Source organism: Eupeodes corollae, chromosome 1, assembly GCF_945859685.1.
Source record: "Eupeodes corollae chromosome 1, idEupCoro1.1, whole genome shotgun sequence".
Classification (NCBI taxonomy): domain Eukaryota; kingdom Metazoa; phylum Arthropoda; class Insecta; order Diptera; family Syrphidae; genus Eupeodes; species Eupeodes corollae.
The window spans coordinates 119,888,450-120,032,628 of record NC_079147.1 but is presented as its reverse complement, the minus strand read 5'-3'; the positions used below and the strand labels follow the sequence as shown (position 1 = coordinate 120,032,628).

The 144,179-nt window shown below is 34.6% G+C and overlaps 7 protein-coding genes, 3 long non-coding RNA genes and 1 pseudogene across 25 annotated transcripts in view; 6 read left to right on the top strand and 5 right to left on the bottom strand.

The window, feature by feature from the left end:
* LOC129942490 (interleukin enhancer-binding factor 2 homolog) overlaps positions 1–415 on the top strand; it is a 6,171-nt gene extending 5,756 nt beyond the window's left edge. The window contains exon 3 of the mRNA XM_056051466.1: positions 1–415. This exon is cut by the window's left edge and continues 584 nt beyond it. Coding sequence (XP_055907441.1) covers positions 1–307 — 307 coding nt within the window. The 3' untranslated portion in view covers positions 308–415.
* Positions 416–12,024: 11,609 nt separating this feature from the next.
* Positions 12,025–13,392, bottom strand: LOC129942493 (uncharacterized). The gene is made up of 3 exons (XR_008781042.1): positions 12,648–13,392; positions 12,217–12,577; positions 12,025–12,156 (listed from the first exon to the last, which is right to left on the bottom strand). It is a non-coding gene; the product is annotated as an uncharacterized LOC129942493 (long non-coding RNA).
* A 44,151-nt stretch (positions 13,393–57,543) lies between these two features.
* LOC129942494 (uncharacterized) lies at positions 57,544–58,412 on the top strand. The gene is made up of 4 exons (XR_008781043.1): positions 57,544–57,574; positions 57,637–57,731; positions 57,809–58,287; positions 58,356–58,412. It is a non-coding gene; the product is annotated as an uncharacterized LOC129942494 (long non-coding RNA).
* Positions 58,413–59,222: 810 nt separating this feature from the next.
* On the bottom strand, positions 59,223–61,298 carry LOC129940529 (uncharacterized). Of its 9 annotated transcripts, none has more exons than XR_008780702.1 (8): positions 61,090–61,298; positions 60,983–61,038; positions 60,839–60,912; positions 60,605–60,778; positions 60,238–60,550; positions 59,929–60,181; positions 59,615–59,866; positions 59,223–59,556 (listed from the first exon to the last, which is right to left on the bottom strand). XR_008780702.1 is itself a non-coding variant. In XM_056048898.1 (6 exons), exons 3-5 carry the CDS (start codon positions 60,359–60,361, stop codon positions 59,641–59,643), a joined length of 540 nt encoding a protein of 179 aa, XP_055904873.1. In that variant the 5' UTR covers positions 60,362–60,778; positions 60,839–60,930; positions 60,983–61,298; the 3' UTR covers positions 59,223–59,556; positions 59,615–59,640. The 9 variants fall into 9 exon arrangements, 5 of the variants coding, with proteins under 5 accessions (XP_055904873.1, XP_055904872.1, XP_055904871.1 ...); XR_008780701.1 differs by having other exon boundaries at positions 60,609–60,778; XR_008780703.1 differs by having other exon boundaries at positions 60,238–60,778; positions 60,839–60,930.
* A 2,002-nt stretch (positions 61,299–63,300) lies between these two features.
* LOC129953740 (cullin-5) lies at positions 63,301–107,843 on the top strand. Its single transcript, XM_056067152.1, has 8 exons — positions 63,301–63,439; positions 63,503–64,642; positions 64,698–64,930; positions 73,527–73,647; positions 94,612–94,969; positions 107,187–107,362; positions 107,425–107,574; positions 107,628–107,843. The coding sequence occupies exons 1-8, from the start codon at positions 63,431–63,433 to the stop codon at positions 107,763–107,765; spliced, it is 2,325 nt and encodes a 774-aa protein (XP_055923127.1). The 5' UTR covers positions 63,301–63,430; the 3' UTR covers positions 107,766–107,843.
* Positions 102,388–104,595, bottom strand: LOC129953742 (uncharacterized). Its single transcript, XM_056067153.1, has 2 exons — positions 102,940–104,595; positions 102,388–102,867 (listed from the first exon to the last, which is right to left on the bottom strand). The coding sequence occupies exons 1-2, from the start codon at positions 103,024–103,026 to the stop codon at positions 102,430–102,432; spliced, it is 525 nt and encodes a 174-aa protein (XP_055923128.1). The 5' UTR covers positions 103,027–104,595; the 3' UTR covers positions 102,388–102,429.
* A 148-nt stretch (positions 107,844–107,991) lies between the features above and the next one.
* LOC129953741 (polyprenol reductase-like) lies at positions 107,992–111,713 on the top strand (annotated as a pseudogene).
* A 6,151-nt stretch (positions 111,714–117,864) lies between these two features.
* On the bottom strand, positions 117,865–118,758 carry LOC129938537 (uncharacterized). Its single transcript, XR_008780474.1, has 3 exons — positions 118,390–118,758; positions 118,103–118,322; positions 117,865–118,040 (listed from the first exon to the last, which is right to left on the bottom strand). It is a non-coding gene; the product is annotated as an uncharacterized LOC129938537 (long non-coding RNA).
* Positions 118,759–133,168: 14,410 nt separating this feature from the next.
* On the top strand, positions 133,169–134,936 carry LOC129943039 (uncharacterized). 7 transcript variants are annotated; one of them, XM_056052247.1, is made up of 6 exons: positions 133,169–133,302; positions 133,356–133,511; positions 133,634–133,715; positions 133,899–134,012; positions 134,072–134,231; positions 134,295–134,482. In XM_056052247.1, exons 1-6 carry the CDS (start codon positions 133,300–133,302, stop codon positions 134,359–134,361), a joined length of 582 nt encoding a protein of 193 aa, XP_055908222.1. In that variant the 5' UTR covers positions 133,169–133,299; the 3' UTR covers positions 134,362–134,482. The 7 variants fall into 7 exon arrangements, with proteins under 7 accessions (XP_055908222.1, XP_055908221.1, XP_055908220.1 ...); XM_056052246.1 differs by lacking the exons at positions 134,072–134,231; positions 134,295–134,482 and adding an exon at positions 134,504–134,936 and having other exon boundaries at positions 133,637–133,715; XM_056052245.1 differs by lacking the exons at positions 134,072–134,231; positions 134,295–134,482 and adding an exon at positions 134,504–134,936.
* Positions 134,937–134,945: 9 nt separating this feature from the next.
* On the bottom strand, positions 134,946–136,088 carry LOC129943037 (uncharacterized). 2 transcript variants are annotated; one of them, XM_056052244.1, is made up of 3 exons: positions 135,957–136,088; positions 135,479–135,898; positions 134,946–135,423 (listed from the first exon to the last, which is right to left on the bottom strand). In XM_056052244.1, the coding sequence occupies exons 1-3, from the start codon at positions 135,977–135,979 to the stop codon at positions 134,946–134,948; spliced, it is 921 nt and encodes a 306-aa protein (XP_055908219.1). In that variant the 5' UTR covers positions 135,980–136,088. The 2 variants fall into 2 exon arrangements, with proteins under 2 accessions (XP_055908219.1, XP_055908218.1); XM_056052243.1 differs by lacking the exon at positions 135,957–136,088 and having other exon boundaries at positions 135,479–135,946.
* Positions 136,089–139,695: 3,607 nt separating this feature from the next.
* Positions 139,696–140,137, top strand: LOC129941813 (40S ribosomal protein S26). Its single transcript, XM_056050545.1, has one exon. It carries the CDS (start codon positions 139,747–139,749, stop codon positions 140,092–140,094), a length of 348 nt encoding a protein of 115 aa, XP_055906520.1. The 5' UTR covers positions 139,696–139,746; the 3' UTR covers positions 140,095–140,137.
* Positions 140,138–144,179: the final 4,042 nt, after the last annotated feature.

Below are 144,179 nucleotides of genomic sequence, written 5' to 3'. Positions count from 1 at the left end.
AATAACGGATCCTTGTGAACCAGGTCATATACGCGTACACACATCCATGACTTTGGAGCAGCAAGATATGTGTTGTTTAACTGCACAAACATTGCTTCGCGTCCTCGCGCATGGAGGTTACAAGCATATTTTGGGTTTGGAAGGCAACACTAGCATAGCAAGAGAGATGTCAGTATGGGATGGAGTTGTTGTTTCTCCACTCGAACATGTATATGAAAAACCTTTTGATAAAAAAGATGATGAAGATGAAGATATGGAAGAAGTTGAAAATGCCGGAGTTGTAGAAGATGATACCATGGTAGAATAATAATATAGTAGGAATTAAATCTGAAATAATTTTGAAAGGCAAAACTTATACATTCATTTTAAATTATATAATAAAGTTCAAAAAGAAAAAAAAATGTATAACAATTGAGCTTGAAGTTTTCTTTAATCCAGTCAGTTTTAAATCGTTTGCAACAACATAACAAACTAATATTTTAGAATTCCTTACAAGCGGTAATTTTTTCTTTGGAAAACCAACTAGACAAAAGTGGTAGGTATGTTAGGATGTCGAGATATTGACATTTATTTTTTTTTCATCAAAAAAAAATAAAACTATTAAACTTAGTTTTGCGCTGGACGGTATAAAGATTACAATTTTTTAAAGAAACAATTAGTCCGCGATTCGGAAAACATTGCTTAAAATGTGTGTGCATATAAAAAAAATAAAAATTAATTGAACAGACACATGGAAAAATTATTTAATTGAATATTATTCTCTTCAAATCAAATCAAATGGGGTGGCGCAACAGTCCGTTGTGAACCAGGGCCTAGTGACTTACAACTCTCAACCATTCCTGTGTGCGAGTACTGTTGTCAGGAATGGAAGGGACCTACAATTTAAGGCCGAATCCGAACGGCTAGTTTGAGAAAGCACTTTTTCATGACAAGAATTACTCTTGAAGGATTTGTCAATTCCTCGCAAGAGGCAGTACCCGCGAAAATTATTCTTTTTTTAAATTAAGGTGGCACAGGCAGGGGTTGAACCCAAGACCCCTTGCATGACAGTCCAACGCACTAACCATCATGCCACGGGTACTACTACTATTATTCTCTTACATATTTTTTTTCTGTATCAATATCAAAAAGAATAAAAAATATGGGATATTTACGTTGACATTAAAGTAAAATATTTTACAGGGGATTTTTTTAGAGGTAGATGTAACAACAGAAATAACCTAACAAAGATGACACCACCTACAAACAGCACTGCGTTGACAATATGACATCACGCGTCGTTGTCGCGACGCAACGGCATGCACTTTTAACAACAACATATACATATTTCATTGAATTGTATCATATTAATTTTTATATCAAAATATTTTAGCATTTATTTCAAAATAGTTCAGTAAGCATTTATTTATTTATTTTTATTTTGTATAAAAGTAGGAAATTCATAACAATAAATTTAACTTGCTATTAAAACGGCAACCTACCTATTCGTTATTTTTTACTTCCCTCCACCAGCGGTAAGGAGTTTTTAATTTGCGAATTGTCAAATTTACATTGGTCATTCGAAAAGAAGAAACAGTGAAGCGTTACCAAGGCTTCTGGCATTGGTATATATTTTAAATAACAAATCTACAAAAAGTTATATAAATCGATACAAATTACGAACAAATACAAGTGAAGCTATTATACGAAAATAAAAGTACGACACGAATAAATTAAATAAATAAAAACAATACATAAAAAAAATCCTATAGGTAATCACGTTGAACGAAATTGAAGTTTAAATTATTGTAGTCAAGCAAAAAACCTTAGCTGAAGATATCGAAGCATTGAACAGAAATGTTGGTAAAAACTAATTCTTAAATCCACCGTAACCATTGAAAACTTGGAATAATTTGAGCAAACTTTCGATGATTACTCCAAGAAACTATATGAGTACCAACAAAAAATGTTAGTTCAGCTGCTTCGAAACATCACCGATCTGCATGAAGACTAAATTGCAAATGCAATATGCTATATGATGCATCGGAAGAGGACCTGAAGGTACCATTTGTGGCAAACAACGAGTATAAGGGCGTAAAGCAAGACATTAATAGGTTTCATCACCAAATGGCATCCAATTTATTCAATGGCAACAATTATAACAAGCTTAAAGAAATGAAAATGAAACCCAAACCCATAGACAAACCATATAAAGACCGGAATCTTTCGTACGTTTTACCCTCCAACACCCATTTGTTTACATTGTTGTATTTGTAATTTGTCATGACGTCCATTTTGAAATTTGAAATGCAACAACAATTCGATGCGGTGTATTTACTTGTTTTGACAGATGTTTTTTTTTTATTAAAATAGCTGTGGTGAGAATTTGACTTCTACGACGAATTGTTTTGTTTACTAAAATGCCGCAAAATACGAACATTGGAACTCACTTGGTCATGTTCTTAAAAGTTTTTTAGATTTTTACAAAAAAGTGTGAATGCATTGTTCTTACTCACACTTCAAGGATTCCAGGAAGGTATAAACCATTCCTGTAGGTACATTATTGTACCAAGGACACGACCGAATGAGTTCCAATGTTTGCATTTTTAAACATGTTCGATAGGAAAATACGAACATTGGTCGTGTCCTTGGTACAATAATGTACCTACCTCGAAGAAATAAACATTTAAGTTATGTGTGATGTTGAGGTGATGTCACACTTTTATTATTTATTTTAATTTGAAAAACTAAACTTATATTGAAATTGTTAAAACTTGGTCAATGTTTTGTAATTATCAAAATTCTTTTATGAAATAGTCATCGTTTTTAAATTCGATAAAAAAAGAATTATTATAACATTCAAAAATATAATTTTTGGAACGTTTAATTTTACCTCAATCAGAACTCTATATTAGATTCAAAATTAAAAAAAAATAATGTTTTACATTTTCGCTAATATATTTCAGATTTTCTTTACATAATACAACAAATGAATTGAAAAGTGTATTATACGTAGTACACACTTTTAAATATAGTATTTAAATATATAAAAAATTAACAATTTCTTGCCATTTCTTCTTACAAAAGTTTCTTTAGCATTTAAATAAGCTCTATTTAAAAAAAATTATTTATCTTGGGTATACTTTAATAAATATTCGATTATTCCTATCAAAATAAGACTACGTATGTAAATACTCAAGGAAGGAAACAATAATTCAATTGAAATATATTTTTTTGGTAATTTTCTCAAGAACAAGAAGACATAAAATCATCTGGTTTTCAGTTTTTGATCAAAAACAAATATGAACAATGAATTCTAAAAACAATAATAGATAATTTAAGTATTAAAAATTACACTTCAAAACTTTTTTTTACCTTTTTTGGCCAAATTTTGAGCTTAAAACAATTTTTTTCAAAAACTATGCAAATTAACACATCTATTCCATTATTAATTAGAAAATATGAACCAAAATATAATAATAAGCATTAAGCACGATCCTCTCGATCATAAAATATGATATTAAATATTATGTTACATTTCAATAGAATCGTGTAGGAACATGTTGTTTTCTTAATAAGTGATTCATGTATAAGAAATCATAAGGTCTTTCTTAAACAATATTTAACGACAGTTAACAGCAAAAATGTTTTTCGATTTTAGTCTTAAGTTGGCATCTGAGATGTTTCGATTAATAAATATTTATTTAAAAATGTAATATCTCAAGGAACTATTCTAATTTGCATAGTTTTATGGTTTGTCTATGCCCAAACCAATGCTTTCGACGCTGAAAATTCCGACCAGAGAGAAAAAAACTAAACGAGAGAACCAACTTCGCCGGTTGCTCTCTTTGTGCCAACAAACTGCGATTTGAAAATAAACTTTCATATGGATTAACTCCATATAAAAAAAATGTGGGGAACAAATACTTATACAAGAAGATGTGCATACTCCCCACATTTGAAATATGGCGTCCGTCTTTGAAAAATGGCGGATGTAGTTCAGAGGTGTTCAAAGAAAATTCAAAAGTATAGATGAACAATTTTTAGGTACTCTCATTGTGTTCGTTTGGGACTGCAGAGATGGCAGAAATGCGATTTTTTTGATTTACTACATTTGCTACGTCTGCTACATAAATGAGGTAGTTAATGTAGTTAAATGTAGTCAACGTAGTTAAATGTAGCAAACGTAGCGGTAGACGTCAAAACGTAGTTTGAAATGTCCATTCAACAACCAAATTGACAAATTGCATCTAAAAGAACACTGTATACGTGTGAAAAACTAACTTTCGTCGTCGGATACACTATACTCTTAAAATAATCGACAAAAATAAAACAGATGATTATTAAATTTGCATTTTTCTTTCATAAAACTTCGAATTACTGGATTTAGTTCATTTACGCAAGAAATTTGGTTCTTATGTATAGTTCAGTGTTTTTCACTCGTTAGTCGTTACTTATTCACTCGTTTTTTTAAATTCTTTTTGAAATTTAACGTTTTTTGTGAAGGTAGCACACGTAACAAATGTAGGGTAGTTAATGAAACAAATCAAAAGTGCAGTTTATTCAATTAACTACACGTAGTTTACCGAGTAGATTACCTGACGTAATCTACTCTGCCATCTCTATTTGGGTGTAATATCATTCGAATATGAAGTGAAATTAATTACTCTTGTTAGGTGCCAAAACAATGAAGATTTAGAAACAATTCTAAATTACGCATTTAGAGAAATATAAGCTAGTCATTTGAATCCAGTTTTAATCATTAAGTAAGTAAAATTAATTAGGTGGTGCAACAGTCCAATGGGAATTAGGACCTAGAAACATTAAGCTCTGAAAGCACTACAACTATTATTTTTTTCATAATATTAGCTGCGTTTATGCGTTTAATTTTCGCTCAGACTATTGAAAATGCAAAAAAAAACTCAGATTTGTTTCAATTCTTAGAGTTCATCGACTTAATTTTGTCAATGCGAGAGTTGCAGGAACATTGAAAACAAGAGTTACAGAATGTTAACTTAGAAATAAAACAACGGAGGAACATTGAAAACATTTTTATATACTCATCTCTTTTTTACATTCCTTTTTTTTGTATGTACTCGTTGTTAGTTTTCTTTACGTTACTCACGACATTTCAAAAATACTAAAAATAAGTGATTTAAGCAGAGACTAAATAAAAAAACCATCAACTTGTTACTTCTGTTGCCAATTTTCATCGCATAAGATTTGTGAATAGGTGATAAGCTATTCTTACTGCTTTCCACTAAGCTAGGTATTATCGCTAGGTCAGTGATTTGTGAAATGAATGTACAAATATGTTCTTCAACCAAAATTTAAGTCTTATGCATCATTTTTTTAAGTTTTCCAGTTCTAACTATTTATGTCTTATCATTCAGTTATATAGCGAAAAGGAAAAATCTGTGAGGGAAAGTTCTAACTACAGTTCTTCTGAAAGTGCATTGTGGATTATTCATAGATGTTTGCTAAACTTTTTAGGCTATTCATTAATAAATGCAAATCAAAGTTAAGGACTAACCCTGAATAACTATAAACATTGAAAATGCTGTGTTCAAGTAATTATTATCGCAGTTAAATTTCATAATTAATATTTTTGCTGTATAAAAAAGTATAAGAAGTAATTCATGACAATTCATGTTACGCTTACACTTATTTAAAGAAAATATCGATTGATACCGCAATTGCAGAAGATACTATTAAAATAAACATAACATACGTTTATAAAAAACATGTACTCGTTTATATGTTTATGTATGTATATACATATAAAGCCTAGTCTAAAAAACCTTAACCTTGTTGCACTCTTTCTAAACACATCTTTTCTTGTTTTGCTTGTTAATGCCATCTATCACTAACTCCGTGAAAGAGAAGTTAAAACAAATGCACCACGATCTACCGTTATAACGTTTACCGTAATTTATTGATCAACGATAATCGTTTGCTAGAATGAATTTGTGAAAACCAGAAAGAGAAAGGAATGCTAAATGTCTCAATCTCTTAACTGAAGTATTTTAACTCTCTTTGTTCTTCGATGTGAAAACATGTATACACCGATACGAATTCAACACGCTATAAAAAATGAGTGTTAATCGTTTCAAAGGGTGGGAGACGAGGAAATTTGACTCTCACGATTAGTTTTTTCTCTCTGATTCCGACATTCAAATTAAATTTCTTAGAATGGCAACCATTTTATGACCTTTACTCTACAATTATACACAATAGAAGTAGCCTCAACACATCGGAAAAAATAGAACATCTGAACACACATTTAGATAGAGAGCCGCTTCATCTTTTTTTTTTATAATAAGCGCACACTCAAAGGGATAACTACCCTTATTATGTAGACACAGTGTGAGCACTAGGAAAGGAGAGAGGGGTTGACAGGGATGTCGGTGCACATTGGTTTTGAATTCGTGAATATTGCAATAGCTGGGAAAGACAGAGTGTGGCAAGGCATTCCACATTCGCATAGTACGGCTAAAGAACGAATCTCTGTACTTCACAGTATGACCGAAGTTGGGCTAGAGGGTATTACGGTTGAACTGTTTAAGGGGAGGAATGCAGCTGGCTATTTCTCTAGAGCATAAACCATTAAAATTACCGTAAAAGAGAGTGAGACAAGAAACATTTCGACGATGTTCAAATGACGTAAATGATCTTATGATGAAAATATCACCAATTAATCTAAATGCTCCACGACCAATACTATCCAAGAGCCAGATCAGAGGGGGAGAAAATTTCTTGCATCTCCTTAGAAAACCCAAACATCTTGTGATCGTTCCACAAAAGGTGGTTGGTGATACACACACCGAGAATTTCGAGATGTTCAGTTTCCTCGATGCAAGTGCCATTTATGCATAAGAGTAAGGGGGTATATTTCGTTTAAACGATACAAGACAGCATTGCGTTCATAGAGGAAATGTATTATCTATAGAGTCCCGACAGGTACCCGTCCTACCTGAAACACCCTCAAATTTTATTCGAGGTGAACTCTCTCAAATTCGAGGTAAACTCTCTCAAATTCGCTATCGGTGAATACATGTAAGAGGACAAAAAAAAGCAAAAAGAAACTTATGGAATTTTTGTGACCTGTCAAAAATGACAATCAATTTTGCAAAGCAAAACAATAGGTTTCTGATTTTAAGAGTAAGTTTTTGTTAATTGTTTTGATTTTTAATATTATTTGATATTTTTCAGACCAAAATTCTTTATAATGAAGAGGGTATATACAAGTTTACTTCATTGAATAAAAAGTAAGTCAAATTGCAGTGAAGGAGGTGCAACAATAATTGATTTATTTTATATTCTGTCTTTTCATTTTGAAGAGATGAAGAAGCGTTTCTTCCTCTTCCTCGTCCATACAGCTTCTGCAAAAGTCATTTGAGAATACGACTAGTCTCATGGCGTGCTTTCCTATTAGACAGTGTCCGGTTATGACACCTATTATCGAGCTTATATGCGATCTGCTAAGAGAGAGCAAGCACCTTGAACGTTTTAAATCCAGTGTTGGCCAGATGTTTTTTGTGGCTTGACACGTGGTGATGTTGGTCCACCTGGTGCCTGCCCTCCTCACAGCGTCTTGCATTAGTAGCAGTTTACAAGTAGCGATTGGTATGCCAGTACTTGCCAAACGTGGTAGAATGGGTTGTACTGTACCGTTCCTGGCGAGTTCATCTGCCTTACAGTTACCTGGAATGTCTCTATGGCCCGGCACCCAGCAAAGGTGAATATTAAACTGTTGCGCCATCTCCATTAGAGATGATCGACAGTTATGGACTGTTATAGAGTTTGTAGAGACTGAGTCCAGAGATTTGATAGCGGCCTGGCTGTCGGAGAAAATACGGATATCAGATGTTGATATCACGTTTTCTTTGAGCCAAGACAAGACTTCCTTAATCGCCAAAAGTTCCGCCTGGAACACGCTACAATGATTGGGAAGGCGGAATGAGAGACTTAATTTCAGTCGTTCAGAGTACACACCACCACCAACCCCTTCTTTGGTCTTTGAGCCATCTGTGTAAAAGTGGATTGACTCATCCTCTAAGAATGTCCTATCCTCCCAAAAAGATCTGGTAGGTATAGAAATCTGGAAATTCCTATCGAATTGTAGTTGGGGGATGGTGTAGTCTGTGTGCTTTGGAATTGATTCTAAGTACCTTAGAATTACGGAGTGGCCAATGTTGTTGTTAGTCCACTGCGACGAAGCATTGAGGCGGATAGAAGAGCTTGCAGCTATTTGTTTACTAAATATGTCAAGAGGTGTAAGGTAGAGCAAGGTGTCCAGTGCCACAGACGGGGTCGTGCGAAGCGATCCGCTTATACATAGGCAGGCTGAACGTTGAACTTTATTTAACTTATCCCTGTTTATATCTTTCTCTAAAGCAGTCCACCATACTGCTACACCGTACGTTAAAATCGGTCTGATTACCAATGTGTATAGCCAATGCGTGATTCTGGGTTGTAAACCCCATTTATTACCAATAGCTTTTTTGCAAGAAAAGAGAGCTACAGTAGCTTTTTTGACTCTTTCCTGTACGTTGCGTTTCCAATTTAGTTTTTTGTCTAAGACAAGACCTAGGTATTTGGCCTCGTCTGAGAATTTTAATTGGATTCCTTTAATGTAAGGAGGATTGACAAATGGAATTTTGTATCTCCTAGAAAATAAGACCAGATCGGTTTTGTGTGGGTTAACACCCAGTCCACACCGATCAGCCCAGAGTATTAGTCTGTCCAAGGCATTTTGTAAGAGTTCTTTTAGGATATTAAGATGCTTTCCTGAAACTGCTATAGCAACGTCGTCCGCATAGGCTATCACTCTGAAACCCTCCGCATCCAGACTAGTTAGGATTTCATTCACCACTAGGTTCCAGAGGAGAGGGGATAGAACACCACCTTGCGGTGTCCCTCTACTAACAAATCGTCTGCTAGAAGAGTTGCCCATTTTTGAATTAATTATTCTGCTAGTAAGCATTAAATGAATTAACTCCCGAAGCGAATTCTCTACATTTAGAGATGTCAGTGCAGATGTGATTGCAGATGTGTCCACGTTGTTAAAGGCACCTTCGATGTCAAGGAAAGCAACCATAGTGAACTCTTTATGATGGAGGGAATATTCGATGGTGCGTACTAAAGTGTGTAACGCTGTTTCCACCGATTTACCCTTACAGTAGGCATGTTGAGACGAAGACAGAAGTCTTGTATCGATACGTGCCCTTAAATGGATATCAATCAGTCTTTCCAGGGTCTTAAGAAGGAATGATGATAGACTTATAGGTCGTAAATCTTTAGGATTAACTTGGGAGCATTTACCTGCTTTAGGTATAAAGACAACTTTAACTTCTCTCCATGCCGAGGGAACATGGACCAGGTAAAGACAGCTGGTAAAAATTGCCTCAAGGATTGGTGCAATTATATCAGAGGCTTTTTGTAATTCTGCTGGTATTATTCCATCTGGTCCTGCAGCTTTAAATGGTTTGAAGCTGTTGAGAGCCCATTGTAACTTATCCTTTGTGATCAGACCTTGTGGATATGTTGTATTTGAACTTGAACGTGCAGAGCTGTTGCAAGTTTCGGTAAGAGAACTACCAGAAAAGTGAGTGTCCAATAGTAGGTTCAGTGATTCATTACTTGAATTAGTCCAGGAGCCGTCTGCATTTTTCAAGCAGCTTGGCATAGCTGGATTAGTTGAAAGAATTTTCCGTAACCTAGAGGCTTCAGAAGTTTCTTCTATCATGCCACAGAAGGATCGCCAAGAAGATCGCTTGGATTTCCTTAGTGCCTTCTTGAGAGGCTAGTCTTGCAGCTTTGGCCCGGTTGAAAAGTTTCCTGCATTCCTTCCTGAGCGAGTCTAGCTCTGAGGCCCACCATTGTGGTTTCCTCTTTCCTCTTATGTGTATAAGTGGACAAGCAATTTCTAGCGATCTGTTCATAGCTGAGGTAAGGTCATTGACTTTGTTGTCAAGTTCGTTAGCGTTAGAAGAAGGACTAGATAGTCCAGGTTCTAGTAAACTCTGTAATGAGTTCCTGTATAAAGCCCAGTCAGTTTTCCGATAGTTTCGAAAAGTCAATGGACTCGGGTTATCATCCACATTTATATTGAACTGGATATATCTATGATCAGAGATCGAGTGTTTTTTGGATACTTTCCAGTCCAAGATCATATGGTGTATACTATCTGAGACAAGAGTAATGTCTAAGACTTCTTGTCGAGTTTTAGTTATGAAGGTTGGTTCATTACCAACATTACTTACTAAGAGGTTAGTACCAAGAATATAATCAAAAAGAGACTTACCTCTGTCGTTGATATTCGTACTGCCCCATACAGTATGATGAGCGTTAGCATCGCTCCCAATAATTAGGCGGATCCTTTGCCTTTCCGCTTCAGCGACGACTTTCTCCAGGGTTTTTCCATTGAGAGGGCCAAGGTGGTCATGCCCAAGATACGCCGATACCAGCCAGAAACTTCCTTTGGTTGTTTCTAGCCTAGCTACGTTGGTATCTTTGTCACTGAAACGATGGAGTAAAAATACATTAATGCTACGTTTCACTAGTATGCAAGATCTAGGTTCACCTTTATCTGTCACACAAAGTGTGTAGTATCCAGGAGTCCTGAGTCCTCGAACAACGGATCCTGCAATCCATGGCTCTTGGATCAGGACAATATCTTCCCCGTTAGTCGCCAGACGGAGAAGAAGTGAGGCCGAGGCCTTTATGGAGTGTTGGAGATTAATCTGTACTAACTGCAGCATTTCGGCTACAATTAGGCAGATCAACCTCCACCACGGTTTTGTTTTGATCCTCTGTGTCTGAGGATGAACCCAAGAGTTCGTCCTCGCTCAGAAGGATCATGTTAAGGTCGTCCTCAGTCTCCATTAAGGATGGACTGTCCACGACTTTTGTAGAGGGTGCATTCGCGATTGGAGAGGACAAGGGTGCATCGTCACCCTCTGTTAGGAGAGAAGACGACGTCCCAGGTTCACCAACCGCTAGTTCACCTTCGGTAGTTTTTGGAGGCCCGCTTTCCACGTTAAACTCATCTTTTTTATATATTCGAATTTTAATATTTTCGAAACCATAGTTTATGGAGCCCTCGTTTAGGGCTAGAGGAGCCAAGGATTCTTTATTGAGTACCACAATGGCGCTCCTATAAAGACCCTACGAAAGGAACCAAAGTAAATAACAAAAAAATGTTGGTGCTTTTTGCTTCAGGGGTTGAATTCGATTGAATCAAGTGAATTTTGAAGAATATACAAATGGTAATGTACAAATTTTAAATAGTTCGTTTGAGATAATTTTTGATGCTGATTACGAATCTAAACTTCGATTTTAGCTACATGTGCTCAAACTAAAGAACACCATTTTTCAGCATTATTTTTGTATTTATTCAATGTACTACAAGATGAAAAGTACGAAACAAATTTAAGCGAAATATTAAAAAAATATTGTAGATTTGGAAATCATCACATTTTTTTTTGAAAAAAAAACTACTTCATGAATTTAGTGAGCCTAAAAAAACCTTACATGTATGTATATTATGTCACTAATTATAACGTTGAGTGCCGAATGGAATTTAAAAACATTTGAATTAATTTCATTGTATTTAAAATATAATATAAACATGATTAATAAACCAGGAAGTCTACATGTTTAATGATTCAAATTATTTTTTTTAATCACAAAAAAGAATACAATATTATTATTAATGACTTTAAATTAATGTAAAATTTAATATGGATATAAGCTAAACAATTTGATTTTATTCATATGCTCATCCTTGCCAACAAAAATAAGACATTTAACATTTTGAACTAATAAATAGAAATGGTATGTGATGTTAGTGCTGATGAGTTAGTGTGATGTTAGTGCCAAGTTTTGAGTTCGCTATTGCTTAATATAGAACCCTCCAGCTGTGATGATTCTCATCGTATCAGCTGAAAGAAGATTTTTAATTATAAAATAAATTACCTCAAACAAAAACATAACATTTTTCACTTACTCTCTGTTGTAAAAAATTAAGCTTTTAGTGCCAGATCAAGAATGGATAGTCCAGGCTCTGGAAAAATCTTAAAGATGGGATTTAGTTGTAATTCAGTTCACCTATTCCTTCAACATTTGCCTTGTAGAGCGCTTCTGTGACTTTTTCGGCTTGTTTTAGACCCGCCTCTGAAATGAGAAAAACTCTAAAAGCTAAAAGAAGTGATTTATTTGTTTATTAAAAATCACCTCAATGGACTAGAAACGTCACATCTTCAGCTAGAATCGTTTGTGCTTTTCTCTTCTCTGGTGATTTTTTTGTGTTGTTCCATGAGAAATGCAATTTTTTCCAGTGGGATAAAACAACTTGAACAACGTGAACAACTTGAGAAGATTCTCCACTATAGAATCTGGCATTTTCAAAAAGAACTGATAAAGAGCAAAAAGCGACGTTTTCTCTTCGTCCAGCCAAATATCATCGCCAGCAGATTTTCCTAACTTGTCTCCTTCTTCGTTGGTAACAAGAGGCAGAATTGAATTGAAGATATTGACGGCATTGAAAGCAATACATCATGAATGAAGGAAGGTATTTCAATTGAATTCCAGAGACCTACAATTTAAATTAGAAAAAGCGAAAATTAAGATAGTTCTTATTCTATTATTTATAAACACATCCTCACCAACTACATCACAGAGTTCGCCAAAAAATGTAAATGGAAGATATTCAAATGTGAATTTCTGCAAAAAAGATCATAGTGAAACAGATCAATTGGCCAATCCTCGGTGGTAGGTACTGTCTTGAAAAACTGACTGTAGATTAAATTAACTATTGTTCACATGATGAGGAAGGACTTGCATACATTGCGATCTTTCGCCTATCCGTAGCTGGCTAAGAGAAGTGCTTTGCATTGCAAAGATGGTGGCACATTACGTGAATGTGGTGCTGCTATCACACGCTAAAATTAATTCAACTTGTATTTGTATTTGGCTTGGCTATGAATGACCACCAAGTTGACAGATTCCTCAACTTTATAACAACTCTCGACTTGTATATCCATCTCGTCAAATGAAGCATGTCAGATAGGTTGCAAAGCGAAGCTTTTCAGACTTCTGCATCATCGTTGTGATTGGCCCTTTTTATTCCTACAGGGTTTAAAATGAGGATATAAGCCATCAGAATAGAGCGATTTGATTGCCAGAAACAAAGTCTTGTTGAGAAATGTAATTTTTTACAAAAAAAAACAAAACAAAACAAAATTCATATAATTTGAGTTAAAAATTAATATGAACACATTTACCTTCAATTTGTACCTATTTACTCCACAAAAAAAAATGTCGGCGTTGCTGGCTTCCTACTCGGTGCTTCCACTTCCACTTTTATTGTTGCAACGTTATCCTTGGTTTCTTCTTTATCTGAGGATTAAATTAAATTCATTAAATTCATTATATATTTTAATTTCAATAAATTAATATTTAGTCTTACCTTCATTTGCATTATTGATACTGAATTTTGGTTTGTTTACATTTTTGTAGAATTGTCAAAATACTCACCTCGCTGTTGATCTGTCAAAACTTAACATAACTCAAATTGGACCACATGCTTATGCTAACGGGCAAAATTGTTTCAATTTAGTTTGTAGGCTGAAAGAGAGCAAAACCCATTTAGTCGGGACTCTAGATAATATATTTCCTCTATGATTGCGTTACTGAAGCATTAAATTCCACGCGGTTTCTTATTCCCCATTGTACAATGCTGTTTAGGTCGTTGCAGTTCCACATCTGAGTAGAGGAGTGTGAACATGAAAACGAACATGAACAGCTAAGAGTACTATCGTCAGCGAAACAATGTATTGGATTAGAAATTGCAGACAAGATATCATTTATAAAAATGAAAAAGAGTGTTGGAGATAAAACAGAGCCCTGGGGCATACTAGCATTTATTTTATGGTTTTCAGACTTCAATCCATCCAATACTACTTGTATCGAACGATCCGAATTGTAATTACTAATTCAATGAAGCAGGGATTCATGAAAACCGAAAGCACGCATTTTCGACAAGAGAGCCTGATGCCAAACCCTATCAAATGCTTTTGAAATATCAAGTGCAATAATCTTACTTTCTCCAAAACGATGTAAAGATTTGCTCCACTGTTCGGTGAGATGAACCATGATATTATCAGTGGACCTATTGCTACGAAAGCCAATTAATCAGCGTTTCTATGACCTTGGAAAGAAGGGACGTAAGTGCAATCGGACGGTAGTTAGAGGGTGAGGAAGATTCGCCTTTTTTGGGAATAGGCTGGACAAATGCAGTTTTCCATTATGAGGAGTAGGAAAGATGAAAAAGCTTACGCAGTGGTTTTGCCAGCGATGAAGAATACTCTTCAGAACAACAGCGGGGATACCATCCGGACCAGCAGGTTTATGTATGTTAAGATCTTTTAGGATTTTCACTACAGTACGATTGCGGAAAAAGATTTTCCCCTTAGAATCATTAACTCACGGAGTCATAACACTCACTGGCGTTGAATTGGCGGCGAACTGCTTAGCAAAGAGATTAGCTTTCTCTTAAGAGCTTACAAATGGAGTTTCATTCACAATGAGCGTAGGAACCGAGGAAGAGGAAGAATGCCTCATATTTTTTACAAATGACCAAACATTTGTACTGCCTTTGGGACATTGCAGTATTTTTTGCCGTAATTTTTGGTCATGTAAAAATTTGGTCCGTCGAATATAAGCGTTGCAGGCCTTCCTGGCCTGCTTGAACTTATTCCGGTTTTCCTCAGTTTGATAAGCTTTAAACAACGGAAACTTACCTTCTTGACCCTAATAACCTCTTTACACCTCGCATCGAACCATGCGTTTTCCTTAGGTCTGATGCTTTTAACCTTATTCGGGATAAAAGTTCTCATTCCCAGGAGAATTAAACTTGTGATCATACCAGCGCTGACGTCAACATCACTATCGAGTAAGCATAGTGATCAGTTAAAAAACCTAAAATAATTGTTGAGACCGTGCCAGTTGGCTTTCTCGCATTGCCAAACGGTTCTCTTAGGAGCTCTTTCTTTAACTAGAGAGTTTTAAACGAGAAATTTGCTGATTTGACACAATGGTCAGATGTGCCTAGAGGAGATAGAACACTAATAGTGTACTTACCAGGGTCAGAAGTAAGAAACAAGTCAAGAGTGTTTTTTGCTGGACCTACCACGTCCGATATTCGAGTGGGTTCGTTGACCAGCTGAGTTAGGTGGTTTAACTCAGCGAAGATCTCAGCACACACTCCTTCTGGTGTTGACTGGCCCGAATTTTAAAGCCATGAAGAATTGTGTACATTGAAATCGCCCGTGACAACGATTTCAGTGCGAGGATAGGTCGAAACAATTCTTTGGATGGAATCAGACAAAACATACAGTCTAGATTGGGGCTTTGATAAAGGAAACAATAGCGAACGATTTGCTTATTCACGGAAAATTTAAACCACATAAAATTGAAAAAAGAATTGGTGCAGAGACCATATTGTGGCAAAAACTGATAAGAAACATCATTTCTAATGTATATGGCAAGACCATTTTGGGAAATGAGTAATGGCACCAAGTTATACCCTTGAATAAAGAATTCAGTGGGATCGGAATCCTCACCCACGTTCCACTTAGTGCCAATACAGCTGGCCTGTTTAACTGGCTGAACTTAATGGTGTAGCTGTAGCTGCAGCTGTTGCCTGTAGCACTGTCAAAGTTAAAAGATTCGAAAATACTATACATCGACACACTGAGAAGCTTTAGCTGTAGCTGTAGCTGTAGCTGTAGCTGTAGCTGTAGCTGTAGCTGTAGCTGTAGCTGTAGCTGTAGCTGTAGCTGTAGCTGTAGCTGTAGCTGTAGCTGTAGCTGTAGCTGTAGCTGTAGCTGTAGCTGTAGCTGTAGCTGTAGCTGTAGCTGTAGCTGTAGCTGTAGCTGTAGCTGTAGCTGTAGCTGTAGCTGTAGCTGTAGCTGTAGCTGTAGCTGTAGCTGTAGCTGTAGCTGTAGCTGTAGCTGTAGCTGTAGCTGTAGCTGTAGCTGTAGCTGTAGCTGTAGCTGTAGCTGTAGCTGTAGCTGTAGCTGTAGCTGTAGCTGTAGCTGTAGCTGTAGCTGTAGCTGCAGCGCAAGTTGACTCAACTTTAACTTTTGGCGGCGCTACAAGCTACATTTGAGATGACAGAAGGGGAAAACCCATTTCATTCTTTGACTTTTCACTTTTTTTGGGAACGTTCAATGCATTAGAGTTACACCATTGTGGGCGACCTTTGCTACATTAGTGAGCGTATTTATTGACAGCTTATACTACAGCTATTTTTTTAGCTACAGCTGCATCTCATTCTGTCCAAGGAGTAAAGTAGTATGGGGTACACAGAAAGAAAATTCGCTGTAAGCCCACGATATTACAATAACCCACCCTGAAATTTCCAACCATTGCAAATAAAAGAATAACAAAACCAAAACCCAAAAGACTATAAGAAAAGTATTACTGATATGGACCACAGAATGCAATTCGATACACGCCACTACTAGTGTTATTCCTTAGTAGTGACAAGAATCGAATCCGGCCCTGTTAATGCAAAACAGTAAAATTTTTGTTGTCAACAATCTGCTATCGACGATGATGTAGGCTGTGTGTCAATTGCATTAGTTATTATACACAATGCAATTTGATACACATGCTAAACCATGCGACTGTATGAGAAGAGGGGAAAGTGAAGGATGGTACTGACTGTGCTATGTTGAGTTCATGATATTTTTTTTATTGGTTGTTTGTTGTTATTGTTTTATTGTAGTTTATTCAGTGTGGGGTGGTTTATTGTTTTTTTTTTTATTTTTGTTGATTTTTTTCATCACTCTTAATATTTTGTTTGCTATTTTTTTTGTTTCGTTTTGTTATTGATAATTTGTTTTTTTTATGATAATATTTAAAATTTACGGGAAACAATTATCACATGACGACAAAAATGCTTGATACTGAGGCAGAAACCTGTTTGAACATGGGCTAGCAGAACCGAGAAAAATGCCAATTCTGAAGGCATTTTTGAAATTTTCTAGAAAGACGTTACCAAGCTCTTGATGTCCTTCGCAACTTTCACATCGGTACCAAGAACCTCCAATACCCCATTTGCGAAGGCGAACATGAGATATACACATGTCAAAAATTCTTGAGTGTGACACCAAAAAAAAGATGGCAACTTTCCAAACAAGCTAAGCTCTGCTTGAACTGCTTACGACATGAAAAGCAATGAAAAAAGAAATTGCCATTACTGCAACAAAAAGAATCATTCCCTTCTACACATGGATTGGGCTGAGCGATTCCTCCAAAACAAACAAACAGAATCAACTCAAAAAAAAATGCTTAAAACAATCAGACAAGTTAACCACAGTGAGCAGGACCAAAATGTAATAATTGCAACAGCCATATTAAAAATAAACAACGAAGACGGACTTGGCCGCAGTATAACAATGCGTGCACTGACTAACCCCGGATCACAAGCATGATTGATAATTGAACCAATAGCATAAACACTTTTTTTTTTTTTTAATTCACAAGCACTCAAGGGGTTATTAGTACCCTTTATATGTTCATATTTTAACACAGTGCGCGCGTTAGGAAAATATGGAAGGATTTAAAAGCAGATACCGGTGCACATGGGTCTTAAAGTTCTGAACATCAAAATGGGAGGGAAAAACAGTGTTGGCCACAGCATTCCACATTCTCGATGTGCGATTTAAGAAAGAATCTCTATACTTGACAGTACGCCCGAAATTGAGTTCAAGGGTTAACTGATGAGCATTCCTAGAAGTGCGAGTATTACGGGCGAAATGTTTAAGGGGTGGAATGCAACTGGCTAATTCGACAGAACGTTGTTTGTAAAAATATCTATAAAACAACGAAAGGCATGAAACTAGCGATGTAAATGTTTTGATTATAGTTCTGTCGCCTATAATTTTTAAAGCCCTTTTTTGAATTCTATCCAAGAGATTTAAACTTGTTTTGGGGCACCTGCCCAGATATGCAAATTATATTCAAGCTTTGGACGCATAAAAGCTTTGTAGATTATAGCCAGATCAGAAGGGGTGACAAATTTCTTGCATCGTCGGGGAAATCCTAAGCACCTGGCAGCATTTTTGGCGATATCGAATATGTGATCATTCTATAAGATTTGATCTGTGATATTCATACCGAGTACTGAAAGTTGATTAGTTTCCTAGATGCAAGTGCCGCTCATGGATAGCGGCATCGGGAGTGATTTACGCTTTAATGACAGGGGACACATTGAGTTTTCAAAGCATTAAATTCTACACGGTTTTTGATTTAACATTAACAATGCTGTTAAGATCAGAATTTAATTAGCTTATCATACGCTGCCGTTGAAATTCCACATCCGAAAGACAAGGATGTGAAAAGTTGAGGGTACTGTCGTCGGCGAAACAATTATTGGATTAGAAGTGACAGACAAAAGATAGTTTATGAATTATAAGGACATTGGGGGACACCAGCACTTATTTTATGAATTTCAGACGTGAAACCATCCAATACAACTTGTATTGAACGGTTAGAAAACACATCAACTCAATCGATGTAAACAATGTATAGCTATAAGAGAACTGTACGCAATGTCTACATCGATTGAGATAATATGGCTGTGAGGGATGGAGGGAAGGGAGAGAAGGGATTATCCATTGCACTGTGTTATCATTATAACTTTTGCCATTTCGTTAATTAATTATGAATTTTTGTTATACAACAGGTTTTAGGTTTTGATGTTTTTGTTTTTTGACTTTGGACACTGCACTTGAAAGAATTTGTTGACACGGCGCGGGATTTATTTATTATTTGACATACAAAAATTGTACCACAATGTGGGTTTAAAGAGTATATGACATCAAGTTACAAAAGAGACTGCTGGAGTATGAGCATTTAACAGGTGACGATAGTGACAGTAATTTTTGTATAGATTCGATTATAAGAAATGTAAAAAAATTGCATGCAAATAATATTAATAACACGTGCTTTGGATGGTTTGAAAGTATACAAGTTCAGTTAAAACACATAAAATTTAAGCTTGATACGGGTGTGGATGTGAATGTTTTGCCAGTAAAATTTATGGAAGAGTTTGAAAATGTGAAAATTGCGCAAAATAGCTAGAAACTTGAGGCTTATTGAGGGCCTGAAATAAAAACTATTGGGTGCGTCAAGATGAATTGTTGTGTGAAAAAAGGAATGCCCATTTCATATTTTATATTGTTAATGTAGGAACTATACCGATACTGGTTTTGAAAAGTTGTGTTGAGTTAGGACTTGTAAATAGAATTAATAATATAGCAAACATGCAAAACAGAGGATATTTTAGACAAACATGCAGAATTATTTGATGGATTAAGGTGTTTTTGTTAAAATTTGATTATTGAACTTAAAAAAATGCGGGTTTAGTAGCTCGACCTGCCAGAAGAATTCCTCTGTCGTTGCGAGCACCTTTAAAAGAAAGGATAAAAACATTGGGTCTTATGCAAAAAGATGAGATCAAACTCTTTACTCACTTTTTTGAGAACTTTCTTAAGGTTGTATGCAAAAAAATAATTACTGACCGAGTAAGATCTCACTTGGTAAGTTCAATCTCAGAGGGATGAGATCGTTTTCATATGCAAAAAGCTGAGTAAACACTTGGTTACATGAGATCGATCTCACAAATTGTTAAGGATGGTATTTCTCGGACTCAGTTTACATAAAACCGTAAGGATGGCTGAATTTATAATTAAATATGTCGGACAAAGAAATTATAAGGAAAGAAGGTATCCAATAGGTGATGATTTTCGTCGTTTGTACCGGTTTAGTGAAGAAGGTGTGCGATTGTTAACGGAGGAGTTTTTGGGCCCGAGCTCAGAAACGCGTGGTGGTGCTCTCACAAATGAAGAAAAAATAAGAACATTTCTGCGATACATAGGAGACCTGGGGTTCCAAATAGGAGTTGGTGAAGACGTTGGAGTTCATCAATCTACGGTCTCTAGAGTGGTGCAGTAAGTTTCTGCAGAAATTGCAAGCCAGGCCAAGAATTGGATTATATTCCCACATACTGTGGAAGAAATACTAGAAGCGCAAAGGTTATGGAGCTTGAAGTACGAGTTTCCTTATGCAATTGGTGCTTTAGATTGCACTCATGTCCGAATAAGGAAACCTTTGACCTATCATGAGGAGTACATTAACCGTAAGGGATACTACTCCATTAATGTTCAAGCTTCATGCAATGCGGAAGAAAAGTTTACAAGTGTTGAAGTTTGCTGTCCAGGATCCGTACACGACTCCCGTATTTTGAAAAACTCTTTCCTATATAGTCACATGAATAATAATAACTCATCAGGAATACTTCTCGGTGATGAAGGTTATGGCATTACTCCGTGGTTAATGACCCCTTTTAAAGAAACGAATAATGATATCAAACGTAATTTTAATGCTGTTTTGACAAAAGAAAGAGTTATTATAGAGAGATGCTTTGGACAAATCAAACAGAGATTTAGAGAACTAAGCAACGAAAAGAGCTTTGAGATCGATCTCAATTTCAACGAGTAATAGCTGTTGAGCTTGAACTCGTTTTTTTGCATACAAAACTGAGTCTGAGTTCCGCCCTGCTCGATCGATCTCACCGGTGAGTTCAAGCTCGTCAGCTCAGACTCTGAGCTCTTGCTCATCTTTTAGAATATGACCCATTGTCTGAAAAGCATATAATAGAAGAAGTGATGGAACCGTCAGAGTGGGTCTCAAATATTGTTTTGGTCGAGAAACCCAACAAACAGCTAAGAATTTGCTTAGATCTGAAAGCATTTAATGATTCAATCCAAGATAATTTGTACGAAATCCCATCGTTTGAAGATATTTAATCAAAATTTGTTAACAAAAAAGGTTTATTCTGTTTTTGACCTTAAAGATGGATATTGGCAAATTAAGCTAAATGCAAAATCAAAGAAACTTTGCGCTTTTAGTACTTCTTTTGGGTTTTACCGTTTTAAGAGATTTCCGTTTGGAATAAGAATAGCGCCAGAAGCTTATCCAATGCTAAGGGAAAAGGCTTTTAGTGGAATTGATGGGTTGATTATTAATATAAATGACTTATTTGTAGTAGCTGGAAATGAAAGAGAACATGATGAAATTGTAGAGCAGGTAATGAAAAGGGCTTTAAAAAAGGAATTAAATTCAATAAAGATAAAGTAAAATATAAGCAAAAAAATGTTTCGTTTTAGGCAATGTTATAAATGAGGAAAAAATACAATGCGACAAGTCAAAAATGGAAACTATTGATAAATTAGGAATTCCAAGAACTAAAAATGAATTATAAAAACTACTTAGGCTTGTAAATTATGTGAGAGAATACATACCAAATCTAGCGGAGATATCAAATCCGTTCAGAGAGTTACTCTCAAAAGATTTTATTTTTCAATGGTAAGATACTTATTCCAAATGTCTAGAACAAAAAAACGCATAGTGAATGCGACCGTTTGATTGAAAATAGAAAATTTCAATACAAACTGATGCATCTCAGTATGGGCTAGGATGTTTACTTATGCAAAAAGGAAGACCAGTCTGTTTCGCGTCCCGAAGCTTATCAAGCACGGAAGTGCAATACGCACAGATCGAAAAGGAATTTTTAGCCATGGTATTTGCTTGCCAAACATTTCTTGCGTATGTATATGGAAGATAATGTGAAATTATTACTGATTATAAACGGCTAATGGGTTTTATGCGTAAGGATTACCATTCATTCATCCTCTGCTAAGCTACAGAGGATGAAGTTAAGATTGCAGAAATATCTTTTAAAATTTACGTATTTACCTGGTTAATTCTTATATATTGCAGACTTACTATCAAGAAATTTTGGGAATGAATAAAACAAGGGTAAAATACAAGGTTTAAATGAAATGGTCCACTCAATTAATATTAGTGCTGAGAAAAAAGAAAAGAAATAAGTTTGTTTGAGTACAATTTGCGTATATATATATTATATTTTATTTAAAATTTTGTTTGTATGAACTGAAAATTTCGCGACTGAATTAACAAAGTGAATACCTACAGGTATCAGTAGTAAAGGAATACAATTTCGTTACGTATAGTGTTGAGTTAAATTTTCGTTTTTTTTATAGCAAGATCGCCAACTCGTTGAAACTAATAATTAAATAATTTTCATGCATATCTTGTCATACATTCTTTTTTATTTTAAATATCAATAAATTTTAACTAAAGCCATACATTTAAATATCAAAATAGAATACTTTAAACTAATGAATTTCCTATGAATTACTTATTGTATTAATATTAATATTATTAATATTATTGAATTAAAAATCATATTTATATCTATTACTTAAAATCATGCAAATCAACCAGTCGTGGAGAATTTATTGAGCTTATGAGATAGCACAATGTGCCAGGACTAAATTTTTAATATTTAGGATGATGGTGAGGAACAAGGGAGAGGACTCGAGATGATAGAAAGGTAAGAAGAAGCCTGATAAAGGGGTTGCTCTGGCGAGAGTAGCAAGCAAGGTAGGGAGGGTAGAGGAAATTTACTCGCGCGTCTATCAACATCCTGACGCTGGCTGGATAATTTTTTTTGTAACTCCTTAAGGTTCAAGATCCCACGACCGATCTAGTCTAAGGGATTACTTCCAGCCAACCGAAGCAAGGTAAAATAGGAGGTTTCAAAATGTATATTAAAGGAAGATAGCCAGTAGTCAAATCAAAAGTAGTTTGAGCATATTAGATATTTTTGGAAATATAGAAATGTTTGATTTGTAAACGATGATTTAATCTTTTTGGAAGACAGAATTTTTGTTCCTACAACTTTGAGGGCTGGAGTTTTAAATACACTGCATAGTGCCCATCTAGGAGTTGAGAAGATTAAGGAACGCGCTCGCACCTTATTTTACTGGTCATCTCTCAATGATGACATAGAGAGCATGATTGAAAAATGTAAAATTTGTCAAAAAATACAGGCCAATAAATAAAAAAGAGCCAATGATTTCATATGAAATTGCGGACATACCATTTTTCAAAATAGGAATGGATTTTATGGAATTGGAAGGAAAAAACTATTTCATTGTTACTGATTATTGCACGAACTATTTAGAAATATTGCCAATTCAAAAGAAAACCAAACAATTTGTTATACAGAATTTACTTTCTTTATTTGCAACTAGAGATGGCAGAGTAGATTACGTCAGGTAATCTACTCGGTAAACTACGTGTAGTTAATTAGATAAACTACACGTTTGATTTGTTTCATTAACTACCCTACAATTGTTACGTGTGCTACCTTCACAAAAAAACGTTAAATTTCAAAAAGAATTTAAAAAAACGAGTGAATAAGTAACGACTAATGAGTGAAAAACACTGAACTATACATAAGAACCAAATATCTTGCGTAAATGAACTAAATCCAGTAATTCGAAGTTTTATGAAAGAAAAAAGCAAATTAAACGAGAGTTAGTTTTTCACACTTACACAGTTATATTTTAGATGCAATTTGTCAATTTGTTGGTTGAATGGACATTTCAAACTACGTTTTGACGTCTACCGCTACGTCTGCTACATTTAACTACGTTAACTACATTTAGTTACATTACCTACCTCATTTATGTAGCAAATGTAGTAAATCACAAAAAATCGCATTTCTGCCATCTCTGTTTGCAACACATGGTATACCTAGATTTATAATTGCAGGCGATGTAGTTTTCGGATCGTTTGAATTTCAAAATCTTTGTAAAAATTAAGATATTTCAGTAGCAACAACAAGCCCAAGATAGCCAAGGTCTAATGGGTGTGCTAAGCGCATGGTGTAGGTAGCTAAGAACTTAATTTTGAAAAGCAATTAAGAAAAGAGTAGTTTATGGTCAGCATTACTTCAATATAGGAATAATCCTATAAAAAACTCAATACTGTCTCCTACTGAATTGATAATGGGTAGGAAAACAAGAAGTCAAATCCCAGCAAAAATAGATATTTATAAAAACGATATGCTTAGCCAACAAATAAACTTATTTTAATTGAAAATAATAAAAGAAATAAATTTAATTATGATAAGATCGCAGAAATTAAAAGTGAGTTCGGAAATGCAAATGCTATTTCGGTTAGAGATTAAATCTAAACATTTGAAGTCCCCGCGATCGTATTGGAATTAACTTGTAGACGGACGAACTCTTCGAAGAAATTCTTTTTTTCTTAGACCGCGAAAATAATTGCATTTTTTGGAGGTTTTTTGTATGAAATTTTATACTCACAGTTTAAAGCAGCTGCTTGCCGAATTTATAATTGAATATAAGAATGAAACAACAACAACTTGTGTGTGCTACCACCAAGTTCATAGGCTGGAGTTATAGCTATTTCACGGGGGCCAACCCGATCATCAGACTCCTTTAGTGGTGCTTAATCGCTTTTTGTTCAATTTAATTTTTGAAGAACTTTTGCCCGAGCTGGGCTTGAACAAGCGATCTAGCGTGTGAGGAGCTAATGCACTACGCACTACGCCACCGCACCCACATGAAAGTTGTAAGCCAATTACAGGTTTTTTCGTTCTATCGAACTATACTGAACCGATTAGCATTTTTCTAAGTACACACAAGTAATTGTTGTTGTTTTATTCAGTTTCTTTCTATTATCTCCTCTCTTTTTTTCATAAGCCAACGATTTCGATTGGATTCGTATGAGGAGGGAGATGGGGCGAAAGAGTTGACACGGGTCAAGATTTTTTAATTTTTACAATTTTTGGAGGTTTTTTGTATGAAATTTTATACTCACAGTTTAAAGCAGCTGCTTGCCGAATTTATAATTGAATATAAGAATGAAACAACAACAACTTGTGTGTGCTACCACCAAGTTCATAGGCTGGAGTTATAGCTATTTCACGGGGGCCAACCCGATCATCAGACTCCTTTAGTGGTGCTTAATCGCTTTTTGTTCAATTTAATTTTTGAAGAACTTTTGCCCGAGCTGGGCTTGAACAAGCGATCTAGCGTGTGAGGAGCTAATGCACTACGCACTACGCCACCGCACCCACATGAAAGTTGTAAGCCAATTACAGGTTTTTTCGTTCTATCGAACTATACTGAACTACTATACTCATTCTTATATTCAATTATAAATTCGGCAAGCAGCTGCTTTAAACTGTGAGTATAAAATTTCATACAAAAAACCTCCAAAAATTGTAAAAATTAAAAAATCTTGACCCGTGTCAACTCTTTCGCCCCATCTCCCTCCTCATACGAATCCAATCGAAATCGTTGGCTTATGAAAAAAAGAGAGGAGATAATAGAAAGAAACTGAATAAAACAACAACAATTACTTGTGTGTACTTAGAAAAATGCTAATCGGTTCAGTATAGTTCGATAGAACGAAAAAACCTGTAATTGGCTTACAACTTTCATGTGGGTGCGGTGGCGTAGTGCGTAGTGCATTAGCTCCTCACACGCTAGATCGCTTGTTCAAGCCCAGCTCGGGCAAAAGTTCTTCAAAAATTAAATTGAACAAAAAGCGATTAAGCACCACTAAAGGAGTCTGATGATCGGGTTGGCCCCCGTGAAATAGCTATAACTCCAGCCTATGAACTTGGTGGTAGCACACACAAGTTGTTGTTGTTTCATTCTTATATTCTATTGCATTTTTTTATAGATAAACAATGTAATTACTATAATGTCATGTAGCTGGTTAATGTAAAGAAAAAAATGGACATTTATAAGCTGAACTCAATATGGAAATACATTTTATATGTAATGCATACAAGATAAATGAATTATTCAATACCAATGCCAGAACAATAAGTGCAAGCAGATTCAAAATAGAAATTTACATTATACATACTGATGTTTATGATTATTTTTTATATACCTATGCATATTAGTGTATATATATGTGTACAAGTACTGTATATTTATGTTTATGTTTTTGTATCTATTATTATTTTTACTTTGAAACTAAAAAAAAATAAGTGGTGCAGGCTTGCATCTCCGCAAATGGGCTACTAACAGTGAAAAACTGCTTCAACATATATACATTTATACATATATCGAATTACAAAATCAACAGAAAAAAGACGTAATGAAGAAAGAGACGATAAAAACCTTGGGAATCCACTGGAATCCTTTAAGTGACACTTTCCAGTTCAAGGTCAGCTTGGACACAAGCGTCGAAACCATGCTCACTAAACGGAAAACCTTATCCGAAATAGCGAACCTGTTTGACACCCTTGGCTGGTTGGCCCCTATAGTGTTGTGGTTTATTGTTGTTTGCTATTTGTTAAACTGTAATAAGACGGATCGAAAATAAAGGACGTGTTGTGCTTAATAATTTATTTCAGCTGTAACGATTTGAATCGTTGCTCTAATTTATTAATAAAAGGTATCTCTAATAATATTTTATTGGCTTAAGGTAAGGTGATACCAAATTGCTTGAACATTACATTCCTCCAATGCTTATTATTATAAATAAAATATAAAACAGAATTATGTACATTAATAACTCAATAAAATTACTCCAATACATAATCTTTAAGATGTTGTGGCATCTGATTTCGAGTGGTCCGCTTGTGTCCTTGGTATAGGAGTGGTTGTTGTACTGGCTTTGGTGAATTTGTTGGTGTCCTGAAAACTTCAACCTCAACAGCATCTCTGGTACTTATTGAGATGTGGTTGTCAATGTCAGCTGATGTTTCGGATTTAGAATTAAAATGTTCATTTCGAATTTGTTGTGGCTCATTATTAATATGGAATTCTGAATTGATTTATGGTGACGAATAAATTATGATGTATTTTTATTTTCAGGTTTTCTTGGATGTTTGAATTATGGTTTTGATTTCTGGAGAAGTGTTTAAAATGGGTTTTCCCCTCTTCTGCTGGCCCAGGCTTGTGATCCAATAATTTTAATGATTTTCAGCGTCACGAGATTGAACGGTGGAGTTAATTTATTAATTTTCTTCTGCTTGCAGAGAACTTCATCTCCAATGGTAAAGTGTGAAAGTTTTGTATGTCTTTTTTATCCGCATAGTGTTTGTATTTGAGTTTGTTTTTTGTTCATTTTTGTTAAAGTTTTTCTTTTGTTTATTTAATGTAGGAAGGAAATTGTTCATCTTCCCATTGAACATCATCTCGAACGGTGATACTTCTGTTGTTGCTTGCAGAGTTAATCTGTAATCCATCAGGAACATGTCCAACTGAGAAAGACAATTCGAATTCTCTTACTCAGAACAGAGAAGCGATTTTTTAATGGTTTTGACCATCCACTCGGCTGCTCCGTTTGCCGCAGGCCACTAAAGAGTTGTTTAATGATGATAAATGTTGTGTTGATCCATGAATTTGTATAAAACATGAACAATTCTTCCTCTTCTTCGGTTATTAAGCTCGTTGTCACTGACACTCCTTTTGTTAGCTCTTTAGAGAAAGCTAATCTCTTTGCTAGGCAGTTCACCGCCAATTCTACAATGCCAGTGAGTGTTATGACTCCACCAGTACTTGAGCGAGTGATTCTATGGGACCAATCTTTTTTCCTAAGTCCTAAGAGATCTAAACATGCATAAATCCGCTGGTGCGGATGGAATCCCCACTATTGTTCTGAAGAGGTGTTCTTCAACACTGGCAAAACCACTGCATAAGCTTTTTCATCTGTCCTACTCCTCAGGTGTCGTTCTGAGCGGATGGAAAATGGCATTTGTCCAGCCTATTCCCAAAAAAGGCGAATCTTCCTTACCCTCTAACTACCGACCGATTGCACTTACGTCCCTTCTTTCCAACGTCATGAAAACGCTGATTACTTATCAGCTTGAGAAATATATTGAAGATCAAAAGCTTCTTAATGACCGGCAATACGCCTTTCGTAGCAATAGGTCCACTGGTGATCTTATGATTCATCTCACCGAACAGTGGAACAAATCTTTACATCGTTTTGGAGAAAGTAAGATTATTGCACTTGATATTTCAAAAGCATTTGATAGGGTTTGGCACCAAGCTCTCTTATCGATTATTAATTACCTTTCGGATCGTTCAATACAAGTAGTATTGGATGGATTCAAGTCTGAAAACCATAAAATAAATGCTGGCATGCCCCAGGGCTCTGTTTTATCTCCAACACTCTTTCTCATTTTTACTAATGATCTCCTGTCTGCAACATCTAATCCAATACATTGTTTTGCTGACGATAGTACTCTTAGCTTTTCATGTTCGTTTTCAGATTCACATCCCTCTTCTTCGGATGTGGAACTGCAACGACAAAATATGATAAGCTCATTAAATTCCGACCTAAACAGCATTGTTCAATGGGGATTAAAAAACCACGTGGAATTTAATGATTCGAAAACCCAATGCTGCCTTGTATCGTTAAAGCGTGATATACCCCCTTTGCTATTATCCATGGATGGCACATGCTTCAATGAGACTGAACACCTCCATATTCTCGGTATGTGTGTCACCTACCACCTCTTATGGAATGATCACATACGCGATGTGGCCAAAAATGCCACAAAGTGTTTGGGTTTCCTTAGGCGATGCAAGAAATATTGCACCCCTTCTGATCTGGCTATTATCTACAAGATTAACATACGTCCAAAGCTTGAGTACAACTCCCATCTCTGGGCTGGTGCTCCTGCAACTAACTTAAGCCTCTTAGATAATTTTGAACGTAGAGCATTTAATTTAATAGATGTTAATATCATCATTAGTTCATTTACTTCGCTTGAACTACGCCGTAAGGTCTCTTTTCACCGTTATTTTAACGGCTTATGATCTAGTGAAATAGCCAGTTGCATTCCTCCCCTTAAACAGTTCAACTGTAATACTCGCGGTACTAGGAATGCTCATCAGTATATCCTCGAACCCAACTTCGGCCGTATTGTCAAATACGTACTACGCGAATATGGAATGCCCTACCACACTCTGTCTTTCCTAGTCATTGCAATATTGAGGAATTCAAAACCAATGTGCACCAACATCTCCTTTTAAACCCTCTCTCCTCTTCCTAGTGCTCACACTGTGCCTCTGCATAATAAGGGTAGTAATATCCCCTTGAGTGTGTGTTTATTATATAAAAAAAAATTAATGCCTTGAAATCATAGCTGCTGAACGGTGATCCATTGTCTTATATAATATCTTCTTCACATTGATAAACTTTGTTGAGTTTATTTGCTCCACAAATGGGTATTTTGAATATTCATTTACCAAAATTAGTATATATTTTTGATTTGGAAGTGGTCCAGCGAAATTCATTGAAACTTTTTCGAATGGTGTTGATGTTGGTTCGACAATTTCAAGTGGCTCGCGATTGTATTGAGTTGTAACCATTTGGCATATGTGACATTGGGATACTGCTTCCTCCACCTTTTTTGTCCAAATCGGGAAACCAAATTTTCGTTCTTAATAGCTGTTTTGTTTTTACTGTACCCATGTGCGACTTGTGTGCTAGAGCGATAGATGGTGGTACATGATTCTCGGGTAGTAGCAATTGTGATCCTTTTAGTATGCAACCGCTGGTTACGCACAGCTCTTGACGCACTCCTCTGCAACGTGAAATCTCTTTGCAGATCCACATGCTATGTTGATTTGTTGTAATTGCTTTGATAAGCTTTTGTAAAATTGGATCTTGTTGTGTTTCTTTTTGAACTGTTGTTATTAAAATTGCTTTTGGTAGGGCATTTTCAAGTATAAAATTTACATAAGGTTCGATTTCGTTGTTTTTGTTTATGGTGTTACTATTGTTGTATGGATGTCAGGAAAAATAATCTGCAGGATTTAAACTACCTTCTTGTTGTTGGATGTTGAAATTAAAAAATTGTGTTTTAAGTAGGAGACGTTTAATTCTGCTTGTTGGTTTTGATAACGGGTTTTTGAGAATGCTGTCTAATGGCATGTGATCTATGGGGAGCGTAAACTTTGTTCCATACAGATAGATTTTAAAATGTTAAATTGCCCAAGTTGCAGCTAGCATTTCCTTCTCTATTTGGCTATATCGCTTTTCAACTGGACTGAATGCATGACTTGCATATGCAACAAACTCGTAAGTGTTTTTGTGAAATTGTGATAATATGCTAGATCAATACTCGGGACCTGCATCGACGTGTATGTTTGTTTGTTTGTGGACATCGTAATAAGCTAATTTGGAAGGAACTTCAATGTCTCCTGGTGCTTTTTCTCCCAGCTGAACTCTTTGTTTTTTTAATAAGTTTTCTTAATGGTTGAGTATGTATTGCTAGTTCTGAAAGAAAATGTAACGCAAAATTTAACATACCAAGAATGCTGTGAACTTTTGACAATTTGGTGGGTGTCTTAAGTTTCTCGAACAATGCTACCTTCTCTGGATCTGGTCTTTGGAAAAAACAAAACCAAAGAACTTAAGCTGCGTTTGACTAAATACACACTTGTTCTCGTTGACGTTGAGGTTGTTCGCACGAAGGCTTTGGAATACCTCCTTTAATGCCGTATCATTTTCTGCTTTCGTTTTCCCAAAAATGAAAATGTCGTCACTCACGTTTAATACGTTTTTGATGTTGATAAGTGTTTGTCTTATGATGTCCTGGAACTCCTCTGCTGCTGTGTTGACAAAATTACCACTGGCGATACCCAAGGTGTTGGACCTGTTGCTTTTTCGATGATGTCTGCCTTCAGAAGTCGGTTGATTTCATCTTCAATAGCTGGTTAAACTGTAATAAGACGGATCTAAAATAAAAGACGTGTTGTGCACTTTAGTAATTTATTTCAACTGTAACGATTTGAAACGTTGATCTCATTTATTAGTAAAGGTATCTCACTCTAGTACCCGTGGCATGATTGTTAGTGCGTTGGACTGTCATGCCAGAGGTCTTGGGTTCGATCCCTGCCTATGCCATCTAATTGATAAATTCTCCAAGACTAACTCTTGTCATGAAAAAGTGCTTTCTCAAATTAGCCGTTCGGATTTGGCGTATAAGCTGTAGGTCCCCTCCATTTCTGACAATATTACTCGCACACAGGAATGGTTAAGAGTTGTAAGTCACTAGACCCTAGTTCTTTTATTTTTATTTATTTTTTTTATCCCACTCTAATAATATTTTATTGGCATAAAGTTAGGTGATGCCAAATAGTTAGAACATTACAGCCCCTGTGACGGTTAGCGCAAAAATCCTAATGCAGTGTATTTGGAAATCTGAAATCAACTGTTATGACCCACTTCCATGAAAACTTCAAAAACAATGGAACAAATTAAAAGGGAATGTAATAACAGTTGTATACATCAGAATCCAAGGTGGATAGAAACTACAAAAAATCAACATTTTAAGCTTCATGGATTCTGCGATGCATCCGAAGCAGCATATGCAGTAGAAGTCTACGCAAGAGTGGCCCTACCATCAGAACTAGTTTCAGAAATACAAGAGGCAACAGACACAACTTGCTAGAGGCATGTACGATCATCCGACAATCAAGCTGATTACGGTTCTAGAGGTTGTTTTCCATCACAAATGCCCAGCAATCATATATGGTGGTGTTGACCTGGTTGGTTGCAATTCGATTCAGATCATTACCCTCAAAAGAACAACTAACGAAAACATTGATTGATATTCCTGAAACAAGAAAAGTCCTAACGATTGCAGCAGAGGAAACTAGTGGCATCACAAAAAGATTTTCTAACTACAATAAGTTAATAAGAGTAGCAGGCGATATAAAAACAACTGGTGAAGCAAGAAGCTAAATAATCCAATTAAAACTGGTATTTTAACAGATCAGGAGTTGAACGTCGCTTCAAAATGAATTGTACGATGTATTCAAGAAAAGGTATATTCCGAAGAACTTAAATGCCTACGAAGTGGAAAGAACATCAGCAATTACAGTAAAGTATTCTCTTTAAACCCAGTTTTAAACGGAGTCAATATCCTTGTTGTTGGCGGCCGACTACAAAATGCGTTGCTTAATTATACAGAAAACATTTAATCATCCTGCATCACGAAGAGTGGTTTACAAAAATGTTATTTTAAGATGTCCATGAACGAACGTTCAATCTATGAATTTCTTAATATATTTAAGTAATAGACCATACACTAGTTTGAATCCTTTTTTTTCTCAGTCACCGTCTGACCTTCGAGCCGACAGCCTGTCTCTCAGTTTTGCTCGCTCTGTTTAGTTTAATACTTTACCGTTACTTACTTAATATCTTCCCTATCTTGTGTTGCTTCGATTTACCTCGTGAAAGAATTATATATAAAATTTGATCTAATGGTTTATCAATTAAATAATGGCCCCTTGGCCAACTGCACTTTCAGGCAACAATTTTGTGGTGCTTGAAAAAGCTCCTCAGTCTTTGCCCGAATCCAATGTTAGAAAAAGAAAAACTAACAATAACTCTACATACAAAGAACTCGACAAAACAGTGCAAATAAATTCAACCATTCCATTTCTCTAGTGATGAAAAACCCTCTATGTTCTATAAGTGTATTTGTACTTAAAAAAGTCATTGATGGTATTAGTACCGCGTTCGAAAGTATAACGGAACTACGGTAGCGTTCTTCTCCTTGCAAAATCCGCCAAAATAGCAAATTTTTTCCTGTCCAAAAAACACTTGGCTAACCTTTGTCCAATGTGGCTCGCACAAAGCACAAATAGAGCGATATTTCCCTTATCCCATGCGCTGTCGCAAATGTGAACTCCTCGGCCACACCACCAAAAGATTTTCTTCTTCAGAAATTTTCCAAAACTGTAACCTTACCCCCCATCAACCAGAAAATTGCACACGCACTTCATGCGCTAAATATGCCAAAGAAATTCTCAAAATTTAAACAATCAACAAAAGTTGGGGCGACTTTCCATTACCGCAGCACGAATTTCCTTCAGATTTTTTTTTTTTTTTACAGTTAGGTAGGGGTGTCAATAGAACATGTCTTAAATTTTAGGGCGAGGAACTTAACCCTACTTTTTTCGTATTGCATTTTTTAAACCCAAAACAATTTTTTTTTAATTAATAGCACCGCGGTGTACTAACAGCTAAGGTATGTAAGGTAACAGCTGCAACCCCCCTGCTTGGAGTCACTATAGGATTTGGGGTGGGTGCGAGTTTGGGTATATGCAAAGTACTTTTCAATTTGAGCACTAAAGTAAAAGAAATTACCAAGAAAAAAAACTGCCCGCACCGAAAAAAAAATATTTCTACTTTTTCTGCTTCAAATACGATAACTGACTTAACTCCACAACCACACCAACTTTTAACGAAAACATCAAAAACAGTCATACTAACTCTCGCAACTCTCGGGAGACTGTCCATTTGAGAGCCAAATTTTAGAAGTTTTGCTATCGCGAGCTCTCTGCTAGAAAGTTGAGAGTTTTCTTGCTGAGAGTACTCTCATAATCGTGTCCACTTGATAGATTTCTTTTGCTGGCATATTATTGGTTGGCCATGTATTCTATCAACACTGATAACTTCCCGTCCCGTCTGTCGATTTGCCTTGCTTAACAGGTCTGTAGGTTTTCGTGTTTTGTTAAATAAGTTGCCAGTCGAATTATTCTAAAGATTTAAAAATTACTAACAACATTTTGCACTTGATGACATAGTTTGATATCAAAATCTATTTTTGTAAAGGAGATTTTTAGTCGAAAAACAATTTTTACCAATTTAAGTAGCATTGCATGTTTCTTAAATAAATAAATACAAATTGGATGAATGAATCTAATTTAAAGTCAATGTCTTATATTGTTCACGAGATATAGAGAACCGAACATCAATTTTTACCTAATTTGCGTAATATTTTTTGTAGATTTATTTTTTTAATGAAAATATGGATTTTTATAAAAAAAAACTGCAGAATATCGAAACAATATTTTCTGTGCAATAAAAAAGTTTGAAGACAAATATTATTAATTTTTAAAAAGCTTTGAGTCGAAAGTAAATTTCTAACAAGTTTTAGTATTTTTTTTAAGGTTTTTATTTTTTGCAAAAAAAACTGTCAAATAGATTTTTCTAAAAATTTTACCGAATGTTGAAAACAATATTTCTTATAAGATAAAATAAATTGGAAGCCATAATCTCAAATTTTTTAATAGTTATTTGAGTCAAAATTCCATTTGTATTTATTTTTTATAAAAAAACTGTCAATTCGATTTTTCTCAAAATTCGTTTAAAAAAATATGTTAAAAACGTTATTTTTCGTTGCACAAAATTGTTTTAGAGATAAAATCATTTTTAAGAGCCCTTTCTCCATTATTATCTTGTAACCAAATTTATTTGAAGTCGATATCTTTAATAGTTCTTAAGCTCTGGACGACGAAAAAACGTTGCGAACGTACGGACGCACAGACGTACGAACGTGCGTACACACGCACGCGCAGGCATCTTTCTAAAAATCTTTTATATTGACTCTAGGGATCTTGAAACGTCGAGAAATTCAAAATTTTCAATTTGACAAATCGGACCCATTACAATAACTTCCTATGGGAAGTTAAAAATTTCCACTGCTTTGCCATGTTTACTCTCGACAGCTACTCGCAAAATTTGAACTGTGTTCGTATTCCGCGAGCTTATCTCGGATAGTGGTAAACACATGTGTCCTCTTGCGAGTGACTTTCAAAAAGATGGAATGCCAAAAGTAGTAGCTACTCTGAAGACTATGTCAAATAGCGAGATCGCTCTCGAGAGCAGCTTGAGAGCGACTCTCAGCATGTTTACTTTCAAATGGACACCCACCTTTAGAGCCCGTTCACAAGATTCGATATTTTCACCGTATCGGATATTTTATCGATTCGGTGTCTTTCTGTTGGAGTGTTCAGACGGTACGGTAATTTAACCGTACACAACCCCTTTATGTCCAATGTCTTATCGTACAATGCAGGTCTTGCTTCGACCAATGATATAAGCATATCTGTATTTATATCATCCATTGTATTTATATTATCCGTTCATTTATAATTAAAGTTTCAATAACTTATTGTAATTAAACTAAATTAGCTGTAATTAAAATAGTACTTGTAATCTTATTAAATTGTAAAACACAAAAACGACTTTATACTAGCAATTAATTATTCGACAGGCGCCCAGACGAAAAATGACGCACTATCGGTCAAAAAATCGAATCGTCTGAACGCACTATCTATAAACACATTGCCACGATAAGCCGAATTGGGTTTTTTACCGTACGACCGAAAACGATTTGCAGAGACAAACCCGAATGACAAAATCGACCTAACCGGTAATTTTACCGTATACAGTTAAATGCCGTACAGTCTGAATATACTAATTTAAATTATATTGACATTGGCTTATACGGTAAATCGACAATACGGCAAAACCGTCGATTCGGTATCGTGTGAACAGGCGCGAACACCTTTTAGCTTCCCTTCTCCTCAAAAAATCTTACCAACACACTTCTCTCACAAAATCCTTACTACGAACTTGATAATCATATGAAACAAGATGATGATTAAACCTTAAATTAAACTTTTTTACCAAAACATTGACTCCGCGCTGGCGATACCGAATCGAATTATGCCACGGAGTCATAATGAACACCACAACAATATTCAATTCTTCACAACAAATTCTTCTTACACCGGCAAAAACAACACTTTACCTTCACTTCACCAACAATTCACCATCTTACAATAGAATCTTAATGGGAACCTGAATAACTAACACGAATTGCAACTACTAATAAAAGACATACATATAGAGGACATTTTCTTGCAAACAATATACCACATACTTCCATACTGTCGGCTCTATAACGACTTCCAAACAAGGCGTTGGCATCCTCGTCTATTACTCAATCCCCCATTGAGTACCCGTGTTTTCTTAGGATATCTATCCATAGTAAAGTAGGATTTTACACGAGTAACAAAAACAATATCCATAGTGAAAATAACACCGATAAAAGTTAGAGTAGAATCTCACTATGGATAGGTTTTTGACATTTATACGAGCCTCGAATGGATCTTATGTGATTCCGTTCTCAAATGTTGCTAGGATTGATATTGCATTTGTGTCTCGATGGCTGTGTTCGTTGAGTATTTCTGCATTTGGAAGCATGTGTGTTTTCCATTGCGGAAAAAACCAATTTATTACTGTTGATGTTATTTAGTTTTGTTAGTGAAAATGGACCAACTGCGTTTATTTTGCAAAGAAAAAACAATAGAAAAGATATTTATGATTTTGCTATGTTTCCAAAAAAGGTTTATCTCACTTTAGAATAGATAAATCTCAACTCGATTCAGGTATATAAATAATTGAGGCTAGCTTCAAGCTCGCTTCAACACCACATGTTAATGTAGTACGAACAAACCCCCGTTTTGAAGTTTTATTTTATGTCAAATTTGTTTGGTTAAACTTAAAACACAAAGAAAACAGGAAAGAGGTGAAAAAAACTAATTTTAGCTTATAAACTACATGATCAAACATTTAAATATACTTTAGAAACAAAAGTGCTGATGAGTTTCAGCATAGCCGCAAAAAAAGAATATAAATTTCCAGATGTTTTCTTACCATTCCTTCTTGAAAATTATCAATTTTATTAGTTTTTCTTGTTAGGTTTATTTGTTGACTTTTGATTTTCACAAAACTTTCTTCTTATTTCTGTGTTTTTTTATTATTATTTTGACAGATCTTCTTTCAGTTGTACCAATTTTTAAATACAAAAATCTGGCCACTGCGTATCGTTTTGTTGGGAATTTTTCGCTTTACTATATAAGAAATGCGAACAAGACGCACGTAATTATTCCAATTAACTCAAAAATATTAGCAATAGTAGTTGAAATATTGTTAAATATTTAATTTACAATTATTTCTCTCTATACCCACTGTCATCGAGTTCTGTTGATGGTGTCTTCAGGAAGCTGAACACATTTTTTCAAGTTTTCATTTATTTTATATTGTCGTCTCTTTCCTTTAGAAAGAGCACGTTCAGTCAACTTATATTGCATTCCAAAACCACATTTACAGAATATTCATGTTGTTGCACGCATTACAGACAGAAGTCTTACCAAATTGTGAGTATTTTTTGAGGTTAGCCAAAGTCAAAATTAATTTGTATTTTTTTTAGAAATAAAATTGTATTTTGAAAACCTACCAGTTTACAATCTTTATTATTTGGGACTGCGCAACAACATTATTTTATTTAATTTGAGTTGCCTGTTACACAAGTCGAGTTCCCTGCTTTGATATGGCCGACAAGGAATTGCACAGTTGCGCTTTGGCGAGTTGTCGACGTCCAGATGATGATGAAATGGTGTCCTGCGAGAAGTGCAAACGCTGGTGGCATTATATTTGTCACAACTTTGATCCCATTAATTTCGACACAATAACTCCTTGGTATTGTGAAGAGGAAGATTGTGTTTTGAGGGAGGATGATGACAATGCACATGTCCAGACAGGTCATCGAGGTTCATTGTCAGCGTCCGCCGCCGCATCCGCACATAAGGAAGCGCAAGATAATGTGGATTTTATCATTGAGGCTGCTGCAGTAGCGCAAGCTGCAGTGGCGGAACGCGATAAGGAGTTATTGGAGTTACGTGGTGAACTTGCTGAAGCAAAAATGAAGTTGGTAGAGCTTGCCAAGGTGAAGGAACAACATCCTGCGATCGTTGCATCGAAATCTGTTGTGTCTGATGCCAACCAATTGGCCAAGCTCGAGATTATTAAACAAATCCAAGCCAACCATCAAGCACTGTTGAATAGTTCAATAGTAAATTCCAAGACAACGCCGATTAGGGAGATTCCCAACCAGAAGCATGTTCAATCTACTCCGAACGAAAAAGTGTCTAATCAACACCAAAGCACCTTTGATTATTCGTTTCGGGACCAAGATATGGCATCTCTTCTCACAATTTTAAATCGGAGCAATGTTCAAGAGCTGCCGAGTTTTTCAGGTGAGAACAAACGGGAATGGCCGTATTTTGAGGAAGTGTTTAAATCGACGACCATCGAAGGAAGATATACGTCCAAAGAGAACGTGGCTCGTTTGCGCAAGGCATTGAAGGGAGAGGCGTACCAACTCGTTAGTGATCGACTGAAGTATTCTCCAGATGCTGGCGCAATAATGGAGTCTCTTCGCACAATATTTGGTCGTTATGATGTTTTGGTACACGACTTAACATCAGACCTTTTAAATCTTCCGAAGCTTACGTCAAAATCCGATCCCAAGCTTAGAACCTGGGCAGTGAAAATCAACGGTTTCGTTGCCGACATTAAATCGATGAACCGAGAAGAAGATCTAATGAACGGGTATGTACTCACTAATCTGGCTTCGAAGTTAGCTCCGGGACTTTATCAGGAGTGGCAAAAAACTAAATCAGTCTTGAAGTGGGTCAGTTTTGAAAATTTTGCTGAGTTCTTGACACAAAGGGTAATTGCTCTACCTCCTGATCTGGCAAAGATGCATGGATCTTCTGATCAGAAAAAGGCACAATCAGTTGCTGTGGCAAAATCTTCTCGAGTTTTGTTACATTCGTCGCCGTCATCCGGCTCTTGCTGCAAGTGCAACAAACTACATCCTCTGTTCCAATGTGAGGAGTTTTTAGCTTTGCTCCCGGTTCAAAGGCAGACGTTTGTGAGAGAGAAATCCATATGTTTTTCATGCTTAGACCCATCAACGTGTTCGAAGAAAAGTTTGTGCGGTATCAATGGTTGTAATCGACGGCATCACCCTTTATTACATTCGCAGACGTCAAATAGCGACTTAAGTTCTTCAGCAGTTCCATTCGTGCCTCAGCCTCATATCCATTCATCTCATGTTGGGGCCGATGTCAAAATAATGTTTAAAGTTGCTCCGATACGAATTCATGGAAATGGTGATTTGTTTGTGGACACCTATGCCTTCTTGGACGATGGGTCCTCGTTATCGATGGTTGAGGAAGACCTTTTTAACGAGCTTGGACTAGATGGCCAACCAGAGCAACTCACGTTACAATGGACTAAAGGTGTATGTCGGACTGAGGATTCAAGACGGACTTCTTTATCCGTGTCTGCTGTTGGAAGTCGTAAAAGGTATATTTTAAAAAATGTATATACAATAAAGGATTTAGGGCTTGCAAGTCAATCCATTGATGTCGAAAGTCTAAAGAGTTCTTTTCCTCATCTCCGTGGTCTGCCACTCTGTAGTCTTGTGAATGCCAAACCAAAAATATTACTCGGTTTGGATCAGGCTAAATTCCTCATTGGTCACGGCCAGCGTTATGGGAAGGATGAAGAGCCCCACGCTTTAAAAACTCTTCTTGGCTGGATAGTTTATGGAAGAACAGCTCCATCGATGCAAGTGTCATGTGTTCATCAGGCGGCGAAACCCACTATGCATTTGATGTTTCATGATGCCATCAGGGATGAGATTGATTTGCACGAGCTTGTCCATCGTCACTTTACCACCGAGGAGTTCGGTGTAATGCCTCCTAAGGGTGAAATTCTAAGCCGAGAAGTAAGTCGATCCCTAGACATTATGGAACGTTCACTTAAACTAGTTGACAGACAATATGAGATTGGCCTTTTATGGGATTCGGACAATGTGAAATTACCTGAGAGCTACAACATGGCCTTTAAACGTCTTCAGGTGCTAGAGAAGTCTTTGACAAGGAAGCCGGAGCTGCTATAATGGCAAAACAATTATTTTGCAAGTCTGCTTTCCAAAGGGTATGCTAGGATTGCATCAAAGGAAGAGTTGGAGAGAGAATGGGACCGCGTCTGGTACGCTCCAACTTTTATAGTAGTAAACCCTAACAAGTCCCCACCGAAGCCAAGATGCGTCGCGGACGTAGCAGCTAAGGTCAATGGTATTTCTCTAAATAGTCATTTGATGAAGGGACCAGACAACTTAGTTCCATTACATGCTGGAATCTTTAAGTTCCGAGAACGCCAAGTGGCTGTGAACGCAGATGTACGTGAGATGTTCCACAGAATACGTATCAAGGCCGAGGACCAGCAATGTCAACGGATTTTATGGAGAGACGGAGATACATCGAGGGAGCCAACAGTCTACATCATGCAGGTCATGATGTTTGGTCCCCGATGTTCACCATCATGCGCCCAGTATGTGAAAAATCACCATGCTAATCTCTTTAAAGAAGAGTGTCCCGAAGCAGTGGATGGGTTAACCAAACGGACATACGTAGATGACTATTTCAGTAGTCACAACTCAATTGAAGAAGCTGTTGCCGTTACGAAAGATACGATTCGTATATGTCATTCGATGAATTTTGATTTGGTTGGAATACAATCAAATAGCCGTGAGTTTTTGGATCAGATGCCGGAGGGTATGTTTTGGTATACGTCCCATGACCACTTTTCATACTTACTTTCGGAATACGAGACTTTAGAAGAAATGCTAACCGAAGATGCTGTGATCACAAAACGAAAGACGCTGAAGACCATTATGAAGATATTTGATCCTCTGGGAATTGCTTCTGTATTTATAATCCGCGGCCGAATTTTACTTCAAGAAGTATGGAGAGAAGGCTTCGAGTGGGATGAACCAGTGACTTCAGATTTAAGACGTCTATGGCGGGATTTCATCAAGGATCTCAAGCAGATTGAGAGCATCAAAGTTCCCAGGCGTTACGTTTCGTGGGATCCCGATGAATCTAAGGTTAGTCTGGTGGTTTTTGTCGACGCTTCGGAGAAGGCGTTTGCTTCAGTGGCCTACTTACGTTTTGACCGCGACGGTGATGTTGAGGCTTCGTTAGCCATGGCAAAGGCGAAAGTGGCACCCCTTAAACAATTATCCATCCCTCGCTTGGAGTTGCAAGCTGCGGTACTTGGCGTTCGTTTGGCAACTACAATCAAAGAGTCACATACGTTGCATATTTACGAAGTACTGTTCCTTAGTGATTCGAAGACGGTGCTTTCATGGATAAACTGCTCAAATAGACTACCTGCCTTTGTCGCAACGCGGGTGGGTGAAATCTTGGACACTACTTCTCCCCGCCAATGGTTCCACATTCGGTCTAACGACAACGTGGCCGATGATGGCACAAAACGATTCGAAAAATCAATGGGAGACCAAGATACCAGATGGTTTAAAGGTCCAGATTTTTTAAAACTTCCCTTTGAGGACTGGCCCATTTCGTCATTCAAAGCTGACTCTGAGCTAGTGATGGTTAAGGAAAAGTCAGCGAAAACGTTACTTCAACGTTACTTAAACCACGAAGCAATTACGGAGCGTATGACATGCTTTCTTCCAGATTTCAAGCCAGATGGTCTTTTTCCATCAGAGCCATCGCCTTTTTGTTACGATTCAAACACCTACTCCAGAAGAAGCCCATCGCTTATGAAGTTTTTGTCACACCCATTGAGTTCCGGCATGCTGAAGATTGGATGTTCAGAAGGATTCAGGAAGAAGCCTTCCCCAATGACATCGCTTCGTTAAGGATGAGCGGTAATGTCAGTGCTTCAAGTTCTATACTAAGTTTATCGCCGTTTTTGGATGATGATGGAACGTTGCGAATGCGGTCAAGAGCGCAAAAGGCAAACTGCTCATATTCTTCTCGCAATCCGGCAATTCTTCCTAAAACCCATCCATTGGTCGACCTTTTCATTGAACATCATCACCAAAGGAATTTCCATATGGGGACTGCCACTGTAATATCCGACATTCGAGAAAGTGCGTGGATCATTAGCATTCGAGGAGCGGTTGATCGAGTGAGAAAAGGGTGCTTTATGTGCAAGCGTCTCAAGGCCAGAGCAGTCATGCCGGCAATGGGACAGCTTCCACCGGCTCGCCTAGCCTTTGATTCCAGGCCCTTTACCCATGTCGGCGTGGATTGTTTCGGACCCATGTCAGTAAAAATCAATCGAAGCACTGTAAAACGTTACGGTATGATCTTCACATGCCTAACTTTTAGAGCAGTGCAGATCGAATTGCTAAATGATCTGAGCTTGGATCAATGTTATATGGCTGTCAGACGTTTCCTTATAAACCGAGTCGTAACCAAGTATTTCTATAGCGACAACGGTCTCAATTTCGTTGGAACAAAAAATTTGCTGGAAAAAGATGTCAAAGAGATGGAGACTTCACTTTGCGAATATTCTTCAAAGTACGAGGGCGTATTATGGCGGTTCATTCCAGCTTATTCGCCTTGGATGGGTGGAGCATGGGAGCGTCTCATTCAATCCATTAAGAGGAGTGTGAATTTCGTGCTACAGGATCTCGTTCCTAGGGAGGACGTTTTGCGGAACGCACTCATGGAGGCTCAATGCCAAATAAACCGCCGTCCGCTCACTCACATCCCGGTCGATCCTGAAGATCCCAAACCACTAACGCCAAACTCAATGCTATTTGGTGAGGATGATCGTGACGTTACGGCCCCCGGAATTTTTCATGAAAACGATTTCTGCAGCAAACTTTATGGTCGCAGATCCCAACACTTAATGTCTGAGCTAACCAAAAGATGGTACGCTGAATATTTGCCCGTAATCACTAGGAGATCAAAGTGGTTTAAGGACACAAAACCTATACAGCTGGATGATATCGTCATCGTTATTGAACCAAACGAAATCCGTTCGAGTTGGCATTTGGGTCGTGTCACCAAGTTATACCCGGGACCTGATAGGATTATACGAATGGCGGATGTTAAACTAGCAAGCGGAAGAGTAAAATCTAAGCGATCGGTTGGTAGACTCGCTGTTCTTGATGTAAAGTCTTCAAACTAAGATCTAGTTCTCAGACGGCCCCCGGAATGTCATCGAGTCACAGTTCTGTTGATGGTGTCTTCAGGAAGCTGAACACATTTTTTCAAGTTTTCATTTATTTTATATTGTCGTCTCTTTCCTTTAGAAAGAGCACGTTCAGTCAACTTATATTGCATTCCAAAACCACATTTATAAAATATTCATGTTGTTGCACGCATTACAGACAGAAGTCTTACCAAATTGTGAGTATTTTTTGAGGTTAGCCAAAGTCAAAATTAATTTGTATTTTTTTTAGAAATAAAATTGTGTTTTGAAAACCTACCAGTTTACAATCTTTATTATTTGGGACTGCGCAACAACACCCACCCTGACCAACAATTTTAAACACGAAACCTTGAAGATATTATCAAAGGAATTAACAACTCTGTCTTAATAACAGGGGACTTTAATTTTTGTAGTCCACCCTGGGGTTCTGAAAAACTTAATAAAAGCGGCAAAGCAGTAGAACATTTGAAAATGTAAACAGGCACATATACTCCATAAACAATAAAAAACAAAAACAGATACGTTGACTTGCCCTTTAAAAATCATTGAAAACTTTACCCAAACATGGGAACAATGTTCAGACGATTCTTATTTCGACTATCATCAGCGAAAAAGAAAAATGCAAATAAATCTTTAAACCCCTGCACTTCAGTATTCTTTATTGAATCGCAAATATACATGTCTGAACTTATTTCTTCTTCTTGATACAGCAAAAGGAAAAACCGCGGGTTTCGACCGCATTTCATATGTCATGTTAAAAAAGTCACCTCTGACTTTAAAAATTGTCTACTGGCACTATACAATAACATCTTCGACACAAGAATAATCCCAAACGCTTGGAAAACTGCCAATATCATACCACTGCCAAAACCCACCGGGGACCGCACATAAATTTCAGGGTATCGCCCTATATCCCTCCTTCCATGTACAGCAAAAAAATTTAGAAAAAATAATAGCCAAACGTTTATATTGGTTCCTTGAGAAAGACAAACTGGTTCACAACCGACAAGTCGCATTTAAAAAAGAAAAGACGCCCTTCTCCATATCGACCATTTTGTCTCCACATCATTGTCTAAACGAAATCATTCCACCATTCTCAGTCTAGATTTCTAAAAAGCCTTTGATACGATCGGAGCACATGTTGTTCTTAATCAACTATTAAAATGGAAAATCGGAGCAAAAACATGGTTAGGTTACGTTATAGTGGCTGTCCAAGATGGAACGGACACACTTAGGCCAGTTTAATGGCCCATTGTGATACCACATGAATCTTGAGGCTTCCTCCTAAGCTCAATGGAACCAGTTAGAGTCTCTTACGAAACGTGAGAGGCTGATTATCCCGGTATGATTTAGATCGTTTAGATCGTTAAAGAAGAATTCTCCTAGGTAATTCTTGCGTTTTCGAGCTAGAGCAGGGCATGTGCAGAGAAGATGAAGAACCGTTTCTTCCTCTTCCTCGTCCATACAGCTTCTGCAAAAGTCATTTGAGAATACGCCTAGTCTCATGGCGTGCTTTCCTATTAGACAGTGTCCGGTTATGACACCTATTATCGAGCTTATATGCGATCTGCTTAGAGAGAGCAAGCACCTTGAACGTTTTAAATCCAGTGTTGGCCAGATGTTTTTTGTGGCTTGACACGTGGTGATGTTGGTCCACCTGGTGCCTGCCCTCCTCACAGCGTCTTGCATTAGTAGCAGTTTACAAGTAGCGATTGGTATGCCAGTACTTGCCAAACGTGGTAGGATGGGTTGTACTGTACCGTTCCTGGCGAGTTTATCTGCCTTACAGTTACCTGGAATGTCTCTATGGCCCGGCACCCAGCAAAGGTGAATATTAAACTGTTGTGCCATCTCCATTAGAGATGATCGACAGTTATGGACTGTTATAGAGTTTGTAGAGACTGAGTCCAGAGATTTGATAGCGGCCTGGCTGTCGGAGAAAATACGGATATCAGATGTTGATATCACGTTTTCTTTGAGCCAAGACAAGACTTCCTTAATCGCCAAAAGTTCCGCCTGGAACACGCTACAATGATTGGGAAGGCGGAATGAGAGACTTAATTTCAGTCGTTCAGAGTACACACCACCACCAACCCCTTCTTTGGTCTTTGAGCCATCTGTGTAAAAGTGGATTGACTCATCCTCTAAGAATGTCCTATCCTCCCAAAAAGATCTGGTAGGTATAGAAATCTGGAAATTCCTATCGAATTGTAGTTGGGGGATGGTGTAGTCTGTGTGCTTTGGAATTGATTCTAAGTACCTTAGAATTACGGAGTGGCCAATGTTGTTGTTAGTCCACTGCGACGAAGCATTGAGGCGGATAGCAGAGCTTGCAGCTATTTGTTTACTAAATATGTCAAGAGGTGTAAGGTAGAGCAAGGTGTCCAGTGCCGCAGACGGGGTCGTGCGAAGCGATCCGCTTATACATAGGCAGGCTGAACGTTGAACTTTATTCAACTTATCCCTGTTTATACCTTTCTCTAAAGCAGTCCACCATACTGCCACACCGTACGTTAAAATCGGTCTGATTACCGATGTGTATAGCCAATGCGTGATTCTGGGTTGTAAACCCCATTTATTACCAATAGCTTTTTTGCAAGAAAAGAGAGCTACAGTAGCTTTTTTGACTCTTTCCTGTATGTTGCGTTTCCAATTTAGTTTTTTGTCTAAGACAAGACCTAGGTATTTGGCCTCGTCTGAGAATTTTAATTGGATTCCTTTAATGTAAGGAGGGTTGACAAATGGAATTTTGTATCTCCTCGAAAATAAGACCAGATCGGTTTTGTGTGGGTTAACACCCAGTCCACACCGATCAGCCCAGAGTATTAGTCTGTCCAAGGCATTTTGTAAGAGTTCTTTTAGGATATTAAGATGCTTTCCTGAAACTGCTATAGCAACGTCGTCCGCATAGGCTATCACTCTGAAACCCTCCGCATCCAGACTAGTTAGGATTTCATTCACCACTAGGTTCCAGAGGAGAGGGGATAGAACACCACCTTGCGGTGTCCCTCTACTAACGAATCGTCTACTAGAAGAGTTGCCCAGTTTTGAATTAATTATTCTGCTAGTAAGCATTAAATGAATTAACTCCCGAAGCGAACTCTCTACATTTAGAGATGTCAGTGCAGAAGTGATTGCAGATGTGTCCACGTTGTTAAAGGCACCTTCGATGTCAAGGAAAGCAACCATAGTGAACTCTTTATGATGGAGGGAATATTCGATGGTGCGTACTAAAGTGTGTAACGCTGTTTCCACCGATTTACCCTTACAGTAGGCATGTTGAGACGAAGACAGAAGTCTTGTATCGATACGTGCCCTTAAATGGATATCGATCAATCTTTCCAGGGTCTTAAGAAGGAATGATGATAGACTTATAGGTCGTAAATCTTTAGGATTAACTTGGGAGCATTTACCTGCTTTAGGTATAAAGACAACTTTAACTTCTCTCCATGCCGAGGGAACATGGACCAGGTAAAGACAGCTGGTAAAAATTGCCTCAAGGATTGGTGCAATTATATCAGAGGCTTTTTGTAATTCTGCTGGTATTATTCCATCTGGTCCTGCAGCTTTAAATGGTTTGAAGCTGTTGAGAGCCCATTGTAACTTATCCTTTGCAAAAACATACAATCATATCTTTCTAACAGGAATTTCTGAACAAAATATTGCAACATCTACTCAAACCTACAACAACTTAAGAACGGCATCCCCCAATGATCTCCACTATCAGTGGTTCTATTCATCATATCTTTTAATGAAATAAGCAATATAAAAGACAGCTTTTATGAAGTCAAACACTCACTCTTTGCCGACGATTTAATCATTTTTTCTTAAATTAAAGACCTCCACAGATTGGGAAATATGTTTACTTCTGTAACACTGAAAAAACAGCTTGTTTTTGCATGGGATTTCTAAATGAATCTGTATAGTTTTCCCATGCTGATTTCAAAAATATATGCTGCATAGTTTAAGTTTAAAAAATTTATTAAACATATTTATGCTGAATAAAATTTTCTGGAGATGTATTAGGAGAACTATTTTGAATGCTCCAACAATAATCAGCCATGATATGTTTATTCCAGTTTCCATGATAACTTTCCTCCAAAGTGCGAACATCTTACTGAAAGCGCTCTCCCTGTTCCTAGCTTAGGTCGCGAAATTTTCAGGAAAATAGTCTAGACGGCTATGAAGGTAGTAAAGCTTAATACTCATGTTGCATCCAAGCTGCTGGAAGTGTATCAGCTACTGCTCAACGTGCTGAATGTAGCAGTCAGACTTCCTATTATAAGTACGTAAGGTTTCTCTCTAAAAACAATTTACAATATTTATTATAAACAACGGAAACTCCACAGAGTAATCTTCATTGTTTATATAATATTAATCGCTTGATATTTAAGATATTTAAAGACAGAGGATGTTTATAGATTAATATTTAACGACAGAACACAATTAAAGTTGTATATTTAACTATTTATTTATATTTATAAACAATAAGAACTCAAACAGAGGATGCTTAGTTGTTTATTGGTACTGATTGTGGTTGTGGGGAATCTTCGGTTATGTTAAATATAACTGGCAGTAGTAATTGATTGAGAACGCCAAAACCTGACCTGGATCTTATTGACATTTTAAAAAACAACGTACTTAGACAAATGGGTATGCTTTTAATCACGTTCCGTACCGAGAACCTTGCGGAAACGCTACACGTCTGTAGGAAAATTGAAGCGAACATCCAGGTTGGAATTCCAACCCGCTACCCCGGAAATATCCTGTAGCTGAGCTGGTCGTAGAGGAAAAAGGGGAAGTTGATAACTTGGTGCCCACCCTTGAAGCGTTCCATCCTAGACGAGAGAAGGATACCTCCAAAATTTTATGTTGGAACTATAAAGAAAAGGGTAACTCTTTCTACCAATGTCCAGAAGCCCAACAAAACCTGTTTTGTTACAGATGTGGGTATGAGGGCACAACATGTCCCCAATGTTCCCGTTGTACGGGAAACGATCCTAAGAGCAATTCGAAGACCCGGAGGAACTGCTCTCTGGAGAAGAATCCGGGGCTTTAAACTCACGCGATCCACGAACTTTCCAGCCCAGACATACAACATCCGTTAAAGATCCAAAGGAATCCCCATCTTAACCTGCCATATTCTCTCCAACGATAATTAAACGACCTCCCCAAATTACTTCAACAGAAAACATCAGTCCGATGTTACTTCATGAACAAAAAAAAAAAACAAACTTAAACTTTCCACGAAAGACTCCAAAATAATTTTGAAGTGCGTAAAAAAATCTTTGGCGTACAAAACACCGTAGTCTTGGATAAGTTACTTCAACTTAGGTATAAGTTTCGAGAGAAGAAGAAGGCTTTTGAAGCCATAGAAGCCATAACGTTATGCAGCTCAGAAGTTCCACGACCTTACGCGCATGTCCACATTTTTGGAGAACCTGACCTTGAAATTCTCGACATATAAGTTGCCTAGTAGCGGACGAAGTAGACTTTCTTCGTAAGCTCTTCAAACTTTCAACCGAAGTAAGAACGGCGGATTGAAAACGCTTAGCCATAGTAGGAAAAATAGCCAAATAAATCACCTACAAAAGGATGAAGAAAACAATACCTCTTTATTCGGTTCCATCTCTGCAACAGAAGCTTTATTTGGCAATCGATTTCTGAAAGGAGTTTAACATCGCACCCAATTTGATCTCAGTACTTTCACCACTAAATATAACTAAAAATGATCCGATTGCTCACGTACTTACTCAACAACAATCCAGACGGTTACAAGATGCCATTAGTAGGTATCCATCATTTGCAAAACATGGCTTAGGAAAAACTACACTGGAGGTACATACAATAGATACAGGGGATGCCGAGCCCATTAAGCAGCGTCATTACCCGGTTTATCCAGCGGTACAGAAACTCCTATATGAGGAACTGGCCTCTGCAATGATCCACAACGCATGGTCAGACTTATGGACAAGGTGGTACCCCACCAATTGCGAGAAAAAGTCTTTAACTATCTGCACGATTTATTAGTAGTACATTCGAAGAGCATATCCAGCTCTTAAACATCTTGGCTACTAGGTTGTAGTAGGCCGGCCTCACGATGAATGTAAAAAAATCGAAGTTCTGCTTCAAAGAACTTAAGTTTTTTGCATACATCGTAGGAGATGGTTGTCTAAAAATTGATAGAGAAAAGGTTGATTTTAAGGTTTAGCGGGATGGTGAGAGGTTCGTGAGGGTTTTCTCTACCGTTGCCGCTTCTATACCGGATACCTTAAAAGAAGGAAAAAAGTTTTCATTCACCAATGAAGCAGTTGAAGCCTGCAAGAAATCAAGGATGCCTTAATTTCGGAACCCCTCCTGGTTCATCCAGATTTTAACAAGGAATTTGTTATACTTTGCAACACTTCGGATACTGGCATAGAATGTGTGTTGACCCATTTGGACGAGAATGGTAACAAGGGCCTAATATACTATCACTCTCAAAAGCTGAATACGGCTCAACGCAATTATAGCATGATAGAACGCGAGTGCCTGGCTGCGGTTGTGGGTGTACAGAAGTTTAGGGCGTATGTGAAAAGACATGCTTTTAAAATTGTCACGGATCATGCGAGCTTAAAGTGGTTGATGGGTCAGAAAGATCTAAGTGGCAGGGTAAATCGTTTTTGGTGGATGAGCATTTTCAAATGATATTTTCAGATTTTCTTGGTCCGTATCTGAGATCAAAGAACAGGAGCACCCACATCGTGATAGCTTTAGACCAATTGACAAAATTTGTGGTGGTGAAGGCACTGCGAAGAGCTACTACAGAAGCAGCCCTGAAATTTCTTCAGGAAGATGTTCTGCGTCTTTGAAGTTTAGGAACTTATGGAATCACAAATGTTAGAACGGCTGCCTATTCACCACAAATTGACGCAAGGGACAATCAACATGTCTCCCTACGAAGCACTTTTTGGACAGCCTTGTATGGAGAATGGAGCAGATAAAAAGATTTTCTGCAAAAACCAGTCCGAAATTCCTTAAAATGAAGGTAACGAAAGTAATAGGCAACAGCTTGTATGAGTTGGAAAATTTGAAACGAAAGAGTGTAGGAATATTTCATTGCAAAGATTTAAGAAAATAGTGAAAACATTGACCCGGCTGCTAGTCTGCGCATGAGACAATAAGATAATTTATAATATTAAAACAAAAAAATCGCCTTTGTAAAGAGTAAGCGTTCCTTCTCTTCTCCCTTTTAGTCAAGTACATTCGGGAAAAGTAGAAGTTTTGTGGGAAACCTACATAGATTTATAATTACCTTTATGTAATTATCAACGTGCTTCGAATATTACCGCTGCCCACGAACTAAAGTAAACAAAAAAAAAGAATACCTTAACAAAACTTCATAGCATATGAGTGGTGTGATGCGAACAACGGTTCACATCTACGCACCATCCAATGCACAAAGCCTATGAGTGGTGTGATGAGTAAGTGGATAATGATAACTGATGTTGAGCAGCTGTACTAGTCAATTTCAAGGCCAAGTTGCAGCGGTAAAAGAATTACATAATAAAGACAGATAAGCACCGGAAGTTGGTTGGTTTTTGGATTTTGGTTATCAGCTCGAGACGATATTTCTCGGATATTCTCAGAAAAAAAAATAACCAGAAAATTGAATTTAAACAAAAAAAACTTACTGAGTGCTCCCTAATAAAATAATATCTACTTACCAGAGTGTACCTAAAATTAAATTTAAACAAAAAAAATACTTATCTGAGTGTACCCGAGTTAAAATTAAACAACAATAAAATATTTACCTGACTGATCCCTAATCAAATAATAAGATAAGCACCGGAAGTTGGTTGGTTTTTGGATTTTGGTTATCAGCTCGAGACGATATTTCTCGGATATTCTCAGAAAAAAAAATAACCAGAAAATTGAATTTAAACAAAAAAAACTTACTGAGTGCTCCCTAATAAAATAATATCTACTTACAAGAGTGTCCCTAAAATTAAACTTAAAGATAAATACTTACCGGAGTGATCCCTAATAAATTAATACCTACTTAGCAGAGTATACCCAAAATTAAATTAAACGATCCCGAATAAAAATTAAAATAAATTACCTACTTACCTGTGTTTCTACACATCGACAGCAAAAAAATTACAAAAAAAAAACAAAATTATTACTTAATAGACTGCTCCGGAAATAAAAAAACATGATAATTACCTGACCATATGTTAAGAAGAAAGGATGACGCTATAAGAAGGATGCAGAGATCTGAAGAATTGACAAACCTTTCTACAGGGTAGTGCGACGAAATTAGTTGTATTCATTTTTAAACATGTTTGTGTTAAAATTCTCAATAATCAATTAAATTAAAGAAAATAAAACGAGCTTCACCGACAACAAAGTACGTAGTACAAATTTTTCTAAAATTTTTTAAAAATTTAAAGATACATTTTTAAAAAAAATAAATAAATGATAAAAAAAATAGAGCATTAATATTTGTATCCCTTGTCTGCCATTAAATTATTCTAGCAGGTAACAGCGCGGATCCCATAGGTGTACCTCGGAGGATACGAGCTTCACCCACAGCAAAGTGCGTAGTAAAAATATTTCTAAATTTTTTTCAAAATTTCAAGATGCATTAAAAAAAAATTTAATAAATGATACCAATTTTAATATCAATAACTATATCATTAACCGCGTTTTATTATCACCATGATCTGATCCGGATCTTGGATTTACATGCATTACAGCAACAACACAAGATCCTGCTCAATACACGAGGGCCTATCTATTTAATTCATTCAATTCACAATTTTAAATTTCTTGAAAGTACTTTCCTTGAATTTTGTTTGGTTATTTTTAATCATGGACCATGTAAAATATAAACTTTTTTTAGTCATTTTATTTTAAATAAAACAATAATGTTATAATCTTACACACCTTTTGAAAATTGATTTTTTTTATTATCTTGCGGATTCAAATTTCGAAAGAAGGCTTACGTGCTCCAAAAACGGAAGATTATTATTTGGTAAATTTTCAGCGAACAATAAAAATACTTATCGGATGGAAGTGATCTAAGAAGGATATGGAAGGTAAAATTATTTGAAGACATGTAGATGAGGGCCTGTTGCGATATTAAGGAGGAAGAAGTAGCCACGGAGGTTTCAAGGTTTTACAAGGGTGGGAAAACCTCCTAAGGGCATAACACCTTAGTCCCTGTTCCCCTGTCTGGAATCGCAACCCTATAGAAAAGGACTCATACACATATACTTGACCTCAGTCGCACACGTACACTTCCACCCACACATACACTTACACACTCATATATTCATACATATCCACATACACTTATATCTTACACCCACACACACATACGTATCACACTCACTTTCCCCAACTTATACACGTACTCTAGAACGATTTCGCCCTCAACATTATACAATTTTGAATGGCATGATAAAAGTACCAGATTCTAACCCAGAAGCAAGAATCCCTCCCCATCCGACGAGCTACGACCCGTGCAATGCCAGCATGCCTAGCAACCGTGGTTAGACACTGCACCTAGCTCGACACGATCGCCTGGCCGAGCCTAAGGTGGCTGTACACCTTAGGTTGCAGAGTTGATTTAGAGCTGAGGCAGGGGGTTTCGTTACAAATTGTTTGCTGAACAAAGAATACAAAATAAAAAGCTATAATCAACTAGTTTAATAATTCAATTTCAGAAAACTAAAAGAAAAGTGAAAAAATGCATTTATTTTCAATTACTCCAAAACTAAGATGCAAAGAAATAATAGTTTTAAAAATTATACTACATTCAGCACAATTAAGAAAAAAATTACAACTTTATTTAAGAACTAGCTGTCGAATCAACTAAACGCCAGAGTCAAATCTACTTCGAATCATCTTCACTGCAGGATTTTGCTCCAACACGCTTCGTTTTGTCAATGAAAGCTTCTAAAATTTGTAGCTTATGTGAAACTTTCTTTGACGTAGTCTTACTATTATGAGGCTTCTGCGTTTGGAAGTCGATCCATTGGTTGAAAAATGTTGGCTTCTTAAGTAATTTTTTGACTTTCTTTTGCGATTCAAAATATGAATGTTTTGCCCTTACACAATTGATTTCCGCGTTCTGATAAATTCTCTGGAGCCAGAAGATATTACTTTATTTGCTGCTGCATGAGCCGTTTTTTGGGCTGCTCGCATCATAGTTGGAGGATATCAGAAACTCTAGAGAATTGCTACTGTTGAGTCGTTTCAACACTGGGCGGTCAAATGCACCACCTTTTTTTTAAATGCAAATAAGTTTCTTTATTTTATCTTATTGAATTCTTTATTAATTATAAAGGAATACCTTTACATAAAAAGTTTTTATAAAAAAGATTCGTTTGTAAATTTATATAGAAATAAGGAAATATCCAAGAGATGATTCCAGATAGGTAGATATTTATCAGAAAGAGAAAGATGGATGATTCATTGAAGGCTGTCTGTGCAGAGCTCTTTTTTAAATTCATTTTTAGTCAACTTTCTTAAAGCTAGACGAAAATTCATAAAACAAGCCTAGTTAACAATAACTTACACCTTACTTACTGATCCCATACGGACACTCTTTGTTAAGCAATAATACTTAATGCCAATGCCTCTCGTCCCTAAGATCTTTTTAACTTCAATTCCATTTTATTTATTTTTAAAAAATTTAGGAAAAACTAATATCAATATCATTTTTTATTTTTACTTAAAAACTAATTAAAATAAGGTCCTTAATATAAAACTTAAAGCTAACTTAAACTACCTATTCTACCTATAAACTACTTAAAATTAGAACAACCACAGCAGCAAATCTAGCTATCTAAGGTTTTTGTTGTTCATATTTTGTTGTCTTGTTATTTTTAATCCATGTTATTTTTTATTATTGTTTTTTGTGTACAATTTTTCTTTGTATTTTTTTTTTGTGCCACCAAACTTAAAACTTAACCCTAAAACTATAAAACAAGTGTGTAAGATGACCAAGGCTTAATACTCGTCTTTCGGATAGAACAAACCGAAAATTTTTGGTCGAAGACATAGCTCTTGCCATATGACCTCGAGTGAGATTTATCACGAAATTGTCAGTTCTGCTGATTCGAGCCCCGTTGTATACGACCTCGTTGGAATAGTAATGCACGTAAAAACATTCGGCTGTTCGATATAAGCCGGTACAGCGTCAGCGTCTTAAACACAGCCGCTCGAACACCCGAAACTTCTCCATCTGGGAAGAAGCAACGTTGAACCACACAGGACAACCATAAACGATTATCGGCCATATGAGGGCCATGTAGCAAATTACCTTCACTCTGGGGTCAAGCCCGTGAAGATCAACGATGATCATCTTGCCCCAATTCTTGCACGTATTACTCGTGGCCCTAGCCAACGGAGTCTTGAACAGAATTGTCTCCAACTTCTGGACATTTATTTGCAGTTTCCAGTCGTCGCGTCGCAATATCGCTGAATCTTGTCGAAATCACGCTGCAAGAAAATTCATATAACCTCAACCTTTCGGGCTGTTCTGTACGAATTTGATGATCGTCGGCGTACGCAATTACCTTTCCAAGACTACCTATCAGATAGCTAGTGTAAATGCTGAAGAGAATCGGTGAATTCACCGCTCCCTTTTGAAGACCATTTTTAATTGAGAATGTTGTGGTAGAAGTTACAATAACACTTTTGACAACAAACTTTCTACCGTTAAGCATATCATAAAGTTTATGCAACAATTTCTTGCTTATGCCAAGCCTGCTCAGTTTTAGGTAAAGACTCACAAACCATAAGGTGTCAAAGGCCTTTTAAAATCAATCAGAACAGGACCTGTGCTTTGTTGTTTTGATTTATTCCATTGGATATCAAAAACGAGTTTAGAAGCAGCATGAATTGTGTCATGACTCGCCTTGAACCAGAACTGTTTATTCGGAATTATTTTGTTGTCCGCAGCCCACTTAGTCATAGCCCTATTAATGATTTTTTCGAAAACTTTGCTGATGCTAGGAAGAAGACTTATCGACCGAAGATTTGACGGGTTGGAGTTGTCCTTTCCCTTTTTCGGGAGAGAATGAACCATAGCGGTCTAAAAATGCACTGGATAATATGTATTATTCAGTGCATCATTGAAGAGTGAGGTGTAAATGTCAAATGGTCCCGTCTGCTCGGCAGGTATGACATTTGCCATCGAACCGCATGAAACCGCGGTTCTCAGATCGCTATCGTGTGATATCATTTCGGAGGTTAAAGAAATTAAGTAATGATATGTTTTCCAGGTCGTGGTTGAAGCGAATGCTAACATTCACCTTGTACACTTTCTGTAAAGCAGCTCCCATTGAATCTACTTTTTTCTTCGGATCTTGTCTTGCTAATTTATCTGACTTTGCAGTACTGTTAATTGACCCTGAATGCTCAACAACAAATCTAAAATGTCAGGCTGCACCTATGGGCGTAGGAAAACTTGGGATCCACGAATTTTTGTGTTTGCCTGTCGAACTGTTCGACTTCTTCAAGCTTTTTGACTCGCCTGTTTCTGTTTGATTTCTTGGACCTTAGGGCAACCTCTATAGTAAGCCGGGTGCCTTTGGTTTCCACAAAGGGCACACTTGAGCTGGGTTAAATCCTCAACCATCTCATTCCCCAGCTTGCATTCTCCTTCGATGTGGGTTTCTGAGCACCTGACAGCGCAACTACATATTGCAGTGTGCTTTGGCATGTCCAAACCTCAAGCGCTTCTTACATTGCAAAATGTAATTGTGCGTTTTTAATGTGTCCCAGTGTACAGCTTGATAGTCGAAAGATTTGATTTTATTCAAGCTCTCAAAGCTCTCAAAACTGCTTTGGGGCGATAATGTTACGAGGGACATTGGCATCCTGTAACCCCCTCGCCTGGACATCACCGTAGTGAAAGGCTTGACCCCGATAAAATCGAGATCGTCAGTGGATTTTCACGGAACTCAGCCAAGAGCCACTCCGGTTCCGTGCAGGAACTTATGCATTTCAGAAGAACCGTCTTAAATTTTTCGTGTAAAGCTGTAGAACTCAGCTGTTGCCTCTTTTAATAACCCTTTTACTAAGTTGTATTCGGCCAGTGAGAAACACAGGACCGAATAGTTCTTTTCTATTTCGTAAAAAAATGAATGAACAAATTGCCCTTAGTGGCCAACTTGGCTTACATACCTGCATACCTGTTTTATTTTGTCCATTTCAACTCTATGGGTCCTTACTGGTGGTATTTTTTTTTTTTGTGTGGTCTGTGGTTGTGTCTGGTATTGCTGCTGCTGTTTCTGTGATGCTGCTTCTGTTGCTGTTGTTGATGTTGCTGCTGCTGTTTCTGTTCTCATTCTTGGACATTGGGCCTGTCAGTCGAGTGCACTAACCATCACGCTACGGGTATAACCTACTTGAACTTGCAAAGGTTTTTAATCTTAAAAAAAAATTGGTTTAAACTTTCCATTACCGCAGCACGAATTTCGACTCGCAGTTTTTTTATTTAATAGATATGTATGTGCAAATGAATAATCACTATAGCAATTTTAGAGCGAGGAAACATTAATTTAAATAATGTATATATTATATATATATATATATATTATATATAATAATTTGATTTTAGTGCTCAAATGCAAAAATTACTTTGCATGTACCCAAACTCACACCCACCCCAAATCCTTTAGTGATCCCAAGCAGGAGGGTTGTAGGGGGGCCAGCATTCCCCAATTGTTTCAAAAAAAGTTGTTTTAGGCTCAAAAAATGAAATTTAAAAAAAAATGATTTAAGTCCGAAAAAAAAATATTTTTTTCTCTGACTTAAAGGTGTTTCCTTGTCTTAATATTGAAAACATGATTTGTGGAGACCCATACCTAACTGTACAAAAAAATTAGAAGGGAATTCGTGCTGCGGTAATGGAAAGTCGTCCCAAAAATTGATTCTGTTAAATATTAGGATAAAACAAAATAATTTACAGAAAATTACTTTAAAATTTCAAATTTTATATTTTATTTTGAAAATCGGAGTCGATTGACAAGTCACAAGAATTTTATAATTTGATCTTGCAGTCCAACCTGACTACTTCCTTTTTTCCCGCCACTTACAAGCATAGAAACACCATATAAAGACCGGAATCTTTCGTATGTTTTACCCTCCAACATCCATTAAATTATATTATTGTATTTTTAATTTCACATTACGTCCATTTTGAAATGTGAAATCCAACAACAATTCGATGCGGTGTATTTACTTGAACTGACAGATGTTTTTTTTATTAAAATAGCTGTGGTGAGAATTTGACGTCTACAACGAATTGTTTTGTTTACTAAAAGAACAATGCATTCACACTTTTTTGTAAAAATCAAAAGAAACTTATAAGAACACGTCCAAGTTAGTAAAATGCAAACCATAGAGGAAATATATTATCTAGAGTCCCGACTTAATGGGTTTGCTCTCTTTCGGCCTACAAACTAAATTGAAAGAATTTTGCCCGTTAGCATAAGCATGTGTTAGTTCTCCCGTGCATTTCTTATGGGAAAATCCAGATTCTATGTAGTTGTTATGGGCTTTTGGTGAAGTTTGCACAATTAGGGGAAAAACAATATGAGGTGAACTCAGCCGTTCAAAAAAGAAATCCGTTGAATTCAAAAATTGAAAAATAAATGCAATATTTTTAGAAAAATGAATTTTACAACTTCTTTTCAGTGAAAACTATGCTAAAAATAATATTTGTATGCTTTTGGCACACAAATTCTATGGTTTTTATGAAAAATTTAGCTAAAAACAGAAAAAATCGTGTTGAAAGTATAAGCGCACCCTAGAACTGTAATGCGAACGTTGCCCAATTTGAGTTATGTCAAGTTTTGACAGATTAACAGCGAGGTGAGTATTTTGACAATTCTACGAAAATGTAAACAAAACAAAATTCAGTAATTCAGTTTCAGTATCAATAATGCAAATGAAGGTAAAACAAAAATATTAATTTATTGAAATAAAAATATATAATGAATTTAATTTAATCCTCAGATAAAGAAGAAACCAAGGATAACATTGCAACAAGAAAAGTGGAAGCCCCGAGTAGGAAGCCAGCAACGCCGACATATTTATTCTGCAGTGAATAGGTACAAATTGAAGTTAAATGTGTTCATATTAATTTTAGACTCAAATTATATGAATATTATTTTGTTTTGTTTTTTAGTTAAAATTACACTTCTCGACAAGACTTCCTGGCAATCAAATCGCTCTATTCTAATGGTTTATATCCTGTTTTTCAACACTGTAGGAATGAGAAAGGCCGATTACAGCGAAGGGATCAATGTCGCAGAAGACTGAAAGCTTCGCTTAGCTATACAAGTCGAGAACTCAAGAGTTGCTATAAAGTTGAGGAATCTCTTTACTTGGTGGGCATTCATAGCCAAGCCAAATACAAGTTGAATCAAATGCAGCGTGTGATAGCAGTAGCACATTTACGTAATGTTACAATGCAAAGCACTTCTTTCAGCCAGCTACGGATAGGCGAAAGATCGCAGTGTATGCATTTAATCTACAGTCAGTTTTTCAAAACAGTACCTACCACCGAGGATTCGCCAATTGATCAGTTTCTATGTTATTTTTTGCAGAAATTCATATTTGAATATCTTCTTTTTACATTTTTTTTGGAACTCTGTGATGTATTTGGTGAGGATTTTTATTAATAATAAAATAAGAACTATCTTAATTTTCGCTTTTTCTAATTTAAATTTTAGGTCTCTGGAATTCAATTGAAATACCTTCCTTCACTCATGATTTATTGCTTTCGATTCAAATATTTTCAAAAATATGTTTGATGATTATCAAAATCTATAATATCTGCCTTCAATATTTTCTTCCTTTACAATATTTTACTATTTCCTATAACGAATTTGTAGTCTTAAGATTATTACATCAAGTTCTTGTAATATATTAAAAAAATACAAAAATAAATAATATAATATAAAATAAAATAAAATCGGAGTTGGGTTTCGTAATCAGCATCAAAAATTAAACGAAGTATTTATTATTTATAACCACAAAAAAATTACAATCTAGTTTTTTTCAAAACTTCAGGTAAAGTCAAATAATATTTCCTTAAATATCAAAACTAATTTTATTATAGCTTTATGACATATTCGTAACACATATACGGCTTTTAGAGGCTATCCAATTTCATGAAACTCTTTTAAACTTTAAAGACATATGGCAAAACTTTCAATACATAGCAACATCAGTCTTTCGCAGCCGATCTTTGAAAAGTACCTTCCAAAACGAATCGCAAATCTCTCAAGATACGCGCAACCCTTTCGTATAACATTCGAAATCGTTTTATTAATCCGGTAATACGATAAAAATCTTAAAACATAGCAAAAAAATTGTATTTTAAGTTTCGTTACTTACGCGCTATCGCCAATATCTATTGAATTAGATGCATTTGTCAGCATACAACTTTTTTACATCATACTTTTGCTTTTAAACTTCGAAATTGCAAAACTGTAGAAATGAATACAATACTCATAATTTGTTTGTTTATTTTATTAAAAGAACTAAATAAAATTAAAACAATTAAAAGAAGGAAACAAAATAAATTATACAATTTATAACAGTCAATCAAAATGTTTTTTTAATATACAATTTCATATAATGATAGAACCCTGAAAACAATTTCACTTTATTTTCAATTTATACTTAGATTTAATTTCACTCAATTTGGGAGCTGTAATATACATTTTAAAACCTATAATCTATAATGGAATTGAATTTTAAAAACAAAAATTATACCCAATTACATACAATTTTGAAAAAATTAAAACCTCACTTAAAAACTAGGTACGCCACGACGAATCTTTACTAATCACGGAAAGATTCTTAGCATATCGTCAAATCAACTGAACGGCAGAAGTCAAATCGACTAAGCTTCATTTTGATTTGTAACTGAAAAAGAAAAACATCAATTAGTGCCTTTGAGTTTTGTTGTTAATGTGGAACTTACTTTGAAGTAGTCTTGCCATCATTCTTTTACGAAGAAAATTCCAATCTGATATTCTCACTACGTGAAGGTTGCCGGCTCGCTACTATTTGCGCAGCAACTCTTGGAACATCATTAGGGCAATTGGTAGGGGCATTCTTGTATCGATGCCAGTTACTTCTAAACAGAAGCTTTTGTGATTCAATAGGCATTAGGAATTCCTTTAATTCAGCTTCTATTTTGTCAGCCTTTAAGTTTCTTAAAATTGCAGGAATTCTAAAATAGTACATACAAAACTGCTCAGATTATTTTGTATTTCATTTTTTAAGAAGGCTTACCAATGATTTTCGACTCCCGTCATTTAGGTGGTACTATAATTGTCGCAACAAGTTCCTTCTAAAGCGGCATTCGTATCACCTACCTCTTCTATGTAGGCGGTGTCAGCTTCGGCGGCAGCAGTAGCCGCTGCCTCGCATTTACACTGATGTTCGCACACTGTTACAATGCAAGAGCCCCGGTTGGTACTCCGGCTTGATGACATTCGGTTCGCATTGTCGACAACGCAGAGATCGCTTCCGCTACGAGTAGTGACTATAAAGAAATTAATTTTCATTATATAAGGAAATCTGAAATGGAAGTTGACTTACTTTTTTTGATGTTGATTTTCTGTGTGAAAATCGATGGATTCAACTCGCCGACATCGTCAGTAGCTGCCGAGAGACTGATCTGAATCTGTTTGGCTTCTTGGGGATTCTTGTCGGGCCAGCTCATTTGCCCCCGAATGATTGCCACCGTTAAGCCAGTGTGATTCTTAGGACCAAACTAAATGGATTTGTTGTAGATTTAAAATTTAAACTCAATTACAGTCACGGTTGGAAATTTTTTTGAGTATTCCTGCGATTGCATTCTTGTTTTTATTGCGTCTCTTGCAGAACTGCAGACCGGTAGTACTCTTTACACCTAGAAGATGAAGATTAAGCTAGTTGACTACGATATGAATGTTTCAAAACGTACTTACATAATTGATGGAGAAGGGCGTCAGCGGTCGACTATTACATGGCAAAACTTCCACTTGCATCATTGACTTGGTGGTGTTGTTTGTAATGGTTTTGATGGTGACACCTCCGCCGTCACAGCCTGCGGCAGCTATTGCCGTTGAGAAGTACATACAAAAACAATGGGAAGTATCTGTAGTTAAAAACATTGATATTATTTTGTTAAGAGCAATATAATATACAAAAAACTTACCTGCAAATCAGCGCCTTGTTTGGTTTGCCTTCCAAATTACTTAAAGGAAATTGCTTGCTGTATTTTGGCACTATCTAAAATGAAAAGACAGACTATAAAATAAATCCATTATTGTTGCACCTCCTTCACTGCAATTTGACTTACTTTTTATTCAATGAAGTGAACTTGTATATACCCTCTTCATTATAAAGAATTTTGGTCTGAAAAATATCAAATTATATTAAAAATCAAAACAATTAACAAAAACTTACTCTTAAAATCAGAAACCCATTGTTTTGTTTTGCAAAATTGATTGTCATTTTTGACAGGAATGACTTTTTTGCTTTTTTTTTCTCCACTCACATGTATTCACCGACAGCGAATTTGAGAGAGTTCACCTCGAATTTGGGAGAGTTCACCTCGAATAAAATTTGAGGGTGTTTCAGGTAGGACGGGTACCGGTCGGGACTCTAGATAATATATTTCCTCTATGATGCAAACATTGGAACTCATTTGGTCGTGTACTTGGTACAATAATGTACCTATAGGAATGGTTTATACCTTCCTGGAATCGTTAAAGTGTGAGTAAGAACAATGCATTCACTTTTTTTGTAAAAATAAAAAAAAACTTATAAGAACACGTCCAAGTGAGTTCCAATGTGGTGCAGAAATTATTTAACAGGATACCATATTGTGTCTACTTACTTTTCAATTGGAGCGCGGAACGTGTGGCTGAATGTAAAACAGTCAATTACACGGCACGCAGAGCTTTTTTGATCCATACTTTTAAAATAAACTTTATCTTAAAAATAAATCACAACACAAAAGGCGCGAACACTCTTTTAGCCGATTTTGATTACAATATAATATTATTATTGCTTTGGGCAATAATCAACAGAGAAAGGAAATTAAAATGTTAGTAAATTACATAAATTATGTTCTCAAAAAAAAAAAACAATTTTAAGCTAAATGATATAACTTTTTAAATAAAGAAATGCAAAAACGAATCTTGCTATTCGAGATATTTAAAAAACCAGAATTTTTGTTGATGTTTTCAAACTCACTTCGACGAAATAAATAGTAATTTTATGTGTGATGTTAAGGTGTTATCACACTTTTATCATTTGTTTTAAATTGAAAAACTTAACTTATAGTGAAATTGTTAAAACTAAGTCACTGTTTTGTAGTTATCGAAATACGTTTTTAAATTCGAGAAAAAAAAATTATTATAACATTCAAAAAAAGAACATTTTTGAAATGTATAATTTTACATGAATTTTTGTATTAAATTTTAATCTAAAAAAAACAACAATTTTTTACATTTTTGGTAATATATTTTAAGCTTTCTTAACATAATACAACAAATGCCTTGTTCAGACAATTATAGCGTTTTATTAAATTAAAAAGTTTAGTATACGTACTACACACTTTTGAATATAGAAAAGTTAAAAATTAACAATTTCTGGCCACTCTCAATCACAAAGTCTTCTAGCCAAAGTTTCTTTTGTATTCAAATAAGCTAGATTCAAGAAAAATAATTTATGCTAGGTATATCTTAATCCATAGGAAGGCAAGGAAAAAATAATTTATTTAAAATATTTTGTTGGTAATTTTCTCAAGAACTAAAAGATATAAAATCATCTACTTTTCAGTTTTTGATCAAAAAAATACTAGCCATGCATTCTAAAAACAATTATAGTTAATAATCTTAAAGTTTTAAAAATCACAATATAAACCTTTTTGGTCCCCTTTTTTGCCAAAATTATGAGTTTAAAGCAATTTTTTTTTCAAAAACTATGCAATCAACACCAGTCATTAGTAATAAGACAATTTGAACCAAAATATAATAATAAGCAATAAGCACGATGCTCTATTAAATATTATGTTACATTTCAATACAATCAGATAGGAACATGTTGTTTTCCTTATAAGTGATTAATGTCTAAGAAACTATAAGTTCTTTGTGTAACCATATTTGATGACAGTTTACAGCAATAATGTTTTTAAATGTTTGTTAGTTGGCATCTGAGATGAACTGATAAATAAATCTTTTTTAAAAATATAATATCTTTACAGACTATTTTAATTTGCATAGTTTCGACTTGATTTAAAAACAAGATAATAGACAAAAGTGTTGGCTTTAACGAAATTTATAAAACTTAGTTGAAAGTATTACAATTATTTTTTTTCCATTTATTGTACATATTTTTTAAAATAAAATAGACCCCCTCCTTTAGTAAAAAATGCTTGTTTTTAACTGTTCTATACAAATCCGTCATCAAACTTTGTCGCCTGAGTTATCGTACACTTCCCAAAAAATGAAATAGCTATGTCGCCGTAACCACTAGGTGTAAAATGTTTCAATTAACCATCGTACATCTATTTTTGATTGGACGTACATATCCCTTCTCACTTGTAATTCTCAACAGCTGATAGACACTTTGTTGTCAAAATGAAATGACAGCTGAGGTTTATCATATTTATATTGAGTATTTGGTTTCTACTATTTACAAAATACAATATACAATACCACCTGCATTAAAACTTAAAACATTTTTGCTTTTTCGCTTGAAGAGTTATTGCCAATTGCCACAGTATACTTATTTATATACCATGCTAAAAGTATAGTGTTTATATTTCTATAAAACAATTAATTTTTAAACTTGCTTTTTTTTAAATGGTCAGGGCAAAGGGCCGAGGACATTTGAGGATGTATGGCCCCTTATGCGATGCACGGTACTTAAACTTTTAAAACAGGAAGCTGTTTCTCAAGTTGAATGGCAGGATTTATTCTATGGCGTTCATTTGGTCTGCCTTTGGGATGATAGAGGAGCAAGTAAAATATACGATAGTCTGAAAAATGATATAGTGGAATTTATTGAGCAGGCTCAAAAAAAGGTGCAAAACCAGAGCGGCGAACAGGCCTTACTTAAAACTTACATTGTTGAATGGAGAAAATTTTTTACCCAAAGTAGTTATTTGCCCCTTCCTTTTCGACAGCTGGAAATAACTCTCCAAGGACGATCATTATCATCAGCAAATAATGCATCAATCAATCAAAAGAAATTAAATAACGATGAGAGTATTGTTCGAAAACTAATGTTAGATTCTTGGAATAAAAATATATTTATTGATATCAAAGATCATCTCCAAGAATCTGCAATGAAAATAGTTCATTCTGAACGTAATGGTGAGGCTTACGATTGCCAGCTTGTGATTGGAGTTCGAGAAAGCTATGTTAACCTTTGTTCAAATCCCGAGGATAAACTAGAAATATATAGAGAATATTTTGAAGCAGCTTACTTGAAAGCTACCAACAATTTTTATAATATAAAAGCAAGCGATCAGCAACAGAGCAATGGTGTCCAGGCATTTATGAAATATGCAGATGCCAAGATACGAGAAGAAGAAATACGAGCAAAGCGATACTTGGAGTCTAGCAGTTTTCACGCTCTGTCTCAATGCTGTATAAAAGTTCTTATTGAAAATCACTTGAATACTATTTTAGCAGAATGTTCTACACTTATCAAAAACTATGAGGTAGAAAAGTTAAATTTAATGTTCAGACTACTTGACAGAGTACAAAATGGAATAGAACCGATGCTGCGTGATTTAGAAAATCATATAGTTACTGCCGGCCTAGCAGATATGCTATCAGTTTCTGATATAATTGTTCAAGATTCAGAAAAATATGTTGAACGTCTATTAGAGCTTTTTAAAAAGTTTAGTGCCTTGGCTAAAAACGCATTTAATAACGATCCTAGATTTCTCACATCACGCGATAAAGCATTTAAAACTGTTGTAAATGATATAAGCGTATTCAAAGTAAGTGAATAATAAAAAAAAAATTAAGTTTCTACCTAACTTATCTTTTTTCAAGCTCGAGTTGCCAACTAATGTTAGTAATAGGGGTATTAAACATACATCTCCTGAGAGCAAGTGTCCAGAACTCCTAGCTAACTATTGCGATATGCTTTTACGTCGAACACCGTTAAGTAAAAGACTAACAACGGAACAGATTGATAAGAGCTTAAGAGATGTGTTACTGCTTCTTAAGTACGTCAATAACAAAGATGTATTCATGAGATACCACAAAGTACATTTGACTAGAAGGTAAGAATAAGTAAGCTAGCCAGCATGTTTTCTATTTATCTGCTGTATTTAGCACAATTCTCTTATCATATGTGTAATTTGTATATTCCTCTTTAAGTGGGCATTTTAATGTACTTTTAACTAAGCCTAGTAGTTCGTTTTGTTTTTTGACGATTCCGAAGATGCTACTATCAAAAACTGTAAGCAATCTACCTTGAAGGTGATATTGTGACAAAACTTAAGCTCGGTAGGCTCCGGTGGGCTGGACAACTAGGGCGTATGAATGAAGAGGATCGGTCGGGATAAATGGAGACACTTGTTGTATTTTGAGGCCGTAACCAGAATCCGGTTGTCGAGCCGATGATAGTGATAATGATAAAAACATGATTTAGATAGCCGTTTGCCGGATAAAATTAAACAAAAAAAAAACAAACATTTTGGAGAAAAAATGTATCTGAATAATACAATGACAATTATAATGACTACGACTTTAAACTTTATACTGGAGCCCAAGGACATGTACAGTTTTTAACCAATTTGCCAATTTAGTACGTCCAGTGAAACTGCGTGCTCAGTGATATACTATTGTTTTCTGTCAGGAAAGTGAAATGGAATTATGAAGGATTTTTAGATATCTACACAAATTTTCTCTGACCACATGCCCTTAGTAATAACTTGTTTAGTCTCAAGTGCAGATGATAATGTACACACAAAGCAACTTGGATTACTACCAAAATTAAAATGGAGAGATACGTTTAAAACTATTTACCAAAATAACCTGAACATGGAACTGAAGAAAAGAAGAGTAGAGAGCATCCCAACGTAAATGGAGGACCTTACTCAAATTATAACTATAGCTGTGCCAGAAAGTACCAAAGCAAAACGAAAGGATACTGGTAAACAATTATGATTCGATGCTGAGTACCGGAAAGCCAGACAAAAATCCTTTTTATACTTGCGGCTCCTAAGGAAGAACAATACAGATCTCTTTAAAAGTATGTACGCAGCAGCTAATAAAAGCTTTAAGAAACTCTGTCTAACCAAGAGGAAACAACTGGAGGAAAAAAATGTCGCTATCTTGAATTCATCAAAATCTTCTGTAGATTTTTGAAAAGCGTCTAAATCATCACTATCACTGGAAGAACCAACACAATTTCAGCAACATTGCATGCGTTTGAGCTCTGATATTCTCTCCGTTTATGCACTATGCAGCCCCTTTTTTAAGTGATGATTTCTTAGATGCGCCGTTTATAACTGATGAAGAACAGAACGTAATAGATAGATCTAAGGCGGGGAAAGCTCCAGGTGCCGACCGAGTACCAGCAGAATTTTATAAAAATTGTTTTTTTTTTATATATATTCAAATGAATATAATATAATATTTGAGACAGCAACTATTCCTGCAAGCTTTAAAAGGGCAATTATATATCCACTGTACAAAAAAGGATCATACGAAATTACAGAGGCATCTCTTTTTTGAATACATCGGCGAAGATATTTAGTGGTCTGATTTTTAATAGGCTTACCCGGTGGGTAAATGACAAGGAAATACTGTGCAAATTTCAAACTGCGTTTATTTATTTTTTAATTATTATTCACCCTCTTTAATTCTGCGGAAAGCTTCAAAGGAAGAAAAAACTACATATATGCTTTTTTCGTCGGTTTTCGTTCAGCTTTTGATACAATCGCACTTGAAACACTCTTTTATAAGCTTTATAAATTAGGAATATCTTCCAAAATTGTATAATTGTATGTATGGGATGGCGAGTTTGTTTCGAGGAGTTCACAACACAAATGGCAGTTTCTTCAGTGTGGAACCGATGCATTGATAATAAATACATTGATCATAGTTCGACATTGAACATTTTTCGAGCGACCTCCATACTGCTTTATGGGGCACATGTTTAGGGTTTTGGTTAATTCGAAGAAGTCGAAAGATTTCTGAGGTACCTTTTAAAAAGGATTTTTCGATTACCAGTTTGCACACCAAACTATATCCTGCATTTAGAAACAACCGTCCCACCATCATTTTTCACACTCTTAAGATGCACTTTGAATAATTATATTATTAAAACATTGGAGATGGATGAGGGAAGGTTACCAAAACAAATACTGCAGCACTTGTCAAATTTTCTTGGTAAAAACTCCCGAATTTCATCGAGAATGTTGAATGCTTTGGCCAACTCTGTTTTTCCCTCATATCTTGATGTTAAGAACTTTAAGACCAATGTGCATCGGTATCTCCTCTTAAATCCTTCCTTATTTTTCTAATGCTCACACTTTGTTTAAATATAAACATATAAAGGGTACTTATAACCCCTTGAGTGCCTGTAAATTATTTAAAAAAAAAAAAACGGATGATGCAACGATTGAAGTCCAAGGAAAATTGTACATTTGATTTATATATAGTGCTGGGTAATAGCAGCTACATTGCGGTGTGTGAGATGTTATGAACCTAACCACCCCATATCAGTATCTTTCATATTTTATAATATTACATTTGATTGACTTACAAAAAAAAGGTGTTGAGGTTCTGTTATTGACTTTTAAATTTTTATTTTGATAATTGATTTGGACTCCATGTTCAATTAAAAAGTCATTTCCTATTATTCCATTAAATGGAACATTGGATTTTGAGTTAATGATATAGAATTTATGATAAATGCAATGATTTTCACTAAATTTAAGTGTAATATTAATAGAACTTATTGTTTTGTTTAGGTTATCGCTTGATTTGAGTTAAATTATGTCACCATCGTTGATTTTGACTTTATCAACTAAAAATTCCTTTTTTATTAGATAAATATTCGCACCACTGTCTACTAGATGTTTGAATTGAGAAGAAATAGAAAATTCAGATGCTATATTTATACAGATAGTATTTTCATTTAATTTCCCTATTAAAACAATTTGGTAAACTTTGCCATATGAAACAAATTAATACAACAGCCTACTACCACAGAGTAATGGAGCACTTGAGTGCTCACAATCCACCTTAAAAGATTTCCTTAAGCATTATATAAATGCAAACCAGGATGATTGGGATGAATGGGTACCATCAGATATGTTTGCTTATAATACCTCAGTTCATGCTTCTACTAAATTCACACCTTATGAACTGTTGTTTGGACATAAACCTATATTGCCTTCATCCTTAACGCAAGCTCCAGAATTTAAATATATATATGAAAATTATATAGATCAAATTAAGATTGAATAAATCTCACAAAATAGCAAAAGAGAATATAATAGCATCTAAGGAACTATCTAAAAAGTATTACGATAAATCTGTTAATAATCAAAACTATAAGCCGAGTTAAAAGCTTTCACCTACTTATAAAGGTCCATTTGAAATAATTCAAACCCATAACAATTAAATTCAAGAAGAAACCTCTACGGGTTCATATAAATCGGTTAAAACCAGCTTTTAATTCATTAAAACAAATTCTTTGAGTTTCCAAAAATCAAATAAAATCTGTATTTTATTGCAGATTGTCAATTCCTCTATGCAACGTGCAAGGATCTGAGATAAATAATTATAATATCAAGGAAATATGGGATCCAACTTTTTGAAAGATGATAATTATATCTCTTAAAACTATGAATCAATAATTCCATTAGTAAATATAATTGAAGATGATTGCTGCGAAAATAAGTTAACAAATTTATATCATGAATATGTTAAAATTACACCGATAAATCTATCAAACGTAAACTTTGATCACCTTAAATTAATCAAACATTCTTTAAATTACATAAAGGACAAAATTAATGAGGCAAAAATTCGTCCAACACTGATAAAACATCCTTCCTTTTTGCAATATGCGATTGCGGTTATTTTTATATTAATACTGGTATATTTGATACTTAAATGTTTCAAATGGGTATTGTAAGAAAATAAGAACAATTTCGATCATTAATGATTACATTCGTACATCAGGTAATTGCCTTGCACGGATCATAAATTATTGTTGTCCTAATACTGAGCAACAAAGAAATAGAATTAGGCGATGGGAGCTCTTCAATAATGACAGCACCTGAAACAGCAGAAAATGTAAACATTAAATCTAGAAAATCAATTAGAAATCCAAGGAACAATTTTGGTTCAAATTATAACCTTACAAATCAAAATTAATTTTACATTAAAAATTTAAATTTATTTTATTTTAAGGGGGGACGTGTTATGAACCTAACCACCCCATATCAGTATCTTTCAGATTTTATAATATTACTTATATATATGTACATACATATCTCTAGATTTTTGTTTGGTAATGCAGGCTATTAAATTAACATTAAAAACAAGAGACTAATAAATTAAAAAGACAAACATAAATTATCAAAGTGCTGTTCAGGTACTTATTTTATTGCTAATGCATAGCTTACAATGGTGTTGTGTCGATCTTCTTGAGTGTTCATCGTTCTTCTTATTTTTTGTTGTATGCGCAAGCTTTTAAGAATATACCTCGTCGTCATTCTCTTCTCTTTGTCGAGTACTCTTACATCATCGAAATTTGGTATGTGGCCGCTATCAATTAAATGTTGTGATAGCCTTTTGATGGTTTCTTCCTTTTTATGTCCGCTTTGTGCTCCATCATTCTTATACCCAGTTGTCTTTTTGCTGTTCCGATGTAAGTCAAATTGCATTTCTCCCCTTCAGTCCCCCGCACCAAACCTCATTGACAAAATCGGAGCTTTGGTGTTCGTGAAAATGTTCCTGAGTGTGGCATTTGACTTATATGCGTATGATGCGCTTTTTTGTTTAATTATTGAATGTAAGCTTCTACCGTCTGTAAACTTTGGATAAACGATGTAGGTTTGAATACCAATTAAATATGATTCTATTGTTATCTCAGTGCATTTTAACGTCTAAGTAGGGTAGGCTATTGTTTTGTTCCAATTCTATTGTTAATTGTATTTTTGTGTGATAATTGTTGAGTGTATTTAGTGTTGTTTCTTTATCTCTTTCTTTTATTTTCGCAAATATATCGTCTAGGTACATATTTTGAAATGTGTCTAACATTTGTATTTTTTTTCTTTTAATTTTTGTTTTGAATTGTCAAGATAAAGGATTCCCCATAGGCATACCAAATGTTTGATTAAAAAGTTTATTTTCATATTAGAAATAGTTATTCTTTAGACAGAACTCTAACATTCTTAGGAACTGTTTTGGGATGTTTGTAAATTTTTCTATTGTTGTCCAGTTTTTCATTATTATTTTTATGGCAAGGTAGGTGGGTGCTGGTGAATAATGAGATGACATCAAATGAAACGAGTTTATCGTCTTCTTCTAAAATTATGTCCTATAATTTTTGTAATTTCTAAAATTATGTCCTGTAAATTTTGTTTAAGTTCGTACCAATTTTTGGCGTTGTATTTGTCGGAAATAATGTTTCTCAAAATATCACCCATATATTTTGACATTTGGTAACACGGTACATTTGAAGAGGAAGAAATTGGTCTAAGTGGCAAATTGGTTTTATGAATTTTTGGTAGTCCATATAATCATGGTGCTATGCTGCAGATGAATATAATTTGTTTTGTTTGCCATTGGTCTATGTGATTACTTTTAAAAAGATAATCTACGATTTCATTATAGTTTTTGAGTTGGATCTGTTCTTATAGTTTTGTAAGTGTTTCTGTCTTCTAAGAGTTCATTTATTTTATTATTATAATCTTCCTTGTACATTATTACTGTTTTACTTCCTTTGTCAGCTTTTGTTATTATTATTTTATTTTTATGTGCGTGCAGAAATGTTTTGTGTTTTTTGGTATACCTTTAGAATGAATTTTTCTACTGTAGTGTTTTTTATGTTTCTCTTATGATCAATGACTTTGTGTGCTATTGTTGGCCTGGCTATTACTTTTTCTCTTTCATTTTCTATTGTTCTAATACTTTGTTCTACGTCTGTAATTATGTGTATGGATGAAAAGTTTTCATTGTTAATGGGTATTGGACATTTTTCTCCTAAAGAGAGAAGCCATTTAATCTCTGTTTTAAATTGAATATCAGTTTTGTTAACAAACCACTCTTCATTGAATATTATTCCCATATTGTAAATGAGAGTTTCTTTGAGCTTCGAAATTTTAATAGTATGAGTTTGTTTTATATAAGTGTTTCTATTTCGTGGTGCGCATAAAGTTTTGTTTCTTAGTGAATGTGTTGTATTCTGTTTCATTTATAAGAGATCGCATTTTGTTATTTGTGTAAAGTTGTACTTTATGCAACGTATAGATTATTCTTTGTTTTCATCAAAACTTTAAGATAAATAAAATATCTTGTTGCATTGAATGCAAAGCATAATATTCTTTGTCATCAAAATATTCTTCCAAAAAAATACAATATAGTTTTGCATTCGAATTTGATCTTTGATTTAAATTTCTGTATCCATCATAAGTTAGTCCGAAAATAGAGTCATAAGCAACAAGACACAAACTACTTTCATGTTTCGCTCAGAGAATCAATACAAATTATAAATTAAGAGCAATAGAGTACTTAAAATAAAAAGTTGGTTTTCACTGGCTACTGCTACTGAATTGAATTTGAAGTTTAACTTAAGTATTGCCAATGAAAGTAACATAATAGCCATTAGGAACATTTGGGAACATAATAGCCATTTGGACAATTTACATTTAGGAACATAATAGGAGCGATGAATCAAAAAAAAGTAACAACAGATCTCGTTGCCGGACATGATGATGATTTAGACGTGACGTAACTTATTTCTCTCGTTTGTTGACACAATTTATTCTTTATCTATCGTATTTATAAATGGGGTGTGCTAACTTGCAAAATTTAGTAATAATAATTATTTATGGCCTAGGAAGTAAGGTTGACAATGTCTTATTTGATTTTTTACTGAATATTACTGTATATTGGATGTCTAAAATTAACCATTTAAGCGCTGATGTTAAACATCAGAGTCATAACCAAAATAACAAGAGCAGCAGTGACAATCAGAGGAACTTAAAACTATAAATGGAACCACCTTTGCAAATAAAGAGTTTGATTTTTTCATAAATACGTAATCGTCGAAGCCAACAAGTGGTCGTCGCAACAAAAAGCTCAAGCACTTGCTTCACTACTCCGCTCCGTGGTGAAACCGTAGCAGGGCTTGCTAATTTGGATTCCGCTGACCGTTCTGATTACGATTAGCAAGTGCTTGCTTTGAAGCTCAGGTTTGTAAGCCAAGAAAAACACATTGTTCATTCAACACTTCGTTCAAACATTAACCAAAACTGTTCCGAGAGACACCCACCAAACACGAAAAATTAAAGAAAAAAATAATTTTGAAATGATGTGTCGAGAAGCGACCAGCAATCAGCAGTGAAGGGCCACGCTTATTACATCTAGGTACTCGACCTCAAATTTATAGCTTCACACAACGAAACGTCAGACAGATTTCATTGTTCCCATGCAAGTCGGCAAATTATGTTTACAAATGTTATTTAATACGTTGTCAACTGTTTTCTTGGTGAGTCGATCGGCTATTCCTCCCAAAGCACGTCATCTTTCTACAAACGTAAGTCTGCAAATCTTATGTGGTAATTCGCTTCAAAGCTCTTATTATTGGAATATAGAAATTACACTTGCTCGATTAAAACGACGCATTAAATTGATATTTGTTGGTGTTCCCCTTTCCGCAGGCTGCGATGATATACTCGGTATGAAGTTTTTAAGGGAATGTTGAACTTTTCATCTAAAACATTTTGTTTGCAGACGGACAATTTGAATGATATGTGAAAGAGATACTGAAGTGAAGTCTCCAGCTAATAAATCAGCTTCCAGCGATTCTCTGGTGACGTGGTGATTCCTCTTCGAACAGAAACAATAATTTGTAATGCTGTTTTTGTTAATCAGGCAATCAGGTGCATCCTGATGACCGTCAAAAAAGTGTTTTTTTTACATGAAATGGTCTCCGCCAGTTTGTTGTTATTAGTTTCGGCTTAACAAACGCTCCAACCACATTAGAAGTTTGCCTTCCTTATTTAGACGACATTCTCTTGCACGGTAATTCTTTCCAACATAATGCTCCCTATCCTGATGCTTTCTGTTTACAACTGCTTAAGAAATTCGAGCCTGACATTTATTTTCTACTAAATGCAATTGTTTTCAGAAGGAAGTCAAGTTCTTGGGTCACGTACTGAGCCGTAATGCCCTATCACCAGATCCCACGCAGATTAAAGCAGTTCAACGCTGGCCGACTCTTTGTTCTTATTATCGCCAGTTTGTACCTACCTCAATTTTCTGCCACGTACCCTTAATAAACTTACAGAGAAAAAACGTACAATTTCATTTAATTAAAAAAGGCTTTAGGTGAGGTAAAAACGATTAATCTTTTTCCCGTTACTAGGCTATCTGCAACCAGAGGGTTGACTTATACTCGATGCCGATGCCTGTGATTACGGCATAGGGGCGATAGGTTCTTAGACCCCTTGCACTATGACAAGAGAATTTTATATATTAAAAAAGTTGTAGTTTTTTCTTAAATGTGCATACCTATAAAATCCACATCCACTTGCCAGAGCTAGTGTTTCTTTTAAAAGTGCTTACTAAGAAATTACTTTTTATTTCAGAAAATAACATTTTAACATTCTTTTATATTTCTACTTTAAGGCTAATACTGGGCACAAGTGCAGATAGCGAAAAGGAAGAGGATATCGTAGAATGGCTTCGTGAAGTCGGAATGCCTGCAGATTACGTTAATAGATTAGCAAGAATGTTTCAAGATATAAAGGTATTATTTGTTCAGTTAAAGATTACTTGAATTATTATTTAAACCGTATAAGTACATTATGAATTTTGTGAATGGTCAATATTAATTTAACTTTAATTATGCAAGTATTATGCCCCACAGTCACTATTAAAGGTGAAAATATTGATTTCCTTTTTAATTTTGATGATTTCTATATGTATTACATTAATAACGGTGCAAGACCTATGAACTTTGGATAAAAATGCCAATATTTTCTTATAACACCGATAAGTTATCAGTATATGGTTTAATGTTTGTAGATGACAGCGAGTGTACACTAGGGTTGAGTTCTTTTCGTTTAAATTTTCTACTGCATAGAGACTAATACTAAAAACCACTATTTTAACAAAGGTTTGTACGAAGTAAAACATCTAATGAATAAACTTATTGAATGAAAATTTAAAACAAAAAATCAAAAAATTAGTCAACACGGCTGAGTCCGTATGCCGTATTTTGAAAATTTTGTCTAAGGCCTTTTTGAAAAATTAAAAATCGTTAAAACGTGAATCAACAGATATATTATTCAAGAAAAAGAAATAACTCACGAAACATAGTGTAAATAATTTCACCAAAAATATACACTTCACGTAATTAGCTTAGCACTTTTACGTTATGTTTTTCAGCCAAACTAAATGACCTTTAAATTTAACTTTATTGCAGAACGGCCACTAATATTGTTAGCAGAATAAAACATAAATTTTTTTTTCTTACCATTTTTGTTTTTATATAATATAAACGTATATAATTGTTATATACTTAAAATAACAATATTAAGTACAATTTTTTGTGTACTCTTAGGCCTTTTAGCAATTAACTTGTTTCTTATCTTATACATTTACGTTGAGAATGACTTGAGAATCGATTAGGATTTAATGTCTTCGGCATTAAAGTCTCCAAAGCAAGAAATTTTGGCATTCAAATATGCTAAGAAATTCATCTCTTGCCTTTTTAATTTATGAAAACTCTACCAGCGGATTCCAGCGTTTTAATAGATTTTTTCTCCTTCAAACAGAAATATGACCCCTCCATCTGCTCTCAACAATTTGTTGCTATTAATTATTGCCTTTTGCTGTTCGTTTTCATTATCTTTAATGTGAAGTAACTAGACCAGAAATGTATGTAAATTAGTATCTTAATAAAATGTAAATGCATAAATATACACATACTCCAAAAAGTCCCCGTGCAGCAACTTTCTTTTGTTGATTCCGAGATAAATTATTTACTATAACAATATATTAAAAAAACAGGTTTTAAAAAATTACAATTTTTTGAAGGTGGAGACTAACTTTTTTTTCGATATTACTACTTTGTTTTTTTTTTTAACATTTATTCCTAGTTAGGCTGATGTACAGAAAATTATTTGGTTATGCGTATGCGAAAGGAATGAAGCAACAAACTTATCTTTTTTGGGTACTTACCTTTTACTTACTATTCAAGAAGAGAATATTAAAAAACTAAAGGGACGAATCTATCGAAGCGAATAGAGCATTGATCGTACATAATACTAAAAATCTAATCCGGTTTAATCAATTACATTGTAACGAAATACCTTATTTGCTAAAAATATATCTATGCATGTATCTTCTTACGAGTATGTAAAATATTACAAAGTACAAATACATGTATTTTTTCTAAATAATCTTATGTTAATCTTAGGTATCTACATATGTACATATATCTACCCAAGAATTAAATTGTATAATGTTTAAAGTTGCGTCAAATTTAACAAGGATTATTGTATTTCATCAATGGCTTGGGAAATAAATTTATAAATTACATTTCAATTTTATAATTTTATTAACTTGTCATAAGAAGATATTGTCATTGACATTTTTCGATGTTTTAAGAATCCTAGATTCTTAATCAAAGACAGTTGTATGTGCTAACGAGTGTGCGTACTTTGGGGATACTATTTTTCGTCGTCCATATCTCTAGTTTTGAAGATTTTGTTTTTAACATCGGAAGATGTAGAAAGGATTTTCAAAACAATTGGGTGGATGCTACAAAATCATTTTATGCAATGAAGAAAACCGTTTTTGATACCTAAAAAAATTGGGAACAATCTAAGTAACTTTTTTTTCAAAAAATAAAAACGTGAAAAACGCTACTAAAAGTTGTTAAAAATTAATTTTCGACTCTGCAACACTGAAGTTATGGCCTTCAAACAAATCTTAATATGTAATAAATTATGTGTCACGATGTTTGTCCGCGATGGACTCCTAAACTACTAAACCGATTTTAATCAAATGTATACACCGTGTGCAGTTTGATTCAATTTAAAAGATGGGAAAGCTTAAATGTCAATTTATGATCGCGATGTTATTTATATTGTGCGAATGTAAAATTCGCGTAAATGCAAGCACAACTTTAAAATGCTTGAACAGGTGCCAGGTGCCTTTGTCTCCTTTGGAGCAAGCAGCAGACATGCTTCTTAGTCTGAGCCAGGCAGTCAATGCACAAGGCAATTGCTTTGGCATAAATTCAAAGGCTTTAATTTCAACCGAATTTCAAAAAGAGATTAGTATTGTCTTTGAGGACTATAAACAGGTTGAACAAAACTCATTGATGCAAAGTGCAACGGAGCTCGACCAAGAATCATCTGCACAACAAAGTTCCTTGCCAAGTTTTAACAGATCAACAGGAATCAACAATTCCAATGCAAGGACTCTGAGTTATTGTTACAAACTCAGGCTGGGACCCAGGCAGATCTTGAAAAGGTATCGAAATCAATTGAAAAGAATCTTTCGGAAATAGCTAGGTATACCAGACAAAATTATGAACTCAGAAAAGAAAAGGGAAATATTGAAAAGAATTGACGTCACAAAGAAAACATTGAAATAAAGCTAAACAAAACTGAATTACAAATGAAAAAGGATATTTGAGTTAAGTTTATAATTAATCTGTTTTGTATGAAATTAATACTACGTTTGTTTTGTGTTTTTGCTTTATTTAATTATTTATTTATGTTCTTTTTTTTAAAGTGATTTTTTATTTACCTAATATATATTTATATTTATTATCTTACAAGTTAAAAAGTGATGTTGATATACAGGGTGTTACATTAGTAATGATCCAAACTGTATATGATGAATGGTCAGGTCATGAACTACCAGAATTTGGTAACTTGTCTATACCGCATCTCAACGGTTTTCGATTAACGGTTGTTTTAATGAAATTTTCAAAAACACCTACTTTTAGTCGGTTTTTCAATCACCCTGTCCACAAATGATTTTTGTTTTTACTATATGTTAATATTTTTCAATTTTGAAAAAACCTTCAATGTTGTTGCATTTAAAAAATTTTCGGCCCTATTCTGCAAAATATTAGTAGTTAAAATGATAATCTTATCAAACTTAATTTTTATATCGAACTTTAAAATAGTTTTATTAAAAAAATCATATTACATAATACTAGTTATTGTTTTTAACTTGCTTGCTTGTTTTTTAAATGGTGACTTATTAAATTAAAATGTTTATAACTTTTGAACCAAAGCCAGCTTTGTAATGTTTTATACCTTTTTGAAAAGCTAAAAAATCAATTAAGTTCTTAAAAACAGTAACCAGTATTGTGTAATATGATTTTTTTTAAATAAAACTATTTTAAAGTTCAATGTAAAAACTTAAGTTTAATATTTTGCAAAATAGGGACGAAAATTTGAATTTTTTAAATGCAACAATATTGAAGGTTTATTGAAAATTGTAAAATATTAACATATAGTAAAAACAAAAATCATTTGTGGACAGGGTGATTGAAAAGCCAACTAAAAGTAGGTGTTTTTGAAAATTTCATTAAAACAACCGTTACTCGAAAACCGTTTAGATGCGGTATAGTCAAGTTACCAAATTCTGGTAGCTCATGGCCTGACCATTCATCATACACAGTTTGGACCATTACTTATGGGACACCCTGTATATGTACGTATTTTTTTTTTTTTTTTTTATTATTATTTATGTTTGAAAAGCCCCTACCTATTTATACCTAATGTGACGTTGTGATAAATTATCATTTAAGTGTACCCAAATGTACCTCTATATGAAAACATGAATAAAATAAAGTCAAAAGGCTTTGTTTATTAATACTTTTTCTATAATTTAATCTCTTATCTGGACTCTAGAAATTTCTTATTCGCTGAGCTTCTTGCTGTTGTTGAAAACTTTATTTTTAAATGGTTCAACTGGTATGTCCTGCGAGTTTATATTTTCTATTTCTATTGTCTCCGGATCAGCTATGTTTTATCTACGGGTGATATTGTAGGAAGCACAAGCAACGTTGACTATTATTATTGCTTTTCTGGAGAATAGAGTAACTTTCTTTTATTTAGTATAGAACTGAACCGGCTTTTAAGAAGCCCAATGGTTCTTTCTATAATGTTTCGTGCTTTTGCATGCAATAAATTGAATAATGTTTTTCTAGGATTGGCATCTAAATTTATGAATGGTCTTAGCAAGTAGGGCTGCAGAGGATAGGCAGAATCTCTTAAACAATTACATTATTAGTATTTTAAGAATAATAATTCCAAAGCAAAAATTAGTGTATACATCCAGATACATAGATCGCTTTCTATTTCGCCAATATTTTTCTAAAATATCTTTTAGTTTACTTGCATTCCACTAAATGAATCATGAGTCGAACCAGAAAATCTGGGATCAACATAACGAATATTCATATTATGGTCACAAATCTGTACACAAATATATAAATATGTTTGTTATTCAAAATGGTTTACCAATAAAAAATCTTACTATTATTGCCTTGAAGCTGTAAAAACCCTTACGATTTAAGCCCTTGTGTTGTAACTGATCAGGAGCAATAATACCAATAGTAGGGGAGCCCAAGAAGGGATTTTGGGATTTAATACAGAGCGGCAGATTAATATACAGGGAGGTACCTAGTACCCCATTGAATACCTCCACAAAGTATTAGCCCCGTATATGTGGCCGCGCTTCAAGGATAAAGGATCAGATTAGTAAAAAAAATTGATCATCTGAAATTCTCGAGCGCGTAAGATTAAGGTAGGGTAAGCTAGTTATATGCTAAAAAGTGTATATTCCACTAATCTGACAATTTTCGATTGACGATAACGAGTAGGCGGGTTACAAACTTGTAAAAAAAAACGTCATCTTGACTTTCTCGAGCGTGGCTAAATTTTTTTTTATTTTGATGGTAATAATTTAACGTTCACAAATAATATATAATCTGATGATTTCCGTTAGCCGAAGTGAGGGGAGGGGCAATTTAAAAAAATTATTATTTAAAATGGAAAAAATAATTAACATATAACGGTGATACTTACAATTAAGATTTATAAATTTTTTTAAAGCCAACATTCTGTTTTATTAGCCAGTTTTTAATTTAAGTCAGAACTATGCGTAGTTTTTGAAAAATTTAATTTTAAACTCAAAATTTGAGTAAAAAAAGTTAAAAAAAAGGTTTAAAGTGTAATTTTTCAATACTTCAAGATTATCTACCATTGTTTTTATTTATTGCTCTTAATTGTTTTTGATCAAAATCGAAAACTAGATGATTTTATGTCTTTTAGTTTTTGAAAAAATTGAAAATAACTACAACTACTATTTTAATTTAATTCTTTTTTTTTTGCTTGAGTGGTTTTATTTTGATAGTAACAATAGTAGGTATGAGTGTGGGTGTATGCAACAGTGGGGTATGTGCGAGTTTGGGTGTACGCCACACCGAGGTGTGTATGGGAGCAATCGCTCCCTGCAACCCCCCCTGCTTCGGCACACTATAGGATTTGGAGTGGGTCCAAGGTACAGTATGTGCAAGGTGGGGAGGGTGAAAGGCGCGATGGATGCAAGATGGGGTGCATGCAAAGTTTCTTTTTTAAATAAGCTGGATTTAAGAAAAATTAATTTAAGTCAAATACTTAAGCAAGAAAAAAATAATAATATAATAATAAAAAACAAAAAATCTTTCCATTGTCAGATTTGGCGAATCCCTCCAGATAATCGTCAGATTAAGAGGCAACACGTTTAGGGTACATACATGAATCATATATATCAAAATCTGACGCGCTCGAGTATTTCAAAATGGCGATTTTCTTTTCCATTTCTTTTAAATAGTTTACAAAGCGTGTCAGGGTCAGCTAACATATTATAAAAAAAAATTGTTTAACATTTATTAAAATTAGAAAACTGTCGGTTTCATTATAACAAATAAGAATCTTAGAAAAATACTTCACAAAATTGGTAAGGCATTGACTTTAAAATAATTCAATGCTAATGCTATGCAAAATTTTGTTGTTAACATAAGATTTTCGACTCAAGTATTATGACAAAAAAAAAATGAACTTACATTTTTTTCTTACACAAAATATTGTTTTAATGAACATACCCTAAGAAGTTATTGTATTCGGCCCGATTTGTCGAATTGAAATTTTAAAAATTCCCGACGTTTGAAGGTTCCTATAATCAAAATAAAAGATTTTTGGAGGAATGACTGTATGCACGTGCGTTTGTACATTCGTACGTTCGCGATGCATTTTTATTTGTACATAACATATCTTAATAACCAGTAATAAACAAATAAATTTTGTTATATAGATATTAACAAAAGGACTCTTAAAAAAATTGAGCGGGTGGTTTTTTGTCATAGCATGATGGTTAGTGTGGTGGATTTTTATGCCAGAGGTCTTGAATTCGATCCCTGCCTAGCCATCTAAAGTTTTTTTTTGCGAGGAATTGACAAATTCTCCAAGAGTAATTCTAGTCATGTAAACTGCTTTCTCAAATTAACCGGTCGGATTCGTTTTAAAACTATAGGTCCCCTCCATCAGTGTGAGAACATTACTCGCACACAAGAATGGTTGAGATTTGTAAGGCACTAGGCCCTAGTTCTCAACGGACTGTTGCGCCACCCAATTTATTATTGTAATTTAAAAAAACGCGAACATTTTGGTTAACTCAATATATCTCACGTAACAATAACGCTTACGACTTGAATTAAATTTTGTATTATACGATATAACGTGATACAAAACTAGTATATTGTTGTAAAAAATCAATTAACGTGTTTTTATAAATCGAACAAAATAATTCTCACGTCGAATATTTTACGAACAAAAAATTACTTATCTCCAAAGTAATTGTATGCAACGAAGAATATCTTTATTGACATCTGGTTAAATTTTGAGAAAAATCGAATTGACATTTTTTTTTTTCAAAAAATAAAAACCTACAAAAAAACATTACTAAAATTTAGTAAAATTTGATTTGCGACTTGAATACCTTTTAAAAATTGTATATATTGGCTTCAAAATAATTTCATCTTATGGTTTTGATAAGTAGTTTTGAACATACAGTAAAATTTGTGAAATATCGACTTGACGGTTTTTTTTACGAAAAATTAAAAACACAGAAAACAATACAAAAACTTGGTAAACATTTATTTTCCACTCAAATATCTTTTCAGAAGTTAAAGATATTGGCTTCAAACTAATTTTATCTTATAAAAAATATTGTTTTCAATATTCAATGAAAACCAGCAGTAAGTTTTTTTCATGCAAATTAATATAATAATTATTAATATTATACATATAATATATAATAAACCTTTCAAGAAATGCTACTAAAATTGGTGAAAATCGATTTTTGATTAAAAATCTCGTTAAAAAAAAGTTTGGTAATTTTTAGTTATTTTTTTTAATTTAAGTGGCAACTTTCTTAACCGGAAAACCTACAAAAAAACAAGAAACTGATGAAAATGTTTTTTGACTTAAGTGCTAGGAGAACAAGAAAAAGTATCTTTTACCTTAAAGTTATAAAAGAAATAGGCTCAAACCATTTACCAGTTTTAATCCGTACTCTGGTTTCACCTTAACAACAAAGAAATTATTATTTAGATCTGAAAAATGCAAATTGGTCTATATATAAAAGAGAAATGCGATCAAGGTTAAGAATAATGAATAACATTCATTTAGATGAACTTAATGTTCAACAGATAGATATGGATGTTTCAAATTTTACAACTGCTATCCTCGAAAGCGCTAATAAAGCAATTCCAAAAAAACAAGTACAGGTAATAACCTACCTTCAAACATTGTCCAAATTATCAAGATTCGTAACATCAATCGTAGAAGGTGGATAAGAACTAGAGATCCGTATTATATCTCGCAGATTAAGTTTCTTAACTCGTTGATTAAAGATCAAATTCTCGCTTTCAGAAACAGAACTTGGAATCAAAAACTTCAAAGTTTAAAAACTGGAACTAAGCCATTTTGGAACATTATAAAAATAATAAAAAAGAAAAATTCATTTGTTCCTGCTTTAAAAATAGGAAATACAATTGTTCTGTCTAATTTTGAAAAAGGAAACGCACTTGCACAAAGTTTTTCTAACAATCATTCAGACAATAGAACCACAAATAACATTAATGAGACTTTAGTAAATCATTCCATTAGTTCTTTAGATCTTTCAGATGTTGAATCTCCAGATGATGTGGTCTCTTTAGATGATATTAAAACTATTGTCTCTTAGAAACAGAAAAACAGCAGCTTTTGACAATCTTAAGAATTTGTATCTTAAGAATCTTCCAACAGCAGGAATTAAATACATTCAGTACTTATTTAACTCCTGTTTTAAGTTAAATTATTTTCCGGTTAGTTGGAAATTAGCTAAAATTATTCCACTCTTAAAACCAGGCAAATCTGCAGATATGCCTTGCAATTACAGACCGATCAGTATACTTAGCTCATTAAGTAAATGTTTTGAACAAGTAATTAAAAAAAAAATAACAACACATGTTGAGAGATACGATATACTTCCACTAGAACAGTTTGGATTTCGCGCCTTCCACAATTCAGTTCACCAAGTACATAGAATAACCAATCATATTAAGAAAAATTTCAATGAAGGAAAAAGCACAGGTACGATGTTGCTTGACATTGACACCGTTTGGCACGACGCTTTGCTACATAAGCTTTTGATTCTAAACTTTCCAAAGTATCTCATAAAGATTGTACAATCATTTTTGAGAAACAGGACATTTAGAGTTACTGTAAACAATAACCTTTCTGATGCTTTTGATGTAAGTGCAGGTGTACCTCAAGGCTCTGTACTTGGTCCAATCTTATACAATATTTACACTTATGATTTCCCTTCCCAAACTGTGAAAAAGCAATTTTTGCCGATGATACCTGTATCTTTTCTTCTGATTCAGTTGGCTTCTTCATAGAAGCTAACTTGCAATCTGCATTATATGAAATACAAAGCTACTGCAATGCTTGGAAAATAAAAATAAATGCTTCAAAAACTCAGGCTGTCTTTTTCACTCGAAAAAGAAAAGCCTGTTTTTTGCCAAGTAATAACCTAGTTATTTGCGGAATGAGTACAGGTTGGCAAACAAGTGCAAAATATCTTGGGGTATACCTCGATAAAACCCTTACTTTTGGCTTACATGTACAAGAAATAGTGAAAAAAGTTAATATCACAATAAAAGTTTTATACCCTTTCATCAACCGTAAATCTAAATTGAGCATGAAAAACAAGTTGTTGATATACAAAGTTGTATTTCAAGCAATAATATTTTACGGTTCTCCAGCATGGGGCAGATGTGCTATAAGTCACGTTCGTAGGTTACAAATCATTCAAAATAAAGTCTTGAAATTGATGTTGAATCTTCCAAGACATTTTTCGACAGAAGAACTGCACCAAATTTGTAATATTGAACTTATATCGTTAAGACTTTCAAGGCTTTATGAGAGATATAACATAGCATGCAATTCTTCCGACAACGAATTGATAGCAAACCTGGCTAGTTAATAAATATATATAAAAAAAAATAATGTACGTATACATATATATGTATTACATAATAATATTTATTTGTAATTTGATAATTATTTGTATATTTATTTATTTATATATTTTATAAAAAAAATGTGAAGTATCCAAACTCTTCCAGTATTTGTTAATTTGTAAAATTATTATTTATTCTTGTTTATTTATTTATTACTTATTTATTTAATTAATTTGTTTTAATTTGTTTTTAAAGTTATTTATTTATTTCGCTATTCGTTTTGTTAATGTTCAATGTTTAAAAACTTATTATTTATTTATTTATTTATGACTTATATTTATTTATTTGTTTATTTGTTTTGTATTTATTTATTTATTTTATCATCTATTTATTTAACATTTATTTATGTATGTATCTATTTACTTATTCATTATTTATTTCCTGAGTATATTGCAAAGCTTGGTTCTATCTAAAGCTTCACCGCCTCCCATTAGTTTCAACTCTTTTAATGAAGGTTTTTAGAAGCATTTCCTTCACTATATTTTTTGGTCTACATTTTCATTTGCTTAAAATACTGTTTATTCTTATTGTCAGTAGCAAGGTAGTTATATACCGTAAATCTGTAAATTGTACAATAAAGGTTAAGATATCAATGTAATATATTTTCTGCTTAAATAAATATATCCAATCCAAATTAATAAAAATTACCAACAATATTTTTTATATGATGAAATAGTTTGCATTCAAAATCTAGTTTTGTAAACGATCTTTAGTTGAAAACCAATTATTACCAATTTTAGCAGCAGAACTATAAACGAATGAAAATGGTTTTTGACTCAAGTGTTAGGAGAACAAGGAAAGGTACCTTTTACCCTCAAACTATTTATTTCACAAAAAATATTGTTGTGAATGTTGTTTTAAAGTTTTAATCAAGACAATTCGACAGATTACATGTTAAGTTACCTCCTAATACTTTAGTCAAAAACCATTTTTTGTCAGTTATTTTTTGGTTTTCCTTTCTTTTTTTTAATAAAAATTGCCAACAATATTTTTTATATGATGAAAAAGTTTGCTTTCAAAAACTATTTTTCTAAACGTGATCTTTAATTGAAAACCAATTATTACCAATTTGAGCAGCAGTTTTTATTTCTTACTACTAAAGCTACTATTTTATCGATTTTTCTTAAAATTTAGAAGAAAATGAAATCAATTTGTAGTCATCGAACACTTGTTTTTACCAATTTTGCTATTTTAATATTTATGAAAAAAATACAGTTGTAATTTTATTAAAATTTTAATGAATGTCGAAAAGATATTTGAGTCAAAAATCAATTCCTACCAAATTTTAGTAATGTTTTTATTTTATGTTAACAAAATTGTCAAATCGGTTTTTCTTAAAATTTTATCAGATGTCATATAATTATCTTGAACAAATAATATAATTTTTTGTTCGTAAAATATTTTTCAGTTTTTCTGATTTATAAAACAAACCGATAGTTAATTTTTTTTCAAAATTATTTCAACTTGGTATCAAAACACAATACACAATATCAAATTTAAAGTCGGTAACAATATTGCTTCGTGAGATGTTTTGGGCTAACCAAAATGTTCACTTTTTTTAAATTGGTATGGTAAGAAAAACATTCAATACATTTTTTTTAAAGTCCTTCATTCATCTTTGATGTTATTATCTGTAAAACATAATATATAATATAATAGTATAACTTAATTAAAGTCGATATCTCCACTGTTACTTGAAATATTGACGACGTAATGAGCGTCGTACGAACGTACATACACACGGACATCTCGTCATATAGAAATTTTGAAAAATAATCCAAGGTAACTTACTTTGCTTTTTTGGTACTACAAGAAGCTACAAATTTCTAATTATCACTGTTAATAAACATATTTCTTAAGAGATAAGAAATTATTAAAACAGCCTTTATTTTTTTCTTCCTTTCTTCTTTCCTTTCCACATGACCCCCATTGTGGTAGAATACTAGATGCGTTTTTTCGACGTATACCCAATAGACCTATTATTATTAAAAAAAATTGTTTGTGAACAGTTTATTGAGAACTTGGGCTAGTGACTTATAACTCTCAACCATTCCTGTGTGCGAGTACTGTTTTCAGGGATGGAGGGGACCTACAGTTTAAGCCGAATCCAATCGCCCAATTTGAGAAATCAATTTTTATGATAAGAAGTACTCTTGGAGAATTTATCAATTCCTCGCAAGAGACAGTGTGAACAAAAATTTAAATGACATAGACAGGGATTGAAGACTAGACCTCTGGAATCACAGTCCAACACATTTTTTTAAAATTTAATTTGTATTCATTAATTCTAAAACTTAAAACCAGACAAAAATTCATAAAACTAGCCTTATTAACCATAACCTACAACTAACTTACTGATCCCATACGGACACTCTAATTAAACAATAATACTTAATTCTAATGCCTTTCGGCTCTAAGATCAATTTAACTTTATATATTTTTTTATTCATTATAAAGTTCCTTTTTAATTTTTAATAACTTAATAACTACTTAAAATTAGGTCGTTTTTTATTGTATTTTTTTTTTGTTTTTTTCTTATTCAACTGCCAATTGATATTGTATCAGACCGCACCTATCTAAAAATAGCAATGCCTCTGGTGGGATGTAGCTGCTCAAGCACTCTCAAAATACTCATCGTTCGAATAGAACGCCCCGAAAATGCTGTTGGTCGAAGACATAGCTCTTGCAATGTGACCTCGAACGAGTTTTATCATGAAATTGTCAGTTCTGTTGTTTCGAGCTCCTGTGTATAGGACCTCGTTGGCATATTAATGCACGAAAGAAGATTCGTAAACACTGCCGTTTGAACACCCGAAACTTCTGCAACCGGGAAAGGGGCACCATTGAACCACACAGGACAACCATAAACGATCATCAGCCGTATGAGGGCCATGTAGCAAATTATCTTCACTCTGGGGTCACTCCGACTGCTGTAAAACAGCCGTTACGTCAGAGCGAAGGCTCCTATGGCCTTAGTCAAAGCAGCATTTATATGTCTTTCGAAATATAAATACTGATCTAACCAGATATCCAGGCACTTTACTACGCTCTCTGTTGAAGATAATTTTTAATTAAGAATGTTGTGGTAGAAGTTACATTGCCACTTTTGACAACAAACTTTCTACCGTTAAGCAAATTATATAGTATATACAACAATGGCTTGTTTAATGTAAAGACCCTCTTACCATACGGTGTCAAAGGACTTTTCCAAATCAACCAGAACAGCACCTGTGCATTGTTGCTTTGATTTATTGTATTGAATATCAGAAACGAGTTTAGACGCAGCATTAGTTGTGTCGTGACCCGCCTTAAACCAGAACTGTGTATCCGGAATTATTTTTCTGTTCGCAGCCCACTAAATCAGAGCCCTATTGTTTATCTTTTCGAAAACTTTGCTGATGCTCGGAAGAAGACTTATCGACCGAAGATTTGACGGGTTGGAGTTGTCCTTTCCCTTTTTCGGGAGAGGATGAACCAGAGCGGTCTTCCAATTCACTGGATAATATGCATTATTCAGTGCATTATTAAAGAGTGTATTGTAAATGGCCTCCATCGGTAAATGTCTTACTACAACGTTATATATAGCATCGACACCTGCTGACTTGTTGTTTTTATTGAGTTGAAGATAAGACTGGTATCAGAAGGATACGGCATCTGGAAGACTTGTCAATTTCTGATCTAATCAAGCCAAACACATACGTATGAACACAGCTTCCAATCTTATTAATAAAGTCTTTGCGACGAGTGACTCAAAATACCACTCTGACAATGAGAAAAAAGTAACACAAATACTCATTGACAATAGCTTTCGCGATAAAAATCATAAGAAACTTGATACTTCGTCAAAAACATCAAGTTTCTTCCGGAAAAAAGTTGGAAGAGGAGAATGGTGTTTATAAAAGTGTTGTGTATGTTCCCAAACTCTCGGAAAATTTCAAAGAAGTTGTTGCCAAAAACAACCCTGACGTGAACTTAGCATATAAGTCAAACATTATTAACATGCCTAAAGACGAAAACGGACAAGGATCGCCGCTCAGACGTAGTTTAAAAAATAAACTGCAAAGGAAAACCGGACGAACCATGCAATCTCTGTTACATTGGCACAACTAAACAACTCCTTCCAAAAAGAATGGCTAACCATAAATCAGATAATCATCAGAATCATGCCACACCATCGAAACAGGACATCAACCAGATTTTGAAGGAGTCCAAATTCTTGCAACGGAGAAAAATACATCCAAACGTTATACATTAGAAACACATCACATAATAAACAACAAAAATAATATGAACCGCAAACAAGACACTCAAAACATATCCGCCGTTTACTGTTCCTTAGTGTCAGACACAAACAATTCAACAGTTTACATTTAACAGTGACAAGTCGTCAAAGTCGGAAGCGCTTTAAATTGTATTTGTTTTTATTGTTTAAATTGTTTTTTTAATATTTAAATCAATGTAAGTGATACTTGTCTTTACATAATATTCGTATGTATTAAATAAACACTTTTATCATTTTTGTGAATAAAGACATCCTCTGAAGAAGACGGCAATCACCGTCAAAAAGTTGGAAAAAGTCAGATGAAAACTGTTTTCATTTAATCATCAAAAAGATCAACAAAGCCGATGAGAATCACCACTTTAATTGTTCTCAAATCAAACATAAATATCGATATCAGCAATATCAATGTCAAATGCAACAAGCTGTACAGCAGGCTGAAGTGTGTGAAAACTGTCTTGCTTGCAGCCACAAAATACGTTTTTTCTTAAGTAACCGATCCTGTTAATTTTAAGCTCATGTTCACTGCAGAATTGAGTGAATTAGAGAATAAAAATACAATCCCCAAATCCTTATTATCTCTCAATGCCTTCATCGATGGTAATGGGTTACTGCGTATGGGTGGCCGACTCCAGAACATACTACTTTCCTATAACCAGCAGCATCTGATCATTCTGAAATCTAATTACCACTTCTCTGAACTTGTGATGCGAGATGCACATAATAAGACCCTACACGTTGGAAACCAGCAAACTACGGCCTTCATTCGTATGACTTACTGGATAGCAAGACTTAAACAACACGTAAAAAAACATATACATAATTGCCCGATATGTTTCAGATATAAAAAAAGGAGTCTACAACAACTCAAGTGAAGCCTGCCAGCACCACGAGTACGAATATCCACACCATTCACCCATACTGGAGTTACTGAATCAGGGCTTAATAATAATATTAGGCTTATAGATTTCTTAATTTTATTAAAACCTTTGAAATATTCTTCATTTTTGAAACACATGTTGTATTTGAGAATTTAAGTAAATTTACCAAATCTTTTAACGGATATAAAATTTTTTCGATTCCGGCAACCAAAACATCACCAAAAGATGGCGTGCAAGCTTTGGATGCGAGTATGGAATACAAACATCAAAACTGGAGTTCTATAATTTGGGAAAATCCAAGACAATATTTTAGTTAAGCTTTTGAAAAAAAACCTAATATATTTATTATTCCTTTTTATATAAATTACAACAGATGGACCGAAGACTTTGACAGGCTGGACAATTTAATGTTTGATCTATCGAGCAAAAACGTAATGTTGGTTGGTGATTTCAATGCTAGAATAAGTGAAAACCAAGTTACAACCCAATTGCTATATCTAACTCAGCACTATTAAATTATTATAATAAAACATCTAAGGATTATATCTACAATCAAAACGGAGTGATATTATTAGAAATGCTGCAACTGTATGATAGCATTATTTTGAATGGATGCACGGAATGTGGCATCGAAGGGCATTTCACTTTTGTTGGTGGCCAGAGCAAATCGGCGATTGATTTGCTATACAAATTTGAAGCTTTGAGTAAACAATTTTCAGATCATATGCCAGTAGTAGTTAATTAGAAATCTTACTTTGAACCACAACAGAGATCCCTTAGTTTGATGCCCCGATTAAAATAGAAAACTCCAAATTTAGAAACATATTAACACTATTTAGATGATTACCTTTCACACACCTCTCCAACTAATTTGTCAAATTGTGACCTCACAACTCAATTAACAGAATCCATAAGATGTTCTGTAATTAACCCCACTCCAAAAATTACAAGTTCTGTTGCTCAAAAATGGTTTGATACTACATGTCTTAAAGCCAGAAAACAATCATTCGCACTATTGAAAGCTTCCGCAGAAGTTGTGATCAAATGAGAAGTATAAGAAAATTGCTTTATTAAGAAACCCAATTTTGAATCCATGCAAGCCCAAACACTCAACTCTAAAGGCTTAAGTGTTTCTGCAGATGATCTATCTGAATATTTTAAAAATTTTCTTCAAATAAACCCAACAACTATTTCTATATATATTCATATATTGGACTCAGTTATATCAGTCAATGAAATACGACTCGTTCTCCAAAGAAGCAAGATGGGATACCCTGCGAATATTTTAAGAATGCAACCCCTACTTTTTATAACCATCTACATACACTTTTTAATAAGATGTGCTGATGTGCCGTCCTCTTTTAAAAAAATCGATAATTTTTCCAATCCATAAAAATGGTGATCTAAATGCAGTTGAAAACTACTGAGGCATATCTTTCATGAATGTCATTGCGAAGATATTTTGTGTTGTTCTTATTAACGGGGTTGAAAATTGTGTGGATATAAACAACATTCTTACAGAGGTTCAACAAAATTTATCCAAATATTTCCGTTGTTTGTATACAGATACTAAAGTTGCAGTCTAGTATGGTCGAACATATTCAAAACTATTTAAATCCCTTACTGGAGTAAAGCAGGGATTTCTACTCAGTGCTCTATTATTTGCTCTTTTTATTAATGATGTAGCTACGCGAATTTCAAGAGGAGTTCGAAATACGGGTATCGTATAAAATGTATTACTCTACGCTGATGACCTTCTTTTGTCATCCGAATCAGCAGAAACACTGCAATTGATGGTAAATCGTCTTACGGACTATTGTGTGTCATCAACACAGACAAAACGTAAGTAATGATCGTTTCGCGTTCCAATCAGAGTGAAGTTAGGAACACCAGGATACTTAATGGAAATCATTTAGAAATATCAAAAGAATACAAGTACCTTGTAGAAAAAGCAAAAACTTAACAAAGCTTAATAAAAGGTATTTAAAAGAAGATTTTCTCTAACGATCACATAAACCTTTCAACAACATATAATATTTTCAATGCAGTCGTGAAATGTTCGCTGTGTTATGCGGAACAAATATAGGGTATGCAAGAACACGAAGAAATTGAAAATTTTGAAAGAAATTTCTTAAAGAAAATATTTAATATTCCCTTTTACGGGTAACTCGGTTATGTAAGCTAATGATGCTCTACGAAATTCGGAATAGGGAGTAATGTATGGGGACATAAGAAAACATTGATGCTTCCTGTGGAGAAATTGTGCAGATCAATCTAAACAATATTGTTTAGATGAAAACGTCCGTTTTAATTATAACTTTTGTTACAAGAACTTCATTCAAGATTGTTTCTCCTATAAAGATATTTTCCTAATTTTTAAATCAAGATGCGAACTTCTAAATTTAAATGGAAAACCGTACAACGGAAGCTTTGGCTAATTTTGCAATTTATGTAACTTGAGAGCTAAAGAGGATTGCTTTCATTTCATCAGTGTGTGTCCAATTTTTAACCAGCAAAAAAGAGTATGCTTTAGTAAACCAACCCTATATCATTATACGATTGAAATTTTAAATCGATCAGATTGGGTGAATCTTGCCAAACTTGTCAGCTAGCTGCCACTACAGAATGCTTATAATAACGGATATAAATAAATTATGTAATGCAAATATTTATACAATCAAATCATACTTTTTTTTCCTATTTTAATTTATTACCATTGCACATATCTCCTTGTTTAATTGTATACTTAAATATTTTAAAGTTACCAGTCGAGCTGACTGCTAAGCCAATGCTTAAAAATTCATAAAAGCTTTTGTAGAATTGATAATGATTACTTGCAATAATATAATATTTGAATTGAATTGAAATGAAATGACACTCAAGTAAAGATATAAATCCTCGGTAGCCATATTGGTTTGCCCACAGGCTAAACCGGAAACCGGACTCATAAACTCGTTAAAGTATGCGTGTGATTTCTCCTCTAATTTATGAAATTTCCCCACAAACTCAGTAGTTAATTCTATTACCCTGGTTACAAGAGGAGATCGAGGAATCGAATTGAGATTTTGATCCAGGTATATGGTGGCACTGAATCGAGGAATCGAATTCAAATGGAATCGAAATGACATTTGGGTTGTATTTGTGTGCGTACTTTTACGTGAATAACTTTCAAATATTATAACAATGCTCTCAACACAAAGCCGAGCGCCAAATTAAATTCAGCTTAGAACAAACAAGATGGAAAAAACTTATCGCACGCACACAAGCAAGACCTCACACACCAATAACTCCATTCCCCTATTCAGGTTTACAAACAAATTTTCGATTCGATTCACCTCTTTCAGTGGGATCGGATTTCGATCCGATCCAGGTCTATACGGCGCTAAATCGTGATTAAATTCGGATTCAATTCTCCTTGTAAACGCGGTGTATGTATGTGTGAAAACATCCATTTTTCTCGTTGAATTCGTCTACATTAAATGTTAACAAATGGGTTTTGGAGGATGATAAGTACGAAGAATTTATGGCTGAAACAGAAACACGCTTCAGCTTCGGCTACGCCTGACGTTTACGAGTTCAGCCATAGGAATTCAATGCATGCTATTACAATGGAGCTTTGACCCCACGTTTCGTTTGACAATCGTAAGGAAAAGTACGTAATGTAACGTAATGTAATGTGACTCCAAACGGAAGCTCTAGTTCAATTATCTGAACATTTGCTTTGTCTGACAGCTCAACAGCTGTAAAAAATGTCAATAAACAAAATATTTGCTCTTTGGAGGGATGAAATAATAAAAATGTCATTGAAAGCAACCTCGAAGCAAGGCCACCGTAACGCAGACGAAGCCGAAGCTGAAGCGTGTTTGTGATTCAGCCATTAAACCTTCATATAGTGTTTTTGCTTTTTATTTACTTGCAAACCATCGTTGTCCAATTTTGGGGATAGTTAAATATGAATCGATAGAAAATTTATTAAGATTCTACGTACGTAAGTACTGTCAACTTCGAAAAAATACACCAAACTACATGATAATTATTGCAACCGTGTTATCATAACTTTTTATCAAAATAGTTCGTCTGCACATCGATTTTCTTTTAAGAGTGTTTAATATGGGTGATAACAGATTACCTAAAGTGATTGCGATGAATGTTAAAAAAAATAATTCTTGGTTCGAGAAATTGAAAGAATGGATTTTATTTGAACGTTCCAGATTGCAATGGAAGGAAGTCAAGGGTTCCCTGTATAATCTCATTAACTGTTGAAAATTAGCCTTTTTTCACTGTAAAGTGCATTAAAGCCAAGTTGGTCGTATGTCATTTGGCCTAATTTGTTTAAACTGATGAAAAATGTAGACTCGAATGCATCGCACAAACAGCTTCTTCAGTTCATATAGCCACGTATAACAATCTCGAACATAATTTGTGAGAAAGGAATTATTTTAAGAACTAACTCAATCAAAAAAAAAATATCTGCGGTTTTCGAAATGAAAAGCGAAATTATATATACGATTGAACTTCACGCTGCATCGTGGGGATCTGCCGATTAATTGTTCAATATGCAATATTTCGGTAAAAGAAGTTATAAAGCATTTCATAGGAAAATGTCCAGTATTAATCAAATTAAAAAGGACATTTCTTATGAAATATAACAAATCTATACCATTTTTATAGAAAAACTATGGCTTACAGAACCCAAATATATAATGAAACTTTTAGAAACACTTTTAAATACACGTTTTTTAGTGTAAAACATTTTTTGTTTTTCTTTATAAAAATTATGATCTTCTGGTGTGTTTTCAAAATTTAAAACTACAATTTAGAACCTTGTTTAAAGGTTGTTAATTGGGTAGTCGGCAATGCCATGCTTATATATATTTTGTAGACTAAACTTCTGAGTCATTTGGCCTAATTTGTTTAAACTGATGAAAAATGTAGACTCGAATGCATCGCACAAACAGCTTCTTCAGTTCATATAGCCACGTATAACAATCTCGAACATAATTTTTGAGAAAGGAATTAGTTTAAGAACTAACTCAATCAAAAAAAAAAAATATCTGCGGTTTTCGAAATGAAAAGCGAAATTATATATACGATTGAACTGCATCGTGGGGATCTGCCGATTAATTGTTCAATATGCAATATTTCGGTAAAAGAAGTTATAAAGCATTTCATAGGAAAATGTCCAGTATTAATCAAATTAAAAAGGACATTTCTTATGAAATATAACAAATCTATACCATTTTTATAGAAAAACTATGGCTTACAGAACCCAAATATATAATGAAACTTTTAGAAACACTTTTAAATACACGTTTTTTAGTGTAAAACATTTTTTGTTTTTCTTTATAAAAATTATGATCTTCTGGTGTGTTTTCAAAATTTAAAACTACAATTTAGAACCTTGTTTAAAGGTTGTTAATTGGGTAGTCGGCAATGCCATGTTTATATATATTTTGTAGACTAAACTTCTGAGACTTGCTCTCAATGCTAATTGTTCACTTCAGTTCGAATTAAAAATTGTATGAGGTTTTCTACTTGGAATACTTTGTAGAGATTCATGAAAATTCATATTTTGATAGCTGAAAACATATTTTTATTTTTTTTTATTTTGTTCCTGTCCTATAAACTGACCATGCGATCTTCTATCTAAGCTGAGAGTAAGGTGCGTAGGGAAAAGGAAATGCAACAACAGAAAATATGAAACATTTTAAATAAATGAATTAGGTGGCACAACAGTCTTTTGAGAACTAGGGCCTTGTAACTTACAGCTCTAAATCATTCCTTTGTGAGAGTAATGTTTTCAGAGATAGGGGGGAACTACAGTTTTAAGTCAAAACCAAACCGATATTTCTTTTTATTTGAATTAAAAAGAAATTAATTTATTTTCTCAAAATATAAATACAACAATAAATAAATGTATCTACTTAAGTAAATAGTGTTATTTCATGTCGAACGATCTATTTTTTTTTATAGGTAAGCGAAGACCTTAATGCTCTTTTCCGAATGTCGACAACACGACATGATGCGATCAACATAAAAATTTTGAATGCAGGAGCTTGGGCTAGATGCTCTGATCGAGTTTCTGTTAGTCTTCCTTTGGAACTCGAAGATTATATACCTGACGTCGAGGAATTTTATAAAAAAAAACATTCCGGACGAAAATTACAATGGTATCATCATATGAGTAATGGAACTATCACATTTATCAATAAAGTCGGAAAATATGATTTGGAAGTAACGACATTTCAAATGGCTGTGTTGTTTGCTTGGAATCAAAGACCTGGTGATAGAATAACCTACGAAAATTTAAGATTGGCAACAGAATTACCAGGTGAGTCCAATCTTGAGCTTCTAACTATATACATACATTTATTTCTATTGATCATTCTTTTCTTGTAAAATTGTATCGGTCTCATATCATGGGTTGTTCAAAGTATCATCGTCTATCTATCTAAATAGTTTGCAATTAAACTGTTTTATTTCTTAGTTCGCTGGTTCATATTAGGTGCTGCACGACCAAGGGATTCTGTCACAACCAGTTTAATAATATTGTCTTCAACTGTTGGATGTCGATGTCTCGAATTTTGCTCAATGCGGGTGTCTTAATTTCTTCAAGGAGCTTTCTCTGTTCCATCGGAATGTGTAATGCATATATAGCTATTCTTTCACACGAATAATGAGTTCGTTTTTCGTTCTAGCAGTAGGAAGGTTTCGCTTGTTTGGGTTTGCTTTATGTTCAAACCAACTCAATTGAATCCCTGTTTTACCCGTTTTGCAATGTTTTTAATCACTCGGTTAAATTAATTCAATCTCCTTTGTCACACAAATGTTATTATTTAGTTTTGCAATTAAACTTATTTATTTTAATATTTATTCCTTTTCAAATAAACACACTTTACTTGAAATCGATGTACCTACTTTCATTTCCACTGAAAAACACATACTTTTATTCACTACTAACAAGATGTTAAATTGTTAATTCTACGAACTGTGCTTCCCGTCATATACTTAACGTAATTCAGCAATTAGTATTAACAACAAGAGATGTCTTCAAGCACTTCTTAAGATTTTTCGTCCCAAACATTCAGCTTCGTCCAATTTTTAAACTTTTCTCTTTGCCCTCTTTGAATTCGCTAAACGACATCACTGATTTTTGTATTGACAGCACAAGAACCTTCCTAGTTTTTTTTTTGAAGTTTCGTTGACAATCCCTTGTGACGATGTAGATTTACAGCCATACACGACCTGTGTCAACCGCTACAAGCGGCCATTCAATTTCCTGTCTTTTCGTGGATGTTGATTGGGCAAGCTTAAAGGTCAGTCATGTAATCACCTGTTTCCTGAGACTCTTGTGATGGGTGTCCAAACCTTTTCCACCTAATCATTCGTATGTCTTTCCTCGAAAAGGATTTCAGATGATGTTTGTACTATGTACTGCACTTCGATAGGCCATCGAAAAAATTCCATTGATAGTCGCATTCGCAGACGACTTTTGTGCAGTGTTCTTTTGAGTTCCCGTTGTTTGATTTGCGTTTTATTTATGTTAAGAAACGCGCAAACTTTCTGGTATATGTTTAAATCAAAGTTAATTCATAAGTCGGACACAATCTGGTCGGTCACGGCCTTGGCATCTTGGTGTGTGATAGCGTAAGCCATAGACCATTTCCCCAAGTAATCCAATACCCCCGGAATGTATTTGTTCTACATTGAAAGAAATTATATTAAATTACACACGTATTTTCACGAAGAGGCGTCAAATAAAATGAAATCTGTATTACAGTATGACTTTATAACATGTAGGTAATATAAAATATAATACTAATAGGGTAAACCAACATTCATCCTTAAAATGAATAATATAGTCCAGACCCCGTGTAGATGCGGATAAAACGTTGATTCTGTCTAGAGGTCTAGAGGCCTAGTAAGGTCTTCAGAGATTTGATGTTCTGAGCTTTGAAATAGTATCTTAAAAAGTACTGCAGTTTTCAAACAACTGTGCCTCCTCATTCTCGGCGTCGATCTGATTCGTCGCTGATTCTGCATCTGCATCCTTTTCATTGATCTTCTGATATTGAAGTTAAGTTGATATTGAAGTAAAGTCACACCTGTTTTGCAATTTTTAGTCCGAAAAACTTGGATGGTGTTTCTGGGCCATCGATAAATTCGGGAGGTAACGTCGGACATTTTTTGACGAATCTCTTCTTGAAGTCGGCGTACTATGAGATAAACTTGTTCTGAATCTCCCATTGTCAAGGCAAACGCCAATGCTTCAGAAAGTGTTCGTTAAAAAGTATCTCGTACTACTCTCTGAAGATATATGTCGTAAATGGCTCGAACAAATGTCTCAACTCCAAACAGGTAACAGATTTACTTCGAAACATTTGGATATGAAAAATGAACGAGCCTTTCCATGTGGTAAATTGTTGTAGAGTTGCAACCCACTTCAGAATTCTGGAATTCATTTATAATTTAAAGACTTCTTTCATATTAATATTACTATTATTATCATTATTATTCAAATCAAATGGGGTGGCGCAACAGTCCGTTGTGAACCAGGGCCTAGTGACTTACAACTCTCAACCATTCCTGTGTGCGAGTACGGTTGTCAGGAATGGAAGGGACCTACAATTTAAGGCCGAATCCGAACGGCTAGTTTGAGAAAGCACTTTTTCATGACAAGAATTACTCTTGAAGGGTTTGTCAATTCCTCGCAAGAGGCAGTACCCGCGAAAATTATTTTTTTTAATTAAGGTGTCACAGGCAGGGATTGAACCCAAGACCTCTTGCATGGCAGTCCAACGCACTTTTTTTTTTTTTTTTTTTTTTTTTTTTTCAAATTCATTTTTATTTAATTCATTCTTAAACCTATCTTAAAGCTAGACAAAAATTCATAAAACTAGCCTAATTATCCATAACTTACAACTAACTTAATGGTCCCATACGGACACTCTAAGTTAAACTATAACACTTAATACTAATGCCTTTCGGCCCTAAGATCTATTTTACTTATTTAAATTTTATTTCATTTATTTTTGTATTTATTAGAAAATTTGAACAAAAAACTAATATCAATATCCTTTATTTATTTATTTTTACTTACAAACTACTTAAAGTTAGGTCCTTAAATAAAACTTAAAACTAACTTAAACTACCTATTCTACCTATAAACTACTTAAAACTAGAACAACCACAGCAGCAAATCTAACGTTTTCGTTTTTATATTTTATTGTCTTTTATGTACGTTGTTTAATTTTTTTGTTTTTTTTTTTGTTTTTGTTTTTTTTATATTCCATGTTTTTTTTTTTTTTTAATTTCTTTAGTTTTTTTTTTTTTTTGTATTTTTTTTTTGTGCCACCATGCCTATTCTACTTAAAACTAAACCCTAAAACTATAAAACAAGTATGTAAGCCGGCCAAGGCTTAAAACCCCATCCCGACTACCCACTATCAAGTGCTGATTGAAGCCACCAAAACTGGTTCTCCTGCTTCACCCTATCAGTTCGGTCCCGCTCGGACACAGCCCTACTGAACCGAAGGAGCTCTGCTCCGCCTTGTGCCATGACGTCCCGATTGTACAGGAGTCGCCTATCCACGGTTCTTCGTCTGACGTGGTAGATTAACGGAACTGCCAATCTATCCTGTATCAGACCGCATTTATCTAAAAAGAGGAATGCCTCTGGGGGAATCAAGCCGCTCAAGCGTGCACTCTCAAAATACTCGTCGTTCGGATAGAACGCCCCGAAAATTAAATTGTTGGTCGAAGACATAGCTCTTGCAATGTGACCTCGAACGAGTTTTATCACGAAATTGTCAATTCTGTTGATTCTAGCCTCGTTGTATAGGACCTCGTTGGAATAGTAATGCACATAAGAAGATTCGGCTGTTCGATATAAGCCGGTACAGCGTCGTAAACACTGCCGCTCGAACACCCGAAACTTCTCCATCTGGGAAGGGGCAACGTTGAACCACACAGGACAACCATAAACGATCATTGGCCGTATGAGGGCCATGTAGCAAATTACCTTCACTCTGGGGTCAAGCCGACTGCTAAAAAACAGCCGTTTCGTCAGAGCAAAGGCTCCTCTGGCCCTGGTCAGAGCAGCATTTATATGCCTGTCGAAATATAAATACTGATCTAACCAGATACCGAGGTACTTCACTACACTTTTGCTCGCCAATGGCTGCCCGTGAAGATCAACGATGACCATCTTGCGCCAATTCTTACACGTATCCCTAGTGGCCCTAGCCAACGGAGTCCGGAACAGAATTGTCTCTGACTTCTGGACATTTATTTTCAGTTTCCAGTCGTCGCAATATCGCTGAATCTTGTCGAAATCACGCTGCAAGAGAATTCTAATAACCTCAACCTTTCGGGCCGTTCTGTACGCAATTAGATCGTCGGCGTACGCAATTGCCTTTGTAAGACTACCTATCAGATCGCTGGTGTAAATGCTGAAGAGAATCGGCGAATTCACCGCTCCCTGTTGAAGACCATTTTTAATTGAGAATGTTGTGGTAGAAGTTACATTGCCACTTTTGACAACAAACTTTCTACCGTTAAGCATATCATAAAGTATATACAACAATGGCTTGCTTATGCCAAGTCTGCTCAGTTTTAGGTAAAGACCCTCTAACCATACGGTGTCAAAGGCCTTTTCAAAATCAACCAGAACAGCACCTGTGCATTGTTGTTTTGATTTATTCCATTGGATATCAGAAACGAGTTTAGACGCAGCATGAATTGTGTCATGACCCGCCTTGAACCCGAACTGTTTATCCGGAATTATTTTGTTGTCCGCAGCCCACTTAGTCAGAGCCCTATTAATGATTTTTTCGAAAACTTTGCTGATGCTCGGAAGAAGACTTATCGACCGAAGATTTGACGGGTTGGAGTTGTCCTTTCCCTTTTTCGGGAGAGGATGAACCACAGCAGTCTTCCAATGCACTGGATAATATGCATTATTCAGTGCATTGTTGAAGAGTGTGGTGTAAATGTCAATTGCTTCCATCGGTAAATGTCTTAGTACAACGTTGGATATACCATCGACACCTGCTGACTTTTTGTTTTTTATTGAATTAAAGATGAGCTGAAGCTCAACCTTCGTCACTAACAAAGGACTTGGTCCCGTTTGCTCGGCGATTATGGCATTTGCCAAGGAATCGTCATTGAACCGCATGAAACCGCGGTTCTCAGATCGCCATTGTGTCATATCATTTCGAAGGTAAAAGTGATTAAGTAGGGCTCTGTTTTCCAGGTCGTGGTTGGGGCGAATGCTAACATTCACCTTGTACACTTGCTGGAAAGCAGCTCCCACCGCCTCCACTTTTTCCTTCGGATCTTCAATTATATAAAAGTCATCATCAAAGATGGCTTCTTCTGGATCTATTTGCGCTGTCATGAGTACGTCTCTGTTTTCTTCGGTTCTTTGGAGTTTCAGACTCGGAAGGTCATTGTCGTTCTTTTTTCTGAATATCTTGTTGATTTTAGGGAACATACTAGGGTCGCTCGAATTAACTGACCGGATCTTGCGGTCCCAGTACTTGTTAATTGATAGCCTGTAGTTCTCCTTAATCAACAGATTGACATTTTTTATTGACGACTTCAGTGTCCTAACCTCCAAGTCGTGTGGGTCTGTAAGTCGTCTGTACAAATTTTTGAGTCTTGTCAGTAAGCCACTCTTGTGCTTTCGCAGTGCGTCAATTGTCGCGTTTCTGTAAGCGTCCATTTGGTCCCGTTCTCTGTACTTTGGAATTGTCCGTTCCATCGTTCGTTTTATTATTTCGTCCATCTGTTGTAAATGTTGGTCAATTTCTGTATTTGTCAGGTTTCTGTTGTTTGGTGGGGCTATGTCACTCGAACGAAGTTCTCTCGCTAAGGCGTTGGTGAAACGAGGCCACCGCATCTTACTGTAATTGTAAGAATGCGTTGGAACGTATTCCTCCAACTCCACGCGTTCGTTCGGAATCTGCATTACAGCAGCCAGTCCGCAGTGATCACTGTCGTACTCGACTGTCTGTAAGCAGTTTCGCGGGTGATTACCCACTTTGTCTGTAACTGTCAGTCTGGTGTCGTACAGCAAAAGATCCAGAAAGGAGCCGCTTCTTGGATACGATGGCCTTTCAGTAGCCAGCAGGTCGACGCCATATTCAACGCTGTAAAGATTCATCAAATTAAAAAGATGGTTACCTCTGGGATTATTATGTTGATTTCCCCAATCTTCATGTTTTGCGTTCAAATCACCGGCCAAGATGAAATAGTTTTCTTCCAAGCTCAGTTTCAGTTCCCTAAAAAGAATCTCGAGTTCTGAAGCAAAGTAAGTAACCTGCGGAGCTCCAGCCGCATAAGCCGCAATCATATACATCCGCTTCCCTTGAGTGAGAGAGATGCATACAACGCAAACTTCTAGCGTCTTGAGCTTTCGCAATTCATTGTTGTATATGACTTTATAATTAATACCTTTTCGTATAAAGAGAGCGACACCGCCCCCTTGAGTGGAGTCGGGCCGGTCTCTTCTTACGATATTGTAATTTTTATGAGTCAATTTGTGTTTGCGGTTTAGCTTAGTTTCGCTAGCCATAAACACATCGGGACTGTAGTCTTTCAACAATTGGAACATATTGGCTCTTCGTTCAATCCTAATCAGTGAATTTACATTCACAGCTAGGACTTTTAGGCGCGTCTCCGGCAGCGCGCCCATTATTGTCTAAATTGCGCCAGGCCAGGCAACAAAGAGTAGAGATGATCTACCCTTTTGCCTTGCTCCTTTATCTGACTTTGCAGTCCTGTTAGTTGACCTTGAATGCTCAACAACAAGGCTACAATGTCAGGCTGCACCTCTGGTGCCTTAGGCACAGGGGCCTTTGGGGCAACCGTTGGTGGAGCCTGTCTCGTGTTTCCACTCCCTGACACCATTTGGGCGTAAGAGAATTTGGGATTCACGAATTTTTGTGTTGGAGCCTGTCGAACTGTTCGACTTCTTTCGGCTTTTTGACTGGCCTGTTTTTGTTTAATTTCTTGGACCTTAGGGCAACCCCTATAACCAGTCCAACGCACTAACCATCATGCTACGAGTACTACTATATCTTTATTATTATTATTATTATTATTATTATTATTATTATTATTATTATTATTATTATTATTATTATTATTATTATTATTATTATTATTATTATTATTATTATTATTATTATTATTATTATTATTATTATTATTATTATTATTATTATTATTATTATTATTATTATTATTATTATTATTATTATTATTATTATTATTATTATTATTATTATTATTATTATTATTATTATTATTATTATTATTATTATTATTATTATTAATATTATTATTATTATTTTTATTATTATTATTATTATTATTGTTATTATTATTATTGTCATTATTATTATTATTATTATTATTATTATTATTATTATTATTATTATTATTATTATTATTATTATTATTATTATTATTATTATTATTACTATTATTATTATTATTATTATTATTATTATTATTATTATTATTATTATTATTATTATTATTATTATTATTATTATTATTATTATTATTATTATTATTATTATTATTATTATTATTATTATTATTATTATTATTATAATTATTATTATGATTATTTTTATTATTATTATTATTATTATTATTATTATTATTATTATTATTATTATTATTATTATTATTATTATTATTATTATTATTATAATTATTATATTTACCTACCCAGTCCCGTTTTAGTTTCGGTGACAACCCTTTTCGTCGAAGGGGGTACTAAAGCCACACCCGATCTTCTGCTTGGAACTCTGTTGTTGCCGCTCGTATTTCGTAGCGTGACTTCAATTGGTCACTGAACATCTTTATATTCAACCTGGTATTGTCGTGAATCTGGAGTTTTTCTCTGAGGTCATCAATGTAGTCATTTTCGACCTGTGGCTCCGACGTGGGACATCCAAATTTTATTTCGCTCTGCAGTCTGATGTTCCTTCCCATCAAAATCTCAGACGGTGCATGGCCAGTTGAGCTATGTCTTGTACTTCGATACGACATCAAAAACAATGGAATGGGTCGATCCCAATCTCGCTGGTTTTCTTTCACAACTTTGCAAAGATGTTCCTTCAGAGTTCGGTTTAATCGTTCGACCATGTCATCAGTTTGTGGGTGAAGTGGTGTTGTTCTTGTCTTCTTGATGTCAAGAGGGCCACAAACTTTCTGAAATATGTTCGATTCAAAATTCCTACCTTGATTAGAATGTAGTTCTAATGGAACGCCGAATCTACTCACCCAGTTGAAGACAATTTGGTCTGCGACTGTTTTAGCTTCTTGGTTTGGAATGGCGAATACTTCAGGCCACTTGCTGAAGTAATCCATGACGACCAGAATATAACGATTTCAATTATTTATTTGTTTCCCTAAATGGACCCGCCACGTCTATTTCAATCCTTTTTAAGGGTGCTCCGAAATTATACTGCTGCATTTGGCTGTGGTTCTTTTTGTTCGGGGCTTTGGTGGCAGCACAGGTATCGCATTTTCGGCTTCTCGACGTCTTCCCTTGCATGTAGCCAGTAAAATCGTTGTAGAACCTTTTCTAGCGTCTTGTTCACTTCTAGATGGCCTCCCGAAAATCCACCATGCATCTCTCGCAGAACGTCTATAAACTTCGATCTCGGTAAGACTAACTGCATTACATAAGACTTTTCATCTGCTGAGTCCTACTGTGCCCAATAGGCTTTCAAAGTCGGACTTCTATCGGAGATATCAGCCCATTCTGGTTTTTCCTGGTGTTCCTTCCAAGCGAGGATGGGTTCGATATCTTAGTCTTCTTGTTGAGCCCTCCTCAACTCGTCGTTGCTTCAGCCATAAATGGGATTGGCTCTGGTTCGTTGGGCAGTAACAACTTCTTTTTCTTCTTGTCGTCTGTAATGCTTACAGTCTTGCTTGCATGGTCTCCGATACAGTGCATCTGCTTTTGAGTGAAGCTTCCGCTTCCGATGTTGAATTTCGTAATCGTACTTCTGCAGCCTCTCAATCCACCTTGCCACTTCACTCTCTGGATTCTTGAAATTTAAAAGCCAGTTAAGTGCTCCAGGGTCAGTTCGGAGAAGAAACTTCTGTCCATAGAGATACTTATGGGAATGCTTTGTTGCCAAAATAAGTGCAAGAAGTTCTCTTCTGGTCAGACAATAGTTCATTTCCGACTTCGAGAGAACCTTGCTGTAATAGAAAATCACCTTCTCTTCGCCATTATGCACATGCGATAGTACAGCACCTATCCCGACATTTGCTGGCATCAGAATCAATTATGAGCGGTTTTTGTAGAGTTGGGTAGGTCAGCACTGGTGCATTACACAAGCGTTGCTTGAGCTCTTGAAAGCTGCGCTCGCACTCACCTGACCATTTAAACTGCTTTTCCTTTTCCGTTAACTGATGTAGACTCTTGGCGATTCAAGCAAAGTCCTTCACAAAGCGCCTATAGTGGGTGGCTAGACCCAGAAAGCTTCGGAGTTGGTGTTTGTCCTGTGGTGTTGGCCAATTCTTCACGGTTTCAACCTTATCATGATCCGTTTTTACTCCATGGGATGAGATGATATGTCCCAGATATTTCACTTTGGTTTTGAAGAGTGAACACTTCTCTGGGTTAACTGCGCTCAGATTTGTAGTGTTCGTCAAATGTTTTCCCGTATACAATGACGTCATCCAAATAGACTAGGCTAGATTTCCATGTGAGTACTTACAGGACGCATTCCATTAGGTGTTCAAAAGTCGCTGGAGAATTGCAAAGTCCAAAAGGCAACGCTATGAACTGCTACAATCTTTTCTTTGTCTTCAGGATGTATCTCGACTTGCCAATAACTACTTTTCAAGTCCAAAGTTGAGAACTATTGTGCTCCTTCCATTGCTTCCAGAGTATCACTGATCCTAGGCAGAGGGTAGCTATCCTTCTTGTTCGCATCATTCAACCTTCAATAGTCCACGCAAAAGCGGAGATGCCCAACGGCTTTAAGAGTTTTCGATGAGACCTTCTTCCTTAATGGTGGTTATCAGTTCTTCAACCTCACCTTGTTTGGCTAGTGGAAGGCGTCTTGCAGGTTGGTGAATCGACCTTGCATCCCCAGTAATGATTCGATGTTGCACCAGTTGCGTTCTGCCATATTTCCCTTGCGATGACGAAAAGATGTCTGCAAATTCTTCGAGGAGACATTCTGTAGTTCTTCGTTGTTGGTGGCCAAGATTGGATTACTTGAGAATGTTGTCTTTATGGTGTTCAGCTCTTCAGACTTCAAGGATTCCCTTGACTCTTCTTTGTTGATCCTTGTTATAAAGATTCACATTGTCCAACAATCTCACCTTTTCTGAGCTCAACTTCATACGGGTTAATGTTCAGTATTCGTTCCGCAACCATGTTCTTTAAAGGTCTCACAAGAGTCTTCCCAATGGTGACGTTTTGGGAGGTTTTTACATAGTCTAAGTGGCCCCTGCATGCTTGATGAAAATATCCTTGGAAAGTGGAAGAGGATGATGATGCGGTTGAAGCGCGTCGTTAAGACCTGTTGAATAGTCCGCACAGATTCTTACACTACCATTGGCCTTTCTCACCGCTACGATGGGCGCTGCCCAGTCTTAGAAATCAACAGGTGTTAGAAATCCTGACTGTTCTAAATTGGATAGCTCTTCGTCGATGGCTGGTAATGATGCATAGGGAACAGGACGTTTCGCGCGGAATACTGCTACGAAATTCTCTTTCAGGTACATTTTGGCTTTAAACGAACGTCAGAATCTTGTGTTGGCTGCAATCCCATGACGAACACGAGACACTTTGGTCGCTGCTTAATGAATCAATTTTAAAGTTCTCACACTTCATGTTGACTGCGCTGGCGTATTGAGCGAAATCTTCTGCATTACTTTTGACGCATTACGTCTGAAGGCAGTTGAATCGTGTGCTAAACAGAGATTCAAATCTTAAGTCGTTTTTGGCAGAATGACATATTTGTAGCTACCAATACTCAAAAGTTATACTACTTCCCTCGTCGTATCTGAATTCCTGAATGTTCTTTTTGAGTACCTCCAAGACATACTCTGGAGAAGACTTTTCGTTCTTCTCTGCAAGCGCTTGTTCGGCCAGTTTGTGGTCATAAATGATTTTTTGTTTTTTATCCATTAGTGGGACATTGCGTGCAACAATCGCTGCCATTTCTACAGTATAATAATGTAGTTCACGATACAATTCAGTGTCTATTAAATCAGATGATTTTCAAATTGGTAAATGCATTCCGAAATGAATGAATGGTAAGTTGTCAATAATACCGCAAAGATCCTCATTGTGCATAGCGTCACTGAATACAATTATTAGATCATTATTGCAAAAATTGATGCCTTTGCCTTACTATGTGAAGGAGTGCTCAACCAAAACATGATAAATTTGATTCAAAACATTAGCTATATTTAAACTTGTTTAGCTCATTACATTTTTCTAAGAAGATACTATTTCTTTGAATATTCAACTTCATAACAGTGAAAACAATCATTTATGTAAGACCGGGTTCGTTTTTGTATGTTCAATTTCAATTACGTTTTTTATTATTCGGTCTGCTTTGTTAAAACAACAGGTACTTGAACAAGGTTAACATCTTATAAATACAGATTTTGCATCGAATTTAAAACTTAAATCAGGATTCCTTTCTTAATCTTAATGATATATTTAATAATATTAAATTTTCTTGTTTAAATAGAATATAATAGAATCTATTTTAAACTTTCGTACCTTTCTCTCTCATCATCTATGATCAAGGCGCACTATTACTTTTTATTAATGATCTACCTGATTTCCTTCCATGTTCAATGCATCTTATGTTTGCGGATGATTTAATTTTTTTAAATGTGTACACTGCCTGCTTCTTCATTATTTAATTAAATAAGCTCGAAACATTTCTAAATATTAGTATTTTTCTTTTACACGTCGATTGTAACCTATCGCTTACGATTATTTAATATTCTTGAAAGTGTTTCTTCAAAATATCTTGGACTAATTTTTGATTCCATAACACAGAATTCATAATGAACAAAGCCAACTCTATTTTGGGTTTTACACTTACGTCGAGGCAATTAGACTGGACCTGGAATATTGCTTCTTAGTGTGAAACCCTCATTACAATGTTAAAATTTTAAGAATATAGGTATTTCTAAGTAAAGCTTTAATTTTATTATGATTAATTGTACATATTATTTTTCTTCAGTCTCTTTCAGATTGTTAACTCTAATTAATGTACATATATATGTAAATAAATAAATATCAAATAAAACATATTTAATTAGGTTCTTAGTGAATTTATTAGGTATAATACACTTTTGTTTCATTTCGAAACATTGTTGGTTGCTTGATAACATAGTAATTGATTTTTTTTTACAAAAGATTTACTTGATTATATTTATTATAAAATACCTTTATTGTTTTTAGATCCTGAATTAATTAATTTTTTTTACAAAAGATTTACTTGATTTTATTTAGTATAAAATACCTTCATTGTTTTTAGATCCTGAATTGAGAAGAACTTTGTGGTCCTTGGTTGCATTCCCAAAGATAAAGAAGCAAGTACTTTTCATGGACCCTGTTACTGTTTCATCTAAGGAGTACACAGAAAACACTTCGTTTTATATTAACCAGGAGTTTTCTGTTACAAAAAATGGAAAATTACAACGAAGGGGCAAAGTAGATTTAAAACGTTGATACAATTATTTTATAAACTTAGCAACATTTTACCCTTTTTTAAGATTAACCTTATAGGACGTCTTCAACTCAGTACAGAACGCTCTCAACAAGAAGACAATCATTCAATCGTACAACTTAGAATATTTCGAACTCAAGAAGCAATTATAAAAATCATGAAAATGCGAAAGCGAACGAAGAATGTTTCATTACAAGTAAGTAAGAAGTTTTTCAAGTTTTACAAAAATCTGGTACCATTTTTTTACAGGCGGAACTAGTTGATATTCTAAAAAACATGTTCTTACCATCAAAAAAAATGATAAAAGAGCAATTAGAATGGTTAATAGAACATAAATATATGCGTCGCGATGATGAAGACATTAATACCTTCCTTTACATGGCTTGAATAAAAAAAATTTGTAAAATGTTTTAACATTACTTCCAAATAATTTTGTAAAATAAACGTATTTTCTGTGTCGATTTATTACGGGTACCTTGAATAGATATATAAAAGTAAGATAACATATCTGATAGTATCTATTGAAAACAGGATACCAAATGAAAGCTTTACTCCAAATATTGTAAATAAGCACTACAGTTCGACCCCTATAAGCCCCGATTCCTGCGCACCTTTTCCTTTACCTAAGCCTTTCCTTTCATCTTAATAAAGAACTTTAGATTAATACCTAAACATCCTTAAAAACTCATGCTTCCAAATATGTTTTCTTATTCTAAAACGTTTTACTCATCTTTTAGAGAAACCTTTAAAACGGTTTTAATCCACAAGTAGAGGACAATTGGCACTACCACAAATTTAATTCTGAACAATTTTTTGAACGTTAAGCCTAGTACGCAGCTGAAGTGAAACGAATTTTTTCTACGGTCTCCAAGTGCAAAGCAAAATGAAAACGAAAACCACAGCGGAAAAATTTGTGTGGGGAGTTCTGTCAGCTGTCAAAAACAATTGAATTTCCAGCCTGGGTCTCTCCTGTTATGTCTCATGAGGTAGGGCATGCTATTACGTAAGGAACACCACATTGCCCTGCAATCTTCAACTGTAATAAAAAAAGCTTATATACGGAATTCTATTTATTAACATTTTATTGAACAATTAGTTCCTGTTTTTTTCATTTCTGCAGCCATATTACTCAAAAGGCTCGCAACGGCTGAATTATTTTTGTGAAGTCCATACTCCAACTTCCACATAGCTTCCCTGGCTTCGACCAACGAAACGAGGCCAGTTTCTTTTTTTTCCTCCGAAGAGAAATACATTTTTTTTCCGCTTAATTTTTGGAAGTTAAAGTTTACTGCTTGTCTTTATCACTTCTTGCACATCCCCAATAACATCCTGAGTTTCCGATTCAGAAATGTAATGTTCATCCATTTTATTAAATTTTAAATCAAAGATAAATCCAAATCAAAACACCGAAAGTCAGAAGTAAACATTTTTTTTTTTCAATTTTAATTTGTAAACAATTTTAATTAACGTCAAAATTTTCAAGCAATTAATATGCCAGGCAATTAAATTGAGAACGATAAGAGTGGAGAATTGTACTAAGAAATCTAGTACAGCTATCCACTAAAACGATACATTTTGTCGTTCAGCAGCGTACTCAAAAACGAAAAGCACAGTGAAAATTTTCGTTTGTGATTTCGTCATGTCATTTTTGTATAATTTCGTTTCGCATCAGCAGCGTACTAGGCTTTACCTGGAAATATATTGTGAGCAATATAGTTTGTCATGTGTTTTCGGTGAAATATTCGTTTTATTTTATATTGTTACATCACAAATGTGCCCCAAACTGTCCCTAAAACATCTACAACTAGTTAAATTTAATCAACTTGGTTTTGGCACACCACAGCGTGTCTTCTGTAAACCTCTGTAAGTGTTCTCCAAAACTGATAAAACAGTTCAGCAACTAAATGACGTCTATGCGCAGTTATTGCTCTAACTAATGTATTCGTTAAATCTAAGCTTATTGTAATTATTTGTTTAACTTATAACGTAAATAAACTATATTACCTAAATCTATATAACAAAAATTACAAATCATAAAAAAAACGTATTTTCCTATATTCGACCTAAGTGTTTTAATCCGAGTCAAAAAGTCTGCCCGAAGAATGGTTGAATACAACAAAAATAAAAGACTGTCGCAGCTGGGGAACCGCATTTGACAACAAGTCCAATCCCATTGCATTACAAACAAAGTACACAACAACAATAAAAGCATAGACACACCATATAAAGACCGGAAACCAATCTGTCATTTTGGGTTGCCTACAAGTTGAAACGAACGTCAATTCTCACGCACCCTTTTTTCTAATATCAATTCACCACTGCTGACATCAATTCACCACGAAAATAAAGTAGAGTGATGAGAATTTTTTTAAAGGAGGCACCTAGTGGCTACGGCGACATTAGCTATTGCATTTTTTGGGAAGAGTACCATAACTCTGCCGACAAAGTTTAATGACGGATTTGTATAGAACAGTTAAAACATGCACTTTTGTCTATTAGCTTGTTTTTAAATCAAGTCAAAACTATGCAAATTAAAATAGTATGTTGAGATATTATATTTAAAAAAATAAAATCTTAAGACTAACATCGAAAAACATTTTTGCTGTAAACTGTCATCAAATATGGTTAAACAAAAACTTATGGTTTTTTATACATGAATCACTTATTACGAAAACAACTTTTTTCTACGTGATTATATTGAAATGTAACAAAATAATATGTAATATCATATTTTATGATCGAGACGATCGTGCTTATTGCTAATTATTATATTTTGGTTCATATTTTCCAACTACTAATTTAACAAACTTGTTTTAATTTGCATAGTTTTGGTAAAAAATTGTTTTAATCTCAAAATATGGACAAAAAAAGGTTTAAAGTGTAATTTTTAAAACTTTAAGATTATCTACTATTGTTTTTAAAATTCATTGCTCATATTTGTTTTTGATCAAAAACTAGATGATTTTATGTTTTCTAGTTCTTGAGAAAATTACCAAAAAAATATTTTAATTAAATTATTTTTTCCTCGCTTGAGTATTAACGTAGTCTTATTTTGTTAGTAATAATCGAATACAGATTAAGGTATACCCAGGATAAATTAGTTTTTCTTAAATCTAGCTTATTAAAACGCACAAGAAACTTTGGCTAGAAGACTTTGTGATTGAAAGTGGAAAGAAATTGTTAATTTTTAATTTCGCTATATTTAAAAATGTGAACTACGTATAATACACTTTTTAATTCAATAAAAAGCTATAATCGTCTGAACAAGGAATTTGTTGTATTATGTAAAGAACACTTGAAATATATTAGCGAACATAGTTTTTTTTTTAATTTTGAATGTTATATAATGAATTCTGATCCATATAAAATTATACGTTTCAAAAATTATCTTTTTTCAATGTTATAATAACTCTTTTTTTCGAATTTAAAAACTATGACTATTTCATAAAAGTATTTTTATAATTACAAAACAGTTACCAGGTTTTAACAAGTTTAAGTTTTTTAAATGAAAAAAATAATAAAAGTGTGACATCACCTCAACATCACACATAACATAACTGTTTATTCCTTCGAGGTGGGTTTGAAAACGTCAACAAAAATCCAATGTTTGCATTTTTAAACATTTTTGATTGGAAAAATAAATTCATACAAATCTTCTCGCCCAAGAGTAAAATCAATTTGTCACACTACATCGTTCGATACTTTTACTATTTTGGATGCATAACAGCGGCATTAGCCAATACCGAGAGATTCGTAAGGGGTTTGTGTTTCACAACACTTTGTCGCAGGTTCATTCTGTAAAAGATATTTTATCGTTTTAGGAACAACACCATCGTCATTCTCAATCCAGAAAATCACCTTTATGTAGTACATTTGCTGGTTCAGCTTCCACTTCTGCTGTTCACAGCAATACAAGTCCAACATGGTTTTAGACAATCTGCGTAAGGATGCCCCTGGCAAAACAATCACCGACAAACACTTCATGCCACAAGGTGAAGGTGGATTCTTTAAGTTCGTTTCGTCGTCGCCTCATAACATGTTCATTGAAGTTGCTATGTACGTGGCTATCTCTGTGGTAATTCCAGGCAGTAGCACTTGGGCTTACATCGTCATTTGGGTAATTGCCAATCAGGTAAAGTTGCAGGGAAATTATCGCTTAAGTTTCTCTTTTTAACTTTGTATTGTTTGCAGACTGAAAACGCTTGGTTTACGCACAGTACATGGTACAGAGAGAATTCAAAGAACTATCCAAAGAGACGTTATGCCATATATCCATACATTTTTTAGACGTTCAAAATTGGACATGGATCTTTTAAAACGGATACATTCCATAATCTAATAATAATAATTAAGTGCAATAGTTTTTAAGCATTTCCCCATTTACTTTTATTTTGATTCCTTGGCAGGTGCCATTTCTTAAGTTAAACAAACAAAAATAAGACTTGGTTTCAACGCTTGGTTGCGTTATATTTTTTTAATGAAAAAATGCTTACACATTTTTATAGAAAATACAAACATTGGAACTTACTTGGAAGTGTTCTTAAAAGTTTTTTTTGATTTTTACTAAGAATTGTGAATGCAACTTTCTTACTCACTCTTCAAGAAATCCAAGGACACGACCAAATTAATGAAGTAGGTACGTAGCGTAAAAATCAAAAAAAAAACTTATAAGAACACGTCCAAGTGAGTTCCAATGTTCGTATTTTCCTATCAAAAATGTTTAAATAACATTGGAATTCATTTTGTAATTTGATTTGTATGCAACAATATAAACAAATAGGTGTTGGAGGGTAAAACTTTTTATAGGATCCTTAATTGTTGTTTTGAAAAAAATGTACCGATAAAGAAATCAAGAAATACAAACTTTAGCCATCCTTGGTACACGAAAGAATTGCGTTTGCTGCGTAACAAAAGAAATAAGGCATGGAAAACGTATCTCAAAACTCTGTCTCCAGTCAACTTCTCTTTTTATGTTGAACTCTTTAACCAATTTAAATCTCTTTCTAATTATTTATATGCTTGTTATGTTACTGATATGGGCACCTCTTTGAAAGAGAATCCTAAAAAATTTTGGAATTTTGTAAACTCAAAGAAAAAATCAGATGGCTTTCCAGTTATCTTCAATTACAAGAACCTTTCGTTAGATAAAACTTTTGATATCTGTAACGCTTTCGCGACGAATTTCCGTGAATCATTTGTTAAAAGCCCTCAAGAAGTTGATGAAGTATATTTTCATAATAATCACACTTTTTCGCAAACTAGCTGTAGCCACATACCTGTACTACAGAGTACGGTCCTTGATCTTTTATCTACGTTGAATGATGACTGCTCAGCCGGTCCTGATGGTATTCCCCCGATAGTACTAAAAAAGTGTAGTAATGTTTTAGTTGAACCCCTTACGTTTTTATTCAAACTTTCCCTAAAAACAGGCAAATTTCCCAGTATATGGAAGAAGTCATTTCTTACACCAATTTTCAAGAAAGGTAACAAGTCGGATATAAGCAACTACAGGCCCATTGCAAAGCTTTCTTGCATTCCTAAAGTATTTGAACAAGTTGTTTGTGAAAGCGTAGCATATTTTAGTAAAAATATCATTTGCGAACAGCAACATGGTTTTGTGAAAAAAAGATCAACCGTTACTAATCTCCTCACATTCTCAAACATATGTTCAAACGCTTTAGAACAAGGTTATGAAGTTGACTGTGTATACACTGACTTTTCTAAAGCTTTTGACCAACTAAGCCACGAAATTATTTTATTTAAACTTAAGGCTCTTGGTTTTCCACCATTTTTCTTAGCTTGGATTAAGTCATACCTTGAAAACAGATCCTACGAGGTAAAATTTAGAAATTGTCATTCTGAACCTTTCGTTGCTCAATCTGGTGTTCCCCAGGGAAGCCATCTTGGCCCTTTTCTGTTCATCCTGTCTATTAACGACGTATCGTCATGTCTACGCTCAAGTGAACTTCTTATTTTTGCTGACGATATGAAGATTTTCAAAATAATAAAGTCAAACCATGATCGTATTCTTTTACAAGCCGACATTGATAGTTTCACATTTTGGTGTGGGAAAAATAGCCTCTTACTCAACCCTTTAAAATGCCAGACTATAACTTTCACTAAAAAACTAATCAGTAACGTATTTGACTACTGTATATCACAGCAAAAACTCTGTCGTGTCTCCACATTTAAAGATTTAGGTGTACATTTCTGTTCCAACTTAGAGTTTACACATCACATCAATGTTATTGTTAATAAGGCAAGTTCTATGCTTGGTTTTATAAAACGCTGGGCAAAGGAGTTCAATGATCCCTATGTTACCCTTTCTTTGTATAATTGCCATGTTCGTCCTCATCTTGAATATGCTTCGCAGGTATGGACTCCCTATTACGAAATTCATAGAAAACGTATTGAATCAATTCAACATAATTTCATTCGCTTTGCTCTAAAAGGTCTTCCTTGGGAAGATCCCTATGATCTGCCTCCCTATGAACATCGTATTCTACTTCTTCAAATGCAATCTCTCCATCAAAGGCGTGTTAATAATGACTTAGTATTTTTTCATCAACTCATTAATGGTGAAATTGATGCACCTTATTTGCTATCTTGTGTACATTTGAATTACCGGGGCGGAACTCATCACCTGCGCACGTTTGATTTTATACATATTGACTTCCATAGAACTAACTATGGCAAGAATGAAGCTTTAAGTCGAATGAGCATTTTATATAACTTAAACTGTTCATCGATAGATTTAAATTTAAATAAGGTGGGATTAAAATCATTGTTTAGAACCAGTGCTCCACTATCGTAATTTTTTGTTCTGTAATAGTTAAATGCTAATTTTGTTTTGTATTTTGTGCGTGTGTTAGGCTATATTTGTATTATTTTTTACTAACAACTAACACATGCACTTATGATGAGCCTCTGATCGTAGTTTGACGCTTGCTATAAGCTTACTACTTTCTGAAATTCTGAAGTGTAACAAAAAACATACGAAAGATTCCGGACTTTATATGGAGTGTCTATGAATAAAAGAGTATTTTTTGTATTTTGTTGTTCATTCATTCTTTGGTCAAACTCAGGTAAACACTTTAAAATTAATATTCTAGGCGCTTAAACTTAACCAAATTTAACTAAAATATTATAAAACGCAATTTTTGTAGCTGGGCTAAATGTATTGGACTACAAGTCGCTATATCCATTTTTTATCAGAATGGAAATTTCCATTGAAATCAATCTTTTTCTAATCACAATAATAATTTAAAACAGTATGCACAATCGCTTCGAAGTTTCAATAATAATACCACTGGTCAATCTTACCAAAGCAAAAAAAATACAAATTTTAATACAAAACAGGGAAATTAATAATCGGAATTGTCGAAGGGGCCAAGGAAACCCTATATAATTTGCCAAACAGTACTAATAACACTTTTCCCTTCCGAAAACACAAAAACACATTTTTAGAGAGTTGACTACAAAATATTTGCAAAACACCTAATGATCCTTCAAAACTTAAATATCTTTTACGTATGTATGTAGCTACAAATCCACTTTTTATTAATTTTTTACTAAAAATTAACATCTTAAAAAATGTAAAATGTAAAGATATTCTGAACATGCATAAGAAATCCATAAACAGATAGACGAAAAAGTAATATAATAGCATCAAGTTCCAGTCCCTTCATTCGTTACTATGGGTTTTCCCTAAGAAAGACCATACGAAAGGAAGGAAAGAGTGGTGAATAGTAATAGATTATAGGAAGCTTAACGTATGAATTTTTATTTATTTTTTTTATTTACGTATTTTCAAATGCGTTAATTAATGATTCAATGTCAGATATTATTATTATGTACATTACATATGTTACTGTAGGTTAGGTTAAGTTATAGTGGCTGTCCAAGATGGAAACGGACAAACTTAGGCCAGGGGTGGAATCGGCTAAGGTGATTTTTGATTGTCACCTTTGTGATCATAAAAAGTGATCAAACTAATTTTTGCGTCTAAGTAAGGTGATCACCAAATTTTGTTTAGATTTGGTATCACTTTAAAAGAAATTCAATGACGTTTCTTACAATTTCAGTGGTTTGTGTTGTTGTAATACTATGTAAAAATACAGCCTGGAACAACACAAGCACCTGGACCAAAACAGGTGCCTGAAACAAGGCAGGCACATAATAAAACTACGAACTAAATTGAGAGAATCTTACCCGTTAGCATAAGCATGTGTTAGTTCTCCCGAGCATTTCTTATGGGAAAATCCAGATTCTATGTAGTTGTTATGGGCTTTTGGTGAAGTTTGCACAATTAGGGGGGAAACAATATGAGGTGAACTCAGCCGTTCAAAAAAGAAATCCGTTGAATTCAAAAATTGAAAAATGAATGCAATATTTTTAGAAAAATGAATTTTACAACTTCTTTTTAATGAAAACTGTGTTAAAAATAATATTTAAATGGTTTTGGCACACAAATTCTATGGTTTTTATGAAAAATTTAGCTAAAAACAGACAAAATCGTGCTGAAAGTATAAGCGCACCCTAGAACTGTAATGCAAACGTGTCCCAATTTGAGTTATGTCAAGTTTTGACAGATTAACAGCGAGGTAAGTATTTTAACAATTCTACGAAAATGTAAACAAAACGAATGCAAATGAAGGTAAAACTAAAATATTAATTTATTGAAATAAAAATGTATGATGAATTTAATTTAATCCTCAGATAAAGAAGAATTCAAGGATAACTTTGCAACAAGGAAAGTGGAAGCCCCGAGTAGGAAGCCAGCAACGCCGACATATTTATTCTGGAGTCAATAGGTACAAATTCAAGGTTAATGTGTTCATATTAATTTTAAACTCAAATTATATGAATATTGTTTTGTTTTTTAGTTTAAATTGCACTTCTCACCAAGGCTTTGTTCCTGGCAATCAAATCGCTCTATTCTGATGGCTTATATCCTCATTTTTAACCCTGTAGGAATGAGAATGGCCGTATACAGTGAAGATATCTATGTCGCAGAAGACTGAAAAGCTTCACTTTGCAACCTATCTGACATGCTTCATTTGTCGAGATGGATATACAAGTCGAGAGCTGCTATAAAGTTGAGGAATCTGTTTACTTGGTGGTCATTCATAACCAAGCCAAATACAAGTTGAATCAATTGCAGAGTGTGATAGCAGTAACACATTCACGTAATGTGCCACCATCTTTGCAATGCAAAGCACTTCTTTCAGCAAGCTACAGATAGGCGAAAGATCGCAGTGTATGCAAGTCCTTCCTCATCATGTGAATAATAGTTAATTCAATCTACAGTCAGTTTTTCAAGACAATACCTACCATCGAGGATTGGCCAATTGATCTGTTTCACTATGTTCTTTTTTGCAGAAATTCACATTTGAATATCTTTCTTTTACATTTTTTGGCGAACTCTGTGATGTAGTTGGTGAGGATGTGTTTATAAATAATAAAATAGGAACTATCTTAATTTTCGCTTTTTCTAATTTAAATTGTATGTCTCTGGAATTCAATTGAAATACCTTCCCTCATTCCTGATTTATTGCTTTCGATGCCGTGAATAACTTCAATTCAAATCCGAATCCAATCTATCAATTTAGGCTCTTGAGATATTTTTCTGTTTGTAATTCGAAAGCTATTATATATGTACATACATAAAAGGCTTTTTGAAGCTATCAATTTTATGAAATAGTTTTTTCTTTCAAAAAAAAAAAATGTTTGATGATTATAAACATCTATAATATCTTCCTTCAATATTTTCTTCCTTTACAATATTTTACTATTTCCTATAAAGAATTTGTAGTCTTAAGATTATTACATCAAGTTCTTGTAATATATTGAAAAAAATACAAAAATAAATAATATAATATAAAATAAAATCGGAGTTTTTTTTTCAAAACTTCAGGTAAAGTCAAATGAAGACTTATGAGTGTTTCATAAATAATTAGAAATTACGAAAACTAAGTGAAATAGCAAAATGATTTGAACTGGAGCTAAAAGCAAAGATAAGTACTAATATTGCAATTTAAAGTTAAGAGATACGTCATGCTTTTCGAATTAGGATCGAAGTCAGGATATCTTAATCCTCTCGAAAAAGAACGAGTTTCTGACCAATGCTATTGACCACATAAAATCACGAACGTGATGAACCAAAACATAGGAATAGCATTAAAAAAAAAGTTTTTAATTTTGTTAGATTAAACATATGTCTGAATAAAAAAAATAAAATCTACTTAAAACAGCTTATTTGTTTTCTTTTATTATTATTTGCTGAAAACGAAACAAAAAATAAAAAAGGAATAATCCACTTTGATAATTGGCCTGAGCAGATCAAATTTGGGAAAACCAGAAAGAAGCATTTTTCTTTGAAAAAAGGACATTTAATATCTTTTTTATTTATTCAAAAACTAAGACACATTTACATTTTAACATCCATATATTGTTTTTTAAGTGAAAATACATTATTAGCGTTGAATTAAAAACAAAATTAAATTATACTAAATTACATACAATTTTGAAAAATAATTACAAATGTATTTAAAAACTAGCTGCGCCGCGAACTTTGATTATTAACGGATGAGATGTAAAGCATGTCGTCGACTATAATCATCTTCACTTTAGGATTTGCTGCAATACCGCTTCGATTTGTTGCTGAAAAAAAAACACATCAATTAGGTAGTGCTTTCACAGTTTGTGGTTTATGTAAAACTTACTTTGAAGTAGTCTTGCCATCATAAGCCTTCTGGTCAATGGACGCACAATTAAATTGTAGCAAGTTGATTGGTTTATAAATTTAAAACTCCTGCTGGTAATTCGATCCGTTGATTAAAAATTGTGGCAGTTCCTGTGTTCGATGGTCTTCTAAGTGATTCCAGTTAGTTCTTGATTCAATAAGCATTGTGTATTTAGGAATTCGGCTTCTATTTTTTCTGTCTAAATAAGAAAATTCTAAATTAGTGCATACGAAAATGATTAGATTTTTCATTATCAAAAGACTTACCAATGGTTTTTGATTCCCGTCATTTAGGATGTGTCCTTCCAGCAGGTTGCTTCAATGTCGACTTTCATCATCTATTGGTCTGCGTCAGCCTAAAGTGGCCGCAGTAGTCGATGACTCGGTCAGCAGTGTCCTTGCCGTTCTTTAACGAGCTATTTGGCGTTACAAGCATCGATTTATATCTAGAAGGTGAAGATTAAGCATGTTAATCACGATATTATTGTTTCGATTTGTACATACACAACTTAACCTCATGTGCTGTTGCACTCTATGAAACCAGAAGATGTTGCTTTAGTTGCAGCTGCAAGAGTCGTTTTTTTGTCGGCTTGTACCATACTTCTTGGCAGCTGATGAATGGGCAAATGACGTTGAAAATCCTAAAGAACTATAGAATTTAAAATATTCGTGTTAAAATTACTCGTTAGTAAATGAATGAATTAACCTGATTTGCATCCATACTCTGCCGCTGCTATTGCCGCTGTTAAGTCATTCCAACACTGGGCGGTCGACTATTGAATGTCAAAGCTTTCCCTTGCACTATTGAATTGAATTTCACAAAGTCGATGACTTAGCGGTAGCTGAGGATGTTTGCTAAGTCGGAACTGAATTCGTTATTCTGGTGGTGTTGTTGCATTCCGTGAATCTTACTATTGGCAGAGATGTTGACACCTCTATCGTCAACGCCAACGCCCACCATAGCCGCAGAGACAGATCGCAACGGTCATGAAACAGCAGCAATTGAGTGTAGAAAAATATACTTTACAGGCTTCGAATAACTATTTACAAATAAAGACCAAAGTCTGTGGTTGAAAACATTGATATTAAGAGAAATATAATATAAAATAAATTCACCTGGAGACTAAAGCCCTTGTTTTAAGCAAACCTTCCAAATTTCTTGAGAGAGATTGCTTTCTATATTGGTTTGTAATCGGCAGCATCCGAAATGAAAACACTAAGGAGATGCTAATAAAGTCGATTTTTATTCCTATGTACATCGTCTTGAATTGCTAGTAAAGTATATTATTGAAGCAATCAATAGCTAAAACAAAGCAACTTAAATATTCTTTCTTTACGAGATTCTTTTTTTAAACGTACTTACGTACTTGAGCTTCGAGTAGAGTAAGTCTCATTTTTTGCTTCTAGTACCTGGTCTATCGTTTTTTAAATTAAATGCACTTGTAGCTCTTAATCGTTAAGGTTTTCGATCTGAAAATAAATAAATTCTGTTAAATGTTAAGATAAAACAAAATAATTTACAAAAACTTACTTGTAGAATCTCAAATTGAATGTTTTGTTTTTGAAATCGAAATTATGGAACTGTCATTTTTGACAAGAATTGAATCTGACATTTTGCCTTCATGTATTCACTAACATGTATTCACCGATACAGAATTGGAGAGAGTTCACCTCGAATAAAATTTGAGGGTGTTTCAGGTAGGACGGGTACCGGTCGGGACTCTAGATAATATATTTCCTCTATGCAACTAAGACTGCGTAAAACTCCTGTGCCAGGAAAAGGAAAAGAGCGCCAGAGTTCAAATGCTCGAAAAAAAGGATAGCTGCAACTAAAAAGGATGGAGTTGGAACTGTCAAAATCAGTTAATGAGCTCCGAATAATAGATCTTAATAGGAAGTGACTAAAGACATTTTATAACCATGTACAAAACAAAACTATATGCTGTGAATTTTTTAAGTTAATTTATTTTTTAATGGAGTTGTTTTTTTTTTGTTCATTTTATTTCGTTTAAGTTCATATTATGTATTAAAAGTAATAATATTAATTGAATTTTGTTTTTTATTCAATACTTGGACGGTTTGACCATAGGTCATCTCTTATTCTGTTTCTGTCTTCATTGCTTGTATTTTCTACATACTGAATATTTAGATTTTCAGATGGTGAAACTCTGACCATTTCTTCTGGTAGTGGAACTCTATGGTCACAGCATATGTTGTGCAGAGCTGCACAAACATTTACAATTTGTGCAGATTTTTTGGAGATATCTCACCTTTAAATAGAAAAAAAAAACAAGTTATAATAAATAGGTATTTATATGTGAGCAAATATATAGCACATATGCGTACTTACTTTGGACTTGGAAGATCAAAATTCTTTATTTTATTGCGGAGGTTAATCCTCAAGAGCCGGAGATTTCTATTATGATTAATATTTTCATTTTCAGCATTTTCATAAGTTAAAATCAAAGGCACAAACACATTCATATTGTCTTGAAATTTCAGCAACTAAAAATTAAAATCAATTTCCAATGAAAGTGACAACTAAAGAGCTGTCACCAGAAAAAGTCACCAGATCGTGATTGTCACCGTTGACTATCACCTTACACAGACCGAATTTGTTGATTGTGACTGTCACCTATCACAAATCACCTTATCCGATTCCAACCCAGTTTAATGGACCATTGTGATACCACACGAATCTTGAGGCTTCCTACTAAGCTCAATGGAACCAGCTTGAGTCCCCTATGAAAAGTGAGAGGCTGATTATACCGATATGGTTTAAATCGTTAAAGAAGAATTCTACTAGTTAATTCTTGCGTTTTCGAGCTAGAGCAGGGCATGTGCAGACAAGATGAAGAACCGTTTCTTTCTCTTCCTCGTCCATACAGCTTCTGCAAAAGTCATTAGAGAATACGCCTAGTCTCGTGGCGTGCTTTCCTATTAGACAGTGTCCAGTTATGACTACTATTATCGAGCTTATATGCGATCTGCTTAGAGAGAGTAAGCACGTTGAACATTTTAAATCCAGTGTTGGCCAGATATTTTTTGTGACTTGACACGTGGTGATGTTGTTTCACTTGGTGCCTGCCCTCCTCACAGCGTCTTGCATTAGGAGCAGTTTACAAGTAGCCATTGGTATGCCAGTACTTGCCAAACGTGATAGGATGGGCTGTACTACACCGTTCCTGGCGAGTTCATCTGCCTTACAGTTACCTGGAAAGTCTCTATGGCCCGGCATCCTGCAAAGATAAATATTAAACGGTTGCGCCATCTTCATTAGAGATGATCTACAGTTATGGACTGTTATATAGTTTATAGAGACAGAGTCCAGAGATTTGATAGCGTCCTGGCTATCTACTGATACTGATATCAGATGTTGATATGACGTTTTCTTTGAGCCAGGACAAGCCTTCCTTTATCGCCAAAAGTTCCGCCTGGAACACGCTACAATGATTTTGAATTTTGATTTTGACCCATTTGTGTAAAATGGATTGACTCATCCTCCAAGAATGTCCTATCCACCAAAAAAGATCTGGTAGGTATAGAAATCTGAAAATTTCTGTCGAATTGCAGTTGGTGGATGACGTAGTCTGTGTGCTTTGGAATTGATTCTAAAAAGCTTAGAATTACGGAGTGGCCAATGTTGTTGTCAGACAACTGCGACGAAGCTTTGAGGCGAATAGCAGAGCTTGCATCTATTTTTTGCTTAATATGTCAAGAGCTGTTAGGTAGAGCAAGGTGTCAAGTGCCGCAGACGGCTTATCCCTATTTATACCTTTTTCTAAAGCAGTCCACCATACTACCACACCGTACGTTAAAATCGGTCTGATTACCGATGTGTATAGCCAATGCGTGATTCTGGGTTATAAAACCCATTTATTACGAAGAGCTTTTTTGCAAGAAAAGAGAGCAGTAGCTGTTTTGACTCTCTCCTGTACGATGCGTTTCCAATTTAGTTTTTTATCTAAGACAAGACCCAGGTATTTAGCTTCGTCTAAGGATTTTAATTGGATCCCTTTAATATAGGGAGGGTTGACAAATGGAATTTTGTATCTCCTCGAAAATAAGACCATATCGGTTTTGTGTGGGTTAACACCCAGTCCACACCGATCAGCCCAAAGTATTAGTCTGTACAAGGCATTTTGTAAGAGTTCTTTTAGGATGTTAAGATGTTTTCCTGAAACTGCTATAGCAACGTCGTCCGCATAGGCTATCACCCTCAGCATCCAGACCAGTTAGTATTTCATTCACCACAAGGTTCCAGAGGAGAGGGGATAGAACACCACCTTGTGGTGTCCTTCTACTAACGAACCGTCTACCAGGAGAGTGAATTAGTGCAGATGTGATTGCAGATAAGTCCACGTTGATAAAGGCACCTTCGATGTCAAGGAAAGCAACCATAGTGAACCCTTTATGATGGAGGGAATATTCTACGGTGCGTTCTAAAGTGTGTAACGATGTTTCCACCGGTTTCCCTTAACAGTGGGCACGTTGAGACTAAAATAGAAGTCTTGTATCGATACTTGCCCTTAAATGGATTTCAATCAATCTTTCCAAGGTCATAAGAAGGAATGACGATAGACTTATAGGTCGTAGATCTTTAGGATTGACTTGTGAGCATTAAGATGGACCAGGTTAAGACAGCTGGTAAAAATTGCCTCAAGGATTGGTGCAATTATGTCAGAAGTCTTTTGTAACTCGGCTGGTATTATTCCATCTGGTCCTGCAGATTTAAGCTTGTCCCTTGTGATCAGACCTTGTGGATATGTTGTATTTGAACTTGAACGTATATAATTGTTTCAAGTTTCAGTAAGAGAACTACCAGGAAAGTGAGTGTCCAATAGTAAGTTCAACAATTCATTACTTGAATTTGTCCAGCTTGGCATCGCTGGACTAGTTGAAAGAATTTTCCTTAACCTAGATGCTTCAGAAGCTTCTTCTATCGTGACACAGAAGGATTGCCAAGAAGATCGCTTAGATTTCATTAGTGCCTTCTTGTAGATTCTTAGGGATTCTTTGTAAGAGTCCCAGAGAGAGGCTAGTCCTGCGGTTTTGGCCCTGTTGAAAAGTTTCATTGATTCTTTCCTGAGGGAGTCAAGCTCTGAGGCCTACCATTGTGGTTTCCTCTTTCTCTTATGTGTATAAGTGGACAAGCAATTCCTAGCGATCTGTTCATAGCTGAGGTAAGGTCATTGACTTTGTTGTCAAGTTCATTAGCGTGAGAGGAAATTCCAGATAGTTCAGGTTCTAGTAAACTCTGTAATGAGTTCCTGTTTAAAGGTCAGTCAGTTTTCCGATAGTTTCGAAAAGTCAATGGACTCGCGTTATCATCCACATTTATATTGAACTGTATATGTCTATGATAAGAGAACGAGTGTTCTTTGGATACTTTCCTGTATAATATCATATGGTGTATAGTATCTGAGACAAGAGTTATGTCTAAGACATCTTGTCTAGTTTCAGTTATGAAAATTGGTTCATTTCCAACATTACTTACTTAGAATTTAGTACCAAGAATATAATCAAAAAGAGACTCACCTCTGTCGTTGATATTCTTCCTCCCCCTACAGTATGATGAGCGTCCATCGCTACCAATAATTAGGCGTATTATTTGCCTTTCCGCTTCAGTGACGACTTTCTGCAGTGTTTTTCCAGGGAGAGGGCCTAGGTTGTAATGGCCAAGATACGCTGACACTAGCCAGAAACATCCTTTGCTTGTTTACAGCCTAGCTACGGTGGTATCTTTGTCACTGAAATGATGGAGTAAAAATACATTAATGCTACGTTTAACTTATATGCAAGATATACATAGGTTCACCTTTATCTGTCAAACACAGTGTGTAGTACCCAGGATTCCTGAGTCCTCGAACAACGGATCCTGCAACCCATGGCTCTTGGATCAGGACAATGTCTTCCCCGTTACTCGCCAGACGGTAAAGAAGTGAAGCCGATGCCATTATGGAGTGTTGGAGATTAATCTAAACTAACTGCAGCATTTTGACTACAATTAGGCAGATCAACCTCCACCACGGTTTTGTTCTGATCCTCTGAGTCTGAGGATGAACCCAAGAGTTCGTCCTCGCTCAGAAAGATCATGTTAAGGTCGTCCTCAGTCTCCATTAAGGATGGACTGTCAACGACTTAAGTAGAGGGTGGAGTCATGATTATAGAGTGCATAGGCGCATCGTCACCCTCTGTTAGAAGAGAAGACGACGCCCAGGCCCACCAACAGCGAGTTCAGCTTCGGTGGTTTTTGGAGTCTCGCTTTCCGCTTTAACCTCATCTTTTGTATGTATTCGAATTTTAATGGATTCAAAGCCATAGTTTATTGAGCCCTTGTTTAGGGCTAGAGGAGCCAAGGATTCTTTATTGAGTACCACAATGGCACTCCTATAAAGACCCTTCACTTCCTCTAGCTGGGCTATCTTCCAGTTATGTGTCAGAAGGGTCGAGTTACAAACGCTGATCATCTCGATAATGTCCTCGATACCAGCAGGTTCGATTGGAATCCAAATGCGGGCTCTTGGTCTGTTAGAAATGTCTTCAATAGCGACAACCTTGATCTTCGCACCTGGCCAAACTTCAATTAACGGGCTGACAGCGAGCTTGTATAGGTCACAATGCCAACCCCCATAGCTTATGGAAGGAAGTGGTCCTCGAAGCTACCTCAAAATGCTTGTTTCTTGATGTGATTGAGGGGAGTGCTGGTATTGTGCACCCGATGCCATTTTGGTGTCGGTACGGCCCCTTCAAGAGACCTTTCTCTTTTAGACGTAGAGTCCTTACTTGTCCTTGTTGTAGCAATTATGCTTTGAGCCCAATTCGACGCTAGTGGTTTGCTGCGGTGTCCTTTCAGCCCCCGATGATGTACCAGGGGCCTTTAAGATTTTCGCCGCCTGCCGCTTTCTTTCCATTTCTGGATGTACTCTCATTAGTAGTGGTAGGGCCATTTTTCACAACCTTGACACTACTGAAATCAGGTATTGCTACCTTTATATTCTCGTTGGTGCCAACAGCAGAGGAGCGTTTATGTTAAGCCACTACTCCGTTCTCTGTGTTGGCCGCAGGATATACGTTAAGAGGCTTTGATGCCAAGCTGCCGCCCGATCCTGAAGAGATACCGGTCTCATTGTTTTTTTTCATTTTTGATTTTGGTTTGGTTTGCTTTTGTACATCTTTGTCCTACGAGATGCCAAGAAAAGGGGTCCATCTGCACAGATTCGCATGTACAGATAAGGCTAGTTAATCCGGAGGTCGCCAGGTATCCGGATACTCCGTTAGATACTGGGCTATTTTTGAATAGGGCCCCCAGCCAGACTGATCATCGGCACGGTTCGTTTAACACCTTAGACCTAGCTCAATAAAGATGAGAGTTGGTCGGGGAGGAAGAGAAAGGGCGAGGCGTCAGTTGATGTTGATTCATCATCTGATGTTTAAGGAAAAGACTGGGATTCGGTAACAGCAATTCAGCTAGGTTACCTAGAGTGAGAAGGAGCATAGGAGATAAGAGCACTGATAGGTTTTTCGCCATTACAACGTGGGAGATGGGTTGGGGATTTGGTGACATAAACGTTTTCTGGTATGCCTTGTTTATGTGAAAATGGATGATGATTCTGGGATAAGAACGTCCTTTAGTTTCAGGACTCATCATGAGAAAATTCTCGAGAATCATTGACCTTACTCAGCTTCTACAATTCGACAAGTTCGACGTTCAAAGTAGAAGTATGTTACTGTAACTGTCAACGCAATATTTTTTTAAACGTATTTAATTATTGTATACTTGTTTTTACTATTTAAATTTTCAATGTTTAGTTTTTCAGGTTTGGTAATTGTCAGAAGTGTTAGTATTACTAGAATCAAATGAATTCTCATTTTTTATTTTAGAATAATTAACTACAAAGGGGAATCACTTTCTACTCTCGGGGAGTTATGAGCTCTTAATTTTGCACTGCATAAATTAAATTTATTTTAAAAATCTGTTCGAGTTTTTCTTTCACGCTGAATATTGTTACTGTGTTGTAATTCCGTTGGACAATACCATAAGACTGGTTCAAGTTTATTTCTGTCAGCTCTTGGATTTCTAATAAAACCAAGACTTCGTGTTTCAAGAAAACTTTCGCGATTTTCGTTAAGTTTAGATATAGTTTTTTTTTACTTTTGTATAATAATTCGTAGATCTTTGTTTTGTCACATTTGCCCTAATGTATATCATATGGTGTATTTTTAGTAACACTATGGATGGATGTCTTATACAGTCTTGTAGCTTTTGCTAAAGTCTTGCTGATTTCATTAGTATTGGGGTTAGTTTTATTTTCAAGTAGCTTTTGTTTAAAGCACGATGGAAAGTTTCGTTATCTGAATTTCCTGTATGGGAATTAAATTTTGTAAAGTGATAGTTTATTTGTTCTTTTCTTAGGAATGCGATTATTCTTGGAGCATTGAATTCATTGCCAAGAATAAGCTTTTTGGGTTTCTTTGGATGACATATTATTTCAGCTATATTTTCTTCCAAAGTAATGTGTGATACATTGTGGAGATATCGAATTTCTACGAACTTGCTAAATCTATATAAGCATGTTAAGAATTTAGTTTTTGGCGTTTCATATATATCCATGGACACAACTTCTTTTATGTCTTAAGGTGATTCCGTTATTTGAATTTTTTTCTTTATGGAATGATTATCGTATTTGTTCATGCCACATTTATTGCAAGAACCAATAATTTCTGTTATTAAACTACGAAGATTTTTGAAATATATTTTCTTTCTTGGACCTTGCCAATGTTCTTGTATGGATTGTTTTCATGTTCATGATAAAGCCTAGTACATACTTGTGAACCATCTCGTGAACCCATACAAATTTCAGTTTTTGGTTCACCCGTGAACTTGCTCGTGAAGCTGAGTGGAGAACAAAGTGGAGAGTTTTCGTTCACAGACAATTCACGTGCAAAATGTACGGGAACTGTTGGTGAAGCTTATGCTTATGCTTATTTTGTGCTATGCACAAAATTGATGTTTTAAACTAAAAACACTCTAGTAAAGATATAAATCCTCGGTTTGCCTATAAACTAAACCGGAAACGGACCTCATAAAGTAATTCTTAATGTGCGTGAAAACACGCACACTATGACACAATTAATGAGGTCCGGTGCGTGGAAATTAAGTTTATCAGTGATTTCAATTTCACATTTATTCATGGACATTATGTCAAAATTTTAAATACAACAATGTAAACAAATGGGTTTTGGAGGGTGATACGTACGAAGGATTTATGTCTTCATTAGAGTGTTTTTGAAACGTCAAATATTCACAACGTGTACTCACACTAAGACGAGTTTGTCGTTTTAATGTTTTAATTTTTATTTTATCTCCCAATTCAAGGATAATTCGTTATGAGTATATATTTGCTGTACAATCTTTAATTGGAAAATGATCATTTGCTTGCTTACCTTGGGAACTATAGAATTATTATCAGCCATATTTACTTCTCTAGAAAGAAAATCTGCTACTGTATTATTTTTTCCTTTTATATAATCTATTTTAAAGTTATACTCCATCGTTCTAGACGACTTAAAATATCTTTTCCTAAACTCTTGGTTTGTTACCATTTCATAGGTTGGTGATCTGTTTTAAGATCGAAAGTTTTCCCGTATAGATAAGGTCTTAAATATTTTACAGACCAAACAATAGCCAGTAATTCTTTTTTTTTTGTTGTAGAATAGTTGAACTCAAGTTCATTGAGAGTTCTTGATATATATGTAACTTATTGGACTATTGTCTTGTGAAAGGACTGCTCCAATTGCATGGTTACTAGCGTGAGTCGAAAGGCAAAACTCTTTATTGAAATCTGGATAAGCTAATATGGGTTCTGTAGTTAAATATTTTCAAATGATTTAATATATTCTGAATTCGGTTCATTAATTTTTACGTTTTTCTTAAGACATTAGGTTATGCTAGTTTTGCATAATCCTTTATAAATTTTCTATAGCATCCAGTTAATCCTATAAAGCGTTTGATATGTTAGTCCGGTATTACACAGCGCGTGTTTAGTGAATGAAGTGCAAAAGAGAAAGAAAGAACGAAAAGATGAAACAGAAATAAATCTATCTGAACACGCACGGATAGAAATTTTCTTTTCTACTCTTTCTCTCTTTTTTGGGTTTGCTTTATTTCATTTTGAATGTTGATGAATGAAGAACACAAATAAAAATGGCTTAGGAATTCAAATGGAGCAAGGAATTAACGTCCGAGCTCATTTTGAATTACGAAATGCACCCCATTCTCTATAATCCTTGCCATCCGGAATATATAACAAACAGGGTCAAAAAGGCAGACGCATTTCAAAGTTTGTTAAATGCACTGAAGCCTTTTGATCCGAATATAACAATGGATGCAATAAAAAGAAAAATCCATACATTGCGTAGTCAATTTTCTAAGGAGTTCCGTGAAACGAAAAAGTCGAAGAAGAGTGGGGCTGGTGCCGATGATTTACATGAGCCTAAACTCTGGTGTTATGACCAATTAGTTTTCTTAAAAACTTACTGCAAAACCCGAACAACGGAATCGAATATTGAAGAGGTGAGTTAATTAATTAAAACATCAATTTATGTTTATAATTTGTTTTTTTTTTTTTAGAACAGCGAGCAAAACCCAGTACCCAGTCCCTACTACCACTCCAGCACTCAAGATTTGGATTTTGAAAATAATTATACAAGCAAAAAAAAAGTAAGCACATAATTTTATTTAAATCTGTTTATTTTGCCATTCTACTTGTCCTTCGTTACAAAAATATTCAGCAAAACTACATCGTATTGCCTCTGCTGCCCCTTTACGGGGATTATCAACTTTTTGAGTTTTTATGTTTGTGCTCGTTATTGGAAAAGAGGCTAACAGTGAATTAGTTTCATTAGAGTTGTGTTTCATTAAGAAATTGTGCAGGACGCAACAAGGTTTTGTGACAACTTGAACTTGTTCAGCACGAAGGTTCATAGTCGACTGAAGTATTTTAAATCTGGTCGACATTATTCCGAAGGTATGCTCAACCACATGCCTTGTTCTGCTTAATCGTACGTTGAAAATCCTTTTTGTTTTGCTTTGCGTTCTGAATGGATATGGTTTCAATATGTGTTTTTGAAGAGGAAAGGCATCATCCCCAACAATCACAAATGGAAGTACTCTTCCATCTCCCACAATCCTATCGTGTGGAAACTTATTAGGTGCATCATCCAATACGTTTTTCAAAGAGCTTTGTAGCAAAACTTCAGCGTCATTAGTTCGTCCATTGCTTCCTATGTCCACGTAAATTAACCTGCAGTTTGCGTCTGCCAAAGCTAATAAAATTATGCTGTTAGTGCCTTTATAATTGTGGTAATACGCGCCACTTTTCTTAGGCTTCTGAAAGCAACATGTTTGCCGTCGAGAGCACCAAGGCAATTTGGAAATTGCCAACGTATCGCAAAGTCTTCAGCGATTTGTTCCCAATTAGATTTCGATTCTGGAAACTAAAAAAATCATCATTTTTAACAACAACAATAATAGTAATATTAATAATAACACTTTTTCTTCGTTTCAGAGAAGATTAAATAAACCAAACATTGGCAACAAAATAAACATTGTAGCCGAGCTTCTTCAAAAAAAAAATTGCAAATAAATCGTCGTATTCTTGGCTGGGGAAACAAGTTACTTTCGAAGTGGAAAATATCCAAAACGAAGCAATTAAGAGAAAGGCAATTTGGACCATACAACACGTTCTCCGCGAATGCGTCGAGGAAGATTTATCCCTTAAAGATAACGCAAGGCCTCCATCTGAAAGTTTTTTCACACCAGATCGATCTTTGGAATCATTTCCCTCCACATCAAACAGTTCGAGGGTTAAAGTTTTAAGTGTGGAACAAATAAGACCTCCATCTTTAAACTCAGATACGGCTAAGAGTTGTTTCACTCCAGATCCAGACTTGCTTCAGCAGTCAATGGCAGGGATATTTGAGGATGAAGATTTTATTTAATTAATTTGCAATTTTTTTTAAACTTTGTACCTAAGTATCTACTAAGTTATCTAGAGTAATAAAAAGAACTTACCTTTAAATATGAGCCTTTTAAGTTTTTTCAAATCGCTGCGCAAACTTCTGGGTTGGCTTTAGAAAGAAAGGGTTGAGACAGTCTGGTTTGAAAATTTATGCTCTTGAAAGATTCACCTGTAGCTAAGAATCTCAAAGTAGCTGCCAATTTTTCAGGAGGTGATATAACGTCTCTCATCATTGTATTTTCTTTTTTTAAGTCATTTTCAATTAGTAATAAAAGCAGGTCAAATGTTTTTTCGTTCATCCTGAGATAATTAAAAAAGGATTCGCTGTCATTAACTTTAAGGTCAGATGTTAAAAAACTGAATGATCCCTGGACAGGCCTTTGTTTCCTCCACTGTTTTATCTTTTTTTCTTTTTTTTTAATATATCGAAAGCATCTTCACAAATATCTACAATCCCCAACATTATTTCTTCGTCGGAACTGCTATCGGTATCCATATAATTAATAATAGTTACCGCCGTGTCTAGAAAATTTGTTTCATCTTTGGCTTCCATTTTTGCTATTAAAATAATTTTATGTTAATCTAAAAATGGGCGAAGAAAATAAAATGAAAAGAACTGTCAAATTAACGCGCAATACTGAAATGAGAAAAAGGCTTTGTGTAATAACACTCGCGTCACGGAATGAATGTTCAAATGTTCAAAAGAAAATAGCCAAGAGTTGCGTGTTAAACTCACGCGCCGTGTAATACATGACTTAATTGTTAAGTAGTATTTGGAATGTTAATATTTTGAATTGCACCAATTTTATCGGAAGTAATAGTGTGATCTAGAAATTGGGTCTTTTTTTTCTTAAAAAATTGCATTTGTCAATTAGAATTTGTAAATTGAAATGTTTTAATTTTTTAAATATTAAATTGAGATTTGTCATGTGTTCTTTGAGCTAAGTTGAGAGTATTAATATATTATCTAAATAGGCAACACAAATTTTATATATGTATTCCTCCAATATCTACTTAGTTCATTATGCATTGAAATGTTGCAGGTGCATTCTTAAGCCCGAATGGCATGCGCAAGAACTCATAATGCCCCCAAGGCGTTGAGAAGGCGGTCTTCTCTATATCCTCAGAATCTTTTTTAATTTGATGGAAACCAAAAATACTCCATTTACCAAGATCGGAATCTTTCGTACGTTTCACTCTCCAAAACCCGTTTGTTTACATTGTTGTTTTTGTAATTTTGACAATTAGTCCATGAATAGATGTGAAAACAAACAAAAAAAACGATGCCGTGGGCTAGCCGCACTTTGCAAAGCAAAAACATAATGGGGAGGTTAATATGTTTTTTCAGGTTTTACTTTTTTCGATGAAAAAGTCAGTTTTAAGCTTTAATTTTGCAGTCATTTTTTGATAGCGAACCAATGTACATTTTGTCCTGAAAAAAGCATGTTCAACATCATTTTATTGTAATTAATTCACTAATTTAGAGTAATCACTACGAAATTCTTTAAATTTCATAATTAACCTCGAATAATTGTATCAAAGATGCGTTCGGAGAACCATTAAATTAAGGGTGCGAGCGCAATTTTTGTATTGAATTCTAATCAATTTTCGTTAATGAACGGCCCAAATATTTTGTTTGCAAGTAATCAAAATCTGTATTAATTTAACTAATCCAAGTATATTTTTAGTTTGTTTTTAATGATTTAAGCTTACAACTATTCTTCAATTCCATTTTGATTAATAAATATTAAGTTTAAAAAAAGAGTTATAATCGATTAATACCTTATCTATAACATTCTTGTTTGGTGGATGCATACATGTGTTTGCCAACACCAATGTTTAAAAAAAAAAAACTAATCAGAACGATTATAGCAAACCTGTTGAATAAATGCAGAACAAATTAAATGAAAATTTTGATATATATCACAAAATAAAAACGTGAAAAAATCGTTCTAAATTCGTGTACAACTCATTCAATAGATCAAATAATCGACTCTTAAGTTTATTGTTGGCGTTAAGAAGTTTTTTTAGTGAATTCCCACAGTTTAACGCAAAATATAATTTTCAGTCATTCCGTAAAAATGTTTAGTTACCAAAGTTCAAGTTAACTTATTGTTGTTTAAATGGTATGTTTAATAAAAGTGCTGCTAATAATAACAAAATTAATGAGTTACGTATATATTTAAAATGCTAAAAATGCAACTTATTTTTAAAACATGGTTACCTCAAATTTGTATTTCAAAGTCTAACTGCAAACGAAATTCTAACTCTAACATAGTCCCTCAAAAGAAACATTCCTGCAACAAAGAAGACTAAAATTTGGTCTTACTATTATCGAACTGCTTAAATGGTGAAAATACTAATTTAATTGAGGAATCTAAACTAGCTTAAATTGGCAATGGAACTTCACAAGTATGCTTCTCGTACCATTGTCCGTACAACGAAATACGGAAGCATCCGCCTATTGTTTCCACCTGAACTTCTAACGTTACCAAATGCTCTAAGCCAACTACACTTGAAAAAATTGTCTGTTTTGTCGTTTTACAAAGTATTGTGTTACACTTTTGTCCATTTTCAATCATACTTAACCAGTTGCAGCTCATATTGCGTTCTCAAATAGTTTAAGTAAATAAAAACCAGCACTAATAGATCATAAAATATGTATTTGGTCAATCTTATTTTATATCCATTAACAAAATTTATTTGGATTGAAATTAAAAAGCTATACAAATCTTCCAATTTAAGACCATGTCAGCATTTCAGATTCTGTTGGTTAGGATTGTTTAGTTTTTGAACGAGGCCATAAAACATTCAAAATAATGGTGGATTTACATTCGTCTTTATTTGCGTGCAAAAGGGATATCAAACACTAAAAATGTGTGTGTTTTATAGAGAGAGAAGATGAAAATGCAGACATCTTCACTATAATAAAGTTATAGCAAAGATGAACATGTTCGTCTTTATTATACCAAGTTTGCTTTCTTTTAATGAAAGTGTGCATGGGCTCAGCAAAATTTCGAGTATCGATGTGATTTCCTATAAATTGTTTTTTTTTTTTTTTTCGAATATCAAAACTGAACAAATCGCCATATCATCCGTATTTACTAATTTTCAATTGCAAAAAAATTAAACTAAATCTTATTGACTATGGACGATGGTAAGTTGTTTTTATTTGATTTATCTAAGCTAAGGTATTCTATTCCATAACAGATTTCACGGACTACGAAGTTCTACATAATTATTATGAGGATGAAGAAGAATTTGCCTCACCAACTCCTTCACCTTTTCCCGAACCAGTTGCCAATTCCTGGGAAGTTTCACAAGTCCAGGAGAAAGACCAGAGATCATTTCCCGAAGAAAAAACAGGTATGCACCAAACTAATTATGTTATTTTTTTTCTGAATTAGTCAGTTTATATTTAACAAAAACATAATCAATGTGAAATAAATTTAAAAAAATATTTGGTCACAATTTCATTCGTCGTCCAGAAGAATTGGGAACAACCTGACCAGACACCAAATCCACTTGTAACCTGCAGCGCAAAAGCAGATAAAATGGTTTGGAATTTTGGTAATAGAAATCTTCAATGTATTAATAACATAACCATTTTCATCAGACATATTAACATAATGTTCATATCTACCCTTGAACTCACCCAGGACAAAATCTATTTGATTAACTATTTATCATTTATTTTATTTCAATTTTTCTCAAATTCTCTAAAAGCACGTTTGCTTTGTTTTTATTTCCAAGAACTCTTAATTGAGACAATAAAAAAGTACCCCTCTCTCTGGAATATAAAGGATAAAAATTATCGGAATCGTGTCGAAAGGAACAGTGACTGGACTAAAGTATTGGTTGAAATCGGTAGGTGTTGAGTTGAGTTGCATCCATCATAGTCATTAACATTTAAATAAAAATTTTAGGATTAACTCACAACCATAAGGAATGCACTAGAAAAAGATGGGATTCCATTAAAACTAATTACACCCGTTCAAAAAACATTCCGAGTGGATCAGGGGCGCAAAAAAAATACAGGCATGCGATTCTGCTTGCATTCCTTGATGACACTCAAACACCAAGAGCGTATGTTGTGACGATCTATTTGTATTTTGTATTTACTAAAAACTTTACTTTTTTTGATCATAGGACAAAAACTGTAATGAATGAGGGAAGGGTAAACAAGGTGGTCGAAGGAAAAAAAGTAAGTTATTAAATCATTATTTTAATTGCCATCATCGTAAGTTTCGAATCGCCACAACAATGTTTGCTTATTGCGCGAAACACTACTGCGAATTGATATTGAATTTCTACCTTTAACTTTGATTGTTTTACAAACTTTTATTTCTATTTTACAGATTCTTCTAATCAAGTTCAACAAAAGCTCCAGTCGGAAGCGATTTCTCTATTAAAAGAGATAAACAAACCTAGAGAAGAAAAGACATACGCAACTCTGACGTGTGAACTTGTGCGACAGGATATGGAGTCCTTGCCGGATTCAGAGCAGCGTGCTTTACGCAAAGAACTCTTTGAACTGGTCGATCGATTCGTTGCCCGAAATCGTGATCGAGGTGCAGACATTATTTTATGTTTAAAAAAAGCTTTCTGTGAAAACCATACACATTTATGGATTTAATTTTTTTTACCACAAATGTGTTCCAAGCAATGAAAATTTTGTTTTGTTTTTTTTTTTGTTAATTTTATTGAATTGTTAACCTTTTTTTTTTGCATAAAATTAATATTAAATAAAGAGCTCCGGCTCCGAGCTGAGAGCTGAAAATGTTGAAGAACCGCGAGCGTTTATATCCTTTCACATTGCTTTGCGAACCTGTTTCGTAGTAGCTTTGCTGCTGTTGCTGAGTTCCCTGTAAGTGGGCGAAGACGTTCCATATTAGTAGACTCTAATCTCCAACTTCCTCTTGTTTCTCTGCCTTCAATATCCAGATCGATTAAACCAGGTTCGATATACTGGTTCCCCTTGTGGTGCCGTAGCCAGTTATGTAGGCAGACGCAACATTGAACAATTTGTTCAATAAGACTCAAGCCAGCATTAATCGACGTACGGAAAATCCTCCATTTCGCAACAAGAATTCCGAAAGAGTTTTCGATTACTCTTCTGGCTCTGCTCAGACGATAGTTGAAAATTCTTTCTTCCACAGTAAGGTTCCTCTTGCTGTATGGCTTCAACATGTTTTCTGTTAATGTGAAGGCATCGTCGGCTACAATGACGTAGGGAACACATTGAAAATTGTCCGTAACATCTCGGGGCGGCGGAATCCTATTATAATACAAAAATTGTTAAATTGAACTTTGTTTGTGAAGGAAAAAATTACTGTATGGAGTTGGAGTAAAACTTTTTTCCGAACTCAGAGTTCTTAAATATTCCACCATCACTCTGCCTTCCTGCCGCTCCTACGTCACACATCAAGAATGCATAATCGGCATCGCACAATGCCATTAAAACTATTGAGTAGTGTTTCTTGTAGTTAAAAAACTCTGACCCAGAGTGTTGTGGAGACTGAATCATAATATGTTTTCCATCGAGGGCGCCTATGCAATTTGGGAAGTTCCACTTATCTTCGAAGCCCTTTGCTACTCTTAAGAAAGTAGTGTTTTCCAAACTTGGAAAAACCTTTTTCCAAAAAGCTCTAGTGATGACTTCAGTTGTTTCGAAAAGAATATTATGAACGACAGAAGCCGAACACTTGTAACAAATCCCTAAGCTCTGTTGAGATTCCCCAGTTGCCAAATAACTATAGAAAATGAGCAAAGTAAGCATAAGAACTTAAGAACTAATTTAAAGTAACTTACCGAAGAGTAATGACTAAGCGCATTTTCGGACATATAGGTTCTCGTGTGACATATTCCTTTTTTATTTGAGGACCAACAAGAAGCAGAAGTTCTTCCAGCTGTGCAGAAGTAGTCCTTAAATATTTTAAGAACAACAAACGGTCACTGATAGCCTCAATTTCCCCAAACACTGACACGAATGCACCACTTTCATTTCTTTTGCGAAGGTATGGATGAACCCAAAATCTTTTTTTTTTGTTTTTTGGAATCAATTTCGTCTTCTTGAAATAAAAAAGATGTGAGAAGAAGGTTTGATGCCGTTTTCAACTTATCAAAGTCCATTTCAAATTTTTAAAATAGTTTTTTTTTAAATTTTTCGCTTTTAAATTAAGAAATAAAATGTCAAAATCAGCTGCGGTAAAAATTATAGGAAGTTATGGAGACGAAAAAGAAACACATAGAGTGTATTCTGTCTCGCTTCAATGTTCAAAATATAGCTGAGCTCTTCTACTTTTCTGCAAATCTGCAAATAAAGACGAATGTAAATCCACCATAAAGCATTTAAATGTGCCTGCAGACTATAATGAAGCATTTTGATGGGCCGGAACACTAAATGTGAGAATGGGTTTGGTTTTTGCATCATTACACGCACACTTTCAAAATTTTCTCAAAATTTTATTTAAATGGGGAACCCAGCTTTTCGAACAAGTAATTTTTGTATGTCAAGTGGATTTGTAGATGTTGCAAGTTTAGAAAGGACAATATTTTTTGCAATTCAGCAGCTTTTAGTCCGGATATAATTGGAAATGTTAGTGAGTTAGTTAGTAGTATCATTGGTGATTTTTGGCAAAAATATGTTTTTCGACAAAGCAGAAGTCGAAGAATCCACATTAAGTTCGGTCGTTGAAGGAGATGGAAAGAGATTAACAACATTTTGTGATATCAGTGGTAATGAAAAAGAAGAAATAGATAACGAAGTAGGTACATTGTTGTTAGGGTTAAAATTGGCAACTGGGCGGGATATTGCAAAGTCTTTAAATACGGAAGTTGCTACTTTCTTTGGTAAATGGCATATATCAGAATTTTCGGCGTCTTTTTCGTTTAGTTAAGGTTATTGTTTTGCCTCCCAAATCAGGAGTTTTGTCTTTATTAATTTTATTTTCAATATTTTCGTTGGTGTAGGTCAGATTCTGAACTTTCTCCAATTTTTCTAAGTCCTCAATATTTTTATATGTTAAAATATTCTTTTCGGCGATCGGATCGTATTCACCTCAAAAGTAGAAAAAAGATTTTTTGTTAGCAAATAGTTTTATGCAGCTAAACGCGGCGTCAATGCATATTACATGAAAAACTCTTCGACAATTACCGCTACACATAATGGAGTCGATCATGTAATCAGAGATGGTATTACAAGCACCAAAATTAGATATAGTAAAAATCGATGTTAATATTTTTTGTTTGTATGCCGTGTTATTTGTTTGTTTATAATTAAGTTTTAGATTTAATTTTAAATACTGATTTTTTTAATTGTTAGTGTGCTCTGAAAATATGAAAATTTAATTTTCGTACATACACAAACCAAAACGTGAGGACGTCGGTAGTGTAGTTAATCAATGATAGCGTCGGATGAGTAGTCATAAGCAAATGACAGGTTCTATGTATAGATGTTTCTTAAATTTATGCTGATCAGAACAGTGTTGCCGAAACCATCTGGAAATGTATGCAATAATTGCAAATAGCAGCAGCTTGAACCAAAACAATAGCCCAGATTAAAAAACTCATCAGTGATATGAAATGATAAAAAAAATTGTATGGCTTTGGATACAATGCAGATGCTTCAATGGCAGAACATATACATAAATGTCACTCACCAGGAAAGACTTTAGTTGAATTTATTAGCGGGCCCATAACGGAGTATATAGGTGGGAGCAGCAACAGGCTCTTTATCTATTATATTGATAAGCGCAATATGGGTGGTCCTATAGTGCACTAATCTTTTTCATATTGAATACAATGGTAAAACAAAATAAAAAATGTGCTTTTTCACCAGCTAGGATCTGATGGTAAGTTGTTTCGTGAACGAAACAAAGTCATCTCTAATTGGAGTCGATTATGAAAATCTGAATACACTTTTTAAACAGTTTGGTGTTGGTGGCAATATAAACACATAATCTGAACATGTTTATATTTCAGATGAATCGGTTAGTGACCTTTATTTTGAGCTTTCAGACATAGACGTTTCTTCAGGTTCTGATGGTGAAGAACTATTGGAAATGGGTTGGCTACTTGAACAAAATTTGGTTGATTCTCCTGCACAAACAATAGTTGAAAATCAAGCCGAATATGATTCAAGCAAAATTATTGCAAAAAGAAACAGAGGAGAATCATACACTCGAAAAAACTGGAGTAGTTGGGGCAAGAAAATGTGAGCCTCTTAACAGATGTCAACAAAATTAAAAGGACAAAATTTCATTTAAAAACAGAAGTAAATCTTCAAATCGTATTGGGAATTGGGGACGTTCAACTAAAGAATTCTTTTTATCGGAGCTACGATAGAAATAGAAGATACATAACCACGGACATTGAACAAAAGTGAGGTTCAACCCCGAAACCGACAGCATCATATTAAGTACTTTATTAACTACGAGAAAGAAAATATTCGTGTCTGACAAATGTGCTTTAAGCAATGCCTTAAAGAAACTGAAAGTTTTCTAAAAAGTTTGATAAAAAAGATCATCGTGGTTCCGCTGGAGGAGATAATAAAATGTCTGAAGAAATGGTTGGAAATGGAAGTTGTAAAGGCCCATTTTTAATGCATACAAAAGTCACTACTTAAGATGTTACACATCTTGTAAATATTTTCATGCTGATCTGACATTTGCTACTATGTACAAGCTGTTCTGTGAAAAAAATTCAACTGTCTTCGTAAGCTTGAGCAAATTTTCACAAATATTTAAAGGTATGTAAATGTATTCTGGTAATATGTACTTGTCTACTTGTACATGTAGAAACATGAAAACTTTTATTATTTTGTATTAATTTGATAGGTATGAATATAAAATTTAAGAAACCCAGCATCAAAAGATGTAAAAGGTGTGTGAAAACCAAAATAGAAACAGCATATTGTGATGGAGTCGAAGAACTTGCAAGCCATCCAAGGGATTGAGATTAAAACATTTTTAATAAAAAAAAATATCACTTAGATTGATAAAAATGTAAAAAAAAACTATAATCAGAAACAGTTTATCTTATTTTACGAATAATGATTTTCAGTTTGCAATAAGAGCTTAAGCAACTTATTTGCACAAACAACTTAAATCACTTTTTTAGCAATTAAACTAAAAATAAACATATGAAAAATAGTTTAAACAAATACAGTAGAAGCCCTCTATAAGAATCTTGTTTTTTAACTCGTCAGTTTTATCAAGGATATAAAAAATGTTTCTAGAGAAATTAATTTGCGAACTTAAGTTTTTGGTTTTTGCTTGTGGCCACAGATTTTGTATTTAAAAAAAAAATCTTTTATATATGCTTTGTCTATCTACTTGAAAACTTGAGGGCTAAAAACACCATTTAGTATAATAGATTTGGTCGAATAAAATAGGCCTAATTTCGAGCAATTCGTCGATATATCAAACATTTATAGATGGTCTCAGATTTTGTAAATAAAACTAACGCGCGTATTTTACAGCGCGTTTTCTGTATCAGCTTATTATCTAAATATTTATTGTTCATTATATTATTTCTTGGCTGACATTGCAAATCCAACTCTCTTTTCCGGTTAAACTTAGCTTGGTAAGGTTGTTCAAAAATGACGAAGAAACGCCGCAATGGAGGACGCTGCAAGCATAACCGTGGCCACGTAAAGCCTGTGAGATGTACAAACTGTGCGCGTTGTGTACCAAAAGATAAAGCCATTAAGAAATTTGTTATTCGAAACATTGTAGAGGCGGCTGCAGTAAGAGATATATCGGAAGCATCTATCTGGGAGACATATGTTCTCCCCAAGTTGTACGCCAAATTGCATTACTGTGTGTCGTGTGCAATCCATTCGAAAGTGGTCCGCAACAGATCAAAGGAAGCTCGGCGTATAAGAACTCCACCAGTGAGGACATTCCCTAAGGATATGCAGCGCCAAAACAATCAAAATAGAAAGTGAAGTGTTAAGTCATAAGAGCTTAAATAAAATATCTTCTTAACAATTTTTTGTGTTTCATATAGTTTGATTTAAATTGGTTCCTTTTCAATTTTAGTTTTGAGATATGTATACTTCTATATGAAAAAAGTTGGACAGATGGATATATTGCGATTTTGCACAGAGCTTTTTTTTTAAACATGGTGAGTGATGAGTACGTAATGGTTTTACTGTGGAACCACAAAGTTGAATCTTTGATATGTTCCTAGAGGTTATATGACGGAAGCGAAATCTATTGTGCAAAATGACACTTCTGGGACGGACAAAGCGATAATACAAACGGAATTCCACGTGCTCTTTTTACTTGCACTGTATTCTAACTATATATTTTGTTCAGTCAAGTTAATTTTAACATATTTCTTTAAAGCGATGCGGGTCGACCTTTTGTAACTGCACCACCAATTTCCTTCTGATTGTTTTCAAATAGGAAAAAGATTGTATTTTAGTACTCAAATGCAAAATAAAGTGCATTTACACAACTTCACGCACCCATCCTAAATCCCATAGTGTGCTACCTAAAGGGGTTGCATTGCAGGCCGTACTTTCTATTCAAAAAACGTTTTAGGCGTATACAGTGACTAAAATAAAAAAGTAGGGCTAAATCCGAAAAGAAAAACGTGTTTTACGTTTAAGCGGTGTTTCTACTCGAATATTTCAAACACCTGGGTGACATTCTGTATAGAACACACGAACAAACGTCGTGTGGGAAGGATTTGCTTCATGTCACTTAAAAGACGAAAGCTTTCGTTGGCACATGCGAAACGACAGCATTTTTCTTCTTAAATTGATTAACTTGTAGCATTTTGCTAAAAGTAAAGGAAGAGTAAAATGAGGAGCCTTTGAACTTGCGAGGTGTAAGATGAAATCTTTGAAATTTTTCGGATTCATTTACTTTGAAGAAAAACAATAAAACGAAACACCTAATAAAATCTCTTCAAAACAAAATAATCGTTCATGTTCCGAATTTCACGTGAAATGAAATTGCACTTTGTATATGTTATATATTCAGAAAACGGGTCTTTATTCATCAAACATACAATCTAATCTAAATAATAATTTATAATAACAAGTTAAACAGTACACCTACCATTTTGTTTAAAATATATTGAGATCTTTAAACCAAGCTGGAGAACGAACTACTCTGGCTTCGTCTAGCTTCATTTTTTGGAACTCTAGGAACTGTTTTACTAGTAGATTTAATATTCAGGCTGGAGATTGAAGTTGATGAATGTTGTATTTGATTTAAATCTCTTGTATCAGCGCGCTCTACAGCTAATGGTGATGTTTGTATATCATTTCTTACCTCTGCAGTCTCAACAGCTAATGGGGACGTTTGTTGATCCTCAATATAAGGTGCCATGGCATCGTTTGTTACAGATGGTAAGATATCGAATTCATAAAGAATGTCGTTCAAATCGTTTGAAATTTTTCTTTTAATGTTATTGGTGCTATCAGAAACATAGTGAGTTTTTAACTGGTTTGCGTGTGAATTGTATTGTTGGTTTTGTTTGTTTGAACCGGTTGTTAAATAATCTTGTTTTTTAAATGTCATCAGATCTAAGGTTGTTTCTATCTTCCTTCCTAGAAACAGTTCTGCTGGTAATGTACTGGGGTGGAATCGGGCTAAGGTGATATAGTTGACTATCATTTTCATTCCGTCTGTGTAAGATGATTCAAGTCAATTCAATTCGATTGAACAATTTTAGATTCAAATTGTCAAAATTGAATTGGTGGAATTTTAAATTTATCCTTATAAAATATCTAAATAGAAGTATCAAATTGGCTGATTTTGAATACAATTCTTACTTTTCTCGCTTTTTTCAAATGTAAGCTTTGTCGGTCAAAGGAAAAAAAATACAAAGTGAACTAAGAAAATTTGTTAGTCGTTTGTGTAAACGTCTGGTAGCTCTATTCGGAATGAACATATTTGTTTGAATTAACAATAAAATTTTTTGTGACAGATTTTTAGGTGTCAATTTGACTATCAAATTACGTAGATCAAATTGGATCATTTTGATTGTCATTTATCAACAATCACCTTAGCCGATTCCACCTCTGTTTATAACCTTATTTGGTATTGGTCTACATGTTAGAAGAAATGTTTCCAAGTTCACTAGACTCGCCACTTCATGATAAAGATTTTTCAAGGCTCTTTTGAACGTATCAACAAAAGGCTCTGCTTGTCTATTAGATTGTGGGTGGTATTGGGCCGTACACGTGTGTTGGATACCTCTTGATTGAAGAAACTGTTGGAATTCTGAGCTTGTAAATTGTTATCCATTATCTGAAACAATTTGTTGGCAGTTTCCAAATTGCGAAAACATTTTACTAAGCTTTTGTATGATTGTTGATGAAGAATTAACATAAATCCTTGCAACTGCTTTCATTCTTTCTATTCCTGGATGGCTATGATGAAGCTGTTCGAAACTCGTTTATGGAAACATGATAGAATGATAATTCTGTCATTGAAAAATAGACATTCGTTGACCACTGAAAGTGTATCTCTACGATCAAAAAATGATTTACATTCTACAGGATTTGATGTCTTGTCTGGCCATTTGGATCTCATAAAGTTGATGACTGTCTGGAGAATTTTGCTTTTGGAAGTTGCTTGTCGAATCATTTTATACGTCAGTGTAAAATTATTTAGTTTTTCATTCAAATTCTGTGACAATTCATTTTCTAAAATGCCAGTTAAAGCTATCATTGAAATCAATCGGGACAAATTTTGAATTCGATATTTTACGGTGTTTTCCTTTGATTAGAAATGAAAATTATATACTGATCGCTTTGTATATAAACTGAATAGTATTATCAAGGAACAGAAAATTTTGGTACGAAAGGCGGACCATGAGGGCGCTGTGTGTACGGAAATTTGGTGTGGAATCTAAGAGCGACTGGAAGTATAAAAATATTGAAATAAATAAATAAAATAATAATACTCAAATGTAAACAAAAATCAGTCGTTGCCAACGTTACCTGAGATTTGTTTTATTCATACCTATCAATGTATAGAAGATATGCATATACAACACATTTAGATGTATGTGTTTTAAATTTGTTAGCAGAAAATTGTATTCATTTGATTTCAGATTTTCTATTTTTGTGAAATCTGAAAATTTAAAAGCAACGTTTTCAAATTTCAGTTTTGATACAATGCTACGTTGCCATATTTTAAATTTTTCCATAACAAATACATTCGATGTAGGTATTTTTTAAATTTGTTTTTTTTTTTTTATTGTAATGTAATGTTAAGGAGTGGGTGGGTTATGCAGGTGTGTAGAAAGCTAAGTATTAAGGAGGTTGGTGTGTATTAAGCTGCATTGTTAGGACTCTGTGACGTCATAAAACCATATAAATATTCTGTATCAACGCACGCACCGTCAACGTTCACATCGTCAATGCTTAAGATGTTGATTATCACACGTTTAGACAAAAAAATATTTATTTAAGCCAACGTTATTTTTATTTTGTTTCATATTAGGGTGTGAAAGAATGTTAAAATTGATACAGTATAAGCATATTACATAATTGTTGTGTGGTTTTTAATTATTGTAGATCTACAAATGACGTCTATTTTCCGTCAAAGAGTCAACGCGTTGACCGTTTACGTTGACCTTCTAATAGTAGCTTCAGACTTTTTTCTTTAATATTTTGCAGTGCGAAACAACTGTGTAAAAATTGGAAAAAATGAGAATTTATGCATGTTTACCTATTTAAAAAATATTTTTCTATATTTATCCTTTTGGAGTTAAAATAGGTATATGAATAAGTACGATAGTATTTGTTTAGGTTGGCAGGTTGTTGCGTAGATAAAAATGGAAGGAAGCAAAATAAAAATATATTAAACCAAAAAGGTAACAAAATTATTTTCTTTACCCTCATTTTGGTTGTTTCAAAAAACGGACAAATAGCTAAAGATTACTACACTATCTTCTTCTTAATTCTTGCGTTCTTAGGAAAAAGGACAAATGACTTTGGTTTGTCAGGTGTAATTAATTATTTAAGTAATCACGTTACAAAAATGACATTCTAATTTTAAGGAATTT

Excerpts from the sequence above, each read along its gene's own strand:
- LOC129943037 (XM_056052243.1), bottom strand. The coding sequence starts at position 135,924 with ATGCTTACTTTGCTCATTTTCTATAGTTATTTGGCAACTGGGGAATCT. Across the intron at positions 135,424-135,478 it reads TTTTACTCCAACTCCATACA|GATTCCGCCGCCCCGAGATG; the intron begins GTAATTTTTTCC and ends GTATTATAATAG.
- LOC129941813 (XM_056050545.1), top strand. The coding sequence starts at position 139,747 with ATGACGAAGAAACGCCGCAATGGAGGACGCTGCAAGCATAACCGTGGC.
- LOC129943039 (XM_056052245.1), top strand. Across the intron at positions 133,512-133,633 it reads ATTTCCCGAAGAAAAAACAG|AAGAATTGGGAACAACCTGA; the intron begins GTATGCACCAAA and ends TTCGTCGTCCAG. Across the intron at positions 134,013-134,503 it reads TAAAGTATTGGTTGAAATCG|ATTCTTCTAATCAAGTTCAA; the intron begins GTAGGTGTTGAG and ends TCTATTTTACAG.
- LOC129953742 (XM_056067153.1), bottom strand. The coding sequence starts at position 103,026 with ATGGATTACTTCAGCAAGTGGCCTGAAGTATTCGCCATTCCAAACCAA. Across the intron at positions 102,868-102,939 it reads ACCAAATTGTCTTCAACTGG|AAAGTTTGTGGCCCTCTTGA; the intron begins GTGAGTAGATTC and ends AACATATTTCAG.
- LOC129940529 (XM_056048895.1), bottom strand. The coding sequence starts at position 60,361 with ATGAGCTGGCCCGACAAGAATCCCCAAGAAGCCAAACAGATTCAGATC. Across the intron at positions 60,182-60,237 it reads GAAAATCAACATCAAAAAAA|TCACTACTCGTAGCGGAAGC; the intron begins GTAAGTCAACTT and ends ATTTCTTTATAG. Across the intron at positions 59,887-60,011 it reads ACACCGCCTACATAGAAGAG|TTTTGTATGTACTATTTTAG; the intron begins GTAGGTGATACG and ends TAATCTGAGCAG.
- LOC129953740 (XM_056067152.1), top strand. Across the intron at positions 64,643-64,697 it reads ATGATATAAGCGTATTCAAA|CTCGAGTTGCCAACTAATGT; the intron begins GTAAGTGAATAA and ends TCTTTTTTCAAG. Across the intron at positions 64,931-73,526 it reads AAAGTACATTTGACTAGAAG|GCTAATACTGGGCACAAGTG; the intron begins GTAAGAATAAGT and ends TTCTACTTTAAG.